General features: G+C 46.0%; 5 protein-coding genes across 12 annotated transcripts; 1 reads left to right on the top strand and 4 right to left on the bottom strand.

The window, feature by feature from the left end:
* Window positions 1-9,855: 9,855 nt before the first annotated feature.
* NSUN4 (NOP2/Sun RNA methyltransferase 4) lies at window positions 9,856-36,218 on the bottom strand. The gene is made up of 6 exons (XM_002750774.6): window positions 36,100-36,218; window positions 31,635-31,978; window positions 23,796-23,950; window positions 17,523-17,683; window positions 11,363-11,487; window positions 9,856-10,470 (listed from the first exon to the last, which is right to left on the bottom strand). The coding sequence occupies exons 1-6, from the start codon at window positions 36,190-36,192 to the stop codon at window positions 10,194-10,196; spliced, it is 1,155 nt and encodes a 384-aa protein (XP_002750820.1). The 5' UTR covers window positions 36,193-36,218; the 3' UTR covers window positions 9,856-10,193.
* On the bottom strand, window positions 32,640-35,408 carry LOC144576989 (sperm head and tail associated protein-like). Its single transcript, XM_078331613.1, has one exon. It carries the CDS (start codon window positions 35,010-35,012, stop codon window positions 32,781-32,783), a length of 2,232 nt encoding a protein of 743 aa, XP_078187739.1. The 5' UTR covers window positions 35,013-35,408; the 3' UTR covers window positions 32,640-32,780.
* A 15,366-nt stretch (window positions 36,219-51,584) lies between the features above and the next one.
* On the bottom strand, window positions 51,585-60,767 carry UQCRH (ubiquinol-cytochrome c reductase hinge protein). 2 transcript variants are annotated; one of them, XM_009001156.4, is made up of 5 exons: window positions 60,645-60,767; window positions 55,371-55,397; window positions 54,722-54,869; window positions 54,451-54,612; window positions 51,585-51,808 (listed from the first exon to the last, which is right to left on the bottom strand). In XM_009001156.4, exons 3-5 carry the CDS (start codon window positions 54,782-54,784, stop codon window positions 51,776-51,778), a joined length of 258 nt encoding a protein of 85 aa, XP_008999404.1. In that variant the 5' UTR covers window positions 54,785-54,869; window positions 55,371-55,397; window positions 60,645-60,767; the 3' UTR covers window positions 51,585-51,775. The 2 variants fall into 2 exon arrangements, with proteins under 2 accessions (XP_008999404.1, XP_002750819.1); XM_002750773.7 differs by lacking the exon at window positions 54,722-54,869.
* A 348-nt stretch (window positions 60,768-61,115) lies between these two features.
* Window positions 61,116-87,020, top strand: LRRC41 (leucine rich repeat containing 41). Its single transcript, XM_035251336.3, has 10 exons — window positions 61,116-61,341; window positions 66,952-67,038; window positions 67,691-67,761; window positions 79,383-80,520; window positions 84,061-84,321; window positions 84,873-85,037; window positions 85,144-85,242; window positions 85,807-85,929; window positions 86,166-86,241; window positions 86,339-87,020. Exons 1-10 carry the CDS (start codon window positions 61,143-61,145, stop codon window positions 86,556-86,558), a joined length of 2,439 nt encoding a protein of 812 aa, XP_035107227.3. The 5' UTR covers window positions 61,116-61,142; the 3' UTR covers window positions 86,559-87,020.
* On the bottom strand, window positions 86,948-116,537 carry RAD54L (RAD54 like). Of its 7 annotated transcripts, none has more exons than XM_035251338.3 (18): window positions 116,359-116,537; window positions 115,633-115,716; window positions 114,176-114,295; window positions 106,994-107,054; window positions 105,657-105,792; window positions 105,161-105,230; window positions 104,758-105,046; window positions 104,410-104,534; window positions 97,855-98,005; window positions 94,442-94,568; window positions 92,521-92,595; window positions 92,255-92,385; window positions 91,602-91,712; window positions 91,321-91,444; window positions 90,872-90,950; window positions 90,370-90,549; window positions 87,428-87,591; window positions 86,948-87,344 (listed from the first exon to the last, which is right to left on the bottom strand). In XM_035251338.3, the coding sequence occupies exons 1-18, from the start codon at window positions 116,515-116,517 to the stop codon at window positions 87,134-87,136; spliced, it is 2,397 nt and encodes a 798-aa protein (XP_035107229.2). In that variant the 5' UTR covers window positions 116,518-116,537; the 3' UTR covers window positions 86,948-87,133. The 7 variants fall into 7 exon arrangements, with proteins under 7 accessions (XP_035107229.2, XP_035107230.2, XP_035107231.2 ...); XM_035251339.3 differs by having other exon boundaries at window positions 115,808-116,447; XM_035251340.3 differs by lacking the exon at window positions 90,370-90,549.
* Between the last annotated feature and the right edge of the window lie 1,088 nt (window positions 116,538-117,625).

Raw genomic sequence — 117,625 nt, 5'->3', positions numbered from 1 at the left:
AGTGGAGGTTGCAGTGAAACAAGATTGTGCCACTGCACCCCAGCCTGGGCAACAAAAATGAAACTCCATCTCAAAAAAAAAAAACACTATAGTTGACTTTTTTCTTTTTTGTTTTTTGCTTTTCTGCTGTTTCATCATTGTGTCTCGGTTTACTTGTCCTTCCTGTCTCAGCGGAAGTATTCTTTTCTCTGGAAAGACTTCCCAGAATTCCCTCATCTGGATCAGGGCCACTTCTTTATGCTCTCAAAGCTCTCTGCGTTCCCTGGTGCAAGGATTTATTACACAGTATTGAATCATCTGTTCCTGTGTCTGTCTGGACTCTCCTCAGAGCAAGCACTGGGTCCTATACCATCTTATTTCTCGCACCATGCACACACAGTGAACACTTGTTGTATGGATCGTATGAAAGCATGCACGCAATTGTATTGTATTGTGTTGTGTTGATGACATCTCTGTTTACATCGCAGTAGCTAGTATATTAAATTGGGACTGGACACGGTGGCTTATGCTGTAATCCCAGCAGTTTTGGAGGCTGAGGCAAAAGGATCACCTGAGGTCAGGAATTCGAGACCAGCCTGGCCAACATGGTGAAACACTGTCTCTACTAAAAATACAAAAATTAACCCGGCATGGTGGTGGGTGCCTGTAATCCAGCTACTTGGGAGGCTGAGGCAGGAGAATTGCTTGAACCCAGGAGGTAGAGGTTGCAGTGAGCTGAGATCAGGCCATTGCACTCTAGCCTGGGCAACAAGAATGAGACTCCATCTCAAAGAATAAAAATTAAAATAGCTGCTGTCCTTCCTTAACACACGTAATGATAAACTACTAGTGCTCCCTGGTCAAACCCTAGGGTTGGTAAATTGCTAAAAACCCTTCTCCTGTGTTAAGTACTGGCAGCCCACAAGCTGCTAGATCAGGAGCAGAGTGCCCCAAAGTAAACACAGTTTCTTCTTCCTCTAAGGGAAGACAGAATGGTCAAACTAAGCCTCCTCAGACTGCCTTCTTCTGGCTTTGTCATTACAGAAAACTCTTAGGGGACCAGGCATGGTGGCGCTCTCCTATAATCCCAGCACTTTGGGAGACCGAGACAGGCTGATCACTTGAGGTTAGGAGTTTGAGACCAGCCTGGCCAACATGGTGAGACCCCATCTCTTCTAAAAATGCAAAAATTAGCCAGGTGTGGTGGCATACATCTATAATCCAGCTACTTGGGAGGCTGAGACACAAGAATCACTTGAGCCCAGGAGGTGCAATGAGACAAGATCGCACCACTGCACTCCAGCCTGGGTGACTGGAGTGAGAGAGACTCCATCTCAAAAAAAAAAAAAAAAGGAAAACTCTTAGGTCTTGATAAATTGCAGATATATCTGTTTGTGTAGAGTCAGACACACATGCTCTATAATGTTGTAGTGTGATATAGCTGACCTAGAGTTAGAACCTGAACAATGCCATTTTATAAAAGACAAAACTGTTTCCATTCTCCTCACATTGACTGCTAACCTTGGCTTCTGTAAAACTGCTAGTTTACTTTGCAGAATGAAAGAGGTAAAACTGCTTACCTTCTCTTATCTGTAACTGCCAGAATTGCTGACCTTTGTTTACCAGTAATAACCAGAATAAGCACCCCCAGATAATTCCATCCTGGCGCCAAGTAACTAAAAATCTGTGGATCCCACCCCTACCCAGATGATGTGTAAACGAATGCTAATCTTAGCATTTGCGAACCCCTTAAGTGACAATCAGAATGTCAAATAGTCCCCTGGCCCTCGGAATGTCCGGAGCCCCTCACCCTCATCTCCGCCCAGAAGGTGATTTGAATCCACTAGCCCTCGGAATGTCTGAAGCCCCTCACCCCATCCCCTCCCCTCACCCCCAAGGTGATTTTTATGGGTATAAAAGGTCTTGTCACCCTCTTTTACGGGGCCACGGGTTGGAGAGACGTGAGTTCTCCATGGTCGCAATAAACCCTGCAATTTGGCATACTTTTGTCTTGGTGTTGACTTCCTATGCTCGGTCTGGTATAACAGTAGAATGACTGAAGCCAGCTGAGGTTCACCTGAGAAGCCTTCCTGGCTTAACTGGAGGAAGAGAAAGGAAGAGCAGATGCAGAAAGGTCTCAATTCAAATTGCTTCATGACTACTTTTAACTAGCTATATTAAGCTGGCAGAGGGGAAAAATGACTTAAAGATGGAATTTATAATCAAAAGGAAAGTAAAGTGGAAAGATTTGGAAGACTCAGTCTGGCCATGCAAAGAGTCAAAAAGCATGTTTGGGTTGGGTGCAGTGGCTCACACCTGTAATCCCGGGTGGATCACCTGAGGTCGGGAGTTCAAGACCAGCCTGACCTACATGGTGAAATCCCATCTCTACTAAAAATACAAAATTAGCCGGGTGTGGTGGCAAATGCCTACAATCCCAGCTACTCAGGAGGCTGAAGCAGGGGAATCGCTTGAACCCGGGAGGTGGAGGTTGTTGTGAGCCAAGACAGTGCCACTGCACTCCAGCCTGGGAAACAAGAGCTAAGCTTCGTCTCAAAAAAAAAAAGGCATGTTTGGGAGAGAAAAACCAAAGGTATGGTCCCGCAACCAGTTTGCTAAAGAGTTTAGAACAGAGAGAAGGTTTTCAAGACAAGGAAAGAAGGACTCTGATATAGTTTGGATAATCCCAGCATTTAGAGACCAGCCTGTCTCTACTAAAAACACAAAAAAAATTTGCCGGATGTGGCGGTGAGCGCCTGTAATCCCAGCTACTCAGGAGGCAGAGGCAGACAATTGCTTGAGGCAGAGGTTGCAGTGAACCAAGATCATGCCACTGCACTCCAGCTTGGGCAACAGAGTGAGACTCCATCTCAAAAAAAGAAAAAAAGGAGCTGAGCACATGCCAGCACCATGCTTCCTGTAAAGCTTCAGAACTGTGAGCCAATTAAACCTCCTTTCTTTATAAATTACCCAGTTTCAGGTATTTCTTCATAGCAATACAAGAATGGCCTAATACAGACCTCAAAAGCATATCAGAGATCTTCCAGGCTGCCCCTCCCATCACAGGCCCAGAGGACTAGAAGGGAATGGTTTTGGGGGACTGGCCTGGGGCCCCCACCATTGGCTTGCTGCCCAGGGTCCCCTTGGGTCTCTGCTCCCTGCACTCCAGTGCACTGCTCCTTGGCAGCCCCAGTCATGACTCAAGTGGGCCCAGGTGCAGCTCAACCTGTTGCTCCAGAAGGTATGAGCCTTCAGCCTTGGCTGCATTCACATGGTGCTGACTCTGGTGTGCAGAATGCATGAGTTGTGGAACAATGGTGACCTTGACCTAGATTTCAAAAGAGGTATTGGATAGTCTGGGGCCCCAGGCACAAACCTGCCACAGAGGCAGAGGCACCACAAAGAGCCCCCATTATGGTAATGCTTAATGGAAATGTGGAGCTGGGGCTGCCACCGAGTCTCCACTAGGGCAATGCCTAGGGGAGTCATAGGAGCAGGGCTGCTACTGAGACCCTAAAATTGTGGGACCACCAGTGTGCAACACCAGTCTGGTATAGTACAGGCCCAAGAGAACCAGAGAGAACTGCTGCAAGGACTGCACCCTACAAAACCATAAGAGTGGGGCTTCCCAAGGTTTTGGGGGACCAAACTCTGCAGTGTGTCTAGGAAGTGGCACATGGAGTGAAGGTCACTCTGAAGGGTTAATGTTTCCCCTTTTTTGTTCTCTACTTATTTGGGTCTGTTACTCCTATTTCTACCTTTTGAGACGGTCAGTCTTGGGTCTGTCCCACTATTGTATTTTGGAAGATAACTTATTTTCACAAACTGGCAGCTGGAAGGAATTTGCTTCAAGGTGAATTTGTGCCTTGAGTCTCACCTACATCCGATATTTATCTTGAAATGTTGGGCTTTTGATGCTGGACCAAGTTAAGACTTTGGAGTTATTAGAATGGAATGAATGTATTTGTATATGAGAAGGATATCAATATTGAGGGGTCAAGGATGGAATGTTATGATTTGAATGTTTGTCTCCGAAACTTAGTCTCCACTGGGTGCAATGGCTCACACCTGTGATCCCAGCACTTCGGTAAGCCCAGGCGGGTGGATCATCTGAGGTCGGGAACTCGAGACCAGCCTGACCAACATAGAGAAACTCCATCTCTAATAAAAATACAAAAATTAGCCAGGCATGGTGGTGCATGCCTGTAATCCCAGCTACTAAGGAGGCTGAGGCAGGAGTATCGCTTGAACCCGGGAAGCAGAGGTTGTGGTGAGCTGAGATAGCGCCATGGCACTCCAGCTTGGGCAATAAGAGAGAAACCCCATCACAAAAAAGAGAAAGAAACTTAGTCTCCAAAGTATTAAGGAGTGAAGCCTTTAAGAGATGATTGGATCATGAAGGGTCTGCCCTCAGGAATGGATTAATCCATTAATAGTGGGTTAGTCTTTGTCATCAAAATAAACCAAAGGATAACATGTAAAAAAAGAAAATAGTGAGTTAGTAAATTAATGGGTTATCATGGGAGTGGGTTACTTATCATAAGAATGGGTCTCTTATACAAGCTAGTTTGGCTCATGCTCTAGCCGCCTCACCACGTGATTCCCTATACCACCTTGGAACGCTACAAAAAGTCTCCACAAGCAAGAAGGCCCTCACCAGATGGGGACCCTCAACCTTGGATTTCTCAGCTTCCAGAATTATAAGAAATAAATTTCATTTATTTATAAATTGCTCAATCTCAGCCAGGTGCAGTGGCTCACACTTGTAATACCAGCACTTTGGGAGGCTGAGGCAGGTGGATTATGAGGTCAGGAGTTCGAGACCAGCCTGGCCAGCATGGTAGAAATCCCATCTCTACTAAAGAAACAAAAATTAGCTGGTTGTGGTGGCACATGCCTGTAATCCCAGCTACTCAGGAGGCTGAGGCAGGAGAATCACTTGAATTTGGGAAGCAAAGGTTGCAATGAGCTGAGATCGTGCCATTGCACTCTAGCCTGGGTGACAGAGCAAGACTCCATCTCAAAAAATAAAAAAGCACCTTAACAGTAACCTAACTTTATGTTCCCTCTAGCCCCATCCTATCCCCCTATCTGTAAGAACAGTTATACTGAATCCCATAGTGAGAACTGTTCTTTTCCCCACAGTGATAACCATTCTTTCCTCCTTACATGGTTTTACTGCAAACATGTTTTTTTACATGTTTTTCAACTCTTAGTTGTATTTAATTTTATAGCACCGCTAGTCATTAGAGAAATACAAATTAGGATCACAACAAGGTATCGAGACACACCCACTAGAACAAAGTTAGTTTATTTATATTTATTTATTTATTTATTTTTGAGACAGGATCTCCTTCTGTTGCCCAGACTGGAGTGCAATGGTGTGATCTCAGCTCACTGCAACTTCCACCTCCTGGGTGCAAGTGATTCTCATGCCTCAGTCTCCCAAGCAGTTGGAATCACAGGCATGTGCCACTACACCCAGCTAATTTTTGCATTTTTAGTAGAGACGGGGTTTCACCATGTTGGCCAGGCTGGTCTCAAACTCCTGACCTTAATTAAGTGATCCCCCTGCCTCAGCTTCCCAAAGTACTGGGATTACAGATGTAAGCCACCATGCCTGGCCCACTGGAATAAAGTTTAAGATTTATCATCCTAAGTGTTAGCAAAGATGTGGAGAAACTGGACCTCTCATACATTGCTGATGGTAATGTAAAATAGTAGCTCCACTTTGGAAAATAGTATGGTAGAACCTTATAAACATATATTTACTATATGACCTAGCAATTCCATTCCTAAGTATTTACTCAAAAGAAAACATGGGCCAGGCACAGTGATTCACACCTGTAATCCCAGTACTTTGGAACGCCAAGGCGGATGGATCATCTGAGGTCAGGAGTTCAAGATCAGTCTGGCCAATATGGCGAAACCCCATCTCTACTAAAAATACAAAAATTGGCCAGGTGTGGTGGCAAGTACCTGTAATCCCAGCTACTCAGGAAGCTGAAGCATGAGAATCGCTTGAACCCGGGAGGTGGAGGTTGCAGTGAGCGGAGATCAAGCCATTGAACTCCAACCTGGACAAGAAAATGAGACTATGTCTCAAAAAAAAAAAGAAAGAAAAAAGAAAAGAAAACATGTACTCGCAAAATTATATACCCAAACAGTCTTAGCAGCATTATTAATAATAGCTGCAAATTGGAAGCAACTCAAATGTCCATCAACTGGTGAATAAACAAAATGGTGGTATATCTCCACCATGGAATACAATTCGGCAATAAAAAGGAACGAAACATTAATACAACAAAATGAATCTCAAAAACATTATACTAAGTCAAAGAAGTCAAATACAAAAGACTACATATTGTATGATCCCATGTATATATGCAAAAATTTCCCAAGACCAGATATTTGAAAGGATTATCCAGGATTCACAGCGCATAATCACCCAAGATTTCTATTTAAAGGCAAAGGACACAAGGCACCAAGAGAAAAACAGAGTAGGTACACATCAGGAATCTCAGAGCTTCCCAAAACAAGCTCCCCATGGTCCTTACGCATATGTGGACTGCACTGTGAAGGGCCTTTGGATTGAATCATCATGATCCATGTGAGAAATCCATCCTGGTTTGGAAGAGCTCAAATCAGAAGTTCCCAGCAGGGCTTTTATGTTGCTCTGGCCATGTAATCAAGCCAAACATATGTAACTGGTTAGACCAGCTGGAAATAATCCATAAAGGGAGTGACCAGTGGAGCTTCAGACTTTATTTAAAAAAAAATTTTTTTCAAATAGAGTCTGTCACCCAGGCTGTAATGCAATGGCACAATCTCGGCTCACTGCAACCTCCGCTTCCCATGTTCAAGCAATTCTGTCACCCCAATCTACCAAGTAGCTGAGATTACAGGAACCTGCCATCATGCCCAGCTAGTTTTTGTATTTTTTAAGAGATGGGGTTTCACCATGTTGGCCAGGCTGGTCTTGAACTCCTGGCCTCAGGTGATCCACCTGCCTCAGCCTCCCAAAGTGTTGGGATTACAGGTGTGAGCCACCACACCTGGCCGAGCTTCATACTTTAAACAGCACATTATAAATCCCAATGCCTTTATTTATTATTATTATTTTTTGAGACAAAGTCTCACTCTGTTGCCCAGGCTGGAGTGCAGTGGCACAATCATAGCTCATTGCCGCCTCAAACTCCTGGGCTCAAGTGATCCTCCTGCTTCAGCCTCCTGAGTAGCTGGGACAACAGGCACATGCCAGCACACCCAGCTAATTTTTTTTTTTTTTGGTAAAGACCAGGTCTTGCTATATTGTCCAGGCTGATCCAGAACTCCTGGACTCAAGTGATCCTCCCACCTCAACTTCCCAAAGTGCTGGGATTACAGGCATAAGCCACTGTGCCTAGCCTATTTTCTACATCTTGATGATAACGGTGACTATACTATTATATGCAATTATCAAAATTTATTTATTTATTTATTATTTTATTTTTTTGAGATGGAGTTTCGCTGTTGTTACCCAGACTGGAGTGCAATGGCATGATCTCAGCTCACCGCAACCTCTGCCTTCTGGGTTCAAGCAATTCTCCTGCCTCACCGTCCCGAGTAGCTGGAATTACAGGCACGCGCCATCATGCCCAACTAATTTTTGTATTTTTAGTAGAGACGGGGTTTCACCTCGTTGACCAGGATTGTCTCGATCTCTTGACCTCGTGATCCACCTGCCTCAGCCTCCCGAAGTGCTAGGATTATAGGCGTGAGTCACCACACCCAGCCTCAAAATTTATTAAATAATACATTTAAAATTTATGAACTTGAGAAATAAAATTTATGAACTATATTGTATGTAAAGAATAACTCCATAGAAAAGAAAAAAACCTTTCATCCAGAAAGGGCATCATGCTACATTTACTCTTCTGGGATTAAACTTTTTTCACTCAATTATTTTATTGCTCAGAGTCATCCATATGGTTAGGTATCATTATAGTTCATTTGTTTTGACAATTGTATAATATTCTATTATGTGAATATTCTAATTTACTTGCCCACTCTCTTGCTCATGGGCATCTGGGTTAGTTCTAGGCTTTTCCTTTTGTGAATAGGGCTGCTGTGAATATTCTTGTACATGTCTCCTGATGTACCTGTGTGAGTTTCTCTAGGATTTATTCCCGGTATTGGATTAACTGGGTTATAGGGTAGTTGAATGTTCAATTATAGCAGATAAACTGTTTTCCAAAGTAGTTCTCTGAATCTCTCTGTCCCAATTAAATTATGACTCTAGAGCGACCCTCCCATCTTGAATTACCACTGCTTAGCATTCAATTAGCACCAGGCTGGATATTGAGGAGTCTAAGGGCAGAAGCCCAGGCACCTGAGTCCTCTTAGCCTCAACAAATACTAAGTACTATACAGAGTGAACAGCATGCAGGGACCATATGCCACACATGAAGGCTGGTTAGGGTCCTACTCAGAAAACCAGCCATCCTCCTTGAAGCTCCATCTTCCTAGCTTCACCGGATTTTGAGTCTGAGAGAGATTCCAGGGCCCTGAATTACAATGCAAATCCCAAAAGAAGGCTTAACCTCAGCTAAATTCCCTCCTCAACTGACACCTCTAATACCCAAATAAGGATAAGCAGGAAAGGCAGAAAGGACAAAAAGAGTGGCAGGAAGAGGAGAAACAAGCAAAGTGAAAAGAGCCAAGAAGCCTTCAGATATGGAAGTTACAGAGTTATTTTCTATGGAGTTATTCTTTACATACAATATAGTTATATACCCTTTTCTGCACAAGGAACAGTTTTCCAGGAAAAAAAAAAAAAGTTTAAAAAGAAAATATCCGCAAGTGACCCTGGGCAATTCTTTATAACCCTGCCACTTAAAAGTTACTTTCTTTTGGCTAAAGTTACAAAAATAACATATCAAGTATGCAGTCAGTAAATAATATAATCTCACCCTGAACATAGAGTATGCAGTGAAGCCCTGTGGTGCCGAGAGAAGAGTGAGGGATTTGGGGTGGGCCAAAGAACGGGTACCAGAGCTCAGCTGCAGATTAGAAACAACAAAAAAATCTGGAATATAAAACAAAACATCAAGAGATTCCTATGTGTTCAGAAAGAAAAAGGAGAGTTACCATTCCCAAGGATGAGGAAGCCCAGTAATTCCCCACAATCCCAACTGCTACATCTCCAAGAGCTCTCTAGCTACCTGTCATACACAAGGTCTGGGAATACTTGCTAGATGAATGAATAAAGAACAAGGCACGCCCAAGAGTATAATGGTTTTGTGGCAGAAGCAGCCTCCCAAGCCACATTTGGGCAGCAGTACTGTTGACAGCAGGAATGGCCAGAATTATTCAGCTCAGGAGGGCTTTTCCAATGTGAGTAGTAAGCAGATTATTTACTTGTTCCTTAAATTAGATCATAGGCCATAAGGAGAAACTAGGCAAGTTTATTTGGGCCTGGTGGCTGCTCAAGACTGATCAGGTGGAACTCACATCAAGGGTGACAGGGGCTCAGTAACTGGCTACTACTCACACCTGTAATCCCAGCACTTTGGGAGGCCGAGGTGGGGGTGGGGTGGATTACCTGAGGTCAGGAGTTCAAGATCAGCCTGACCAACATAGAGAAACCCTGTCTCTACTAAAAATACAAAATTAGCCAGGCAAGGTGGCACATGCCTGTAATCCTAGCTACTCAGGAGGCTGAGGCAGAAGAACTGCTTGAACCCAGGAGGCAGAGGTTGCAGTGAGCTGAGATCGCACTGTTGCACTCCAGCCTGGGCAACAAGAGTGAGACTCCATCTCAAAAAAAAAGGAAAAGGAAAAATATAACTAATGGCACTTAAACTGACATGAAATCCCCAACTGCAGCCCCAGGTCTATGGAGCTTTAACAACTTTATTGGTCAAATGCTTCTTCCCACGTTTACAACTTAAAGCGTGAGCCTGCTCACTGGCTCCTCCTTCTAAGGCCCTAAGTGGGCAGTGAACTTTAGTACAAGCCTGCAATGGGGTGGGGGGTAATGAGTGAGTTAGAAACCTGCTGATGCTCCACAACTGGACAGCAGGACAGAAAATCTTCACCTTCTTATTGTCGAAAACTGCAAAAAGACACAAATAGGATAGAGACAAGACCCAGAATGCATCTCTACTGGTCTCAGTTTCTGGTGCCTCCAACGGAGTATATGTTTGTCTTCTCGCTTCAGGGATTGGGTGATGCTACGTCAGCCTACACATTTTGCAGAAGTACATAGGGCCAAAATTGGCAGTGAGGTTTGGTATTACCAGCTCCCCAACCTCGCAGGATGAGAAGAAACAAAATGTATCCATGAAAAGCCTTCGGAAGTGAGTCAGATCTTCCACCTGCACCTGGATGCTGTATTGATTGGCCAGAAGCTCAATGGCACCTTGCACTACATATTCGTTCTGTAAGTGTGAGAGTGAGCAGGTGGAATAGACAACGTGGCCTCCTGGTTTGGTGGCAAGGAGTCCAGCCCTGAAACCAGAAAGAGATAGAAGCATGACTAGTGCGCTTCCAGAAGTAGAAGAGCAACATAAGGAACTTGAAACATGGATAAGGGAAGGCTACTATGGGATGGGTCGCTGGATTAGACAGCCTCTCAAATCCCTTCCACAATGACACTGCCTGAAAAAGTCATTCTCAAGGCAGAAAGCAACCCAAACTGCCAGGCGCGGTGGCTCACGCCTGTAATCCTAGCACTTTGGGAGGCCAAGGTGGGTGGATCACCTGAGGTCAGGAGTTCAAGACCAGCCTGGCCATGATGGTGAAACCCCATCTTTTAAAAAAAAAAGGAAAGCAACCCAACCTTACTCCATGAGTTCCTCACTAGGAAGTCTTCTTACAATGACCCCCCCTGAGGTCTGTCTGACTCTGTTTATGGACCAAATTGCTATGCTGGCTATGGATTGAGTTTTACTCCAGCAGCTATTTTTCAAACATGTGCTAGTAACTGAGGGCAAAAAATCATAATGAATCTGTACAGCCCACTCTTGTATGCATGTCCTATCAGATAGGATTTTTTTTTTTTGAGACAGAGTCTTGCTCTGTTACCCAGGCTGGAGTGCAGTGGCACGATCTTGGCTCACTGCAGCCTCCACCTCCTAGGTTCAGGAGATCCTCCTCCCACAGCTCCCTGAGTAGCTGGGACTACGGGTGTGCATCACCACACCCGGCTAATTCAGATAGAGTTTTTATGTTCCAGAGATAATCCCATGATTTCTGTCTCCTCTAGGCAGATCTCCAGTCCTAAGACTCCTGTGTGGGTAATGGTCCTGGCAAAAGCTTCCAGTCCCCAAGTCTCCCAGGTGACCAGACTCCCACAGCACCCTGGCACAAAGTCCTGAGTTCTTAAAAATCTGTCACTCACGCAAGAAGCTGCACTTGCAGCAGAGGCAACATCTGTCGCTCCTTCTTCCTTGACCGCTTAAAGATGTTGTTCTCCTCCTCATGAAGGGAGTGGCGGTCTGTGGTACAGGGCACATCCACCAGCACCTACCCAGAGTGTTAAAGGGTAAAGTATTAAAGCTCCTTATAGGCTTCTCTTCCTTAGGCCAGAGCTGTTTTAGGTCCCTGGCCTAGGAGGTTTGTGTAATACTCCCTCTGCCCATTATTCCTCTGCAGAGTACCTGACAAAGTTCCTCATTTTAACTTGGTAGACAACTGTGAAATAATGAGTGGGGAAATAGCATATTTGGGAATATTTGTGGCTGGTCAAAAAGTCAAAACCAACATACTATAATTTTTTTTTAATTTTTAGAGACAAATCTTGCTCATTTGCCCAGACTGAAGTACAGTGGTACGATCATAGGTCACTGCAGCCTCAGACTCCCTGGGATCAATCCTCGCACCTCAGCCTCCTGTGTAGCTGGAGCCACAGATGCAAACCACCACTCCTGACTAATTTTTGTATTTTTGGAGGGACAGCATCTCGCTATGTTGCCCAGGCTAACTATAAGATAATTCTTTAAACAGTGTACTTATGATTTGGTCACTTCTATGTTATAATCTAATAGGAAAGTTATTACAGTCTGGGTAACAAAGTGAGACCCCCATCTGTACAAAAAAATTTTTTTAATTAGCTGGGCATATAGCTGAAATGGAAGGAACACCTGAGCCCAGGAGGTTGAGGCTGAAGTAAGTTGAGATTGTGCCACTGTAATTGAGATACAGTGAAACTTTGTCTCAAAAAAATAAATAAATAAAATTATTAGAAAATTATGACAGGAGGCTGGGTGCAGTGGCTCACATCTGCAATCCCAGCACTTTGGGAGGCCGAGGAGGGCAGATCACTTGAAGGTCAGGAGTTCAAGACCAGCCTGACCAACATGGCGAAACTCCATCTCTACTAAAAAAAATGCAAAAAAAAAAAAATTAGCTGGGTGTGGTAGCAGCGCTCCTGTAGTCCCAGCTACTCAGGAGGCTAAGGTTGGAGAATTGCTTGAACCTGGGAAGCAGAGGTTGCAGTAAGCCAAGATCATGCCACTATGCTCCAGCCTGGGTGACAAAGTCAGACTTTGCCTCAAAAAAAAAAGGAAAATTGGCTAGGCGTGGTGGTTCATGCCTGTAATCCCCGCACTTTGGGAGGCTGACGTGGGTGGATTACCTGAGGTCAGGAGTTTGAGACCGGCCTGACCAACATGATGAAACCCCATCTCTACTAAAAATATAAAAATTAGCCGGGCATAGTGGTGGGCGCCTATAATTCCAGCTACTCAGGAGGCTGAGGCAGGAGAATCACTTGAACCCAGGAGGTAGAGGTTGTAGTGAGCTGAGATCATGCCATTGCACTCCAGCCTGGGTGACAGAGTGAGCCTCCGTCTCAAGAAAAAAAAAAAAAGAAAGAAAGAAAGCTGTGGGAGTTTCCCCAACCCAAAAGGGAAGAAATGTCTACAGATTATTTCCTTACTCCTTCTCAGTGTCCTGAGGAGTGGCCAGAACTCTTGGGAAGATGGCTGCAAGGTATACTTAGGAACACTGAACTCCTGAGCCCCTAATGCATAGAAAGAGCAGAGCTATGTAATTGCAAGGGGACTATAAATCAATGGCAATATATCTGAATATCTTGGTTCTAATATATTTCTAATATTGCTTCAGTAGTGTCAACTGTGGAAAATGTTCATTTTGGGAGGCCAAGGCCAGCGGATCACTTAAGCCCAGGAGTCCGAGAACAGCCTGGGCAACATGACGAAACCCCATCTCTACAAAAAAATTTTTTTTAAATTAACTGGGTATGGCAGTCTCAGCTACTTGAAAGGATGAGGCAGGAGAATTGCTTGAGACCAGGAGGCAGAGGTTGCAGTGAGTCAAGATTGTGCCATTGACTCCAGCCTGGGTAATGGGAGTAAAACCCTGTCTTTAAAAAACATGTTGATCTCACTCAGTAACAGAAGAAAGAAAAGGAAGTTGTACTACACTTAGGAAACATTTAGGGAGGGTAGTCAAATCATTCCACGTCAGACATGTGCATCTTCGCATCAGGCACTGGCATGGATGTCAGTCATAAATAATCAGTCCTGCCAGGATCGTGCTCCTGCTTAATCTCAGCCCTGGGCAAGTGTCTAACAAATATTTCTATTAATATTAATTTGTAGAATATTGTATTGTAAGGGAAGATAGAAACATGTTCAAACAAACATTGTATTATTTGAAATAAACTTGAGTTCACAAAAAAAATACAGTTGTGAGTTGGGGGAAGAGTGTCTTCCATGAACATGCAGATTTCTGAGGTCCTGTCCCTTCTCCAGCTGATAGACAACTGAAGCCAGGAGAGGGATAGAGTTACCAAGAGTGTGTAGAGCCCTGAGATAGCATTCTTCTTTGCATCTAAAGTGCCTAACGCGGCTGGGCACGGTAGCTCGCTCCTGTAATCCCAATGCTTTGGGAGGCTGAGGCAGGAGGATCATTTGAGCTCAGAAATTCAAGACCAGCCTGGACAACACAGTGAGACCTCATCTCTACAAAAACTTAAAAAACTAGCTGGGCATAGTACACATGCCTGTAGTTCCAACTGCTTGGGAGATTGAGGGAGGAGGATCACTTAAGCCCAGAAAGTTAAGAATGCAGTGAGCCATGATTGTGCCACTGCAATCCAGCCTGGGCAACAGAGCAAGACCTTGTCTCAAATAAAGTGCTTAACACTTGCCTACCACAGAGTATATTGTATACAACTAATTTTTCAACAAGCAAATTAACAAAGACATCTTCAAACATCAAAGCTGTCAAGTGAAATAGGAGGTCACTCATTCTTTTTTTTTTTTTGAGATGGAGTTTCACTCTTGTTACCCAGGCTGGAGTGCAATGGTGCGATCTCGGCTCACCGCAACCTCCACCTCCTGGGTTCAGGCAATTCTCCTCCCTCAGCCTCCTGAGTAGCTGGGACTACAGGCACATGCCACCATGCCCAGCTAATTTTTTGTATTTTTAGAAGAGATGGGGTTTCACCATGTTGACCAGGATGGTCTTGATCTTTTGGGAGGTCACTCATTCTATATTGTTCTAAAACACGTATCTAGGATCAATGAATAGAAATAATAATAATAATGGTGGCCAGGTGTGGTGGCTCACACCTGTAATCCCAGCACTTTGGGAGGCCAAGGTGGGCGGATCATGGGGTCAGGAGTTCGAGACCAGCCTAACCAATATGGTGAGACCCCCCTATCTCTACTAAAAATACAAAAATTAGCCAGGCATAGTGGCACATGCCTGTAGTCCAAGCTACTTGGGAAGCTGAGACAGAAGAATTGCTTGAACCCAGGAGGCAGAGGTTGCAGTGAGCGGAGATCACTACACTCCAGCCTGGGTGACAGAGAGAGACTCCATCTTAAAAAATAATAACAATAATAATGGTAAGGGTTGTGATGTTATACTATTGAATGTTTTCTATATTCCACACTTTGTGTGAAATGCACTGTTATTTAATTTTGACCTACAGGATAGGCACTATACTATTATCCTCATTTTATAGATGAAAAAGCTGAAGCTTAACTGAAAAGTTAGGAAAATCACCAAAACTTCTCTGGCAAAAAAAAAAAAAAGCTACAAAATAAAAAACTTCTCTGGCTAACGAGTAATGAAACCAGGACTAATAAAGCAGTCTAACTCCAGAATCCTTGCACTCACCCACATACCATGCAATCTACAGACTTCAGTAAGAGGCAGAACTTTCTAACATTATAAGTGTTCAACCACAGAATCTGAGTGAGCACCACCCATCAATGGATGTGTGTAAACATAGGCTAATGATAATGGTTCCTGCTTGCCTGATGTTCACCACCAGGTACTCTCACTGAATCCTCACAATAATCCTAAGTGGTAGGTTTACCCTATTTCACAAATGAAGAAGTTGAAGTTCAGCAAGATCAACAGCTTGTCTAAGGTAGCACCCCTATAATGTAGAAACTGGTTAGGCTGACAGCAGAGGTCATGCTCCAGCCACCATGATCTGCTGCTCTCATATATAATCCCAGCACTTTGGGAGGCTGAGGCGAGTGGATCACCTGAGGTCAGGAATTCAAGACCAGCCTGACAAACATGGTGAAACCCTGTCTCTACTTAAAAAAATTAGCCAGTCATGGTGGTGCATACCCGTAATCTCAGCTACTTGCGGGGCTGAGGCAGGAGAATCACTTGAACCTGGGAGGCGGAAGTTTCAGTGAGCCAAGATTGCACCACTGCCAGCCTAGGCAACAAGAGCAAAACTTTGTCTCAAAAAAACTTTTTTTTTTTAATAAATAGGGGATTCCTACACAGGCAGAAAGCAAGTCTCAAGTCTATCCAAGATTCCATAAGCCTTGGTTTTTCTTTCAGTTTCTTAGAGTGGTTGAGGCAGAATGGTGAGAACTAGACAGATTAGGTAAATCAGATGACAACACAGAGACAACAGCCATATATATATATATATATATATATATATTTTTTTTTTTTTGAGACGGAGTTTCGCTCTTGTCACTCAGGCTGAAGTGCAATGGCATGATCTAGGCTAACCGCAACCTCTGCCTCCTGGGTTCAAGCAATTCTCCTGCCTCAGCCTCCTGAGCAGCTGGGACTACAGGCGTGCGCCACCATGCCCAGCTAATTTTTGTACTTTTAGTAGAGATGGGGTTTCACCATGTTGACCAGGATGGTCTCGATTCCTTGACCTCATGATCCACCTGCCTCAGCCTCCCAAAGTGCTGCAATTATAGGTGTGAGCCACTGTGCCCGGCCTATTTTATATATTTTTAAAAATATGTGTTCTAAACACATATTTTTAGAGTATGCCATTTAAAAGAAAAGAAATAACTTAAAAACATGAAGAGACTGGCCGAGCACAGTGGCTCGCAACTATAATCCCAGCACTCAGGGAGGCTGAGGTGAGAGGGCTGCTTAAGTCCAAGATTTCAAGGCCAGCCTCGGTAACACAGTGAGACTCCATCTCTACAAAGAATAATTAGCAGCTGGGCATGGTGGTGCACTCCTCTAGTCTCAGCTACTAGGGAAACTGAGGCAGGAGGACCCCTTGAGCCCTGGAGGTTGAGGATGCAGTGAGCTGTGTTCACACCACTGTACTCCAGCCTGGGTGACAAAGCAAGAACCTGTCACTCAAAATAAATAAATAAATAAATAAATAAATAATATGGAGACTTAGCAATCTCTATCAAAATCTAAAATGCATATAAATTGTTATCCAACAACTACACTTCAAAAATATAAACTTAAAAAAAAAAAAAACACACAAAAATATAAACAATCTTAACCCCAGTACACATTATTAAATGAAAAAATACAAAGTTCAGAAGTGAGTATAATATACTACCACTATTTAAAAAAAAACCACACATACATTTACATTCATATATACAAATAACATATTTTTAAAGATACAGAAAAAAAGTAGAAACAATGGTTATCTATAGGGTGGGGAAGTAGAGGGCTACAGGCCAGAAGAGAGAAACTCACTTTTCCCTGGATACTCTTTTGTGCCTTCTGAATTTTGTACCATGTGCTGCACTAACATTCAAAAATAAATAAATGGGCTGGGCACAGTGGCTCACACCTGTAATCCCAGCACTTTGGGAGGCTGAGGCGGGTGGATCACCTGAGGTTGGAAGTTTGAGTCCAGCCTGACCAACATGGTGAAACCCAGTCTCTAATTATTTAAATAAAAAATAAAATATTAAAAAAATAATAAAATAAATAAATGAGCTTAATCATACTTATCTTCATGAGGCTTTCTGAGCAACCAAGTAACTTGAGAAATAAAGTAAGCCTAATAACTTCTTTCCCCACTCAGATAGGTTAAAATTCTTTTTTGCTGCCAACTGTCTTTAATGAAGATAATAATCAGTCATCTAAGCTGATTTTTCTTTCTTTCTTTCTTTCTTTCTTTTTTTTTTTTTTTGGTCAAATCACCAATGGAGAGTTGGCCAGGTCCAGAAATAGTCCTACATGCTCAAACACAGGGGCTAGATCCTACCCCTCTGGCCCTGGGGCCAGGATGGGGAGGCCATATTAAGCTGGATGCATGCCCTAAGTCAAGAATCACTCACCCGGTCAAAGGTGTCCCCCTCTAGTTCTCCCCATTTCCTGCCATCCCATGAGGTAACTCGAACTTGATTTCCATCCCTGATCTCTTGAGGCACATAGCTGTGAAGGATCTTCTGTAGTCTGGCTATTCGGGAAGTGGAGAGATCATTGGAAGCAAGATTGCCTGTGGAAATAAAGATATTTCAGAGTCATTGTACCAGTGAAACATTCCACCAGCAATGGCACTGATGGAGTCAGACCAATTCTCAGGCAGTCCCAGCCAACACAAACCCGAGCATCAGGAACATTTATTATTTGCACGGCAGAGCATCAGTTATTCTGGAGTGGGGTTACAAAGGCAAACACCTACATAGGCCAGAAAGTAAGGAAGTTGTTTAAATAAATGAATAAAGCAGATCAGGTAAGACTCCTTTCCTTTCCTGTTTCCTCTCCCCGCTTCCCTTTCTCCCCATCTCTTTCCCCTTTCCCTTTCTCAATTTCCTTTCCTTTCCCCTCTCCTTTCACCTTTTCCTTTTTCTTCTCTCCTTTCCCCTTACACCCTCCTCCCTTTCCTTTCCTTCCTTTTTTTTCTCTCTCTTTCTTCTCTTTATTTATTTATTTTTTTTGAGACAGAGTCTCGCTCTGTTGCCCAAGCTGGAATGCAGTGGCACAATCTCGGCTCACTGCAACCTGCACCTCCTGGGTTCAAGCAATTCTCATGCCTCAGCCTCCCAAGTAGCTGGGATTACAGGCGTGCACCACTACACCCGGCTAATTTTCACATTTTTAGTAGAGATGGGGTTTCACCATGTTGGCAAGGCTGGTCTCAAAATCCTGACCTCGGGTGCTCCCGCCTGTCATCCCAGCATTTTGGGAGGAGGCCAAGGTGGATTGCTTGAGCCCAGGAGCTCAAGACCAGCCTGGACAACACAGCAATACCTCATTTCTACGAAAATAAAAAATAAAAATAATTTTTAAAAAAGAGGCCGGATACAATGGCTCATGCCTGTAATCCCAGCACTTTAGGAGGCTGAAGTGGGCAAATAACAAGGTCAAGAGTTCAAGACCAGCCTGACCAATATGGTAAAACCCTGTCTCTACTGTAAATACAAAAATTAGCCAGGCATGGTAGCACCCACCTGTAATCCCAGCTACTCAGGAGGCTGAGGCAGGAGAATTGCTTGAATCTGGGAGGCAGAGGTTGCAGTGAGTCAAGATCAAGCCACTGCGCTCCAGCCTGGGCAGCAGAGTGAGACTCCATCTCAAAAAAAAAAAAAAAAATGGGGAGGCCGAGGCAGGTGGATCACAAGGTCAAGAGATCAAGACCATCCTGGTCAACATGGTGAAACCCCATCTCTGCTAAAAACACAAAAAATTAGCTGGGCATGGTGGCGCGTGCCTGTAATCGCAGCTACTCAGGAAGCTGAGGCAGGAGAATTGCCTGAACCCAGGAGGTGGAGGCTGAGGTGAGCCGAGATCTCGCCATTGCACTCCAGCCTAGGTAACAGGAGTGAAACTCTGTCTCAAAGAAAAAAAAAAAAAATGGCTGGGCGTGGTAGCTCATGCCTGTAATCCCAGCACTTTGGGAGGCTGAGGTGGGTGGATCACCTGAGGTCAGGAGTTTGAAACCAGCCTGACCAATAAGGTGAAACCCCATCTCTATTAAAAATACAAAAATTAGCCAGGTGTGGTGGCAAGTGCCTGTAGTCCTAGTACTCTGGACGCTGAGACAGGAGAATTGTTTGAACCTGTGAGGTGGAGGCTGCAGTGATCCAAGATTGTGCCACTGCACTCCAACCTGGGCAATAGAGTAAGACTCCGTCTCAAAAAAGACACTGGGTCTCACTATGTTGCCCAGGTGGGTCTTGAATTCCTGGCCTCATACATACTTAGTTATACAACTAAGTATGAGTATAAAACTAATTTTTGGGCCGGGTGCGGTGGCTCAAGCCTGTAATTCCAGCACTTGGGAGGCTGAGGCAGCCTGATCACGAGGTCAAGATATCGAGACCATCCTAGCCAACATGGTGAAACTCCGTCTCTACTAAAAATAAAAAAATTTAAAAATTAGCTGGGCGTGGTGGTGTGCGCCTATAGTTCCAGCTACCCAGGAGGCTGAGGCAGGAGAATTGCTTGAACCTGGGAGGCGGACGTTGCAGTGAGCCGAGATCGCGCCACTGTACTCCACCCTGGCGCCTGGTGACAGAGCGAGACTCTGTCTCAATATATATAAAACTAACTTTTGGTCATAGTTGTAGGCTGACGTATTGGATGGGAATTCTTGGAAGATATTTTTTAAAAGCTGACATAATTGGGAGATGAAATAAGTCTCTTTTGCCCATTCCTTTCTTCCTGATTCAAATATGATGGCTGTACTTCCGGCAGTCATCTTGGATCATGAGGCTTTGCCTTACAGCTTTACTAGTTATATATCTTCTCCCTTTTTTTTTTTTTTGAGATGGAATCTTGCTGTGTCACCCAGTGCAGTGGCATGATCTCGGCTCACTGCAGCCTCCACTTCCCAAGTTCAAGCAATTCTTCTGCCTCACCCTCCTGAGTAACTGGGACTACAGGCACGCCCTACCATGCCCGGCCTTTTTATATTTTTAGTAGAGATGGGTTTTACCATATTGGCCAGGCTGGTCTTGAACTCCTGAACTTGTGTTCTGCCTACTTTGGCCTCCCAAAGTGCTGGGATTACAGATGTGAGCCACCACCCCCAGCCATATCTTCTTCCTCTTAAAGGGAGGGAGGCTAAGGCTGACACTAGCAACAAAATACATTGCAGAAGCAAAGCTCAAGTCCCTGATGATTGTGACGCCTCCATACCTGGACTGCCTATATCTCAGCTTCTCTTACGTAAGAGATAAATTAATGTTTCCTCTTTAAGCCAGTAAGTTGGGTGTTCTATCATATGCAACCAAGCCTAATTCTGATTTACCATCTACCTTTCATTTTGATTTCAAGAAATATCTCACTTTGCTCTTAGTGCTACTATGAGAAAAATATTGCAAGTTTTATGACAAATGATAGTTGGTACCTGGCCTCTGAGTCAAAGAGCAACAAAGTAGGACAGGAATGGTAAAGAATGACCACACCCTTATCTAATGGGTGTGGTCATACTATGAACCAGCTTAGTATTCCCACAAAGAAATGTCTTCTTTTTTAAAATTTTAATGGAGACGAGGTCTCACTATGTTGCCCAGGCTAGTCTCGAACTACTTCTGGACTCAAGTATTTCACCTGCCTCGGCCTCCTAGCCTGTCTGTGCTGAGATTACAGGTGTGAGTTACTGCCCGCCCCTGCCACCAGCCAATGTCTCCATTTTTCTGTTTTGTTTTGTTTTGAGATGGAGTTTTGCTCTTGTTGCCCAGGCTGGTGCAATGATGCGATCTTGGCTCACCACACCCTCTACCTCCCAGGTTCAAGCGATTCTCTTGCCTCAGCCTCCCGAGTAGCTGGGATTACAGGCATGCGCCACCACGCCTGGTTAATTTTGTATTTTTAGTAGAAATGGGGTTTTTCCATGTTGGTCAGGCTGGTCTCAAACTCCCAACCTCAGGTGATCTGCCTGCCTCGGCCTCCCAAAGTATTGGGATTACAGCCGTGAGCCACTGTGCCTGGCCAATGTTTCCATTTTTTTAGGGCACTCAAATAAGTAAAAATTGGTCAGGTATGGTGGCTCATGCCTGTAATCCCAGCACTTTGGAAGGCTGAGGCAGGCGGATTACAAGGTCAGGAGTTGAGATCACCCTGGCCAAAATGGTAAAACCTGTCTCTACTAAAATATAAAAAATTAGCCAGGGACGGTGGGCACACACCTGTAGTCCCAGCTACTCAGGAGGCTGAGGCAGGGGAATCACTTGAACCCAGGAGGCAAAGGTTGCAGTAAGCCAAGATCATGCCACTGCATTCCAGCCTGGCAACAAAAAAAGAACCCATCTCAAAAAAAAAAAAGGCCAGGCACGGTGGCTCATGCCTGTAATCCCAGTACTCTGGGAGGCTGAGGCAAGCAGATCACCTGAGATCGGGAGTTCAAGACCAGCCTGACCAACATGGTAAAACCTTGTCTTTATTTGGAAAAAAAAAAAAAAAAGAAGAAGAAGTAAAAATTGGATTCTCTGCTCTCTAGAGGAATTTGCAGAATGATGTGAACCGAGAAAAAGGAAGATGGGTTCCAGTTCTGGCTCTACCTCCAACTCCTGTAGGATTTATTTAATCTCCACAGATCTCAGTTTCTCCCTCCATAAAATATGAAGGCTAGACTAAGCAAACCCTAATTTCCCTTCCTATACAAATTCTGTTATCCTATCTTCTTGGGATCAAGAGTCAGTCACTTGAGTGAGGAGCTGGGATGAAGGTGAGGTGCTGATAGTTCAGCAGGCCTTAGAAGAACAACTCTCAATTATTTCTTCTTTGCCCTTCCTCCTCCTCCAAGTAACCCTACCCTCACTCATCTCCCTTCTAATGGATTCCCACAGCATTCAGTCAGATCAGAATTGTCCAACACACAGGCTGGGCTCTCTTGCACTGGATTAATTAAGCCCATGACCCCATTTTTTCTCCTCTCCCTCTGGACTTCCAGAAGGCTATGACCAAATGTGATTCCTCTCTGAATCAACCATTGCCTATCATAAGGCTGGATGCTAACTTAAACCATGCAAGCTGGCTGACAACAGCTAGAAAAGAAGGGTCTAGGCTCAACAGAATGGCTTGGGCACAGGGCAAGAGAAGCTTGACTGAGCTCCAGTGGTTATTGAGCTTGACAGCCCCTTGTGGTTATTCCTTGGGGTCGAAAGGGAAAAATACAATCTATTTTAAGGCAGGATATTGGCCAGTGGATGGCTGAAGTGAGTAATTAACAGTGCACAAGGCCTGGGCTGGGCTACTCTACTGAGACAAGTAAGACATAGGCTTATTCCCAAGGAATCCATCATCTTTAAGAGGAAGAAGATATATAACTAGTAAAGCTCTAAGGCAAGGCTAATGTTGCAAGGGCGATGCCCATGCTGTGGGAGCATAGGAGACAGGCATCATTTCTGAACTGGCCAGGAGAGGTAATAAGGAAAGACATCCAGGGGATGGCACACTTGAGCTGAGGCTTGAAAATCAAAAGGAATTAAACAGCCAGGATGAGGGAATTCCAGAGAAAATTTAACAAAACCAAAGGCAACAGAGAGTAGCAGAGTAAGGCTGAAGCACAGAAAGCCTGGAAGAGTGACATATAAAGCTTATATTTTATATATAATATAAAATATTAAGGATATTATATATATATATATATACACACATATATATATATATTTTTTTTTTAATGAGATGGAGTTTTGCTCTCTTTGGCCAGGCTGGAATGCAATGGCAGGATCTCAGCTCACTGCAACCTCTGCCTCCCGGATTCAAGCAATTCTCCTGCTCAGCCTCACAAGTAGCTGGGATTACAGGCAACTGCCACCACGGCCATCTTATTTTTTGTATTTTTAGTATAGACGGGGTTTCACCATATTGGTCAGGCTGGTCTCAAACTCCTGACCTCAGGTGATCCACCTGCCTCAGCCTCCCAAAGTTCTGTGATTAAGACAGGAGCCAGCAGGTCTGGCACATAAAGCATATAAATGGTGGCTTCGGGCAGATCTTATCATTTTAGCTGGTAGGCTTAATCTTAGAGGAAAAGTAAACAGATGAAGAGAGGTGAAGAGAGGTGAGTGTCATGTGATCAACTGATCAGACGGATCAGAGTGTCATGTGATCTGCCTTCAGACAACTTGCTCAGCAATCTTTCTTGACCAACTGACAGAGAAAGAAAGGAATTAATGGCAAGAAGAAAAAATACACAAGCTCAGCAAGTAAGTACTACTCTCCACTCTGACTTTGGGACCAGAGAACCTACCTTTTTTTTTTTTTTTGGTGAGACAGGATTTCACTCTGTCACCAAGGCTGGAATGCAGTGGCACAATCTTGGCTCACTGTAACCTCCACTTCCCAGGTTCAAACAATTCTCCTGCCTCAGCCTCCTGAGTAGCTTATATTACAGGAGTGTGCCACTACACCTGGCTAATTTTTATATTTCACCATGTTGACCAGGCAGGTCTGAAACTCCTGACATCAGGTGATCCCCCTGCCTCAGCCTCCCAAAGTGCTGGGATTACAGGCATGAGCCATCACACCCAGCCAAACATACCGTATTCAATGTACCTGGGACTAGGTGGGGTGGGAAGCTCTCTCTGCCCGAAACACCAGTACCCTAAAAAAAAAATTACATTAAAAAAAAAACAAAAAACACCAACACCCTGACTTACGGCAACAGCCAGTCTGAAGCAACGCTAGCGTCTTTCCCCCAGGAGCTGCACATAGGTCAAGCACGATGTCCCCGGGCTGCAGGCCAAGGGCCAGGACAGGCAGCAAGGAGGCAGCATCCATCAGGTAGTAGTCCATGACACCCAGGTTGCTAGGTCTGGAAAAGAGGAGACCACTTCATTGTCAAATTCCAGGTCAGGACAATCACTAGGAGTCAAGGCTACCAAGTCCATGCCTTCTGGGGCCTGAACTCCAAACAGCAAAAACTCATTTCTCAGACCCATACTTATTCACTTATTCATCTATACACGAGCCAGAATGAGCCTTCATTTATTTACTTTGAGATGGAGTTTCGTTGCCCAGGTTGGAGTGCAGTAGCTCGATCTCGGCTCACTGCAACACAACCTCTGCCTCCCGGGTTCAAGCGATTATCCTGTCTTAGCCTCCTGAGTAGCTGAAATTACAGGCGCCTGCCACCACACCTGGCTAATTTTTTGTATTTTTAGTAGAGACAGGGTTTCACTATGTTGACCAGGCTGGTATGGAACCCCTGACCTCAGGTGATCCACTCACCTCAGCCTCCCAAAGTGCTGGGATTATAGGCGTGCCCAGTCCAGAATGATCCTTTAAAAACACAGATCAGGCCAGGCACAGTGACTCATGCCTGTAATCCCAGCACTTTGGGAGGCTGAGGCAGGCAATCATCTGAGGTCTGGAGTTCCAGACCAGCCTGGTCAACATAGTGAAACCTCTTCTCTACTAAAAATACAAAATTAGCCAGGCATGGTGATACGTGCCTGTATAATTTCAGCTACTCGGGAGGCTATGGCAGGAAAATCACTTGAACCCAGGAGGCAGAGGTTGCAGTGAACTGAGATCATGCCATTACACCCCAGCCTGGGCAAAAAAGACCAGAACTCCATCTAAAAAAAAAAAAAATTCACTCCAATATAGACACACTAGCCACCTTGCTGTTCCTTAATTAAGCCACACATGCTCCTGTCTCAGGCTTTTGCAGTTGCTACACCTTCTACCTGTAACACTCCTCCCTCAAATATCCCTGATTTGATTCCTCACTTTTTTCAGGTCTCTCCTCAAAAGTTACATCAGAAAGACTGGCATTCCTTGACTACTCACTACTCTATCTAAAGTAACAGCCACCAAAGCTGGGTATGATGATATACACCTGTAATCCCAGCTACTTGGGAGTCTGATGAAGGAGGATCACTTTGAAGCCCAGGAGTTCAAATCCACTCTGGGCAAGATAGTGAGATCCCATCTCAAAAATAAGTGTTCTAAAATCACAGACCCTAATTGTCATCACCTTCTACCTCCCTACCTTGCATTATTTTCCTTTAAAGCACTTATTATTCACTTTATATTGAAGAAGGAAATTAAATAATAGCAATAATAGTAAAAACCTTATAATTTGTATTTGCTATATAATAAGTAAATTTTGCTGTGTTGTGTGCTGTTTGATAAAAAAACCTAACCCCCAGCTCTGCTTAAAATTAAGTCCCTGTAAAACCTACTTTATCTATTCTCCCCACATTCTCAGCAGAGTTCCCAGGCATCTCAAGACTCCTGTTTTTCTTGCTGACCAACTGCAAAGTCACAGGGCAAGATAACACCCAAAGAATGTTCAATGCCACTTCTCAAAATGTTGTTTTTCAAATGTAACGTACATCACAAGACATGTTACAAATTAATTGTTCTTTGTTCTGGCTTCTGTAAACTTGTTAGCTGCTACATTATCCTGGATGAATATAAGTATCCCATTTTCTTTCTCCTTTGCTCAGTCTTGGGTACTAATCCGGTGATCACCTTAATCTGTTAAGATGTTAAACTGTTTTACCCATTGGTCTCTCCAGTCTCCTGAATATTCTACAACAATAGGTACAGAGGTGTGTGTGCATGTGTGTAGGCACGTATGCATTTTTCCCTATTTCCCCCCATTAGAATGTTAGCTCCATAAGTACAGAGATTTCATCTGCTTTGTTCATTATACTATCCCCAGCACCTGGAACAGGACCTGGCACATAGTAGGAAGTTAGTTTTCTTGGGTTACATATTGAGATACAAAGTGCTTCATGGATTCAGAGAGAAGTGACATCAACTGTGCTTGTTTGAGTTACTTGAGTTGGGCCTGATAAACGAATAGAAAGCCTTCATTAGGTAATAATGGAAGAGAAGCAGTCCAAATGAAAGAAAAAAGAATGAGCACAGGCACAGAAGCATACAAACTCATAGCTTCTTTCAGAAATAGTGAGAAATCTGACATGACAGAAACACAAGATACATGCGATTGAGGTTGGAAAACAGATTGAGGCCAGATTGTGAAAGGTCTTAAACTCTATGCTAAGGATTGTGAACTACAACCTATAAGCAGTTACCAAAACGTTTTAAGGAAAACGACATGATCAAATAGACCCAAGTTTTAGAAAGCTAGGTGGGCTAGAGGGAACACATTTAGAGACAGAGATATCAGAGGTAGCAACAGTGTGAACAGAGCGGGAGGGATGATCAGCAGGCTCATGTCACAGGACTCCCTACTCCCAGGCCAGTTGTCACAAGAGCAATTGGTGGTGAGCAGTCATGCCCCTGCCTGAGAGGTAGCTCAGCAAGGACAGGCTTGGGGACAGACTCAAGGTGACAAAAAACCCTCACAGGATAGGTCTGGGAGACAAGGCATAAGACAAGGCACAGCACCACTGAGGGTCAGCTACAAGAGCTACAATTCCCAGTCCTAAGACTCTAACACCTCCAGCATTCACAAATAGGCTCATGCTTGATAGGATATTTTCAAAGACAAATCATGCTTGGGGTATTGGTGAAACCGTGTACCTCAGCCCTCACAAAAGACAAAAACAAAACGACTGAGAAATCTAAGAAAAGCACAAACAGTTACCACATCAGCACTGGCCCATAAAACCCATCCCCATCAAGTCCCTTCCTTTTGGAAGCATCACTTTGTAACCTTTTTTTGGTTCTGTTTTGAAAATCTGCTAAAAGCTATAATCCCTCTTTCTGAGAAAAAAAAAAAACAAACTATAATTTTGCATTCAATTTCTGTACTCCCTGAATAGATCATTGAACTCTTGGGATCCCCTTGATTTCATGGGGAACCCATCAGAATCAGAAGGGGGAAAAAAAAAGCAAACTTATAGGGGTTTTGTGCTGTGGCCTGTTCCCTCACCACTCTCAGGAGTACCTCAATCAACATGGTCCTTACCCCATGGTTCTACCTAATGTCAATGCTTCCAAATTGGTCTCTAACTCTGGCCCAATCAATCACCCACTACGCAGTGACTAAAATTATCTTCCTGAGCATAACTTTAATGAGAATCAGTACTGAAGGCTGGGCAGAGTGGCTCAACGTCTGTAATCCCAGCACTTTGGGAGCCTGAGGCAGGCAGATAGCTTGAGTCCAGGAGTGTGAGATGAGCCAGGGTAACATGGCAAAACCCCTTCTCTACAAAAAATACAAAGAGAACCAACACTGGTGGTACTACTGATAAGTGCTATATTGCAGGCACTGTGCTAGGTGTTTAATACATGTAATTTTATTTAGTCCTTGCTACAACGCTATGAGGCAGGTGAACCTGAATTCTAGAGCCAGACTAACTAAACCTCGAATCCAGCACAGTTGCTCATTAGTTGTGTGACTTTAAGCAAATTTCTCAAATTCTTTGTGCCTCAGTTTCTTTTTTTTGTTTGTTTTTTTTGTGTGTGTGTGCCTCAGTTTCTTCATCTGCAAGAGTACCTCCAGATAGGGTTACTGTGAGGATTGAAGGAATTACTATGTTAAGTGCTTGGAATAGTGGCTGGCACATAATGAGCTATAGAGTTAGCTATTACTGCTTTCCAGATAAAGAAATCAAGGCTCAGTTATCCAATGCCATATGTGTAATAAGTGGTGAAGCAGGGTCCAAATCCAGGTTTGCCTGACTCAAAAGCCCAGGCTTATAACCACTGTACATCACTGCCCTTCAGCTGCCCAACTGATCTTAGACATTCACAGCAATATGTACTAAAGGGCACAAGGCCCAAAGCCATGCAGCCCTGGCAATCCCAGTCATCTGCAAGCCACCCATGGCCACCAGAAAAATCCTCTTCCCCAAATCTGCAAGCTCCTAGCATTCAGGATTCCCACATATGGCACCTCCATATACTTTTCCAGCCTCCTCCCTCTCTCTCCCCCCCCCTTCTCTCAGGCTCTTTCCCTACCCCCTCCAGCCTTATCTCTCAATCCTCATAAGCACACAGTATTCCTCAAAGCCAGAAGCTAGTACTATTGCAAGTCTCCTAATTTATATGCCCATTTCCAGCCTTGACACCCTCCAATCTGTATTCCATGCAGTGCCCAGAATCATAATTTAAAAATTCAAATTTAGGCTGGGTGCAGTGGCTCACACCTGTTATCCCAGCACTTTGGGAGGCCAAGGTGGGCAGATCACTTGAGGTCAGGAGTTTGAGACCAGCCTGGCCAACATGGTGAAACCCTGTCTCTACTAAAAATACAAAAATTCAGCCAGGCACAGTGGTTCACACCTGTAATCCCAGCAATTTGGGAGGTCAAGGTAAGTGGATCATCTGAGGTCAGGAGTTCAAGATCAGCCTGGCCAACATAGTGAAAACCCATCTCTACTAAAAATATAAAAATTAGTTGGGCATGGTGGTAAACACCTGTAATCCCAGCTACTCGGGAGGCTGAGGCAGAAGAATCACCTGAACCCAGGAGGTGGAGGTTGCAATGAGCCAAGATCGCACCATTGCACTCCAGCCTAGGCAGCAGGGCGAGACTCCATCTCAAAAAAAAAAAAATTAGCCAGGCATGGTGGTGGGTGCCTGCAGTCCCAGCTACTCTGGAGGCTGAGGCAGGAGAATCACTTGAACCCAGGGAGTGGAGGTTGCAGTGAGCCGAGATTGCACCATTGCACTCTAGCCTAGGGAACAGGGCAAGACTCCATCTCAAAAAAAAAAAAAAAAACAAACAAAAAACTAGCCAGGCATGGTGGTGAGCACCTGCAGTCCCAGCTACTCTGAAGGCTGAGGTGGGAGAATCACTTGAACCCAGGAGGCAGAGTTTGCAGTGAGCCAAGATCACCCCCCTGCACTTCAGCCTGGCTGACAGAGCAAAACTCTATCTCAAAAAAAAAAAAAAAAAAATCAAATGTAAGCCATGCTATTCCCTAGCTTAAAATGTTTTATAGGTTCCTCTTCCTCTTAAAGATTAAGTATCCAAAATTCCACAGGGCCTATAAGACCTTCATAATCAGGCTCCTACCTGCTTCTATAGCCTCATGCTTGGCCTCTCAAGCATGATCCCTGATCCCCACCTCCAAGCCACCAGCTTTAATTCCTACTTTTCACATCTTAACTTAAATTTCACTTCCTCAGAAAAGACAGGGTTAGATTTCCTAATTAGAAGACCTTAGGCCAGGTGTGGTGGCTCACACCTATAATCCCAGCACTTTGGGAGGATGAGGCAGGTGGATCATGAGGTCAGGAGTTTGAGACTAGCCTAGCCAACACAGTGAAAACATGTCTCTTCTAAAAACACAAAAAATTAGCCGTCTCTTCTAAAAAACTTCGTCTTTTTTAAAAATACAAACAATTACAGGCGGGCACCTGTACTCCCAGCTACTAGGGAGGCCAAGGCAGGAGAATCAGTTGAACCCGGGAGGCGGAGGTTACAGTGAGCCGAGATCACGCCATTGTACTCCAGCCTGGGTGACAGAGCAAGACTCCATCTCATAAAAAAAAAAAAAAAAAGACTAGCATCTTGTATTTTTCCTCTATGGCACTTATCACCATTATAGTTTTGATGGAGTTTTTTTGGTTTTGTCTGTTTTTTTTTTGGAGACAGGATCTCACTGTGTCACCCAGGCTGGAGTGGAGTGGCACAATATTGGCTCAGTATGGCCTCAACCTCCCAGGTTCAAGCAATCCTCCTGCCTCAGCCTCCTGCATAGCTGGGACTATAGGCATCCACCAACACACTCAGCTAATTTTTGTATTTTTCTATAGAGACAGGGTCTCAATATGTTTCCCAGGCTGGTCTTGAACTCCTGAGCTCAATTATCTTCCTGCCTCGGCCTTTCACAGAGCATGGATTATAGGCATGAGTTGCCATGCCCAGTCGACCATTACAGTGTTTTATTTTTTTTGAGATGGAGTCTTGCTCTGTCACCCAGGCTAGAGAGCAGTGGCACGATCTCAGTTTCCTCCTCCTGGGTTCAAGCAATTTTCCTGCCTCAGTTTCCTGAGTAGCTGGGACTACAGGTGTGAGCCACCATGCCTGGCTAATTTTTGTATTTTTAGTAGAGATGGGGTTTCACCATGTTGCCCAGACTGGTTTTGAACTCTTCACCTCAAGTGATCTGCCCATCTCAGCCTCGAAACATGCTGGGTTTATGGGTGTGAGCCACCGTGCCCAGCCAATTATAGTTTTTTAATAGCTGTTTTCCTCACTAAACTGGAAGCTCTATGAGGGCTTATGCTTCCAGGCACTTAAATGCTGAGCATTTGGTAGACAATATTTTTAAATACATCAATCAGTCAGGCTGGGCACGGTGGCTCACACCTGTAATTCCAGCACTTTGGGAGGCCGAGGTGGGCGGATCACAAGTTCAGGAGTTTGAGACCAGCCTGACCAACATGGTGAAACCCCGTTTCTACTAAAAATACAAAAATTAGCCAGGTGTGGTGGCACACTCCTGTAATCCCAGCTACTTGAGAGGCTGAGGAAGGAGAATCGCTTAAACTCAGGAGGCGGAGATTGTGGTGAACTGAGATTGCGCCACTGCACTCCAGCATGGGCAACAGAGCAAGACTGCATCTCAAAAAAAAAAAAAGGCCAGGCGTTGTGGCTTACACCTATAATCCCAGCACTTTGGGAGGCTGAGGCAGGCAGATCATGAGGTCAGGAGTTTGAGACCAGCCTGGCCAGCATGGTGAAACCCCATCTCTACTAAAGATACAAAAAATTAGCCAGGCGTGGTGGCGTGTGCCTGTAATCCCAGCTACTCAGGAGGCTGAGGCAGGAGAATCGCTTGAACTCAGGAGGCAGAGGTTGCAGTGAGTCGAGATCACACCATTGCACTTCAGCCTGGGTGACAGGGTGAGACTATGGCTCAAAAAAAAAAATCAATCAGTCTTTCTAAAATCAATTCCCATACCCTACAACTAACATTGAGTGCTCCTTAATTGTTAGAGCACAATTCAGCATTTGATTCTGGAGTCCATTCTCACTCAACTTCACATACATGAGCATTGGATCAAGAAACTGGAAGTTCTCCTTTCTTTTTCCCAGTCTAGTACCAGCTTTGTGCCCCTAGGCCAGCCCTATTTCCTAGGAAAGTCCCACTACCTCTTTGCTACCATGAAGTTACTTTTCCTATTCACTTTGATGGGTGGCTGTGAGGGCAAAATGAGAAGATGCTGTGAGTGACACATATTTCAACTTGAGAGCACCTAGTGAGTGCTCATGTAAAAGGTGGCTGTTTTCTACCAGAGACATAGAGCAGAGTAGGTTCCGGGTCTAAATACTATCCTCTTACCATCTGAGGGACCTAAAGCAAGGAAGAATCTTAACTTCTCTGTACTTCAATTTCCCAAAATGTAAAAGAGGAACAATAATATTACCTACTTCATAAGGATGTTGACAGAACAAAAAGGAATAACATATGTATGGCACCTCAAAAAATGCCTAGCCTGTATAAACATGCTGTAAGTATTAGCAATATTATGGTCTTTATTGCAGAGGGTACATGCTGGGTCTCGTCATAGCCACATCCAGCCTGCGCTCAGGCTGCTCCAGTCATGGCTCCAGATCCTACCTGGCAGGAGGGAAGCGACTGACATCCCCTTTGGCAAAAGTGAAGCATCGAAGGTTTGGACTGCAGGCCCAAGAAGGAGGGGATGGGGCTGCAGATTGGCTACCCTCAGACTGCAGTTCCCAGTGGGAGATGGCTTCATTTACAAAGTCCTTGGCATTCAGCTGCTCTAGCTTAGCACTCACATGATCCCAGGCAGCAAAGTTATTGACCAGTGCACCATACTTCTGCTCTGAGAGGAGACTGACACGGATTGATGGCCAAAGGTCTCCAAACTGCACACTGTAAGTCATGTCAAAATTCTGCAGAGCCAGTCGAACAGCAGGGAATTTGGGCTCTGTGGCAGCCTAAAAGAGAAAGGACAGGCTTATTGGTTTTCCCAGTCTTGCCTCTACTCCCTACTACCTGACCCCACCTCAGAGCCAAGGGGCAATCTTGGATCCAGCTAGTGCCTACTCCTGCTTTTGCATCCTCTCTGCCTGCCAGAGAAGTGTGAGAGAGAAAACTAATGGAGGGCAGGTCTTCCCATCCCAGGGTAGTTAGATAAAGATGTAACTCTCACAGTACTGTGCAGGGGTCATCAAGAAGGGGGACTTCGGAGTAAGAGGAACTTGGGAGAATGGTAGCTCAGGAGAGGACTCTTCAGGAGAGCCTGCAGAAGGTTAGGAGAAACTATGGAGGCTCTGGGAAACTTTGAGCTTAAAAGCAAAAGGCCCTTTTCCTCTAAACAGTCCTTCTATGTTCCAAAGCACTTTCACGTCTACTAGATTATGTGAGCACTATAACTGATAGCTCAGTAGGATACAAAAAAATTTAACAACCTTTCAATTTGATGGAGAGATGTGAGTAACTTACCCACCGTTATGCAGTGACTAGCACCACAATGCTCAGAATCAGAGGGTTGAGGGTCACGTTGGGAGAGTTCCCAGACCCCAGAAAGGTAGCATAAGGTGGGCCCACAGAATCTTGAGGTGTGAACTAACACAGGGACTTGTAGGATGACTGCTTTGAGGGTAGCAGAGAAGGACAAGAGGATAAGAACAAGGAGGTAGAGTAAAAGAGAAAAGAAGACTTCAGATGGGGAGTCCACAAGTTGGTCCTGGTTGCTGCAGCTGGGATGCTTGCTATTGCTGGCAATCTTGTTACTATCTATGCCTTGCTCTGGCCTAGATTTCTGGTCTGGTCAGAACTTTTACTCTGGCCCTCATTTCTTATTATGGTGAGGACTCTTGTTCTATGACTTTTGCCCCTGCTGGGACTTTTGCTCTGGTTCCTGCTATGTTGGGGACTCTTGCTCTGGCCTTGACCTTTGCCACGTTGGGTACTCTTGCTCCGGTTCCGACTTTTGCCATGGTGGAGACTCTTGCTCTTGCCCTGACCTCTGCCACGTTGGGTACTCTTGCTCCGGTTCTGACTTTTGCCATGGTGGAGACTCTTGCTCTTGCCCTGACCTCTGCTAATTTGGGGACTCTCACCCTGGCGCTCATTTATGCTAAGGTGGGGACTCTCACTCTGGCCCAGACTTGTGTTTTGTTGAGGACTACTGCTCCCGCTCCGGCTTCTGCTAGGATAGGGACTCCTTTTCCTGCTCGGACTTCTGCTCAAATGATGGCTCTTGCTCCGGCTCTGATTTGTGCCATGATGGGGACTCTTGCTTTGGCTCTGAATTTGGCTTTGGTAGGACTTCCTGCTCTGGCTGTCACTACTCTGGCATTTGCTAATAACAGTCGAACTACAGCTGGGATTAGTGCTACAGCTGGAATCCTTGGATGAAAGCAAAGGGCAGCTGTAGGGGATCTGCAGGGGCTCTTTGCAAGGGCCTTGAGAGGCCACACGGTAGATATGGAGGCCACAAGGGACAACGTCAGGGTAGGCCCGGACTCGGGGGACAATGGATAAACTTTGAGGATCAAAGGGTGTTCTCAAAGGGATAAAAGAATAGATGTGAGTAGAACAAGGAGGCACCACAGGCTGGCAATGAGGTTGGGGTGGGCCCCTGGGAGTGCTATAGGTGTCACACAGGGGCACAATGGGAGGGGGGCCTGTCGAGTGATTGAGGGAGCCAGACAGTGGGCAGGAATGGGCAGCGGAGGGAACCACAGAGTATATATGGGTTTTGCAGGGGGGCCCGTGGGGGCTGCTCTGAGCATAACTATTGAGCGAGACAGGATCACAAGGAAGGCAGAAGGGAAGAGAACTGGGGCTAACAGTTTTGAGGGTTCTAGGGACCACAGTTGGTAAGGCAGTCCCTGGGGGAAGTTCTTTGGGGCTGGAATTTGAAGGAGTTGTGATGGATGGCTCGATACAAGAAGGACCAGAGAGGAGGGAGGGAGTTGGGGGAGAGGTGCTGGCCTTAGCAGGCTTGGGCTGGCCAGAAGGGGTGTGCTGGGGAGTGGTGACTAGGGAGTGACACCTGTGGGGAGTATGTGACTGTCTTAACTCTGAGAATTTAGGGGACTTCACTTGGGGGGCAACTGGGGTGGGAAGAGGGGGTTCATTGTAGCTTCTGTGGTGGAGTGGCTGGGGTAGAGATATAGACTGGTTGCCCGGGGGTAAAGAGAAGGAGGAAAGGCCAGAATGAGGACAGTGGGGAAGAGATGGTTCCTGGGAACAGTGGGGACCAGAAATTGTGGTGTCCGGGGTGAAGAAGAGGTAAGAGTTCCCATCTGCCTCCCAGGAGAGAAGGGACTCAAAGCAAGCCTTCCTGGGAGCCTGGAACTGGGGTGAGCAAGGAGAATCAGTACTCCCAGAGCGTAGGCGAGTGACACAGCAAGGACTCCCAAGGGTAGGCAGGTAGGCCTCTGAGGAAAGATGGGAATAATGATAAGAGCCCTCTGGAGGTGAGTTGGGAGAGCCAGACATGCCTGCCTGAGAAGAGAGTGGGGAGTCACAATAATTTTTCTCAAGGGGCAGGTCAAGCTGTGGTTTGGGTTCACAAGAGTCTGGAGGCTTATGGCTGCCACGGTAAAATTTGCCAGTAGGTGGGGAAGATGCTGGGGAAAGAAGGGGGTCATTATAACTTCTCCCTGAGGACCAGTGAGAGGGCAGAGAGATCATCAGCCCAGTTTCCAAAACTCTGTGAGAAAGGGTTGGGGAGGCCACAGGACTAGTTTCCACTGGTCGGCGAGCAAGGGGAGGTGAAATCTTGAGGCAAGTTCCTGGGGTCGGGGTCCTATAAGTAGGAGGAGGTGAAATCACGAGTCCAGTTTCCAAGGGTACATGAGTGAGCTGAGGGGAGGTCAATGGGCTCCTTCCCGGGGACCGCTGAGCAAGGGGTGAGGAGATTGCGGGGCCGATTCCAAAAGCCGAAGGGCATCCGCTATAGTAACAGAGGTTAGTGTTCTGGTCAAAGTGAGTGCCTTGAAGACAGGGACGCTGCATTCTCGAGGGACTGATCCAGGTGTGATAAGGGGTCGGCTGACAGACAGGGGGTGACCCCGTTATGCTGAACTGCTCAAAATAGGAACTGGAAGGTGGGGACCCCGAGTGGCAGGGCTCGCGGCAGTAGGTCCTTTCCAGGAGTGGGGAAGAGGACTCAAAATAACATCTCCCTGAATGCGAGGGAGGTTGTGGCTGTGGAAGACGAGATCGTGGAGGCGGAGAGGGAATCAGCTGGGGTGGGCAGGGGGGCGTGTCAGTCTTAGAAGAAATTCCAGGGCTACTAGGGTGGCAAGAAAAAGGTTCTCTGGAGAAGCAGGGAGATTCCAGAGGATGAGAGGATTCGTTGCACCTTTTGCCTGCGTTTGGGGAAAGGCCGGCAGTATGGAAGAAATTCCAGGGCTACTAGGGTGGCAAGAAAAAGGTTCTCTGGAGAAGCAGGGAGATTCCAGAGGATGAGAGGATTCGTTGCACCTTTTGCCTGCGTTTGGGGAAAGGCCGGCAGTATGGACAGGGTGGTCGCTGTAACCTTTCCCGGTCGCCAGAGGCAGCTCGAGGTTGAGGAAGGGGCTGAATCCTTTCCTGCAAGGCGGCGGAGACCCAGAAGGGAAGGGGAGGTCGCTATGGTATTTTCCGAGGGATGAGGGCGACCCAGCTGGAAGATCAATGAGGAAAGGAGGAGAAGTCATGTGCAGGAAGAATGAACGGGCAAGAGAAAGGGTGGGGGAGAGGGAAGGGGGAGAGGAAGGGAGGGAAGTAAAAGGGGGTGGTGGGGGACAGAAAGGTAGGTGGACACAGCTGGGGAACAAGAGGCGGTGACATCACTAAAAGAATGAAGGCGGAGGTGATGACGCCACTAGAGGGGCAGAGACAGGAGGCTGCAGACGTAACAAGCGGAAGAGACGAACGTTCGGGACAAAAAAGGGGTACGGACAGAGGCTGTGACGGAACAGACGTGAGAGGGAGGTGCCAGGGACGCTCCGTAAAGTAGTTGGGAAAGAGGCCTAGGCGTTCCAGAAGGCCGGGAAATGAAAGGACTGGACAAGTCTCCGCCTCACTGTTCCCTCCTGCGCCCCCAACCGGACCTTACCCATTTCTTTTTATGTCTATGTCGCCGCGGGACCGTCGCGAAGTCCACACGCTTCAGCAGCTCCCGGACGCCCCTCAGGGTCAGCGCAGCCATGTTGGCGTGCGCCGCTGGGTAATTCCGACCGGAACCGCAGCGGGAGACTAGCGTGTTCCGGGGAGGTGGGGAGCGCCGCCAGGCGGGACTCAAGCCAGAAAAGAGGAGGGAATTACATCCGCAGCTCTCCCAGGACTCCGCGCGCTTTTACAGACTCCGCCCCTCCAGGGATCCCTTGAAGGCTACCGGCAAAAGAGCAACTTGGCACCCGCAATGATAACTCTGCCTGGATGCTTAGAGCAGTGCAAGGGACTCCGAAGAAGCCCCTAGCCCACTTGGGGGATCAGGGAGGATTAGGAGCAGATGATTGAGTACTGAAAGAGTTAGCTAGGCGAAAAGGGGCGGGAAGGGCCTCCTAGGCCGAAATTGTATGGAGAAAGATCTTTAGGTAGAGGGAAATGAGACCAGATAGGAAGGCAGAAGCAGATTTGCAGTGAAACGAAAGAAGCTTAAGTTTCAGGACCTATCATTTGCATGTCCCCTTTCAAGGACCTGTACCTGCTTTTTTTTTTTTTTTCTTGAAACGGAGTCTTGCTCTGTTGCCCAGGCTGGAGTGCAGTGACACGATCACAGTTCACTGCAACCTTCGCCTCCTCGGTTCAAGCGATTCTCCTGCTTTAACCTCCCAAGGAGCTGGGATTACAGGTGCGCACCACAACACCCACTAGTTTTTGTATTTTCAGTAGAGACGGGGGTTTCACCAGGTTGGCCAGGTTGGTCTCGAACTCCTGACCTCAAGTGATCCACCCACCTCAGCCTCCCAAAGTGCTGGGATTATAGGCATGAGCCACACCCTGCTGAGTTTTGTATTATTTTTCTTAAATATACCCTCTCAAATAGTGGAAGCCCCACAAGACTTGACATCACCAGTAGGGATCCAGTGGAGAGGAGGGACATGATCAGAAACTGATTTTTGTTGTTGTTTCTTCTTTGAGACAGAGACTCCCTCTGTCGCCCAGGCCGTAGTACAGTGGCGCAATCTCTGCTCACTGCAACCTCCACCTCCCGGGTTCATGCGATTCTCTTACCTCAGCCTCCCAAGTAGCTGAGACTACAAGCATGCGCCACCTTGCTCAGCTAATTTTTGTATTTTTAGTAGAGATAGGGTTTCATCATATTGGTCAGACTGGTCTTGAACTCCTGACCTCGTGATCCGCCCACCTCAGCCTCCCAAAGTGCTGGGATTACTAGTGTGAACCACTGTGCCCAGCCCAGAAACTGTTGTTTTTTTTTGAGACGGAGTTTCGCTGCTGTTACCCAGGCTGGAGTGCAATGGCATAATCTCGGCTCACCGCAACCTCCGCCTCCTTGGTTCAGACAATTCTCCTGCCTCAGCCTCCTGAGTAGCTGGGATTACAGGCACACGCCACCATGCCCAGCTAATTTTTTGTATTTTTAGTAGAGACGGGGTTTCACCATGTTGACCAGGATGGTCTCGATCTCTTGATCTCGTGATCCACCCACCTTGGCCTCCCAAAGTGCTGGGATTACAGGCTTGAGCCACCGCGCCTGGCCCAGAAACTGTTTTTTAAAATGATCTAAACAATCGATTATCAGAGTGGGTAGGAGTGAGGCAAGGAGATCAGAAGGCATAGAGATTGGCTGGGATTACCCCAAGAAAGGGTTCTTGGATCTCATCCAAGAAAGAATTTAGGGTGAGTCCCAATGCAAAGTGAAAGCAAGTTAATTAAGAAAGTAAAACAATAGGCCAGAACACTGCACTCCAGCCTGGGCAACAGAGTGAGACTCCATCTCAAAAGAAAAGAAAGTAAAAGAATAAAAGAATGGAGGCGGGCGCGGTGGCTCACACCTATAATCCCAGCACTTTGGGAGGCTGAGGTGGGTGGATCACAAGGTCAAGAGATCGGGGGTTCAACATGGTGAAACCCCGTCTCTACTAAAAATACAAAAATTAGCTGGGCATGGTGGTGCGTGCCTGTAGTCCCAGCTACTCAGGAGGCTGAGGCAGGAGAATTGCTTGAACCCAGGAGGCGGAGGTTGTGGTGAGCTGAGATCATGCCTTGCACTCCAGTCTGGATAACAAGAGTGAAGCTCCGTCTCAAAAAATAAATAAATAAATAAAAGAATGGATATTCCATAGATAGACCAGCCCCAAGGGCTGCTCGTTGCCAATTTTATGGTTATTTATCGATGATATGCTAAACAAGGGGTGGGTTATTTGTGCCTCCCCTTTTTAGACCACATAGGGTAACTTCCTAACATTGCCATGGCATTTGTAAACTGTCGTGGTGCTGGTGGTAGTGTAGCTGTGAGGATAACTCTTGTCACCGTTTTGGTTTTGGTGGGTTTTGGCGGGCTCCTTTACTGCAACCTGTAGTACTTACTGCAACCTATCAGCAAGGTCTTTATGAGCTTTATTTTGTGTGGATCTATCTCATCCTGTGACTTAGAATGCCTTAACTGTCTGGGGATGCAGCCCAATAGGTTTCAGCCTCATTTTACCCAGCTCCTATTTAAGATGGAGTTGCTCTGGTTCACATGCCTCTGAGAGTGAGCCGCTGCCCCTGGCGGAAAGCTTAAATTTTCTTATTGGCAACAAATACCGCCAGTTATTTTCCTTTAAGTGACAGGCTCACTTTGTTCATTTTTCAAGAAAAATGCCGGCTGGTCTGGTGGCTTACGCCTGTAATCCCTGCACTTTGGGAGGCCGAGGCAGGCATTCGAGACCAGCCAGGCCAACATGGCAAAACCCAGTCTCTACTACAAACACAAAAATTAGTTGGGTGTGGTGACATATGCCTGTAATCCTAGCCACTCAGGAGGCTGAAGCAGGAGAATCGCTTGAACCCAGGAGGCAGAGTTTGCAGTGAGCCGAGATTGCACGACTGCACTCCAGCCTGGGCAACAAGAGTGAAACTCAAAAAAAAAAAAGAAAAATGCTAATATATTAAAGTATATTAAATAATATGTAACATATTAAAATATATTATGTCATATATAATTATATTATATAATATATAATTATGGGTTAGTTTTCTTGGTTTTTTATTTTTTTCTATTAAGATGATCATACAGTTTTACTTCTTTTTTTTTTTTTTTTTTTTTAGAGATGGAGTTTTGGTCTGTTGCCCAAGCTGGAATACAGTGGTACAATCTTGACTCACTGCAACCTCCACCTTCCAAGTTCAAGCAATTCTCCTGCCTCAGCCTCCTGAGTAGCTGGTATCACAGCCATGCACCACCACACCTGGCTATTTTTTGCATTTTTAGTAGAGACAGTTTCACCATATTGGCCAGCCTGGTCTCGAACTCCTCACCTTAAGTGATCTGCCTGCCTCAGCCTCCCAAAGTTCTGGGATTACAGGTGTAAGCCATTGAGCCTGGCCAGTTTTACTTCTTTATTTCATTACTATGATGAATCATATTGACTGACTTTTCAGTATGAACCAACTTTGTATTCTTTTTTTTGAGACGGAGTTTCTCTCTTGTTGCCCAGGCTGGAGGGCAATGGCACGATCTCGGCTCACTACAATCTCCACCTCCAGGGTTCAAGCGATTCTCCTGCCTGAGCCTCCCAACTAGCTGGGATTACAGGCATGCAGCACAACACCCAGCTAATTTTGTATTTTTAGTAGAGACAGGGTTTCTCCATATTGGTCAGGCTGGTCTTAAATTCCCAACCTCAGGTGATCTGCCCACCTTGGCCTCCCAAAGTGCTGTGATTACAGGTGTGAGCCACTATGCCTGGCCAACTTCTCAATTTCTTTAATTGATATAGGGCAGCAGTAATTTTACCCCTCCCTCAGGGGACATTTGGTAACATCTGGACATTTGTGGTTGTTATAACTGGAAGGCGATTCTGTCTGGCATCTAGGAAGTAGAGGCCAGGGATACTGCTCAGCAGCCTACAATACACTGGACAGCCCTCCCTCACATCAAAGAATTATCCAACCCAAATATCAACAGTACTGAGGTTCAGAAACCCTAATATAGAGCTATTTGAGTTTTCTAATTCTTCTTGCATTGGCTTTGACAATTTGAGTCTTTTTTTTTTTTTTTTGAGACAGAGTCTTACTCTGTCACCCAGACTGGAGTGCAGTGGTACAATCTTGGTGTACTGCAAACTCCACCTTCCGGTTCAAGAGATTCTTGTGCCTGAGCCTCCTGAGTAGCTGAGATTACAGGCACGTGCCACCACACCTGGCTAATTTTTGTATTTTTTTTTTTTTTTTTTTTGAGACGGAGTTTCGCTCTTGTGACCCAGGCTGGAGTGCAATGGCGCAATGTCGGCTCACCACAATCTCCGCCTCCTGGGTTCAGGCAATTCTCCTGCCTCAGCCTCCCGAGTAGCTGGGATTACAGGCACGCGCCACCATGCCCAGCTAATTTTTTGTATCTTTAGTAGAGACGGGGTCTCACCATGTTGACCAGGATGGTCTCGATCTCTTGACCTCATGATCCACCCGCCTCGGCCTCCCAAAGTGCTGGGATTACAGGCGTGAGCCGCCGCGCCCGGCCTAATTTTTGTATTTTTAGTAGAGATGAGATTTCACCATGTTGCCCAGGCTAGTCTCTAACTGGCAACCTCAGGTGATTCCCCCTGCCTCAGCCTCCCAAAGTGCTGGAATTACAGGCATGAGCCACCACGCCTGGCCCCAGCACAACGCTAAAATAAAAATTTTAGTCTTTTTTTTTTTTTTGAGGCAGAATCTCACTCTGTCACCAGGCGCCAGGCTGGAGTGCAGTGGTGCTATGTTGGCTCACTGCAACCTCCGCCTCCAGGGTTCAAACAATTCTCCTGCTTCAGCCTCCCTAGGCTGGGACTACAGGCGCGCTCCACCACGCCCAGCTAATTTTTGTATTTTAGTGGAGACTGGGTTTCACTATGTTGGCCAGGATGGTCTTGATCTATTGACCTCATGATCCACCCACCTCGGCCTCCCAAAGTGCTGGGATTATAGGCATGAGCCACCACGCCTGGCAATTTTAGTCTTTTAAAGAATGTGTTCAGGCGGGGCGCGGTGGCTCAGGCCTGTAATCCCAGCACTTTGGGAGGCCGAGGTGGGTGGATCACCTAAGGTCAGGAGTTCGAGACCAGCCTGGCCAACATGGAGAAACCCCATCTCTAAAAAAAAAAAAAAATGTGTTCATTTCATCTAAGGCGTTGTCTTCATGTAAAGTGTTTCAGAATATTCCATTATTATCCATTTAATGTCTATAGGAGGGGCAGCAAACTGTAGCCACAGCCCAATTCAGCCTGCAGCCTGTTTTTGAAATATAAATACATAATGTTTGTGTCTCCTTTACCGCTGCAACAAAGTAGTTGCTCCACAGATCATGTGGCCCACAAAGCCAAACAGGGTCCCTGAATCTTTACAGAAAAAGCTTGCTGACCTGTGGTTTATGGAATCCTTAGTGATGTCCCCTCTCTTACTACTGATATTGGCAATTTGTCTTCCTCTTTTATACCTTATCAGGCTAATGAGATGTTTATCTATTTTATTGAACTTTTCAAAGGACTAGCTTTTGGTTTTGTTGTTTTTCTCCTTTATTTTATATGGCATTGATTTCCACTCTTTATAGTTTGATTTCTTTCTACATTAGTTCTATTGTCAAACTAAATCAAAGAGATTCTCCAAAGATAAAAAATTAATTCAGCAGTGGGCATTGCAATGTGGAATATGGTACCATATTAACCTACGGGTATATGAGGAGGTAAAGGAAAACAAGAGTTGTTTTTTTGTTTTTTAAGTTTTTCTTTTGAGACAGGGTCTCACTGTGTCACCCAGGCTGGAGTGCAGTTGCATGATCATGGCTTACTGCAGCCTCAACCTCTCAGGTTAAATAGATCCTCCTGCCTCAGCCTTCCAAGTAGCTTGGACTACTGGCACGTGCCACCACACCTGGCTAATTTTCATATTTTTTGTACAGACAAGGTTTCACCATTTTGCCCAGGCTGGTCTCAAACTCCTGGGCTCAAGGGATCCACTCTAAAGAGCTGGGATAACAGGCATAAGCCACCATGCCTAACCTGAAAAAAGGACGTTTTTAAAGGGAAAAGTGAGAATTGTTACATATAGTAAGTTGTTTTGAAGGAATTAGCCTTTGCTACAAGAATCAATAACAAAGGTTAGTCAATAACAAGCATCAGTCCAAGTTTGGACAAGTAGTTACTGGGCAGATGTTTTCACAGAAGCATTTCGTGTAATGTTGTGATGGCTTTTGTGCAAGGTTGTGGTATAAATGCAGACAGTCAGGCAAGCCCCCAAACTGGGGCTTAGTCTGGGAGGGTTCTCAGCTTTGCCTGGGAAAGAATTTAAGGGTAAGCTGGTGGTATTAAACAACAATTTTTTTTTTCAAGGCAGGGTCTCACTCTGTCACCCAGGCTAGAGTACAGTGGTGCAATTCCCAGTTCACTGCAGCCTTGACCTTGGCTCATATAGTCTTCTCACTTCAGCTACCCAAGTAGCTGGGACCACAGGTATCCACGACCACCCCCAGCTAATTTTTGTATTTTTTTGTAGAGACAGGATCTCATTATGTTGCCCAGGCAATATATGGTCTCAAGACCTTGAGCTCAAGAAATCTTCCTGCCTCAGCTTCCCTAAGTGCTGTTACTGGAGGCATGAGCCACTATGAGTGGTCAAACAGCAATTTTTAATTGAACTGAAGTACTCCTTGTAGATCAGGGACAACTCATAGGCAGTGTGCCCAGAGCTGCTCTTTTCCTGTTGGCAACTGTATTTATATCCACTTACACCCACTTTTAATTAGATGTAAATCGGGCCGGGCACAGTGGCTCAAGCCTGTAATCCCAGCACTTCGGGAGGCCAAGGCAGGTGGATCATGAAGTCAAGAGATCGAGACCATCCTGGTCAACATGGTGAAACCCCGTCTCTACTAAAAATACAAAAAATTAGCTGGGCATGGTGGTGCGTGCCTGTAATCCCAGCTACTCAGGAGGCTGAGGCAGGAGAATTACCAGAACCCAGGAGGCAGAGGTTGCGGTGAGCCAAGATAGTGCCATTGCACTCCAGCCTGGGTAACAAGAGCAAAACTCCATCTCAAAAAAAAAAAAAATTAGATGCAAATCAAGAAGTGGGCTACTGCAAATTGAGGGGCAGGTTATTCCTCACTTTCTAGGAAAGGGACAGTAACTTCCTGGTCATTGCCATAGCATCTGTACTTATGACTCAGAGGGACTGTCTTATGCTAATGACCAATGAAGGTAGCTAGGGACGGCTTTTATCGCCATCTGCTGGTTCCTGCTAGTTTATTCACTTTATCCAATCGGGACCTTGGGACCTGGGAATAATTCCTGCCGTCCTTACTTCATTCCCCCTCAGAGATTAGATACTCCTCCTCAATCTTTTTTTTTTTTTTTAAGATGGAGTTTTACTGCTTTTGCAAAGGCTGGAGTGCAGTGGCATTATCTTGGCTCACCTCAACCTCCACCTCCTGGGTTCAAGTGATTCTCCTGTCTCAGCCTCCCAAGTAGCTAGGATTACAGGCATGCGCCACCACACCTGGCTAATTTTGTATTTTTAGTAGAGATGGGGTTTCTCCATGTTGGTCAGGCTGGTCTCGAACTCCCAATCTTAGACAATCTGCCCATCTCGGCCTCCCAAAGTGCTGGGATCACAGGCGAGAGCCAGCACATCCGGCCTCCTCCTTAATCTTAAAGGGGTGGTCAGGTGTGGGGGCTTACGCCTGTAATCCTAGTACTTTGCAAGGCCAAACCAGGCAGATCACTTGAGGCAGAGGTTCGAGACCCACCTGGCCATCGTAATGAAACCCCATCTCTATTAAAAATCCAAAAATTAATTGGGCGTGGTGGTCCCAGCTACTTGGGAGGCTGAAGCAGGAGAATTGTTTGAACTCAGGAGGAGGTTGCAGTGAGCAAAGATAGCACCACTGCACTCCAGCCTGGGAGACAGAGTGAGACTCTCTTTCAAAAAAATAAAAAGTAAAAAAAGATCTTAAAGGGGCTGTACAAGGGCAGAGGTCCATCTTCTGTAACTGTTTTCTGCTAATTTTATGGGCATATGCCCTGTCTGGCATTGAAGGAGTGACAGTCTCTAGATACCTAATCTGATGGGTCTGGTAGTAGGTTGTTTTTATTTTCAAGGTCAGAAAATGGGATGGATTAGAAGCCTTGTGCCAGCATATTTTTCATGTGGAATTGTAGTCTGAAGACACAAACTTTACTAGGAGGTTAAATAAGCAAGGGCCAAAAATTGGTAATAATAGAAGAGCTATTTAAAGATCTTAGGAAAGGTAAAAACCAGGTGAGAATAACATGTAGTTTAGTACTGCACATACTCTTCCTTGTCACATTATTTATTTTTGTGTTTGTGAAATAGAAACTTTAAGACTTATAAGAGTTCATAAATGAAGGTCATAATGTCCGCCTTTTACACCTCCAGGGACTCATAAGAAACAGGTTTAATTCTGGTCAGGTGTAGCCAGCTAGTGCTTTCCTGAAGTTTAACAATAGTTGGGGGTACTTAACAATACCCACTAAAGGCTGTTTTATTTTGGTTGTAATTGATTCTTAGGGGATCCTTTTTATTTTATTTATTTATTTATTGTGAGACAGTCTTACTCTGTCGCCCAGGCTGAAGTGCGGTGGTGTGATCTTGGCTTACTGCAACCTCTGCCTCCTGTGTTCAAGCAATTCTCCTGCCTTAGCCTCCATAGTAGCTGGGACTACAGGTGCACACCACCACACCTGGCTAATTTTTGTATTTTTAGTAGAGACATGGTTTTGCCATGTTAGCCAGGCTGGTCTTGAACTCCTGACCTCAGGTGATCTGCCCACCTTGGCCTCCCCAAAGTGCTGGGATCCCCAGCCAAGGGTTTTTTTAAAAAAAAAAAAATTAGTAAGACTAAGTCTTGTAGGAAGAGGCAATACTTTATTTCCATATTCTTTTTTTTTTTTTTTTTTGAGACGGAGTTTCGCTGTTGTTACCCAGGCTGGAGTGCAATGGCGCGATCTCGGCTCACCGCAACCTCAGCGCGTTCAAGCAATTCTCCCGCCTCAGCCTCCTGAGTAGCTGGGATTACAGGCACGCGCCACCATGCCCAGCTAATTTTTTGTATTTTTAGTAGAAACGTGGTTTCACCATGTTGACCAGGATGGTCTCAATCTCTTGACCTCGTGATCCACCTGCCTCGGCCTCCCAAAGTGCTGGGATTACAGGCTTGAGCCACCGCGCCCAACCAAAATTTCTTATATTTATTAAGACCAAATACCTCAAGAAAACTTTGTTTTCTTAACAATAGGTAATCCATTTTCTCGAAAGACTATTATAAACAATTCCCTTTTAACAGGAGAATCCTTTTTTTTTTTTTTTTTGAGACAGAGTTTCACTCTTGTTACCCAGGCTGGAGTGCAATGGCCCAATCTCGGCTCACCGCCACCTCCGCCTCCTGGGTTCAGGCAATTCTCCTGCCTCAGCCTCCTGAGTAGCTGGGATTACAGGCACACGCCACCATGCCCAGCTAATTTTTTGTATTTTTAGTAGAGACGGGGTTTCACCATGTTGACCAGGATGGTCTCGATCTCTTGACCTCGTGATCCACCCACCTTGGACTACCAAAGTGCTGGGATTACAGGCTTGAGCCACTGCACCCGGCCAAATCCTTTGAACCCAGGAGGCAGAGGTTGCAGTTAGCCAAGATCGTGCCATTGCACTCCAGCCAAGGCAACAAGAGCAAAACTCCATCTCAAAACAAATAAACAAACAAAAACAGTCATTTCACTCTAGGACAAGAATTTACCACATAAGATTTTTTTCTCATGTAAAGTTACTCTTTTTATTTTTTAAATTAAAAGCACATCTTCATTTCTATATCTTTCTTTTCTTTTTTGAGATGGAGTCTCTGTTGCCCAGACTGGAGTGCAGGGGTGTGATCTCGGCTCACTGCGAACTCCACCTCCTAGGTCCAAGCAATTCTCTGCCTCAGCCTCCTGAGTAGTTGGGATATCAAGTGCCTGCCACCACGTCCAGCTAATTTTTGTATTTTTAATAGAGACAGGGTTTCATCATATTGGTCAGGCTAGTCCTGAGCTCAAATGATCCGCCTGCCTCAGCCTTCAAAGTGCTGGGATTACAGGCATGAGTCACTGTGCTCAGCCTATATCTTTCTTTATATCTCTTTCCCTACTTACTGGTTTCTTTTTTCTTTTCTTTCTTTCTTTTTTTTTTTTGAGACAAGGTCCCACTCTGTTGCCCAAGCTGGAGTATAGTGATAGTGATGCAGTCATAGCTCACTGCAGCCTCAACCTCCCAGGCTCAAGCAATCCTCTCACCTCAGCGAAATCAATCAATCAATTAATTAATTAAATTTAATGCCATATAAAACCAATTAAAATTTAAAGTTATTTTTCTGTTAACCATTTTAAAATCTGACATGGTTTGGATCTGTGTCCCCACCCAAATCTCATGTCAAGTTGTTTAAAAGTGCATAGCAACTCCCCATTCTATTTCTCCTGCTCCAACCATGTAAGATGAGCCTGCTTCCCCTTCACCTCCTGCCATGATTGTAAGTTTCCTGAGTCCTCCCCAGCCATGCTTGCCTGCAGAACTGTGAGCCAATTAAACCTCTTTTCTTTATAAATTACATGGCCTCAGGCATTTTTCTTTCTTTTCTTTTCTTTTTTTTTTTTTTTTCTGAGACAGAGTCATACTCTGTTCCCGAGGCTGGAGTGCAGTGCAAGTCACATCTTATGTGGATGGCAGCATGCAAAAAAGAGCTTGTGCAGGGAATCTCCCGTTTTTAAAACCATCAGATCTCATGAGACCCATTCACTATCACAAGAACAACACAGGAAAGACCTGAGGCATGATTTAGTCATCTCCTACCAAGTCCCTCCCACAACACATGGGAATTATGGGAGCAAAAGATGAGATTTGGGTGGTGATAGAGAGCTGAACCATGTCACTAAACATTTACTAAAATCTGGGTGATGGGTTTAGGGATGTTCACTGCAAAATTTCATCCTTGGTATATATTTGAATTTTTTTTTTTTTTGAGACAGTGTTTCACTGTGTTGCTTAGGCTGGAATGCAGTGGCACAATCATAGCTTAGTGGACCTTGACCTCTTGGGCTCAAGCAATCCTCCCACCTCAGCCTCCCCAGTAGCTTGGACTATATGTGCCACCATGCCTGGCTAATTTTTTAAATTTTTTTGTAGAGATGGAGTCTCACTATGTCGTCCAGGTTGGTCTGAAATTCCTGGCTCTAGAGATCCTCCTTCGTCACGGCCTCCTAAAGTGCTGGAATCATAGGCATGAGCCATTGCACCTAACCCATCTGAAAATTTAATACAGTTGAGTATACCTTAGTCAAATACTTGGGACCAATGATGCAGGTGCTGCCTTCACAAATCTATTTCGGAAGGCATTGATCACAGGTATATCTTCTGGATCCTCCCAGAGGGTTAATAAGTCTAAAGTGACTACTCCACTCCACCATCCCAATCTCCCTAAGCCTTTGGAATCCCTTCCTCTACCTTAAACCAAGGGAGATCAGGCATTTCCAGCTTGCTCACAGTGGGTCATGTTTTAATCCATATTTCACTTAACCAAGCAAGTAAACTATTAGAACCTTTTTTAACTCCCTGAGCTGCAACATTAAATGCAGAGTCCCTACTTAGTGGGCCCAAATCAATAAATGCAGCCTGATCCAACTCCGTGTTCCTTCCACCATTATCCCATACCCTTAATATCCATTCCCATGCCTGTTCTCCAGATTTCTGCCTGTTCTCCAGATTTCTGCTTATATAAATCAGAGAACTCAAGCAGTTCTTTTTGAGTGTAGTGCACCTCCTCATGGGTCACACTCTGAACCTCACCTCTAGGGGCCAGCTAGGACTTTAGTTATAGGTCTAAAAGCAAACAGGGGTGGCTCCTGAGAAGAATCAACATTATCTTGCCTGGCAACTGCCTCAAGGGAGGCCATCACTGTTGCTTCAGGGTTTATCTCCTCAGATAAAGGTGGAAAGGCTGATGGCAGCATGGGCTGGAGAGGGGATGTTGCCACTACTGGGGATGGGGAAGGTGTTTCTTCATTGCTGCTTCTATGTGGTATAGATATTTGTGCCATTATTGGTGATGTCTGTTTTCATCTAAGCTTTCTGCCAGGCTTCTTCAGTGTATTTCTCCTTTTATAATTAACAAGTATCCTCTTCTTCACCAAACTTTCAACTAATTCACTTATTTATATTTGTATGGAATAATGTATTTCTTTTATTTAGTGGGGTATAATCCAGTACTATCATTATATATTTTGACGCTCAAATTATCCCAGTTTTGACTAGTGGTTTTTGTATACTTTTAACATGCCCTATCATTCTTTGAGCACTTCCTTTTGTTTTAAGCTACACCTGTTGGAATGGGGAAGCACTTTTATCTTACGGAATGAAATGTTCCAGACTTAACCTTTACTTTCCCTGTCTCAGTCCTGGAATCACCTCTTCCTCCATGGAACCCTGGTTCCTTTAACCGGGGGATGAAGCTCTCTTCATGGGCAGAGCTAGGGAATATATGAATTCCCTACATATGCACATACTGGTATCTATGTTTACTTATTTACTAAATTTGTATTTATTTAGTGCATACAAATACCTAAACACCACAGCGTTTGTTCTGGTTTTTACCTTTTTTTTTTTTTCTTTTCTGAGATGAATTCTTGCTTTGTTGCCCAGGCTAGAGTGCAGTGGCACTGCCTCGGCTTACTGCAACCTCCGCCTCCTGGGTTCATGTGATTCTCCTGCTTCAGCCTCCCAAGTAGCTGAGACTACAGGCACGTGCCACCACACCAAGCTGAATTTTGTTTTGTTTTGTTTTTTGGTATATTTAGTAGAGACAGGGTTTTGCCATGTTGGCCAGGCTGGTTTCAAATTCCTGGCCTCAGGTGATCCTCCCACTGTGGCCTCCCAAAGTGATAGGATTGCAGGCATGAGCCACTGCACCAGGCCAAATCTTTCCATATTTGTAACTCTATTCTCTGATTGCTAGCTCCCATCATTTGCAATGTATTTACCTATTGGATTAATCCTCCCTATATGTATCCAATCTCCCATTGCCAGTACCACCTTCCCAGGTTCCCTATTCTCATCTTGCTTAGACTCCAGTACCCTTCTCCCACAACCCTACACACCCCAATTCTTTTTGAGATGGAGTCTTGCTCTGTTGCCCAGGCAGAGTGCAGTGGAATAGAGTGGCGTGATCTCAGCTCCCTGTAGCCTCCACCACCCAGGTTCAAGAGTTTCTCCTGTCTCGGCATCCCGAGAAGCTGGGACTATAGGCACATAGCACTATGCTTAATTTTTGTATTTTTACTCATTTTTTTGAGATGGATTCTCACTCACTCTATCACCCAGGCTGGAGTGCAGTGGCATGATCTTAGCTCACTGCAGCCTCCGCCTCCCAGGTTCAAGGGATTCTCTTGCCTCAGCCTCGAGTAGCTGAGATTATAGGCGTGTGCCACCACATCCAGCTACTTTTTGTATTTTTAGTAGAGATGGAGTTTCACTATGTTGGCCAGGCTGGTCTCAAACTCCTGGCCTCAAGTGATCCACCCACCTTGGCCTCCCAAAATGCTGGGATTACAGGCATTAGCCACCATACTGAATGCTAATTTTTTTATTTTTAGTAGAGATGGGGTTACATTATGTTGGCCAGGCTGGTCTTGGAACTCCTGACCTTAAGTGATCTACCCACCGTGGCCTCCCAAAGTGCTGGGATTACAGCCATGAACCACCATGCTTGGCCCTCATTCCCTTTTTAAAAAATTAGCCAGGCATAGTGGCATGGACCTGTAAGTCCTAGCTACTGAGAAGCTGCGGCGGGAGGATCTCTCTAGCCTAATTTGAGGCTATAGTGAGCTATGATAATGCCACTGTACTCCAACTTAGGCAACAGAAGATCCTGTCTTTTAAAATATAAATTTTTAATTTTTTTTTTTGAGATGGAGTCTCCAGCTGTCACCCAGGCTGGAGTGCAGTGGCATAATCTCAGCTCACTGCAACCTCCACCTCCCCAGTTCAAGCCAATCTTGTGCCTCAGCCTCCTGAGTAGCTGGGATACAGGCGCCCACTACCACACCTGGCTAATTTTTGTATTTTTAATAGAGGATGTTTCACCATGTTGGCCAGGCTGGTCTCAAACTCCTGACCTCAAGTGATCCACCCACCTCAGCCTCCCAAAGTGCTGGGATTACAGATGTGAACCACCTTGCCTGGCTTTTTCTTTTTAAAAAAGTTTCTTATATAATCTTTTTTTTTTTTTTTTTTTTTTAATAGAAGCAGAGTTTTGCTATGTTGCCCAGGCTGGTCTCAAATTCCCAGCCTCAAGTAATCCTCCCAACTCAGCCCCCCAAAGTGCTAGGATTACAAATGTGAGCCACCTCACCTGGCTTTTCTTTTTCAAAAAACTACAGGGTCTTGGCTGGGTACGGGGTTCATGCCTGTAATCCCAGCACTTTGGGAGGCTAAGGTGGGCAGATTGCCTGAGCTCAGGAGTTTGAAACCAGCCTGGGCAACACGGAGAAACCCTGTCTCTACTAAAACACATGCATACACAAAATTAGCTGGGTGTGGTGGCATAAGCCTATAATCCCAGCTACTCAGGAGGCTGAGGCAGAATGGCTTGAACCTGGGAGGTGGAGGCTGCAGTGAACCAAGATTATACCACCACCGCACTCCGGCCTGGGCGACAGAGTGAGATCCCCGTCTCCAAAACAAAACAAAAACAGCATAACTATGTGTCCCAGACCCAGTGATCCTAGCTCATTGTAACCCTTGAACTCTTGGGCTTAATATAGCCTCCTACCTTAGCCTCCCAAGTAGCTACGACTACAGGAGAACACCATCACACCCATCTATTTATTTTTGTAGAGACAAGATCTCACTATGTTGCCTAGTCTGGTCTTGAACTCCTGGCTTCAAGAGATCCTCGTCTCAGCCTCCACAAGTGTTGGTATTACAGGTATAAGCCACTGTGCGAGACCCAGCCCTCATCAAGACATACATACTTGCTAGGTAATGGGTGTATCCATTCTTACATGTTTAAAAATTGTGGTCCATGAGAGGTGGCTCACGCTTATAATCCCAGCACTTTTGAAGGCTGAGGCAGGAGGATTGCTTGAGGCCAGATAGTGAGATGCTATCTCTACAAAATATTTTTTAAATTAGCTGGGCGTCATGACGAATGCCTGTTGTCCCAGCTGCTTGGTGGCGGAGGTGAGAGGATCAACTGAGCCCAGGAAGTGGAGGCTGCAATAAGCTGTTTGAGCCACTACACTCCAGCCTGGCCAACTGAGTGAGACCCTGTCCCCCTTGCCCCCAGCCCCCCAAAAGAAAATAAAATTTCAAATGAAAAAACAAGAATTCTCAATTTTTTAAAAAAGGACAGGGGGCAGGTTTGCAGATCACAGAAATTTTATTAAGATGGAATCACTGTGAATTACATAGAAGCTACCAGCCTAAGCCAAAATCCATGAGGTTCATGTGAACTTATAGTTACACAGATAAGAAGAAACAAATGGTATATCCAAAACCATAAGGAAATACCGTGATGCCCAGATGATGAAGGCTCGGATAAGTCCACACATTTATTTCAAGTTGTTAAAGAGTTTGTGGGCCACCTAGATGGGGGAAAGAAAAGGATGTCATCAATTGGCAGCTTTAATGTCATGGCTTACAAGGCCCTTCAAGACCTGAAATAGTACTGCCTCTATTCTCACCACTTCCCTTCTCACATACTCACACAGCACTTGAGCACTAGTGAACTCCCTACTTTTTTCATCCTTTAGTCTTCCTTCAGATTGTAGATCTTATACATGTCATTTCCTGCAAGTCTTCTCTAAACAAGCCCCTAACCGCACACAAATCTGTCCTTCCTATCTTCCCACAAAAACTTTACCTCCCCATCAGTGATATTAACATTACATATTAATTCAAAACATATTCACAGAACATCTTCTCTATGCCAGGTAGTGTTCTAAGTGCTGAGTGAGTTTTAACTGTAACAAGACATACCTGTCACTTAGGAAACTTAAAGAGTAATGAGAGTTAAAATGAACACATAAATAAGGTAACTTCTGATAGTGGCAAATGCTAGGAGGAAAATAAAATGGGGGAAGGAAGGAAACTATAGCAGTTTAAAAAATGGGACGGGGGTAGAGGGGGGTTTCAGTTAATACTGCCCTGAGAAAGTTATACCTGAAAGACTTACCAAAGTTTAGTACTTGTTCTACTTTTGTTTCCTATGCTGGCTCATAAACTCAGTGAAGGAAAGAACCGTGTCTATCTTACTCCTAGATCCTAAACCAGTGTTTGGCTCAGAAATATATGTAAGTATTTTAAAAATGACTACACAATGGGAGGGAGAAAATCAACAGGGTATGTTAATTAAGGAAACAGATCATGATGTGCCCATTTTGAACATTTCATATAAATAATATCATACAATATTTATGACTTTGACTGGCTTTTTTCCTTAGCATGTAGCATGTTTGTAAGGTTTGTCCATGTTGTAGCATGTTCAGTACTTTTTAAAAAAATTATGATAAAATACACATAAAATTTATTTTTTTTCCCTACTTTAATCATTTTTTCTTTTCTTTTCTTTTTTTTTTTGAGATGGAGTTTTGCTCTTGTTGTCCAGGCTGGAGTGCAGTGGTACGACCTTGGCTCACCACAATCTCCACCTCCTAGGTTCAAGTGATTCTCCTGCCTCAGCCTCCTGAGTAGCTGGAATTACAGGCACATGCCACCATGCTCAGCTAATTTTTTTTATTTTTAGTAGAGATGAGGTTTCTCCACGTTGGTCAGGCTGGTCTCAAACTCCCGACCTCAGATGATCCGCCCACCTTGGCCTCCCAAAGTGCTGGGATTACAGGTGTGAGCCACTGTGCCCAGTTTCCGTTTTTTTTTTTTTTTTTTTTTTTTTTTTGAGGCAGTCTTGCTCTGTCCCTCAGGCAGGAGGAGTGCAGTGGTACAACCTCGGTTCACTGCAACCTCCACCTCCCAGGTTCAAGTGATTCTCCCACCTGTCTCCTGAGCAGCTGGGAGTATAGGTGCGCACCACTACGCCCAGCTAATTTTTGTATTTTTAGTAGAGACAAGGTTTCACCATGTTGTCCAAGGTGGTCTCAAACTCCTGACCTCAAGCAATCCGCCTGCCTCGGCCTCCCAAAGTGTGTGAGGTGTTGAGCCACTGTGCCCAGCTCCACTTTAATCATTTTTAATTGTACATTTCTGTGGTAGTTAAGTGCATTCACATTGTACTACAATATACAGTCTCCTACAATCTCTAGAACTTTCAATCTTGGGAACTTTTTCACCTTACTAAAACAAAACTATATCCATTAAACAGTAACTCTCCATTTCCTTTCTCCCCCCCAGCTCCTAGGGGGAGAATGTGACCTCATATAAGTGGGAAGATACAATGTTTGTCCTTCCTGACATTTAGTATAAAGTCTCCAAAGTTTGTAATGTTGCAGCATGTGTCATGTTAATTTCCTCTTTTTTTTTTTTGAGATTGAGTCACCCAGGCTGGAGTGTAATGGCACCGATTTCCGCTCACTGCAACTTCTGCCTCCCATGTTCAAGTGATTCTCCTGCCTCAGCCTCCTGGTAGCTTGGATTAAAGAACAGTCTGTTATTGAAGAGTACAAAATTCAGCTTCCCTACTGTTTAGCAGTATATGTTAGGATGTTCGGTTTTTTCTCTGAGCCTCAGTTTCTAACTGTAAAATGGGATAATGATACTTATTTCCAGTGGAAGTAGTAAGGATTAGGCAAGATTATTTATGGGCCAGGCACAATGGCTCATGCCTGTAATTCCAGCACTTTGGGAGGCCAAGATGGGAGGATTGCTTGATCCCAGGAGTTTGAGATCAGCCTGGGCAATATAACAAGGCCCCATCACTACAAAAAATTTAAAAACAAAAAATTAGCCTCACGTGGTGGCATGCACCTGTAGTCCCATCTACCTGTGAGGCCAAGGCAGGATTGCTTAGGCCCAGGAGTTCAAGGCTGGCACTTGAACTTGATCATGAGCTATGATCATGCCACTGTATTTCAGCCTGGGCAACACAGTGAGACCCTATCTCAAAAAAATAAAATAGGTTATTTACATAAAATGCTCACCACTGTACGTGACATATATTGGGCCCACAGTAAATACTCACTGATGGGACTTTACTTAGCATGGAAAGATTGTCAGCACCAAGTATTCCCTGACCATTGCAACCTTTCCCTTTCCTAACTTCAGAGTGACTTACACAATGGTCCCTTGCATGCAAGAAGTCAAAGAGCTCCTCTGTGCAATCCTCTTCTGTATGTGATCGAGAGGATACACGCTCATCACAGAGCTCTAGTCGCTCCCGGGCCTTTACACATTTCTCCAACTGCTCGCATTGCTCTCTCACTGTTGTTAGGGGATCCTGATGTAGAAACAGAAAAATAACAAAATGGGGCTTTTAGGGGAGACCCACCAAACACAGATGCTTTGATTAATACAACCACCAAACCAAGGTGCTGCCTCTGAATTACCGTGCAGAAGGCCAGCTGACAGAGCCACACTGCCGCCAGAAATGGCAGAATGCGGTCTCCCATTCAATTCTGATGCTAAGTAGTAGGAAAAAGTTTCACATTCCTGCCTTCCAAGGTTGCCAGTATGCACTGAAAGCCTCAGTCCTATCTGAAAAACAAGGTGGTAAAGGAAACCTGGCCAAACTTGAAATAGATCTACAGGAGGCCTTACTTGTTAACACAACATTTTGGAATAGGTCACATCTGAAATTTCAAATCCCCTGGTCTGAGAACCAGGCCCATGCACCCCAGCTGCCCAGCTAGAAAGGCAATACTAACATAGAGAAGGACTATCTAACAAAGGTTCCTTCAGAGTCCTTTATTAAACCACAAATAGCAGACGACTGAGCACCAGGCCCTCAAGATGCTGTCTGCTCCCTGGTACCACAACTGAAGAAGCCCCAAACCCAGAATAGACTCAGGTTCCAAGGTTCACACCCCAAACACTCAACTGCACAGGAAGTATCAACACTCAACTGCACAGGAAGTATCAAAGCTTATTCCACCCCCATTCTCTGTAAGGTTTCAAGACTCCTTAAAATGCCCTTAGTTTCATGAAGCTCAAACCCTGCTTTTACTGAGATGTTTCCAAACCTGAGACAGTTCTTACCACTAATTCCTCCTCTTCCTCTTCCTCCTACAAAAGGAAAACAAAACTTAAAGTTAGCAGCAATTTTACAACATTATTTCTTCCCAATCATAGTGACGTAATTACTGGTGATAGACATTGACAGCTGTATTAATGATGTTATTTTATTTTCTGTGTTTTATGATGTTTTCACATTTTAGAGGCCTTGCTAATCCTGGAGCTAATCCTGCTCTTCCAAGGATAGCTAATTTTTACAGACAGCAAACTTGCCTGTGAGCACACCTTTCATATGCAACCCAACTATCCAAAGCGCTTGTAGCCAATTGCTTCCTTTATCTTTTTGTTTTGTTTTGTTTAAGAGACAGGGTCTTGTTCTGTCACCCAAGCTGTAGTGCAGTGGTATCATTATAGCTCACTGCAGCCACAAACTCCTGGGCTCAAGTGATCCTCCTGCCTCAGCCTAGGACAATAGTGGCTAGGACTACTGGCATGCACTGCATGCCCTACTAATTATTATTTTTTCTTTTTTTTTTTTCATTCAAACACTGTTCAGAATTTTTTTCTTTTTTTTTTTTAGTAGAGACAGAGTCTCATTATGTTGCCCAGGCTGGTCTCAAACTCCTGGGCTCAATTAATCCTCTTACCTCAGCCTTCCAAAGTGGTGGGAATATAGCCACTGGGCCTGGTCCCCCTTCCTTTAAGTAAGTTTCGTACACTAAGCTCCTGTTCCCCATTCTATAAATTGACCCAAGGACAGATATAGGACAACTAGGAACCAGCCATTAAGCCAGAGCCCAACAAATTATCCAAACTATCCAATCCTAAATTTGAGCAAGTGTATCTACCCTGTCCACCAATTCCTTCCCACAGAAACCAAGATGCTGAGCCATGCTTCCTTCCCCTCACACCTTCTGCCTTCTGACTAGTTCTGATTCTAGCACTTCCCCATATAGCCTTGCATTTTTTGTGTGTGGCATAATGCTCTTTCAGGAACTTTAAGCAATAATAAACCAGCCTGGCCAACATGGTGAAACCCTGTCTCTACTAAAATACAAAAAAAAAGTTAGCCGGCCGAGGTGGCAGGTGCCTCTAGTCCCAGCGACTCAGGAGGCTGAGGCAGAATAGCTTGAACCTGAGAGGCAGAGGTTGCAGTAAGCCAAGATTATTCCACTGCACTCCAGCCTAGTGACAGAGCGAGACTTCGTCTCAAAAAATAAAATAAACTCTTCTTTCAAAGATGGTTGCCTCCAGGCCTGTCACCTTACCATACTTGATTAAAACAATCCCAAGTACATTTCAAGACAGAGATAGCATCTCACTTTCATTAGCAAGAACCTCAGTGTGCTTAAACTCTCCAGTTTGTAAAGCATCTTCATATCTATTATGATTTAATTAATCACAACAGTCCCTTAAGGAAGTAATCCCAGTTTAGAGATAATAGTAATTAGACATTTTCTGATACAGATTCAGGCTGCCAGATGTTTACATGGGACCTATATAATGTAACGTATTTGTCCCAGTATTGCTACTCGGACAAATACTAAATTTAGTCCTTATATCCCAAACCAAGTTAGGAGGAAAACCCATTTTTTTCTGGACTGTGAACTTGAAAATAGCTAAACTTAAGCTCTTCTTTGGTCAGAGTTTAACTAAAGATGGTTATAGTCACTGCTTTTTGGCTTGCTGAACTCCCAGAACCCCGAGTAGACTAAGTATCACACAAAAGTGCACCGAAGTTCACGGGTGCACAACACCACTCATGAGCTTGGAAATACAGAACAGACATCACCTATTCACTTCTGAGTCAAACGCACAACCTCAAACTTAGTTTCCTTCTTCAAGGAGAACAATGTAAAAAATTCCCCATGGGAGCAACAGTTTAGGCCTAAATTTGGAGTATAGTAGAATCTAACTAAGGTCTCAATACCTGTCAGAAATAAGGTGTTTGCCTGCCTGTGCATATAGGTGTCCTCATTTGGGTGCAATGAAAGAAAAGTATCTAGGGAAATAAAAAGAACTAGCTCAGCAATCATCAAATCCCAATACAGGGCCAGGTGTGGTGGCCCATGCCTATAATCCTAACCCTTTGGGTGGCCAAGGTGGGAAGACTGCTTGAGAACAGCCTGGGCAACACAGCAAGACCCCATCTCTAAACAAATTAAAAATAGGCCGGGTGTAGTGGCTCATGCCTATAATCCCAGCACTTTGGGAGGCTGAGGTGGGTAGATCACCTGAAGTCAAGAGTTCCAGACCAGCTTGGCCAATATGGTGAAACCCCATCTCTACCAAAAATACAAAAATTAGCCAGGCATGGTGGTGCACGCCTGTAATCCCAGCTAACTCAGGAGGCTGAGGCAGGAGAATCACTTGAAACCACAAGGCAGAGGTTGCAGTGAGCCAAGATCCCTGCACTCCAGCCTGGGCAACAGAGAGAGACTCTATCTCAAAAACAAATAAAAATTAGCCGGGCATGGTGGTACACATCTGTGGTCCCAGCTACTCAGAAGGTCAAGGTGGGAGGCCCAGGGGTTTGAGGTTGCAGTGAGCTATAATTGCACCACTGCACAGGAGTCTGGGTGACAAGAGTGGGATCCCATCTCCAAAACAAACAAACAAAAGTCTCAATACAATGTTTCATTCTCTACCATGCCATTCAGTGAAGTCACCAAAGCTCAAACAAGCTGGGAGTGAGAGGGTAGGACAAGTTCAACTGTAATCAAGGCTATTTATTCTCACAATTGGCAAAGGTTTCCTCTAAATACGAAGATGCTATTTGGGATGTAAATTCTAGTTTTTCATTAAGCAAGGTTTCTTAATGCTGCTCTTTTAAAAAACATACTGAAGGCCAGGCACAGTGGCTCATGCCTGTAATCGCAGCACTTTGGGAGGCCAAGGCGGGAGGATCACCTGAGGTCTGGAGTTTGAGACCAGCCTGACCAACGTGGAGAAACCCCATCTCTACTAAAAATACAAAATTAGCTGGGTGTGGTGATGCATGCCTGTTATCCCAGCTACTCAGGAGTATGAGGCAGGAAAATCACCTGAACTTGGGAGGCAGAGGTTGCAGTGAGCCAAGACTGTACCACAGCACTCCAGTTTGGGCAAGAAGAGCAAAACTCCATCTCAAAAAGAAAAAAATACTGAAAAACCTTTCCCAAAAAACCTAAAATCACATTCTGCCTGAGTCAGAAACCAGATATTAGGACCCTCTCAGAAGCAAGACCCTTATATCATTTCCCTATTAGCAATGCTACAACACTGGTAATTGTGTGTCACTGATAATTTTGTGTCAAAAATATCATGGCAGGTTTTGAAAAAATAAGCTTAAATATGTCTGAATATGGATTACTACATATAAAATTTCCAGTCACTGAGAAAAACCAAGATCACACCAGATAAAAAAATCCTCAAGAATTATGGGTTCCTCATAATACCCTGGTTTTCTTAATTTTAAAATTGACTGCTTATTTACTTTCTTTTTCTCGTCTACGATTCACTTCCTTCTTTACTTTTTTTTTTTTTCTTTTTTGAGATAGGGTCTCACTCCAGTTGTCCGGGCTGGAGCGCAGTGATGCCATCATGGCTCACTGCAGGCTAGACTTCCTGGGCTCAAACTCCTGAGCAGCTGGAACCACAGGCGTTCACCACCATGCCCAGCTAATTGTTGTATTTTTTTGTAGATATAGGGTTTCACCACGCTGCCCAGGCTGGTCCAACTCTTGGCCTCCCAAAGTGTTGGGATTACAGGCGTGAGCGTCTGCGACCGACCTCAGGTTCCATTTCTTTCCAGAAATAGTAAGACTAGAAAAATTAAGGGATAAATAAGTCTCTAATTATTCTGAACCCATAGCCCAGAATGGCTGCCCTGAAGTGACCAGAGAACAAACAGACAGGAAATGAGATTAGAAACAACTAGTGGCTGTGTAGCACAATGGGTAGGAGTACTGGTTTTAGAATTGCACTGCTTGGGGCAATTCCTAGCTACACCAGTTTGTTAGCTGTGTGCCATTAGACAAGATATTTAACTTCTATGCTTGCTTTCTCATCTGTAAAAATGGCACTAACAGTACTTACTTCATAGGAATAGTGTGTAGATGAAATGAATTAGAGCCGGGCACCGTGGCTCACGCCTGTAATCCCAGCACTTTGGGAGGACGAGGTGGGCAGATCACGAGGTCAGGAGTTTGAAACCAACCTGGCCAACATAGTGAAACCACATCTCTACTAAAAATACAAAAATTAGCTGGGCATGGTGGCAGGCACCTGTAATCCCAGATATTTGGGAGGCTGAGGCAGGAGAATCGCTTGAACCCAGGAGGCGGAGGTTGCAGTGAGCTGAGATCGCACCACAGCACTCCAGCCTGGGCGACAGAGCGAGGATCTGTCACACACACAAAAAAGAAAAGAAATGAATTATTGCATTTAAAGCACTTGGATAGCAAAGCAGTCAGTAAATACTTATTAGCCAGGCGTGGTGGCTCACGCCAGTAATCCCAGCACTCTGGGAGGCCGAGGTCTGGGGATCACAAGGTCAGGAGTTCAAGACCAGCCTGAACAACACGGTGAAACTCCGTCTCTACTAAACATACAAAAATTAGCAGGGCGTGGTGACGCACGCCTGTAAATCCCAGCTACTCAGGAGGCTGAGGCAGGAGAACCGCTTGAACCCGGGAGGTGGAGGTTGCAGTGAGCTGAGATCGCGCCACTGCAGTCCAGCCTGGATGACAGAGTGAGACTCCATCTCAAAATAAATAAATAAATAAATAAATAAATATTATAGCAGCACTCTTTCTCTGGGAAAGAGCTCCCTCTACCATCACAGAATCACACCGTACATTCCTTCGGTGTCCTCAAAGACATACACCTTCCTCAAAGAAAAAGAAAGAAATCACACGGCCAGGTCTCCCGAACCTCCATAGATGTGGTAGGGATTCCTGACCGGAGCTAAGGCAAGGTGGTCTGTATGCTCCCCAAACCTGTCAAACGCGGGCTTCAGAACATCTGACTGACTGCAAACACACGTCATATTTTTACAAAAGTTTAGTCCACAACATTTTCGTTCTCAAACCTTCACTACATTCACAGATGGAGAAGCCGAGGCCCAGAGAAAAACTAGTCATCTATCTGTCCAAAGTCACCAGACGAATTCTGGGGAAAGTTCGAGGGAGCCGGAGCTCCCGACCCTGCAAACCCTAGAGGGTAAACTGGGGGATAAAAGGGCCCTTGCGTGTTTTGGCCGGCTAGGTCCTGGGCCTCAGGGCAGAGAAAAGGGTCTAGTGGATCACCTTGCCTTACCTCCTTAGGATCTCCGGAGTCGGTCAGCATCTTTCGCTCGTCCTCCAGTCCCATGTCTGGCTACGGTTCTGGATTCAACACGAGCAACAAGACCGGCACCTAATCCACTTCAGGATCAAGAAGGACTTGTAAGGGTCACTCAGCGGATATCCGTCGACCTGGCCGGAAGTGCGGCATACTCATCGTGGTCGCGAACACATGCTCAGATTGGCATGTACTACTAGCCAGCAGCAGGGTTCAGGGGTTGCTGATGTTTGCATCTGAGGAGGCTTTGCAAAGAAACACCTTCCTTAGTCAGAAGAGACCCAAGTACCTAGATCTAGAAGTTTATGTAAAATAGTAGCTCCTAAGAGACTTAGAAGGTGTGCTTGCTTATTCAAAATTCCTTTAGCATAATTTACAGTCTTCCCCATATTGCTTATGGAGCCGTCCTAACTGTTAACCTTTTCAAGATGGCGGTCCGCGGGCGACACTCTCGGGCTCGCGCACCTCCCCAAGATGGCGGCGCCCGAGGCCTGGCGCGCCCGGAGTTGCTGGTTCTGTGAGGTAGCGGCGGCAACGACCATGGAGGCCACGTCCCGGGAGGCGGCGCCAGCGAAGAGCTCGGCCTCGGGCCCCAACGCTCCCCCCGCCCTGTTCGAGCTGTGCGGGCGGGCGGTGAGCGCCCATATGGGGGTTCTGGAGAGCGGGGTGTGGGGTAAGTCGCGGGGTGAGGGGCTACCTCTGGCTAAGAGCAAGGGCGGCCCAGCGGCCGGGGGGCGCGGGGGGCGAGGCCGGGAGGCCCGGGGCAAGGCCCAGCCTGGGGCACTGGAAGCCAGATCGTGGGATCCGAGGATGAATTTTGCGACTGACAGAGCTGGAGAGAGTAAAGACGGAGACCTAATGGGCAGACTAACCCGCACCGCGGCCTGGCTTGGGGGCGCGGGGGGCGAGGCCAGGCCCGGTCTGGGGCGAAGCAGGCAGGGCCCGGGGGACTGAGGCTGGACTGGCGGGCTGGAGCTGTGGGCAGAGAACTGACATTCGGCTGGACCGGGCTGGCGAGTCTCGGATGTCGAACCGGCCGGCAGCAATGGCCCGGCTGCCCTGGGGCAGGGGCCGAAGTTGTGCGGCCCTGCCTAAGGCCGGGAGGCCAGGCCCGGGGCCACCGAACCTGACTGATGGCCCGGGGCCTCCAGTGTCTGCCTTACGCGCCACGGGGCTTGAGACTTCGGAGGCCAAGCCGATGGGCGGAGGGGAGGACAGCGGATTGGAGAGCGAGGGAACAGGGCAGTGGGGGGAGAGGCCGAGGCTCGGGGCGCCGCGGCCTGTCTGATGGCCCAGGGCTGACTGGAGCGAACCGACGACCCGGGTCTCGGTGGCCAAACTGACTGAGCAACCCAGCGACCCGGAGGACAGGGAGCGCTGGAGGCCACTCGCATCGGCTCGAGCGCCGAGGAGGGGCGGCAGAGCGAGTGGAGTGGGGGCCCGGAGCGGCTCAGCAAGCGAGGGAGGCTCGAATGACTGGCAGGCGGGAAGGGCCAAGGAGGCCTCAAGCGCGGCGACGGCCCGGGGTTCCGGACTGCCGGGTGCTGTGGAGGGGGGCGCGCCGCAGCTAAGAGGCCTTGGGCTGAATGGGAGTGAACGGAGGCCCCAGGCCTGAGGGCGGCCGGGACCGAAGGGCCGGGCCTGGGTAGAGGGCGGCCTGGGGCGCCGGGATGAACGGCCGGGGAGGGCGAACCGGCCCGTTGGGCTGGGAGGCGGGGCTGTGGGTTGGGGACCACCGGCCGCGGCCTGGCAGCTGACGAGGAAAACTTGGGTCCGCACCGTGAGGCGAGTGAAAGAGGGGAAAGAGGCTCTGCCAAGCAGGCCTGGCCGCGCCGGGACAGGGGAGGCCTCGGGCCTGACAGGCTGGTGGTGTGAGGGTGGGGTCCGGGCTGGAGTTGGGAGAGGAGGTGGCAGGCCCGGCCGAGGCCTGCGGGGGAGGGTGGCAAGAGAGCAGGCCCCGGGCGTGGAGATGGCGCGGGGGAGGTTCCACGAGGAGGCCTTGGGGTGGCCTTGGCGTCTGTGCAAGAGGAAGGCCCAGATCGGGACAGGACTGAGGGCTTTGAGGATTCGAGGTTGCAGGGCGTGGGGTTTGAGTTATGCCATGAAAAGGGGGCGTGGGGAAAAGGCCCTGGAGTTTGGCGTGCTGCAACTCCGGGATAAGCGGGAGGGTGGTCGGGGAGGCCCTTGGCTGTGGAGATAGAGCCCAGTACCCGAAGGCCCGAGTGTCCTGCGTAGTGGTGGTGGGAGAGGCTGTTAGAAGTCCGGCCAGTGTGCAGAGGGGACAGTGGAGGCCCCCGGCCAGCCAGCGGCCGAGAAAACAAGGGTCAGGCCGTCCCTTGTGGAGCGGGAGGAGTTTCCTTAGAGCTGAGCGGGGAGCTCAGAAAAGTCCTAGGGCATGGGGAAGAAGGCCGAGAGGGTCTGGCTTGTCCGCCTGGAGCTTCTGGGATGCTAAGACTCGCTAAAAAGGAAAGTGACTGGGCGTGGAGGCCCTAGGTTGGGAACAAGCAGCATTAAAGGTGCAGGCTGGAAATAAGCAAAGACAAGCCCAGCTTAAGAAGAATGGAGAAAGGAAGAGAGAGGTTTGTGGGTAACGGGATGAGAATTCCTGTAACTGCAAGAAGGGATGGATAACTAGAGGGGAGCAGGTTGGAGGGAAAAGGGGTAAGGCTCTGGAGGAACTTCTTCCTGTGTTTCCTCTTCCCGCAAAAACAATTGACGATTTACTGAATCTCCCTTTGCTCTTCTCCGTCCCCCACCACTGCTGTACATACCACCTCCCCATTACTGGCTGAGTCCCCAGCCAGGTCGAAAGGAGACAGGGGAAGAGCTCCTATGGGCCTAGACCAGGTAAAGAGTCACACAGAAAAAGCTGAATCAAGTAAGGCCTTTTAGGAGAATAGCCGAGGAAGAGGCCTGCTAAGCATTGCTATTTTGGATGAAGGTCTCAGTGTGGGCTAACAGCCAGGAAGGGCTTCCTGGAGGTAGTGGACTAGCATCGCTTTGTTAAGGAGTTGGGGCAGTGGGGTGTATAGAGACAGGAGGAAAGGGTACAATGAGGAAACAAAAGTAGAATAAGGTATATTATACCTTGAATACCAGGATGTGGAGTGTGGACTTTATCATGAATGCAGTAGAGAGACCTCCAAGGGTTTTGAAGAGGGTAATGTCATCACCAAGAGCAGGGTGAAGAGGGATTGGATAGAGACTGAGGTGAAGGAAAGCAGTTAGGCTGTTGTGGTAGTCCAGATGAAAGGTGATTTAGACTACATTCGCATGTAAAAGCTTTCACTTAGCAGGTACATTGAGGACCTACTGTGTACAAAGAATTATACTAGATTCTCAGATATCAAGATTCATTTTTGTTTGTTTTTTGAGATGGAGTTTCGATTGTTACCCACACTGGAGTGCAATGGCACGATCTCGGCTCACCACAACCTCCGCCTCCTGGGTTCATGCAATTCTCCTGCCTCATCCTCCCGAGTAGCTGGGACTACAGGTGCATACCACCATGCCCAGCTAATTTTTGTATTTTTAGTATTTCTAGCAGAGACGGGGTTTCACCTTGTTGACCAGGATGGTCTCGATCTCTTGACCTCATGATTCACCCGCCTCGGCCTTCCAAAGTGCTGGGATTATAGGCGTGGCCACTGCGCCCGGCCTGTTTTGTGTGTTTTTTTTTTTTGAGACGGAGTTTTGCTCTTGTTACCCAGGCTGGAGTGCAATGGCGCGATCTCGGCTCACCGCAACCTCCGCCTCCTGGTTCAAGCAATTCTCCTGCCTCAGCCTCCCAAGTAGCTGGGACTACAGGCACGTGCCACCATGCCCAGCTAATTTTTGTATTTTTAGTAGAGACAGTGTTTCACCTTGTTGACCAGGATGGTCTCAATCTCTTGACCTCGTGATCCACCTGCCTCGGCCTCCCAAAGTGCTGGGATTATAGGCGTGAGCCACTGTGCCCGGCCAAGATTCATTTATTCTAAAATAAAGATAAAAAGAGATCCTGGAGCAAAAGTTTTGGTGTACTCCAAGATCTCAGACTTGTTCTTTTTCTTTGAGATGGGGTCTCACTCTGTCATCCAGGCTGGAGTGTAGTGGCATGATATCAGCTCACTGCTGCCTCCACCTTTTGGACTCAAGCAATTCTCCCACCTCAGCCTCCTGAGCAGCTGGGACCACAGGCAGGCACTGCAACACCTGGCTAATTTTTTTTTGTAGTTTTGGTAGAAACAGGTCTTGCCGTATTACCCAGGCTGGTCTCAAACTGCTGGGCTTAAGCAATCTCCCCCGCCTTGACCTCCCAAAGATTACAGGGATTCCAGGTGTGAGTTTAATCTGTTCTTGATTGGACAGAGATGGCATTGACAGGATAAAAATAATAAAAACCAACATTTAGTGAGCTTATTATGGCCGGGCATTGTTTAAAACAGATTACAAGATTACAAGCATGATCTTCACAACAATGTCATGAGTTAATTACTCTTCTCTCCATTTCATTTTATTTTTTTGAGACAGAGTCTTGCTCTGTTGCCCAGGCTGGAGTGCAGTAGTGCAATCTCGGCTCATTGCAACCTCCACCTCCTGGGTTCAAGTGATTCTCATGCCTCAGCCTCCCAAGTAGCTGGTATCCCAGGCGTGCGCCATTACACCCAGCTAATTTTTGTATTTTTAGTCGAGACAGAGTTTCACCCTGTTGGCCAAACTGGTCTCAAACTCCTGACCTCAAGTGATCTGCCCACCTTGGCCTCCCAAAGTACTGAGATTACAGGTGTGAGCCATTGCGCCCTGCCTATTTATTTTTTGAGACACTGTCTTGCTCTGTCACCCAGGCTGGAGTGCTGTGGTCCAGGTACAGCTCACTGTAGCCTTCACCTCCTGGACTCCAGCAATCCTCCCACTTTTGCCTCACAAGTAGCTATGACCACAGGAGGACACCATCACACCCTGCTGATTTTTGTTTTGTTTTGAGATGGGGTTCTCACTCTGTCGCCTGGGCTCGAGTGCAGTGGTACGATCATAGCTTACTGTAGCTCAAACTCCTAGGCTTAAGCGATCCTCTTATCTTAGCCTCCCAAAGTGCTGGGATTACAGGTGTGAGCCACTGTGCCTGGCCTCCATTTTTTTCAGTTGAAGAAACTGAGGCTTAAAGAGGCTTAAATAATGTTGTCCAAGGATTCCCATTTAACTAAGTAGTCAGGATTTTTCACCCAGATGTCCTACTCTAGTGGCCAAACCCTTTAGACATTATACTATAATGGCTCTTAGAACTAAAGAAGTTGGCAAGAGCAGGTTTTGTTTTTAAGATACATTGACTTTCGGTGGGGCGCGGTGGCTCACACCTGTAATCCCAGCACTTTGGGAGGCTGAGGGGGGTGGATCACGAGGTCAAGAGATTGAGACCATCCTGGCCAACATGGCGAAATCCCTTCTCTACTAAAAACAAAAAATTAGCTGGGCGTGGTGGCCTGCACCTGTAGTCCCAGCTACTTGGGAGGCTGAGGCAGGAGAATTTCTTGAACCCAGAAGGCGGAGATTGCAGTGAGGTGAGATTGCGCCACTGCACTCCAGCCTGGCGCCTGGCGACAAAGCAAGACTCTGTCTCAAAAAAAAAAAAAGATATATTGACTTTAGAGACACGAATTGTTTCTATTCTTCATAGGAAAGTACTAGTTCAGGGTATAGCAGTAGCCCAAAGAATGGTAGTGGTTAATCTGGGAAAGGAATTCTGGACTTAATAAAGGACATGTGATACTTGAAAGATGAGTAGTTGATATACTGAAAGTGGCAACGACATTCCTGTTGGAGAGAACAGCGTGACAAAGGTACAGGGGCAGAAAGCAGCATAATATGTTAGGTAAATGAAAAAGCAGTTAAGTGCGGCTGAAATATAGGAGGCAAAGCAGGGAGCTGATATTAGCAAGGCAGATTATGAAAGATCTTTTATCACACTTATTCAGTAGGTCCTTTTCAATGCCGAATGCTTCATTTGCTTAGGCAGAAGTGAACTGACCAGCTCTTAAATAAGCATATCAAGCTCATTTAGCATGTCAGCTTGTTTTGTGGGATTATTTCACTCTTGCTTCTGAAATTCCAGCTTCCAACTGAGTGGCTGAAGATAAGTCGACCAGAGTTTGGAAGAGACCTAGATTAGCTTCTAGAGGTTCCATTTATCAAATGAGAAGTCTACCCTTCCATTTTCCTTTCCAGTAAAATAAATAATGCTTGGAACCCTCTTGGGTGGGTGGGGGAGGGGAGGGAAAGTAAACTTCTGTTTTGATTTTTGTAGCCCTCCCAGGCCCAATACTTCAAAGCATCCTACCTCTGCTCAATATATATTACTTGGAAAGAATTGAGGAAACTGCCCTGAAGAAAGGTAAGTATCTCTCTGTCTCTTTCTCAGTTAATGATTATGAATAAGGCACCATAATGTTCTTCAGGTAAATATTATACCTACTACCTGCTAGAACTTCATGCTTTTCAAAAAGTACCCTAACACCTGTTTTTCTTCCTCATTCCTCAGTGTCCTATGAAACACAAAGCCAAGTACATGATCTTTATTATACTGATAAAAGTGAGACACAGGCACACCACAATTAATAGCAAAGCCAGAATGAGGACCTAGATCTTCTGAATCTGTTTTTCTATTTTACCAAGCTTCCTCCCCTCATTAGACACATCTGTTAACAGCTAATATTTAACCCTAATATGCCAGGCACTGTCCTAGGCACTTTATCCAGAGAAACTCATTTACTGTAATCCTTTCAACAACTCTATAAAGTAACTGTTATTAACTACATTTTACGGATGAGGAACCTGAACCACAGACAAATTAAGTAACTTGCCCAAAGTCACATAGCTAGACTGTAGTTTGCTGATATTCACACTCAGGCAATCTGTCTTTAGAGCCAGTGCTCTTAATCACTCTTGCCATATTGCTCCTGTGAACCCAGAGGACAACATGAAAGGTTGATGTACTTTACTCATGGTAGCCAGCAAGCAGCCAAGTGTGATATTTCTCCCTACAGGCCTCTCCACTCAGGCCATCTGGCGCCGACTCTGGGATGAGCTGATGAAGACAAGGCCTTCCAGTTTGGAAGTAAGTTATCAGGTAGAACAGTAGCCTGATTTTACATGGTAAAAGCAGGAATAGCACACAAACACTAGCTGGGTTTGGTAAAGTACAGAGGCAATGATGGAGTGGATTTGGAAGGAGGGCTCTGATGGCTTGTCACAAGGTTTTGGTCCATTTGGCATTTGTCACTGAATTGCTTGCTTACCATATTTGCAGGGGACACAAAACAGGGAAGTTAGTTTTGAATGGCAGAGCCCAGATTCCTAGAGTTCTTGATGGTGTTAGTGCAATGGTCAGATCTAACAAAATGAAATTTAATAGAATATATCAGTACTTAAGTGAGTTATAAAAGTTCCAATTGCATGGCCTCAGGATGAGGGATAAAGAAGTCTGCTTAGTAAGAGCTTGTATAAAAAAGATTGAGTTTAGTCAACTATGTGCTGAAGCCACTAATAATGACTCTATCTTGAGCTGTGTGAACTAATGTAAATATAGGCTAAAGGACAAGGGGGCAGCAGTCCTGCCTAGCTCTGCAGTAGTCAGGCTACCCCTGGAGTACAGGGAAAGAAGTCAAAGCCACATTATGTGAGTCACATTTGGAAGACTGAAGATGTTTTTCCTGAAAGAGAAGACTTGGGAAACATGACCCATCTTGAAATATATGGCTGTCACATGAAAGAAGATTAATAGACTTGTTCTGGATGGAAGCTAATGGAAGGTACATTTTTGCTAAACTGAAGGTAAAGCTTAAACCCTGAGCTTATCAGTGATGAAGCAAGCTAATTCTAGAGGTAATAAACTTCCCATCACTAAGTTCAGATGGAGTCTGAATAACTCCTTGACACAAGGGTGTTTTGCAGGGAATTCAGCATTGTAAAAGGGATTGCACAAGATTTTAGGGCTCCTTTTTGCCCTGAGATTCTACTATTCACTGATTGAGATATAAATCACTGGAGCTCTTATTTAAGCAGTTTCTTTTGCAGATTTAGTTCAGTAAACATTTACTGAAACTTAACCAGCTACCAGATCTTACACTAGATATTGGAAGTACAGATGCAGCCCCTAATCTTGAGGACCTACCAGTTTATTTATTTATTTATTTTTATTTTTTTATTTTTTGAGACGGTGTTTTGCTGTTGTTACCCAGACTGGAGTGCAATGGCACAATCTTGGCTCACCGTAACTTCCGCCTCCTGGGTTCAAGCAATTCTCCTGCCTCAGCCCCCTGAGTAGCTGGGACTACAGGCATGCACCACCATGCCCAGCTAATTTTTGTATTTTTAGTAGAGATGGGGTTTCACCTTGTTGACCAGGATGGTCTCGATCTCTTGACCTTGTGATCCACCCGCCTTGGCCTCCCAAAGTGCTTGGATTATAGGTGTGAGCCACCGCGCCCGGCCTATTTATTTATTTATTTTGAGATGGAGTTTCTCTCTTGTTGCACAGGCTGGAGTGCAACAAGGCTGGATGTGATCTTGGCTCACTGCAACCTCCAACTCCCTGGTTCAAGTGATTCTCCTGCCTCAGCCTCCCGAGTAACTGGAATTACAGGCATGCAATACCATGCCTGGCTAATTTTTTTGTATTTTTAGTAGAGACAGAGTTTCTTCATGTTGGTCAGGCTGGTCTCCAACTCCCGACCTCAGGTGATCCTCCTGCCTCAGCCTCCTAAGTGCTGCAATTACATGCGTGAGCCACCACACCCAGCAAGGACCTACCACTTTAATAGGGAAATCTATAAATAGATCACATATGATAGAATAAGTGGTGTAATAGAGGATAGTAAAGAGTTTGCGAGAGAAGAGAACAAGAAAGTCTTTCCTAGGAAATATTTGAACTCGGCTTTATGTGGTGAATGAGGCCAAATAATGGGGGCAAAAAGCTGATACCAGGAATTGGAGATTTAATTTCTGGGGATGCATTGGGTTCAGTAACATTCAGCCCCATCTCCTTCAGCTTTTTTACTTCCAAATCCAGGCTGCAACCCTTGGAGTTCAGAATGAGGACACCGGGCCTTATGAGGAGGGGAAGTGGACTCAAGAATATTAGAAAATAATAACTATTTTTTGTCATCTAAAGGAAACATCAGATTCACTTTGTTCCAGTATTTAACAAGCAGTATAGTTGACCAGCAGGTGATAAAGATATTTTTCTCTTTGAGAAAGCTTTCTGGAAAAGAATGTTTATTACCCTGTCTTCTTGGCTTAGAGCACATTTAGAGGCCCCAGGCTTGGTGGTCCAACAGTCACTTAGGCAGAGGTCCTGACTTGGAGTGCATCCATTCCAGAGGGTGTCTTCCGCTTCCCACTTTAGCATGACAATAACCTTTACCTCATAAGTCAGAAACACTTATTCAGTGCCTGCTCCATTCCGGGCATTATGCTAGGTTCCAGGGATACAATGGTGAGGAAGATAGATACAGACTCTGAATGCTTATAAAGCAATAGTATTTCAAACTGTGTAGTACTAGGGTGTATAAGAGATCTGTAAGGACAGGCATGGTGGTTCACAACTGTAATGTTAGCACTTAGGGAGGGTAAGGCAGGTGGATCACTTGAACCCAGGAGTTCAAGACCAGCCCAGGCAACACAGCAAGACCTTGTCTCTACTAAAAATAGAAAGAATTGACTGGTCATGGTGGCACATGCCTGTACTCCCAGATACTCGGGAGGCTAAGGTAGGAGGATCACCTGAGCCTGGAAAGCCAAGGCTTCAGTAAGCCAAGATCACACCACTAGACTCTAGCCTGGGTGACAGGAGAGAGACCCTGTCTCAAAAAGCTAACAAAAAAAGAGATCTGTATAATAGAATAGATACTCTGGAGAGAAAGCAATGGAGTAATTAAGATTTACTCAATAAATGATTCTCTGCCAACTGGTTAGCCATTTGGAAAAAGTTAAGTTAGAGCCTCACTTTACAGTGTACTCTAATGACTTCTATATAAAGAATTAGTTGTAAAAAGTAAAGGCAGAAAAGTTGGGTACAATGGCTCTCATTTATAATCCCAGCTACTCCAGAGGCTGAAGTGGGAGGAAGAGCTGGAGCCTAGGAGTTGGAGGCTGCAGTGAGCTATGATCACACCACTACACTCCAGCCTGGGTGACAGCATGAAACCATGTCTCTTAAAAAAAAAAGAAAGAAAGAAGCCTGAGCGTGGTGGCTCACGGCCGTAATCTAAGCACTTTGGAGGCTAAGGCGGGTGGATCACCTGAGGTCGGGAGTTCAAGACCAGCCTGACCAACCTGGTGAAACCCCCATCTTTAAAAAAATAAAAAGAAAGAAAAGGCTGGGCGCAGTGGCTCACACCTGTAATCTCAGCACTTTGGGAGGCCAAGGTGAGTGGATTGCTTTAGCTCATGAGTTTGAGGCCAACCTGGGCAACATGGAGAAAACCCCGTCTCTATAAAAAATAGAAAAATTATCCTTGTGTGGTGGTATGCACCTGTAGTCTCAGTACTCAGGAGGCTGAGGTGGGAGGGAGCCCAGGAGGCAGAGGTTGCAATGAGCCGAGATCATGCCATTGCACTCCAGCCTGGGCAAGAGAGCCAGATCTTGTCCACCCCAAAAAAAAAAAAAAAATCAGTTTCAACACCAGAGTACAGAAAAAAAAATTTTTTTTAAATAAATAAAACAGGCCAGGTGTGGTGGCTCACACCCATAATCCCAGCACTTTGGGAGGCTGAGGTGGGCAGATCACTTGAGGTCAGGAGTTGAGACCAGCCTGGCTAACATGGTGAAACCCCTTAGGCCAGGCACAGTTGTTCATACCTCTAATCCCAGTACTTTGGGAGGCTGAGGTGGGCAGATTACTTGAGATTAGGAGTTGAGACCAGCTTGGCCAACATGTTGAAACCCCATCTCTACTGAAAATCAGGTGTGGTGGTACATGCCTGTTATCTTAGCTACTCTAGGATCACTACTTGGAAGCCTGAGGGAGGAGAACTGCTTGAACCCTGGAGGCAGAGGTTGCAGTGAGCCAAAACTGCACCACTGCACTACAGCCTGGGCAACATAGCAAGATTCCAACTCAAAAACATAAAAATACAAAATAAAAATAAAAAACTTAGGTGTGGTGATGCAAGCCTATAATCTAAGCTCCTCAGGAAGCTGAGGCACAAGAATCACTTGAACCCGGGAGTCAGAGGTTGCAGTGAGCCTAGATCGCTCCAGCACTCCAGCCTGAGTGACAGAGTAAGACTCTGTCTCCAAAAATAATAATAATTAAACCAATAAACAAAAAAAGTGAAAGCACATAACAGGCCAGGTGTGATAGCTCATGCATGTAATCCCAGCAAAACTGGGAGGCCAAGGCAGGCAGATTGCTTGAGTCCAGGAGTTCAAGAACAGCCTGGGCAACATGGCAAAACCTTGTCTCTACAAAAAAATACAAAGGTTAGGTGGGTGTGCTGACATGTGCCTATAATCCTAGCTATTCAGGAGGCTGAGGCAGGAGGATCAACTGAGAGTCAGGGGTCAAAGCTACAGTGAGCAATGATGACTGCATTCCAGTGTCATAACCCTGTCTCAAGAAAAAGAGCACAAAACAAAAAATAATAAAAGCGACCATCCTAATCTCAGGATGGAGAGAGTGCTAATTATTATTATTATTATTTTTTTTTTTTTGAGACAGAGTAGAGTCTCTCTGTTGCCAGGCTGGAGTGCAGTGACACGATCTTGGTTCACTGCAACCTCTACCTCCTGGGTCCAAGCAATTCTCCTGCCTCAGCCTCCCAAGTATCTAGGACTACAGGTGTGCACCACCACGCCCAGCTAATTTTTGTATTTTTAGTAGAGACAGGGTTTCACCATGTTGGCCAGGATGGTCTGATCTCTTGACCTAGTGTTCAGCCCACCTCAACCTCCCAAAATGCTGGGATTATAGGCATTAGCCATTGTGCCCAGTCAAGAGTACTAATTATTAAAGAACTGAGAAAGAAAATACAGACATTTTTAACCACATAAAATGCTAACACTATCTTCAGGACTTTGTATTAATTAAATTAGAAAAAATTAAAATGCCAACACCATAACCAAATTTTAAAAGGTAAATACGGCTGGGTAAGATGGCTCATGCCTCTAATCCCAGCATATTGGGAGACCAAGGCGGGCAGATCATGAAGTCAGGAGTTCAAGATCCACCTGGCCAACATGGTGAAACCCCGTATCTACTAAAAATACAAAAATTAGTTGGGCATGGTGGCGGGTGGCTGAAATCCCAGCTACTCAGGAGGCTGAGGCAGAGAATTGCTTAAACCCCAGGAAATGGAAGTTGTAGTGAGCCGAGATCGCACAATGGCACTCCAGCCTGGGCAACAGAGTGAGACTCTAAATACACTGGGAAAGAACATTTGCAACAATAGTTGCAAAACAAAGGGACACAAAATAAGAAAAAGACAAATATCCCAGTAAAATAAAATGAGTAAGGATTTGGGCACATCATGAAATATACAAAAATCCCCAGTAAAGTGAAAAATGTTAAGTCTCATGATAAAACTGAGAAAGTAAAATTTCACCTCTTATATTAGTAAAGTCTTGTTTTGATTTGATTTTTATTGCAAAGGTAATGCCTAGGTTTGGCCATGGATGGGTAAAATTTGCATTTTAATATCCTATTGGTGAGAACAGAAATTGTTATAACCTTCTTTCCTTTTTTTTGAGACGGAGTTTCGCTCTTCGCTCTTGTTACCCAGGCTGGAGTGCAATGGCATGATCTCAGCTCACCACAACCTCCACCTCCTGGGTTCAGGCAATTCTCCTGCCTCAGCCTCCTGAGTAGCTGGGATTACAGGCACGCACCACCGTGCCCAGCTAGTTTTTTGAATTTTTAGTAGAGACGGGGTTTCACCATGTTGACCAGGATGGTCTCGATCTCTTGACCTCGTGATTCACCCGCCTCAGCCTCCCAAAGTGCTGGGATTACAGGCATGAGCCACCACGCCCGGCCTTGTTATAACTTTCTTATAGGCAATCTGGTAATATTTGTTCAGATTTAAAAATATCCAGGCTAGGGGTCCAAAGTGGCTCCTGCTGGAGGTCGTGGCGCTTGCGAAGGCGAGGTCATGAGTTCAAGGCTAACCTGAGCAACCTTATAAGTTCAAACTGATTGGCAAAATAAATAAATAAATAAATAAATAGGCTAGCTGGGTATGGTGGCTGTTACCTGTAATTCCAGACTTTGAGGATCTCTTGAACCCATGAATTCGAGACCAGTCTGCCAACATGTGCAGCTAAGATTGCAATGGCAAAAATCCTTGCTCACTACAACCTCTGCCCATGGGTTCAAGTGATTCTCCTGCCTCAGCCTCCCAAGTAGCTGAGATTATAGGCGCCCACCACCAGGCCTGGCTACTTTTTGTATTTTTAGTAGAGACGGGGTTTCACCACATTGGCCAGGCTGGTCTCAAACTCCTGACTTCAAGTGATCTATCCACCTTAGCCTCCCAAAGTGCTGGGATTACAAGTGTGAGCCACTGTGCCCGGCCTGCAACCATTTTTAGAAATTAGCTGGACATGTTGGCATGCACCTCCCAGCTAATTGGGAAGCTGAGGTGGGAGGATCAGTTGAGCCCAGGAGGTTGAGGCTGCAGTAAGCTATGATAGTGCCACTGCACTCCAGCCTGGGTGACAGAGACCCTTTACCTGCAAAAAAATCTGGGCACAGTGGTTCACACCTATAATCCCAGCACTTTGGGAGGCCCAGGCAGGAGGACCGCTTGAGTGACCAGGTACAGTGGCTCACACCTGTAATCCCAGCACTTTGGAAGGCAGAGATAGGTGGATCACCTCAGTACATGAGTTTGAGACAAGCCTGGCCAATATACTGAAATGCTGTCTCTACTGAAATACAAAAATTACTGGGCATGGAGGCACATGCCTGTATTCCCAGCTACTCAAGAGGCTAAGGCAGGAGAATCACTTGAGCCTTGCAGGCAGAGGTTGTAGTGAGCCAAGACTGTGTCATTGCACTCCAGCCTGGGCGCCAGAGCAAGACTCCATCTCAAAAAAAAAAGAAAAGTTCAGCTGGGGTAATATAGTGAGACCTCATCTCTACAGAAAAAAATTAAAAATTAGCTGTGTGTAGTGGCGTCTATAGTCCCTGCTACTTGCTAGGCTGAGGCAAGAGGATTGCATGAGCCCAGGAGTTCAAGGGTGCAGTGAGCTATGATCTCACCACTGCACTGCAGCCCTGAGTGATGGGGCAAGACCCTGTCTCTTAAAAAAATAATTTGTCGTGTGTGCCTGTAATCCCAGCTACTCAGGAGGCTGAGGCAGGAGAACTGCCTGAACCCAGGAGGCAGAGGTTGCAGTGATCACACCATTGCACTTCAGCCTGGGTAACGAGCAAAACTCCGCCTCAAAAATAAAAAATAATAATTTGTCTAGAAATTCTACATCTTAGAATTTATAGTATATAAAAATGGAGATACTCATGAAGATTTATTTCCAGATGTTTATTACAGAAGAGTTTAATATCAAAAAGCTAAAAACGGGGTCAGGCGTAGTGGCTCACACCTGTAATCCTAGCACTTTGGGAGGCCAAGGCAGGTGGATCACCTGAGGTCAGGAGTTCAAGACCAGCCTGGCCAACATGGCGAAACCCCGTCTCTACCAACCCTGTACAAAATTTAGCTGGGTATGGTGGTGCATGTCTGTAATCCCAGCTACTCGGGAGGCTGAGGCAGGAGAATAGCTTGAACCTGGAAGGTGGCAGTTGCAGTGAGCCGAGATCATGCCACTGTACTCTAGTCTGGGCAACAAAGCAAGAATGTCTCAAGAAAAAACAAAAAAACCCAAACATGAAAACCTAGAAACAGGTCAGGTGTGGTAGCTCATGACTGTAATCCCAGCACTTTGGGAGGCCAAAGTGCGCAGATCAGCTGAGCTCAGGAGTTTGAGACTAGACTCACCAACATGGCAAACCCCATCTCTACTAAAAAATACAAAAAAAATTAGCCAGGCATTGGGTGTGTGCCTGTAATCCCAGCTACTTGGGATGCTAAGGTATGAGAATTGCTTGAACCTGGGAGGCAGAGGTTGCAGCAAGCTGATATCACATCACTGCACTACAGCCCAGGCCAGGGCGACAGAGAAACTCTGTCTCCAAAAATAATAATAATAAAAGCTAGAAACAATGGAAATATTCAATACAGCAATTATTAAATATGGTACACATTTTCAAAATAAAAATTCTAAAAATATTTGAATACATGGTATGTTTTAAAAGTCCAGCACTTGAAACTGTTTAGAATTATCTCAGTGTTGTTTTATATATATATATAGCTACTCACATATACATAAATACTCCAGAGTTGGCTTACACTTTTTTTTGAGATGGTCTCACTCCAGTTGCCCAGGCTGGAAGTACAATGGGCACAATCTTGGCTAACTTCAGCCTCGACCTTCCAGGCTCAGGCAGTCCTCCCACCTCAGCCTCCCAAGTAGCTGGATTACAGGTGTGCACCACTAAAAATTGCCCAGCTAATTTTTTCTATTGTTAGTAGAGATGGGGTTTTGCCATGTTGTCCAGGTTGGTCTCATACTCATGGACTCAAGCAAACTGCCCACCTTGGCCTCCCCAAGTGCTGGGATTACATGCATGAGTCACCGTGCCTGGCCCATGATTTTTCATTTGCTTCTCTATCCACACACAGCATTTCTGGCATCAGGAAAACAATGGACATCATATAGGTTTTGAATATTGTTGGCTCTAACAAGTTAGTACAAGATGTTTAACCTTCCCTACCTGGTGTACACATTCCTCTTCCCCTACCAGCCAACTGACGATGGGCCAAGGATTGTGTTGGTGGGCAGATGTCACTTGATCATGCCTCATTTCCCTTACCCTAACAGAAAATGAAGTACTAAATCACTTTGCATTGTGATAGCATACACGTCCATAAAATTAGTGATTTAGACTAGATCTCAAACATCTGTCAGCTTCAAATGTTAGCATAGATTCTTCTTAAGAGTGGTGATGGAATAAAACATGATCTTCTGCTTGCTGATACGTTAATTTGTGAGAAAGAAACCACTGAGAGCTGTCACAACTTTACATACTCATTTAACTCACGAAAATGCTATGTTAGTAATCTTCCACTTTATAGATGATGAAACTAAGGCAGAAAGACTTGCCTAAGTTAGTGAATTGCAGACCCAAATTCAAGTTGAAGCAGCCTGCTTCTGGAATGCATGCTTCTGATTACGGTCTCATGCTGCTCACTGCAGTTGCGTCTGGGGTGTTCTAAATATTCTCTCTCCCATTGTCTTCATCAGCCATTAACATATCTGAAAAAGTCCAGCATTTACTTATTTAACCTACATTTCCCCTATGCTTCCTATACCCAGAAACAGCCACAATATCCTGGCTCACCATCTTTGTCTATTTTAAGCCCAGATATTATAACCATTTGGCTAGCTCACTTGTAAAGTTGAAGCCTTGCTAAGGTTACCAGCAAGTGTTTTTCAAGACTGGGTGTGGGCCAGCAAATCCGTAGGAAAAGTGCTAGTGTAAGGTAGAACCAAAGGATACCTTCTTTGCCTTCACTCAAAGCTGAGCAGAGATTTGGTTGCCAGATACTGTTTTTCCTACCCTTAATGTCCTGCTGCTGATTAGTGAGGCCTTTCTGTGTTGCTGCTCTGCAGTTATTTAAAGCAGGAAGAAGTCATTCCTAATTGTTACCACAGCAGGCAGAGTTTGGGGAAATAGCTAAGGAAACAGGAATGACACTTGCTTGAGGAGAGCAGGGGCCTAGTTCCTTCTAAGAACCTCAGTAGGAACTGAGGGTCACTCCAGTATGGAGGAATACATTGAGGCAGGGCATGGACCAAAGAAATGTTTTAGTCTTGGGGAACCTCAGGCCCCACAGACTTGGCTTTAGGCTGAATGAACACCATGCTTAACAGGCTCTGCCTTCATTTCACACCTCATCCAGGCTAATATTAGCAGTGGCAGCAGCAGTAACATTTTTTATATTTTACAGTTTACAAAGTGCTTTAATCTGTACTATTTCATTTTGATCTTAACAATCCTGTGAAGCAGATTATCCACAATTTGCAGATAAGAGGTTCAGAGAAGTCCAGAGTATAGTGACAGAGCTGGGACCTGACTTTCTACTGCCCCTAAGATGACTTAGGGATCATCTTAAATTAGAAACTTTGGGGTCTGGTACCTGTCTTTGTCCCATTGTGCCCTTTTAGATTAGGTAGCAGTTAATTCCTAATCTCTGATGTACATCAGAATCACGTGGTGATGGTTCAAACAATAGAGATGCCTGGACCTTACCCTCAGATGTAACACAGAATCACCAAGTTTGGTTGTGTGGGGAAAAAAGCACCACAGAGAATTCTGATGTGCACTAAAGGCTGAAAATCACTTGCGTTCAGAGTTATATTAAACACATCAGCATAGTCTGATGAATCGCTTCTCGGCCTTTTGGCTAAGATCAAGTGCAGAATAGTCTGATGAGATTTCCTATCCATCAAAACAAATAACTGTTGCCTTGGAAGAAACGTATCAAGATATGGTTCATGCTTTCTAAGAATTTCTAGTCTGGCTAGGATAATATGTACAGGCAGAGAGACTCAACACCTTGAGACAGTGTTCTGGCATCTTAGTCTTGAGTAGTCAGAGTGTCACAGGAGTCCCAACAAGAGAGTCTCAAATGACATGTTTCTAAGTCCTTTCAGGAAATCTAGTCCAGCAATGGAGACATTTCTGGTAGATACAGGAAAGGACATAGGCATGTTTGGGTCCGTGGGTGACGAGTTTGGCTAGAGCAAAGCATTCTCATAAGCAAGATGTGGGAAATAAAGCTTCTCAGGCAGAGGCTATGGGGTGGAAGGCCAGTAGGGAGACATCAGGTGTTTTAAAGCAGTATGATGTAATCAAAGTAGTGTTTTACAAAGATGAATCCAGCCAGCCTGCACAAAGTAGTCTGGAATGGGGAAAAGGGAACAGGAAGAGTAATCAGGTGTGAGGTGATAGGGGGGCTGGTGGAAGTAAGAATCAAAAGTTGGTATGGGGGGCCAGGCACAGTGGCTCACACCTGTAATCCCAGCACTTTGGGAGGCCGAGGCAGGTAGATCATTTGAGGTCTGGAATTCGAGACCAGCCTGGCCAATGTGGTGAAACCCACCTCTACTAAACACAAATTACAAAAATTAGCTGGGTGTGGTGGCAGGTGCCTGTAATCCTAGCTTTTCCAGAGGATGAGGCAGGAGAATCACTTGAACCTGGGAGGCAGAGGTTGCAGTGAGCCGAGATCACACCACTGCACTCCAGCCTTGGCTATAAAGTGAGACTCTGTCTTAAAAAAAAAAAACAAAATTGGGATAAGGTTCTAGAAACAAACAGAAGAACTTACAGGGGTGAGTGTTTCAGTTGATACTATAGTAAAATCATGGTTTCTGGAACCAGATTTCCTGGGTTCAAATGATCCAACTATTTACCTGTGTGACCACGGGTGATCACCTCTTTGCACCTCGGTTTTACCTGTGAAATAGGGCTAATAATACATACCTCAGAGATGTGAAGATTAAATGAATTTGTCTGGAGTGTTGCCTGACTCAGTAATTTGCTATTCAAAGGAAATTCAGACCGTTTCATTGATATATCACTGGTATCTGGCATGTTTTCTGCTTTTCAGAGTGTGACCTGTTGGCGAGCTAAGTTTATGGAGGCCTTTTTTTCCCATGTTCTACGTGGGACCATTGATGTGTCTTCTGACAGGCGTCTTTGTGATCAGCGCTTCTCACCTCTTCTGCACAGCTCCCGCCATGTCCGACAGCTCACCATCTGTAACATGCTGCAGGGTGCAACCGAGCTGGTGGCTGAGCCCAACCGAAGAGTTCTGGAGACACTGGCCAGCTCCCTGCACACTCTCAAGTTCCGCCACCTGCTGTTCTCTGATGTGGCTGCACAGCAGTCACTTCGGCAGCTGTTGCATCAGCTCATTCACCATGGGGCTGTCAGCCAAGTGTCACTTTACTCCTGGCCTGTGCCTGAGTCAGCCCTTTTCATCCTTATTCTGACCATGAGTGCTGGCTTCTGGCAACCAGGGCCTGGTGGCCCACCCTGCCGCCTCTGTGGAGAGGCATCTCGAGGCCGGGCCCCATCCCGAGATGAAGGGTCCCTCTTATTGGGCTCACGCCGGCCTCGCCGGGATGCTGCTGAGCGATGTGCTGCAGCCCTGATGGCCAGCCGGCGTAAGAGTGAAGCCAAGCAGATGCCCAGAGTTGCACCTGCCACTCGGGTAACACGCCGGAGTGCACAGGAGAGCCTGACAGCAGGCGGGACAGACCTTAAGAGGGAGCTGCACCCGCCAGCCACCTCCCATGAGGCTCCTGGCACCAAGCGACCACCCTCTGCTCCAGCAGCCACCTCCTCTGCCTCTTCTTCTACATCCTCATGCAAACGGGCACCAGCTAGCTCAGTCCCACAGCCTAAGCCCCTAAAGCGTTTCAAACGAGCTGCAGGGAAGAAGGGTGCTCGCACCCGTCAGGGGCCTGGTACAGAGTCTGAAGACCTGTATGACTTTGTTTTTATTGTGGCTGGTGAAAAGGAGGATGGCGAAGAGATGGAGATTGGGGAAGTGGCTTGTGGAGCTCTGGATGGATCAGATCCCAGCTGCCTGGGGCTTCCAGCCCTGGAAGCTTCACAACGATTCCGCAGCATCTCCACCTTGGAGCTATTCACGGTTCCACTCTCCACAGAGGCAGCCCTGACACTATGCCACCTGCTGAGCTCCTGGGTGTCACTGGAGAGCCTTACACTCTCCTACAATGGTGAGCATCCTGGAGTGGCGGGGATTGGGTTTGGATTCCTCAGCAGCACTAGCTGTGTGCCTAATTCTGGGGAGATGGGAGGAACAAATTGGGTGTATGATCAGGAAGCTGGAGAGGAAGACTTGTATGCCTCACAGAAGGGGAGACTGTCAGTGCTATAAGAGAGGAACATAGTCTATAGGCTTGATTAATTGTTGAGAGCAGGGGTTCCTGAGGGGGCAGAGATGAGCCAGCTGGAATCTAAAGAATGAATACAGTTTAGATACAGAAGGCAATCCAAGGGCAGGTGGGAGAAGTATAGTACATGCATGCCCAGGCAGGGCTAGAGTTTGACCTCACCACCTCACCAGTCATATCAGAGCAACTGTCCAGACTGGGTGTGGGACACAATTTTTTTTTTTTTTTTTGAGACGGAGTTTCGCTCTTGTTACCCAGGCTGGAGTGCGATGGCACAATCTTGGCTCACTGCCACCTCCGCCTCCTGGGTTCAAGTGATTCACCTGCCTCAGCTTCCCAAGTAGCTGGGACTATAGGCACACACCACCATGCCCAGCTAATTTTTTTGTATTTTTAGTAGAGACGGGGTTTCACCATGTTGACCAGGATGGTCTTGATCTCTTGACTTTGTGATCCACCCACCTCGGTCTCTCAAAGTGCTGGGATTATAGGCGTGAGGCACCGTGCCTGACCAGGACACAATTTTTTATCAGACCAACAACCTGCAAGCAATCCTCAGTCCCCATTTCCCTCCTGCTTGTGCCCAGCTAGGAAAACCTCAACTCTGGCTAAATCCAGCAATCTGCCTAGGTTGCTGAGTACTGCTAGAGAAAAATCATACAACTATGCAAATTAGTGTTACTATACATTCATGATCATTAACCTCATATGAACCCTCACTGTGCTTGTAACATCAGCTCCTATTCCTACCACTTCCAAACCCTTCCTCCTTTTCCCTTCTCAGGGATGACCTCACCTACTTCACAGAGAAAATAGAAGCCATCACATGAGTTTCTTCAGCTTGCTAAGCAGCCTATAAACTCTCCTTCAACTGCACTCATCCTTCACCAGAATGGAAGAGATCACCATCCTTTCTAAGGCTAATTCTCCCACCTGTGCTCTAGATGCATAGAGCTTCACAATGAAGTATATAAGAATTATTAGTTTGAGAAAGAAGCATCCCAATTTCTTAGGGAAGCTTGCTTCTCAAACTGATACTTTTTATATACTACTTAGTATATGTCTGGCATATTTTTAGTATTCTTGATAATTCAATCTAATAATTTAATCCTTACAACCCTATGAGGGCAAGTGATTTCCTCAGGGTAACCTCGCAATTACACAGCCAGGATTCAAACCAGGCAACCAGACTGCAGATCCATGCTTTCAAACCACTGTTTATACTACCCTCTCCTTTCCACTCTCCTACCAGCATTTTAACAGGTCTCCACCAAAAACTGCCACCACCACCTCCCTATATGGCATATTAACAAACTGCTCTATTATCTCCTATTCTTTACAATCTTAGTCATCTGTACTGTTTCCACTTCTCTCACAGCCCCTTCCAGCCTGGTCCTCCTCGTTACTCAGTCCAGTGTATACTTTTCAGTAACTCTTCTTGGCAGCATTTACTGCTATGAAATTTTTTTTTCACAACCTTAAAAAATATTTTCTTGGCTGAGCACAGTGGCTCATAACTGTAATCCCAGCACTTGGCCAAGGCAGTTGGATCACGAGGTCAGGAGTTCAAGACCAGCCTGGCCAAGATGGTAAAACACTGTCTTTGCTAAAAATACAAAAATTAGCCAGGCGTGGTGGTGAGTACCTGTAATCCCAGCTACTTGGGGGGCTAAAGCAGAGAATTGCTTGAACCCAGAAGGTGGAGTTTACAGTGAACCGAGATTGTGGCACTGCACTCTCGCCTGGGCAACAGAGTGAGACTCCATCTCAAAAAAAAAAAGTTTTCTCCTTTCTCTGCTTGTTCAGAGTTCCTCAGAGCTTTCGCACTTTATGCACTCTTCCTGAACAATTTCATCAATTTCTGTGGTTTCAAAGGTCAACTATGCTAAAGACTAATGTGACATTACCCCAGATCTTTCTCTTGAACTTCCAGACTAATTTATCCAGCTAATAGACATAACCACTTCATAACCCACAAGCCCCGCCGATTATATCCAACTTGAATGCACCTTCACACTATACTAATCCTTCTGTTCTCAGTGACATCAGCTTACTCACTTGCCCAAAGAAACCTGTATTCTGTATTACTACATACATTTACTCATGAGGTCCTATCTTTATGTTTTCTTGAGACAAAGCGTTGCTGTCACCCAGGCTGGAGTCCAGTGGTGCAATCTCAGCTCACTGCAACCTCTACCTTCTGGGTTCAAGCAATTCTCATGCCTCAGCCGTTCAACCACCTAGAAGTACAAGCATGCACTACCACACGACGCTAGTTTTGTATTTTTAGGGGGGACAGGGTTTCCCCATGTAGGCCAGGCTCATCTCCAACTTCTGGCCTCAAGTGGCCTGCCCACCTCCGCCTCCTACAGTGCTGAGATAATAGTCGTAAGCCACTACACACAGCCCTATCTTTACAATTTGTTAAATCCATTTATTTCTCTATCTCCACATCCTTAATTCAAGCTATTACTCCCTACCTGAACTCATTTCAGCAGTTCCTCCACACTCCTTACTCTTGCCATACAATCCACTGTCTGCACTGCAGCCCACGCATTCTTTCAAAAATGCAGTCTCACCCTGTCATTCATTCATGCAAACACCTTTCAATGGCTTTCTCTCACAATACTGCTTAATTTTACTTATGGGTCATTCATGTTCTCACTCCTGGTGACCTCTATAGTTGTCTTTGACATGGAGTCTTATTCTGTCACCCAGGCTGGAGTGTGATGATGAGATCTCAGCTCAGTGCAACCTCCCCTTCCTGGGTACTGCCTTAGTAGCTGGGATTACAGGCGCACACCACCATGCCCAGCTAATGTTTGTATTTTTATTAGAGACAGGGTTTCACCATATTGGCCAGGCTGGTCTCAAACTCCTGGCCTCGAGTGATCTGCCCACCTTGGCCTGCCAAAGTGCTGAGATTACAGGCGTGAGCCCCCACTCCCAGCTCACTGTGACTCTTGACTATGTCTTCTCCCTCTATCCAAAACTTACTTCCTTCAAGGCCAGTTTCTTCAGAAAACTACTCAGAACCCAGAAATCCAGAGACCTTCTACTGTCTGGGCCTGTCATTCAGCTGGTAGCCACATGGTGCCTCACCATACTGTTATCTTCTAAATTTTGTGACTGTCCCGACTGATGCTTCTTGTGGGCATAGCCCAAAACAGCAGACATCAGTTTGCTGGTTACCTAAGAAAAAAGCAAGGCATAGACGAGTAGTTAAGACAAATGGGTTTAAATAAGCTGAGCCAAAGCCCAAGAGATTTGATAGTAACCAAAAGTATTTAGAGTTGTATTTGAATACATTAACTCCTGCTGACACTCCCACATGGTTCTGATTTAATCTCTTTACTGCCATAGGCCTGGGCTCTAACATCTTCCGCCTGCTAGACAGCCTGCGGGCCCTGTCAGGCCAGGCTGGATGTCGCCTCCGTGCCCTGCATCTCAGTGACCTGTTCTCCCCACTGCCCATCCTGGAGCTGACACGTGCCATTGTGCGAGCACTGCCCCTGCTACGGGTCCTATCTATTCGTGTTGACCACCCAAGCCAGCGGGACAATCCTGGTGTGCCGGGGAATGCAGGGCCCCCTAGCCACATAATAGGGGATGAGGAGATACCAGGTGAAGCACTGTGTGTACGTGTGTGTATGCATGCGCATATGTATCCCTACACAAAGGTGCAGGTGCATTTGTATGGGGAAAGGGGAAGGACCTCCTCTACCATGCATTCCTGGCTTATCTGGAAACTGTTCCCCCTTTAGAGCCTGCCACTAAGATACTGTTGAGCTAGACAGGGAGGGCCTAGACCACCATAAGATCAGTACAGAGTGACCAAGACAGCCTGGTTTCCAGAAAAGGTAAAGAACTCACCTTTAGACTAGATTAGTTCCCCTGCTGTGTTCCCTTAGTTCTTCTGTCTCCTCTCCCACCACTCTGCATACTTTGCTTGTGTCTGAGTAGCCTGTCTTCCTGGTTTAAAAGTTCAAGGGCAAGGGCTAAATCTCATTATTTAGTGCTGAATTCCCAGAATCTAGCACAATGCCTGACATACGGTAGGCACTCAAGGACAAATGAATAATTTTTGAGGTGAATCCCTTAAGAATAGGATGGGACCTGCTATGGAAGTCAGGTAGAAATGGCTAGCTGGAATCTTCTTTCCCCACCATATCCAGAAAACTGCCTGGAGCAGTTGGAGATGGGATTTCCACGGGGAGCCCAGCCAGCCCCACTGCTCTGCTCCGTACTGAAGGCCTCGGGTTCTCTGCAGCAGCTGTCCCTGGATAGTGCCACCTTTGCTTCTCCCCAGGATTTTGGGCTTGTTTTGCAAACACTCAAAGGTAGGACCCAGCCAGAATGGTGAAGGGAGAGGAGTAGGTGGGGATCTAGCATTATTCTCTGGGAAAACTAAAGTCCATGGTCCATGGTCTCTGCCTCCTTATCCAGAGTACAACCTAGCCCTGAAAAGACTGAGCTTCCATGACATGAACCTGGCTGACTGTCAGAGTGAGGTGCTCTTTTTGCTACAGAATCTGACTCTGCAAGGTAAGTTCTTCATTCAGAACCCAGATATTTCCTGGGTCTTTACTGTGGTTCTGCCATCATCTGAATGAGCAAACCACTGTTCCTTTCTTGGCTTGTGTCCTCAACTATAAAATAGATATAGAAACTGCATGACTCCTTCTAAAAACCCCAACGTCAACTCCTCTACTAAACATGAGAAATTGCTCTTTCAGAGTACCTCATCCAAGTTTCACCTTTCAGAGGTAGACAAAATGGTGGTGAGGGGGTCAAAATAATGTACTAGGCCAGGCTCTCACACAGACTTTTCTCTGATTCCCACCCCTGCATAGAGGGTGGTCAGTGACCAGGAAGGAAGGAAATAAATGGAGAATTGTTCATGCAGAGAACCTCCTTATAGTGAATATTTAGGTTCAGTCTTTGGTTTGGATTCTGATTTAGTTCCAGCCTTGCTTGAGTCCTAGACAAATTCCTTTCTCTTTTTGGGACTCTATAATGTTCATACCCCTTGCTAGGGCCAATTGGGGCAGGAGGGGCAGCACCAGTCCTAATGCAGCCATCAGAATTTACTATAATTTTTCTTGACAGAGATTACCTTCTCCTTCTGCCGTCTGTTTGAGAAGCGCCCAGCCCAATTTCTGCCTGAGATGGTTGCTGCTATGAAGGGCAACTCCACACTGAAGGGCCTCCGGCTGCCAGGGAACCGCCTGGGTGGGGGCCAGACCCTGGGGAGGGAGAGGGGAAAGGGGCCAGGCCTTTGACCTAAAAACTCAGTGGATAAAGGCAAAGACCTCCCCACTGGGAACGGGGGAGTTGGAATAGTTATTTCTGTGCTGGAGCTTCAGGAACCAGCAGGGCTGGGCTCCTCCCCAGTCAAAGTTGGGTTGGGATACTCTTGTTCCCTGTTCTTGGGTGGAGGTGACAGGCACTTCTCCCCTTCTCTCCAGGGAATGCTGGCCTGCTGGCCCTGGCAGATGTTTTCTCAGAGGATTCATCCTCCTCTCTCTGTCAGCTGGACATCAGGTACATGAGGGGAGGGGCAAGACAAGGGATGGGGCTACAGAGATACAGACCAGGAATTTGCTGCTTCCTGGATTTCTAATCCATCTCACCCTACCAGTTCCAACTGCATCAAGCCTGATGGGCTTCTGGAGTTCGCCAAGCGGCTGGAGCGCTGGGGCCGTGGAGCCTTTGGTCACCTGCGCCTCTTCCAGAACTGGCTGGACCAGGATGCAGTCACAGCCAGGGAAGCCATCCGGCGGCTCAGGGCTACCTGCCATGTGGTTAGCGACTCATGGGACTCATCCCAGGCCTTCGCAGATTATGTTAGCACCATGTGACGGGGCCCGTACCTCACAGGCTCATGCTCGGTACCATCAGCTTGCAGGGGCTGAAGCATGGGCTGCCCAGAACCCAAGCACCAGTTCTGTATTTCTCTTTCTGTCACCTTTTTTCTCTTTTTTTCCATCTTCCCTTGCACTGAGGTCCTGGAGGCCTTGATGAGGCCCAGCCAAGAGGCATTCTCACAGCTGAGTTTAGAGCCTTTGGGCCCCTTACTCAGTATCCTGGGAACCCTGGGCCAGAAGGTTACAGTGGTCATCATTGCTGAAGAGATCCTTTCCCCTGACCCTGGGTTCCTGCTTTCCCTCCTCAAGCAGGCACCCAGGCTTTAGAGAAGTGTAAGGGGCCTCTTCCCTGCTGGGCTTATCACACTGCTCTCAGGCCTCAAACCCTTTCATACCTTTATTCTTTTTTTTAACCAAAAAAGTTTTTCTTATAAAATAAATTTTGGGCAAACATCATGCAGCCCTTCTTGATGATTTTCTCCCAGAGAACAAAAATTCAACAGGGCCCTTTGGGGCGCCCCTTTTCCCTATCTCCTTCCTCTAAGAGGTACACCCAGACCAGCTGGTTATCAGCGGAGCCCTCGCTGCTCCTCATGAGAACGCTGGTGGAAGACGAAGGTGACGGCAGTGGAGGCAGCATCCCAGGCAGCCTGGAGTACCTCATCCTGGAGCCCCCGCTTATCAGTGCAGTGGTTCCACTGAGCCAGGTCTGAAGTGCAGTCAGAACCATCAGGGGGTGGCCGAATCTGGCGGCTGTTGACACAGCGTCGGCAGTGCAACCTAGGGAGGGGCAAAAGACACAGCAGAAGTCATTACACATCCCATCTCACTGCTGTGTGGGTAGCTTAATAATGGTTCCCCACCTGTCATGTGTGTCACTGAGGCTAGCTTCATCCAATATAAATAGCTCCTTCAACTCGCCCAGAGAGAAGTGGCGCTCTACATCCTGCTCCTCATCCACCACACAGCTGCTCAGTGCCTTCTTGTGGCTCTGACGCTGGAAGATCTTCTCCTCAATGGTCCCTGCCTGGGGAAGAGGGGGTGGAGAATATCGAGGGATATAGCGCTTAGCCATCCCCATAAAAAGTATATGGAAAAACCAGGGGGTTGAAACTACAGCTACCCAAGAGGAGGAGAGATGAATAAAAAGTATGAGTCCTGGAACATTATCTCTACTCAGCTGAGGCCCATTTTCCCAGTCTGTCTTCTGAGAACATGACTTATGAACAGTCTGCCCACCCACGCTATTTTCTGTATTAATGAAGGGTCCCAGGGCCTGGCTAAATCCCTTCATGGTAAACTGAGGTTTGTCTGCTGCAGCTTCAGATTTCCGTACCAAACCCAACTCTAACTCATTCAATAAATACCATCTGGGTATCTTCTATGCCAGACCCTATGCTGACATTAGGATACAAAGAAGAATCATATATATCCCCTATCCTTGAGCTCCCAGAATAGTGAGAAAGATACATATAAACAGTTGATACAATGATAGAAATCTGTACAGGATAACTAGGAGCCCATAAGGATGGCAGAGTAGAACAGTCTTGAAAACTTGAAACTCTATCCTTGAGCTCAATGTTGAAAATGAATAGATGGTTTGTAAGAAAAGACATAAGGGAAGGCATCCCCAGCACACGAACGAAGGAATGCTACTGGCCTATTGGAGGACTGTGAGTTCAGACTAACTGGAAGTTGGGAATATAGTAAGAGCTGAGACTGAGAAATCAGCAGAGGTCACATTAAAAAACATTGGATGTCATGCTGAAGGCCTTGGTCTTGTCTTCGAAGTGAGATGAAAAGTAAAATCAAAATTTTTGGAAAGCTCCCCTGGAAGCAGTATGTGAATGACAGGTTGGGATAAGACAGAAGTAAACAACTAGGAAGCTGCTGCAATATCCAAGTGACAGATGACCATGACCCCAGGAGGGCATGAAAAGCAGAGTTAGATTAAGGAAATTTCAAGAAGATAAAAATCAGTGAAAACTGGTGGGAATTTGGTTGTTAGGAGAAAAGAATAGTCCAGTAAGATTATTCCCAGTTTAGGTTGGGTGGATAGTGGAGCCATTAAGGTCAGCATTCAGAAGGGAAGCCAGGTGTGGTGGCTTATGGCTTTAATCCCAGCACTTGAGAAAACCAAAGTGGGAGGATCGCTTGAGTCCAGATGTTCAAGACCAGCCTAGGCAACATAACAGAACTCCATCTCTACAAAAAATAAAGAAAAAAATTATCCAGGTATGGTGGCACACATCTGCAGCCCCAGCTACTCGGGGGCTGAGGTGGGAGCTTGAAGCTGCAGTGAGCTGTGATCATGCCTCTGTACTCCAGCTTAGGTAACAGAATGAAACTGTCTCAATCAATCAGAAGGGGAATGAGTTTAGTCATGATACTTCTAATGTGCCCATTAGAAATCTAAGTGAAAATGTAGATTAAGTGATAGAAACAGACGTTTAGAGCTCAGGTAAGAGATCTGGGTTAAAATTTTATAGTTAGAGATTCGCCAGTATGACAAGTGTGTACAATCAGAGAGGTGGAAGAATCGGAGTAGGGTTTCCAAAGACGAGAAAAAAAAAATTTTTTTTTTTTTTTGAGACAGGATCCTGTTCTGTCACCCAGGCTAGAGTAGCACAATCCTAACTCACTACAGCCTCAAACTCCCAGCTTCAAGTGATCCTCCCGCACCCGGTATAGAAGAGCATTTTAAGGGATTATTAGTCAACAGTGTGAGATACACAAAGAGGAAGCGTCAATAGTCTCCTGTTTTGGCAATTAGGAAGTCAGTAGTATATTTGAAGGTAGGGTCAGTGGTATAAGAAGTCTGACAAATGAACAGAAAGAAGATGAGTTAGGTAGGAAATTTGAGAGAAATGGTAGATGTTGAAATGGTTGAAGGAAATGAAATATGGCCCACCTCAAAAAAGACAACATGACTTTGTGGTAGTACCAACCTGTAAAAGCAATGTAGCTGGTGTAGTAGCTGAAAACAGCTCAAATAATCCAACTGGAACAGGTATTGGGAAAAGAGTAGCTGAAAGGATGCGCAGTAAGGGCTGGGCTAAATAAACAAGGAAGTCAAGCCAGATGAATGGGAGAGTGGGAAGGGGAGAGACTGCAGGAACATTAGGCTGAAGCAGATACAGCAGGTATGTGAAAGCTAGGAGGACAAGAAGTCAGAGTACAATGAGTTTATTAAAGTTTTGGGTACTAACAAGTTCCACAGTGTGACCTTAGGAATAATTAGATGCAGGGGAGTTGAGATGAGGTCAGGGTGCTGGATAACCACGTGGTCCTTGACATCAGCCAGTATGATTGCTGGATTTGAGAAAGGAATGAAGGCTGAGCTGGTGAATTAGGAAGGCTGAGTCATCAATGAATTAGGAATATAGCAGAGGATAGAGGATTACAGCAAGGAAGAAAAGAGGGTAGTCAAGTCAAACGACATAAGCTGCAAGAGAGGAACTGTGGGATGGATGGTCTGAAGTAGATAACTGATAACTTGGAGAATGCAAATAGGACAGGGGATGAGAGAAGACTACAAGGCCAGTGACACAGCAGAAATCAGGTATGACGGAAGCAGGTATGCTGTGAAAAGGATGTACTGAACACGTGTCCAGATGGCACAGTAAGAATGGTTTGAGGGAATGGGGTGCAGAGAAGGGGAGGGAGAACAGAAGAATAAAATACTCACTTCTGGGCCCTTTCTGCAAGAGGCAGAATGGCCAAAGAGAGGCACTAAGAAACAAAATGGTCCTGAAGGTCTTGTTCCATGACCCACCCCTACTATGACTACTATCACTATCCTTACAGACAGTAGGCGGTAGATATAGCAAGTCTTCTTTTGACCGTCTCGCCAGACCCGGGCCATGGCTTGTTCATCATTGGCTGGGTTCCAGTCAGGGTCAAACATGACCAGCCGGTTAGCCCCAATGAGATTGAGGCCACAGCCCCCAGCTTTGCTGCTCAGCATGAAGACAAAGTCAGGGCTCTGGAAAGAGAGGAAACAGGAGAAAAGGAACCTCTTACAGCCTAAACTGGGATCCTGCTCAGCCCAACCAGCTCCTCTCTATGCCTCTATACTACTCAGTACCAATTGTGAAAACCACCAGTTTGTTTGCTCATCAGCCAATTTCTGAACCCACAAAGTGAGTTTCCAGCCCAACCCATCACCAACCAGCCAAACCCTACTATATCCACTGGGGGGCGGTGGGGTGTGTGCAGAATCAAGGTAACCCCTTATAGCTTCTCTATCAATCCTTAATTCTGATGATACTACACTGGTGGTGTGGGGACAGGTGATGTGCATTTACCGATGGACTATTGAAGCGTTCTACAACCTTGGCTCGCTTCTTAATGGACATTGTGCCATCCAGGCGGACATATAAGTACCTGAAAGGGGATCCGAGACCCAAGAAAATAAAGCTTCAGTGATTAGGGGGAAAAAAATTTTTAAAAGACCCAAGAAGAAAGCAGAGCCCCTTGGAGCCAGAGCTACTGTAGGGACTGCTTTAGGCTCTAAACTCCCAAAGCAGGGACAGGGAGCTAAAGACGAGGAATGTGTCCTAAAGGAATACCTGAAGGACTAGGGGATCTTGTACGTGGAGAGAGATCTGGGGCCATCGCAGCAATAAGGTAAGATATCTTCAGGGAAATCCTTTATGTGCCCACATCTTGGCCCACATCCACAGATCAGAACTAGAGGGGGGAAGTAAGGGAGAGGTACATCCCCCTTTGGCATCCTGGTTAGACTCTTCCCTACCTTCGGGCCCGGCACAGCTTCTCAAAGAGATCCAAAGTCTGGGTGTAATTCGACACCAGCACGACTTTGTCACTGCTACAGCTTCGGGTCACCGCCAGAATGTAATCCAGGACCAGCATCTTTCCTGGGAAGAACAGCAACCAACAGTCCCCTACTGGCTATTGAAATGGCCCAGGGTTCTTACTCTTGATATCCTGCCTTGAAACAGGACAGTCCTAGCACAAAGACCATCTCCCACCCTCCACCTAGAAAAGCCCAAATGTTGGTAGGTAAAGGGTCACCTGACAGCTGTGGCTCCAGGGCCTTAGAGCTGTAACCAGGAGGGAAGAGGTCCAAGGCACCTTCAAAGCCATCCTCCCCTTCCACACACTTATCATGGATTAGAGCTGGATCTGGGGGGAAACAAAACAAAATCGAATTACTTTGCTTTCTGAAGTTTCTACTTCAGTGTTCACTAGAGCTCCCTCTAGAAGCCTGCCGCAGAAAGCCTTCCGCAACATCAGACTTGTTTCATCTTCATCCTACCAAATTCCAACAGCATACAGTCAGTGCCATCTGGGATGATGGATGGATAGTCTGATCACTAGTAGGTTCTCCCAAGAAGAAGGGAGCTATAACAGAGCAGGCAAGGTTTCTTTGTTATTTTTCCTCCTGCCCAACATTGTATATGAGCATGTGTACATGCAAGCACTCACAAACAGTTGACATATCCCAGGTCATCAAGCATGGGCTGGACAGAAGATGAGCTCAATTTCCCAAAGCAAAGAGTCTGGTAAACAGAGTCCACAGTGCAGCGTTCATGTCTTGGATTGAAATCACATGTGGCCTCTATGAAGATGACTCTGGGCAAGTTTTAGGGTCACCAGGCCACTACAGGAACGTACCCTTCCTTGCTCACTCTCACAGAGGACACCAGGACACAAGCTCAACTCACGATTACAAAGCTTCTTTAGCGAGGTGATAGAAGAAAGAGAAGACACACTCATCTTGCCCTCATGCAATTCTTCTGCCGGCTTCGCTTGTCTCAGAAACCTCTTATATAACTCAGTCTGAAGGGGTGTCAGCCTGAAAAAGGCAGCTGGGTCAGTGGAAAAAGCTAGACCATGCTCCTACCCTCTGAAAACACCTTGAGAGCCCAGCCATGCTTCAGGAGCTCAGCTTTGACCCACTCACTCCACATCTTTCAGTTGAGTTCAGTACCTGCAACAAACGACCTGCTCAATCTTCACAGGCAGATATTTAGAAAGGATATCTGATGTCCTCCTTATCAGGCATCTAGAGAGAACAGGATAAAAAGGCAAGAGGCTGATAAAATTGCTGTGCTAAGTACTGGAATCAAAGCTACCACCCAAAGGACAAAGACTAGCCATCTTTTACAGTATCAAATGTCAGAGACTTGGCCAGGCCTAGTGGCTAATGCCTGTAATCCCAGCATTTTGGGAGGCCAAGGCAGCCAGATAACCTGAGGTCAGGAGTTCAAAACCAGCCTGGCCAACATGGGGAAATCCCGTCTCTACTAAAAATGCAAAAATTAGTTGGGCATGCTGGCAGGTGCCTATAAACCTGGGTGCTCAGGAGGCTGAGGCAGGAGAATCACTTGAACCCAGCAGGCAGAGGTTGTAGTGAGCTGAGATCGCACCATTGCACTCCAGCCTGGGCAACAAGAGCGAGACTCCATCTCAAAAAACAAAGAATGTCAGAGACTCATCAGACCTATGTCAAACGTCTGTATCAGGGTTTCAGTTGTGGGAACAGAGACCTTCCAAACACGCTAGCTCAGACAGACAGCAGTTTCTCTTCCTCTTCAATAGGTTGCCTAGTCTTCAAGAGAAGACTGAGGCTTCCCATTGAGACGGGAACACTAACAAGAAAAGCAGGCTGCAAACTACAAAGTCCTTGGGGGAGTTTCTGCTTGCATTTGTCCAAATGTCCTGCTACATGGCCCCAGGCTAAATTAAGCATAGACCACCCCGGGAAGACTAGGAAAGATAGGAATCAGGTACTTAAGAAGCAGATCTTAAGAAAACACCAATTCTTCTTCCTGCCATCTAAATTTTTTATTTTTGAGACAGAGTCTCGCTCTGTCACCCAGGTTGGGGTGCAGTGGCGCATCTCAGCTCACTGCAACCTTCGCCTCAAACTCCTTACCTCAAGTGACTCACCTGCCTCAGCTTCCTAAAGTCCTGGGATTATAGGCATGAGCCACCATGCCCGGCCTGCCATCTAAAATTGGTAGGGAGAGGTAGCTGGGTAGTCAGGCAGTTGTTGAGAAGGGCAAGAGAACTCTTTAGAATATAACCTATCAAGTGTGCATACCACCTCTGAACAAAGGAGTCCAGAATGTGCCTACCCCTTGGGTTATGTAACTCCCATGAAAAAATAAGGCCTCTGGCTGGACGCAGTGGCTTGCGCCTGTAATCCCAGCACTTTGGGAGGCCAAGGCGGGCAGATCACAAGGTCAGGAGTTCAAGATCAGCCTGGCCAACATGTTGAAACCCCATCTTTACTAAAAAAACAAAAATTAGCTGGGCATGGTGGTGGGTGCCTTTAGTCCCAGCTACTCCAGAGGCTTGAGGCAAGAGAATTGCTTGAACCCAGGAGGCGGAGGTTGTAGTTAGCTGAGATCGCACCACTGTATTCCAGCCTGGGAGACAGAGCAAGATTCCACCTCAAAACAAACAAACAAACAACAACAAAACAAACTCCTCTTAGCCTGGGAGCCACAACCACGTTTCAGATCTTCTACCTGTCACAGAATGACTACGGGCCCTGGGAAAAGAAGCCTAACGCTTTGGGTCTGAGACCAACTGACAGGAAGCTTCTGAAATACTAGTAATGCTCCAAAGTATACTTTGCTCAAAAAGTCCAGCAGCATCAGAGAAGAGCTTCCTCAGCAGGTTGGTAAATAGACCAAAACCAGACCACAGAGCCTAGGCCAGAAAGCAAGCAGGCACTTGGCTTCCAAGACTCCTTCGTTTATTCAGTGGCCATATTTAGGACACGGATCCCACTCCCTTTCTAGAATCCCAGCCTTTGAGGGCTCTAGACAAGTAAATTCCCCAAAGGATTGACCACGGATGATTTGGGAGGCAACTCTAATGACTTAGCTTGAGGTCATTACCTATTCACAATGCTGGTGAGCTCCCGCAGCCGCTCCTCTCCTAGCTGCCTGTCTGCCTCACTAGCAGCAGCATCTCGACCCTTCAAAATTGGCAATTCAAAATGCTTCTTGAATTCCTGGGCAGTCCCTAAACACAGGAGGCAGGGAAAACGGAAGAATGTTGGAAAGGAATAATTTTCCCATAGCCAGTGATGGAAGGCTACCTTCTCACAAACCAGCCTTCCTACCAAGAACAAAGCTAACCAAAATATAGGCCAATTTCTGTTTAACAGATCAAAGAGGTTATCAAAGCAGTGAAGACTTGAAAGGCCAAATAGTGAGATGATAGATTAAAATCCAAATATATAATTACTTAGAGTTAAATGGATTGAAATGACAAACATGGCCACAGTGGATTTTTTTTTTCCAAGACAAAGTCTTGCTATCACCAAGGCTGGAGTGCAGTGGCACGATCTCGGCTCACTGTAACCTCCATCTCCTGGATTCAGGCAATTCTCCTGCCTTAGCCTCCTGAATAGCTGGGATTACTGGTGCCTGCCTCCATGCCCAGCTAATTTTTATATTTTTAGTAGAGATGGGGTTTTATTATGTTGGCCAGGTTGGTCTCAAACTCCTGACCTCAAGATCCACCAACTTTGGCCTCCCAGAGTGCTGGGTTTACAGGCTTAAGCCAATGCGCCCAGCTGATTCTTTTTTTTTTTTTTTTTCAGCAGGGCTCTTTCCCTGTCACCCAGGCTGGAATGCAATGGGGCAATCATGCCCACCACAGCCTCAACCTTCCGAGTAGCTGGGACTATAGGCACATGCCACCACATTCAGCTAACTTTTGTATTTTTTTGTAGAGATGATGTTTTGTCATGTTTCCCAGGCTAGTCTTGAACTCCTGAGCTCAAGGTACCCTCCCGCCTTGGCCTCCCAAACTGCTGGGATTACAGTTGTGCGCCACCGTACCCGGCCACATTGAGAGAAATTAAAGATGACCTATAGGAGTTTGAGACCAGCCTGGCCAACATGGTGAAACCCATTTCTACTAGAGATACGAAAAATTAGCCAGGCATGTTAGCGCCTGTAATTCCAGCTACTTGGGAGGCTGAGGCAGGAGAATCACTTGAACCCAGGAGACAGAGGTTGCAGTAGCCGAGATCACGCCATTGCACTCCAGCCTGGGAGACAGGGCGAAACTCCATCTCAAAAATAAATAAGTAAATAAAAATAAAGATGACCTAAACAAGTTGAGAGACAGATCATATTAATATATTAGAAGGTTCCTTATTATAAAATTGAAAGATCTTCCAGAATTTATCTATGGATTCAATATAGCCCCATTGAAATCCAATTAGGGTTTTTTTTTTTTTTGGGTATGGCAGGCAGTAAAGGTATAAATTGAAAAGTTGATTCTGAAGAATAGCTAGGACAATGTTAAAGAATAAGAATACAGTTGGAGGCTGGGCACATTGCTTGAGCTCAAGAGTTCAAGACCAGCCTGGGCAACATGGCAAAACCCCACCTCTACCCAAAATGCAAAAATTAGCCAAGCATGATGGGGCACGCCTGTTGTCCCAGCTACTCAGAAGGCTGAGGCAAGAGGATCACTAGAGCCTGGAAGCTGAAGCTGAGTGAGCCATGGTCTCACCACTACATTCCAGCCTGGGTGACAAGGCAAGACCCTGTGTCAAAGTTTAATATATATATATATATATATATATATATATATATATATATATATATTTAGAATGTTTACACTAATGGATATCAAGACTTATTAGGCCACAGTAAATAAAGGAGAGAAGTACTGACACAAGGAGACAAACAGACCAGAGGAATAGAATAGATTCCATAAATGGAGCAACACATGTATGAACATCTGATTTATGAAGAAGGTAGCACTGCAAAGCAATGGGGAAAGAACAGTCTTTTCAATATATAATGCTGGCTGAACCAGATACCCAAACGGAAAAGATGGAGGCCAGGCACAGGGGTTCATGCCTGTAATTGTAGCAGTTTGGGAGGCTGACACAAGAGAATCATTTGAGCTCAGGAATTCAAGACCAGCCTGAGGAACATAGTGAGACCCCATCTCTACAGTTAGCCAAGGGTGGTGGCGTGTACCTGTAGTCCCAGCTACTCAGGAGGCTGAGGTGGAAGGATCGCTTGAGCCCAGGAAGTTGAGGCTGCAGTGAGCTATGATTGCAACACTGTATTCCAGCCTGGGCAATAGAGACCCTGTCTCAACGAACAAAACAAAACCAGCAGAATAAATTATAGTGTACTCATAACATGAAATATATGCAATTATGAAAATGAACAAACTGCTACACATAATGTGAACAAACTTTATAAACATAATGTTGAACAAAAGAAACCAGATGTAAAAGGATATTTACTATATGATTTCATTTTTATAAATTCAAAAATAGGCAAAACCAACCTATAGTGACAGGAAAGAGTTTTCTTCTGGAGTGAAAGGAGAGGGCAGAGATTAGAAAAGGGGCTGCTGAGACAGTGTTAGTAATTGATCTGATGGTGTTTATACAAATATGCTCACTTGGTCATTATCTTGCCACTCAGCAGGTTCTCTGCCTAAAATGATTTCTCTTGAGCACTGCCAAGATGGGGTGGCACTAATGCACCCTTTCACAAATATATGTGTGGTTGCCAGGGTATGTGGGGGAGCAATGAGGAGTTTTTATTATTACTTTAGAGACAGGGCCTTGCTCTTCTGCCCAGGCTAGAGTGCAGTGGCATGATCACAGCCTACTAAGTAGCTAGGACCACCAGCACACACCACCACACTCAGCTACTTTTCTTATTTCGTAGAGACAAGGTCTCATTATGTTGCCCAGGCTGGTCTTGAACTTCTGGCCTCAAGTGATCTTTCCATCCCAGCCTCCCAAAGCACTGGGAGGAGGAGAGTGGAGAGAAGTTACAGGGTAGATTTCCAGTTTAGCAAATAGAAAAAAAAAATTTGAAGATGGATGACGGCGATGGTTGCATAACACGAATGTACTTAATACCACTGAATTATTACATTTAAAAATGGTTAAAATGATTTTGAAAAAACACACATCTCCCCAAGACAGAGCTTGCTCTGAGGCCAAAGTTCTTGTAAGAGAGCTAGGATGTGAGGAGCAAAAATGCCTAGGAGTAATATTTCCATCCTCAGCTCATCATGACACCACACCCTGTAGAGCCCCTGCCACTTCTGCAAAGGAGAAATGGCTGACATGGGCTTTGCTGAGTTGCTCAGCAGATCCAAGGCCACGCAATGGCTTTGCTACTCCCTGACAAGAGAAGCCTTCCTACAAGAGTGCTTAATGACCCACATATAACTAGCATTCTCTTCTTTCTCTCCTCAGTTCCCAAAGATAAGGCAGGGCTCCTCTCTGATGTGGGAAACACAGCTAGATTCTTACCTAGGATGCCAGAATTAACAAAATGTACCAAGCTGAAATACTCAAGCAGATCATTCTGGATGGGGGTTCCAGAGATGAGCACCCGCCGGCTAGTGTTCAAGCTGTCCAGGGCTTGATAAGTCTGATTCTCAGAGTTCTTGAGCCTGTGTCCCTACAAGAGAATTATTATTCAGAGTACAATATGGCATTCCCTGTATGGTAGCAAAGTTTCATGTAGACAGGAAAAGAGGAGTCAAAAAACATTCCAAGCCAGGCACAGTGGCTCATGCTGGTAATCCCAGCACTTAAGGAGGCTGAAACGGGGGGATTACTTGAGCCCAGGAGTTCCAGACCAGCCTGGCCAACATGGTGAAACCCCATCTTTACAAAAAAATCACAAAAATTAGCTGGGTGTAATCGCTTACACCCATAGCCCCAGCTACTTGAGAGGCTGAGGTGGGAGGATCACTTAAGTCCAGGAGGCCAAGGCTGCAGTGAGCCATGAGTGCGCTACTGTACTAAAGCCTGGGTGACATAGTGAGAAACTATCTCAAGAAAAAAAAAGATTACAGGTTCTAGGGCCTTAGGAACTAGGCAGGGGGCAGCAAGAGAAAGGGTTCACCCATTTGACTATGGAGAACGTTAGGCTCAAAAGACAGACTTCCTGTTTCCAGAGGCCAGTGCTATACCCATAAAGCAAAGATTCCCTCTGTTCCTTTCCATCCCTTTCCGTGCCCCAACCTCCAGAGCCTTGGCAGCCCACCTATACTCATCAGAGATCATGTGGCCATGTGACATACACATGCTTTCAGGGAGTCCTCCCTCCACATCAGCCTACCCAACTCAGAACTTTCTGAGCCAGATGTCTTCTGTATTAGATTCCAGGCCTTGTCGGGCCGTCAGCATTAAAGGGACTTGGCCCAGTCTCCATGTCCAACCAGAATCCATGCAACTAGTAAAGCTAGCGTTTCCCTCTGCTTCCTTCACATCCCTTCCCTAATCCCTATTCTCCCTGTCCTGTCGCCCCATTCTCCCCACACCTCTATCTATTACTTCTCTCCCTTTTTTTTTTTTTGAGATGGTGTTTTGCTCTTGTTACCCAGGCTGGAGTGCAATGGCGCGACCTCAGCTCACCGCAACCTCCGCCTCCTGGGTTCAGGCAATTCTCCTGCAAGGAAATCATAAAGGACCACCTTCCCTCTTTTTCCAAGAACTACATGGGCAAGATCAGGCCCATACCTTTTCTATATCCAGCCCCACACTGGGGAAGGCATACAAAACTCAACCACTAATGAAGGAATCATCTATCAGTCTTGCTTCCTCAGGTCAGGCTTTAACAATACAATTAAACACAGACCCTCCACTGACTCTCCCATCTATAGCATCAAGTCCAAGATCTTTAAGCTCACTAGCTTAGCATTCAAAGCCCTTCTCAATGAGGTCCCAGTGAACTTCTCTGGCACTCTCCACGCTTGTTACAGTCCAGGAAGCCTGACCTCCTCATCACTCCTAATGCTAGATTTCCTGATGTCTCTTTGCCCATGCCACTCCTCTGCCTAGAGCTCTTTTCCACAGTCAAGTTACTCAGATGTCACCTCCTATGCAAAGCTTTCCTCAGTGACTCCAGGCTGCTGGTCTTTCTCACCTCTGTGCTCCTGTGGCACTATGTACATAACGGCTGCTACTATTTAATGAACCCATTTAATGTGGTAGGCACTGTACTAAGCACTTTACCTGTATTATCTTCTGAGAATTCTCTTCCATCCACATGAATGGAAATTGTATTATCCATTTTAAGATGAAGAAACTAAGATTCAGAGAGGTAAACAGTTACCCAAAATCATGCTGGTAGAAAGTAGCAGAGCTGGGATTTGAACTCAGGTCTGTATGACTCACTGTACCACTCTGCTCTCATCCACAATATATATAATAGAATACTAATCACACTCTACTGTACTTTACCTTCTCAACTAGGCAGAGACTAGGATTTCTTGTTTTTTCTTTTTTTTTTTTGTTTTAAGAGTCTCACTCTGCTGCCCCCAAGCTGGAGTGCAATGGCGTGATCTCAGCTCACTCCAACCTCCACCTCCTGGGTTCAAGTGATTCTCCTGCCTCAGCCTCCCGAGTAGCTGGGATTACAAGTGCTCACCAACATGCCCGGCTACTTTTATATTTTTAGTAGAGATGAGGTTTCGCCAATGTTGGCCAGGCTGGTCTCAAACTCCTGACCTCAGGTGATCCATCCTCCTTGGCCTCCCAAAGTGCTAGGATTATAGGCATGAGCCACAACACCTGGCCAAGACTAGGATTTCTTCTTTTTTTTTTTTTTAAGACAGAGTCTTGCTCTGTTGCCCAGGTTGGCGTGCAGTGGTATGATCTTGGCTCACTGCAACCTCCACCTCCCAGGTTCAAGCAATTCTCCTGCCTTAGCCTCCCAAGCAGCTGGGACTACAGGTGCGTGCCACCACGCCCAGCTAGTTTTTTGTATTTTTAGTAGAGACGGGGTTTCACCATATTGGCCAGGCTGGTCTTGAACTCCTGACCTCATGATCTATTCACCTCGGCCTCCCAAAGTGCTGGGATTACAGGCATGAGGCACCGCTCCTGGCCAAGACTAGGATTTCTTAAGGCAGAGACTATGTCAGATTCACCTGTATAATTTCAGTGCATAGGACAAAGCTCAGTGAATGTTAGTTGAAGGAAAGAATTAATTACCAATGTTGCTATTAAAGATTAAATAAACCAATGGGGCACAGTGGGTCACACCTATAATCCCAGCACTTTGGGAGGCTGAGGCAGGTAGATCACCTGAGGTCAGGAGTTCGAGTGCAGCCTGGCCAACATGATGAAACCCTGCCTCTATTAAAAATACAAAAATTAGCTGGGCTTGGTGGCATGTGCCTTCTTCCCCAGTTCAAGTGATTCTCGTGCCTCAGCTTCCCAAGTAGCTGGTATTACAGGCATGTGCCATCATGCACGGCTAACTTTTGCATTTTTAGTAGAAATAGGGTTTCACCAGGTCAGCCAGGCTAGTATTGAAATCCTAACCTCAGGTGATCTGCCCGCCTCAGCCTCCGAAAGTCCCAGGTTTACAGGTGTGAGCCACTGTGTTTGGCCCAGAAATTTAAAAAATAGTAATTATTAGAGGCTCCAAGCACTAACCCTAAAAAAGACGTTAAACTTCTGAACTGAAGAGGGAAAACAGACTTGAACAGGTCCAGGGGAAATGGACACCAACAATTAGGTCCTCTAAACTGAAGCTCTCAGCATCATGAGATCTCCAGGGTCTGACACACAAAAGGCACTTAATAAATAACCCAACAAATGAAACGGGCTGCCACACTATCCTATCTGTCTCTGCAGAAGAGAAAGCCAACCCAGCTCCCTATTGCACCAGTCACTAAGGATCCATGTGGGTCTCGATGAGGAGCAGAGGCACAACCCTTCCATACTCGAGTCAAGCTTCTTCCTACACCAAGCATCCAAGGGAAAAAGGGATAGAAAAAAGAGCCAGGACCTGGAATCTCATGGCTGCATTCACATTCCAGCTTACTATGTACCTGGGCAAGTCACTACACATTTCTCTAAGTTTGTCTCCAAATCTTTAAGACTGAGATGGTGATCAGGTCAACACCTCTGCTATTCATACACTTGTACAAAGTACTCTCATATAACCTCTCTTGATCTGGATTATATCTCTTCTGAGTAGCCCCTGTGCCATCCACTCTACAGATGAAGAAAAAATCTCAGAGCAGTCTCATCTGTGGAAAATCATGCTTGTAAGTGGCAAAGCCAAAGCTGATCCCATGTCTTTTGATTGAGGATCAAAGATTTTATACATACATACAAGTTATTATGAAAAACTGTGTTCCAGCGAAAGTGTTAGCTGGGAGAAAGCCGCTGTGGGAGCTGAGAACATGAAAGCCTGAAATGGCACCTTCCCTTTCCAGGGTCTGAAAAGGACAAACTCTCTCCTGTCCTGGAGTCAGATGACTATCTTTTCAGGACTTTTGGTTCCTCAGATTTCTGACAGCTGACAAAATAAAAGGTAACTAGTAGAAAGGTAAACGGCCAAGGGGCTGTAGTGTGATAAGAGGCAGCCTCATCCCTTGTGCCCTCTAGAGTCAGCTCATAAAACATGACAGAGTCGGAAAGAAAAAAACACTGAAGAGTAGAAAGAGGCTGGGCACAGTGGCTCACATCTGTAATCCCAGCACTTTGGGAGGCCGAAGCCACGGATTACCTGGGGCCAGGAGATCGAGACCAGCCTGGCCAACATGGTGAAACCCTGTCTCTACTAAAAATACAAAAATTAGCCAGAGTGGCAGCGCATGCCTATAGTATCAGCTACTCCAGTGGCTGAGGCAGGAGAATCACTTAAACCCGGGAGGCAGAGGTTGCGGTGTGCCAAGATAACATCACTGTACTCCGTCTGAGCAACAAAATAAGACTCTGTCTCAAAAAAAAAACAAGTGGGAAAAAAAAATTTAGATGCTCCCTAATCCTCAAAGGCTCAACAGCTACAGCCTGCCTTCCTCTCCCACAATGCTCTGGCCTCTGGACCTGGCACCTGGCAATCCCCCGCCACAGTGATGAAGCAGATGCCAGGGCCCTGAACCACAGGGCAGTAACATGCATACCTTACCTCAACCTGCTCAGTTCCTTACTCCTACAAGGAAGTTGGGAGTTTGAAGACCAGCCAGACAATGAATGACCAGAAAATAGCTCACAACTAGAAAACATGACACCCAAAAGTAAGCTTTTTTCCTGTCACCTCTCTTAAGTTCCTCAGACAACTGGCTAATCTATAGTACCCAGAGCTGAGCCTAGCCTGCCAACTGGCTTAAAGATAGGGCCAAGTTTTTCAGGCACCTCTCCACTAGAACCTCAGGGGTATACAAAGGACCTTAACTCTCCCCAGGAGTTGCCAACAATGGCTGCAGCCTCAGGGTCGCCAAACCCACTGGGAAGTCCTGGAAAATTCTCTATAGTAGGAAGCTCCCAGCCACCCTCACTGCTTCCTAAGTACTAGCATCTCTACTGCCATTCACACATACTGGAAAAGGCCAGGAAGTAACTACGGCCACATTCCCTTAGTCCCAGAGAAAAGGAACTAGGAGTCGCCATAAACTACTACAAGGTGTATGGGCTTTCTCATCTCTGCTTTTGTTCATGCAAGTAACCCCAACCTAGAATAACCACCAGGGCTTACATTTGCCAAGGCTTTATGACATACCAGGCACTGTGATAAGAGCTTTTTCTCAATCATTTCATTTAATCTTCACAATAATCCTATGAGGCAGATATTATCACCCCGTTTTACTAATGTAGAAACAGAGGTTCAGCTAGTAAAGTAACTTGTTGAAGGTCACACTCCTGATAAATGGCAGAGCCAGGATATGAATAAAGGTCTTTAGCACCTGTTCCCTGTGAAAGGAAAATAAAATCTCAGACTAATCCTCAAAGGCTCAAGTATGCCAATGCTTGGGAACTAGTCATGCAAAAAAACTGCCTTTCCTTTCACAGAGAGCCAGAGATAGAAGGCCATGCCTCTCCCCAGGTGGCCTCCCTCACTCTGACAATGTAAATGAACGGCTTATCGTTACAGGTAGGGGACAAAGATGAGACTACAAATCCTCCCCCCTAGAGAAATGTACATTCGACTTCTTCCTCCACTCTTTATTTACTTAACCTTATGTAAAATGCAGATTTATTGAGCTGAATGTATAACTGATGGCTCCTCTTTCCTTCCTGCCTGCTCTTAGCCCTTTTTTATGTAGAGGGTGTGTGTGTGTGTGTGTGTGTGTGTGTATTTTGAGACAGGGTTGTGTGTCTCTCTATTTTGAGACAGGGTTTCACTCCTATCACCCAGGCTGGAGCGCAGTGGCACAATCTCAGCTTACTTCCCGGGCTCAGCTGATTCTCCCACCTCAGCCTCCCAAGTAGCTGGGAATACAGTTGCACCACCAGACCTGGCTAATTTTTTTGTATCTTTTTTTAGTAGAGGTGGGGTTTCACCATGTTGCCCAGGCTAGTCTTGAACTCCTGGGCTCAAGGGATCCACTCACCTCAGCCTCCCAGAGTGCTGGGATTATAGGCGTGAATCATCATGCCCAACCCCACTTTAAATACTGAAGTCCTCAAAAACCTCTTTGGAAAAAAGCATAGGCTACAGATCCTACTATAGCTCGTGTCTTTTTCCCCCAGAGCATCCTCAACGTTGGCAAAATAAATCTAAATTGAGACCTGTCTCAGACACTTTCTGATTTCTATTCTCTAAACACTGCTACCCATCCTTCAAGGTCCTTTTTTAGTCTAGGAATACTATCTGGAGGCAACAAAGTCAATTAACCATAGCATCTCACTGTCCTTAGAGTTCTAAGCATTGATTAAGCCCTCTTTTGGCAGACAGTATCTTGCATTTTGGTATCACAGGCTCTTCTTGTCACTTGTCTCCAAGGCAGCATCCTGTCTTCAGCATTCCCCAGTGACTAGCACAGCCCTTGTAAGGCAATACTCAGTTAAGAGATTTTGACTGATTTTCTCCTACCACCCAGACTGCTGAGAGTCAAGTACCTCGTCACATATGACCAAACCAACACTTCCTTTCTGGAGGACTCCAACATGAAGGCGGAAGGTCTCATAGGAAATGATAAGGATGGGAGAAGGCACTCTGGCTCCACGCTGGTTCATGAATCCTTCTACAACAGAAAAGGTGTAGAGGGAACCATTCAGAATTTTTTTAAGAAAACCAAAACAATTTGAGAGTTCTTTAATTTAGCCTGGAAACAACTGACTACACTTCAACTATTTTCTATGGAAATTCTCTTTTCTTCTACCCCTGCATTGCCCTTGACCCTGACCATAAGAGAGCATACACATAAGAAAGAAAGCAGCAGGCTGTGTAGGAGAGTGCAGCCATACCCAGCTTTTGGTCTATGTCGTCCTTAGATCCTCCATCGATGGCCAGAGGTTGGATCCTCCCTCCGAGCCATTTCCCAACCTCATTGTACCAGTTTTTCACCAGGCTGGAGGGTGACACCACCACTGCCTTGTCAATTTCTGGCTTGCACTCTGGACTCTGGCGCAAAAGTGTCCACATCAATGTGATGCACTGCAGCGTCTTTCCCAGGCCCATCTCATCAGCCATGATGCAGCCATGGCTGCCAGGGATGCGCCGACTGGTGACACACTCCCACAGGAATTTCACTCCCTAGAGAATAAAAGCCTTCAGTCCATTTGGCACCTACGCTGCTGCTGTCCCAGGGATGGTAGTCTCCCAGGCTCAGCCCCTGGCCCACACTTCGTTCCCCTCACCCTCATTTACCTCTCTCTGATGAGGCCGCAAAACCTTACTGAGAATAGGGTCAACAACCACATGGACAGGGAATTTCTCCCTGAGAAAACATAGCAAAAAAAACACGGTGGTCAGACATGGGCAAGGGAACACCCTCAGAAAGCTGTGTCCTGCCGATCCAGAGGCAATTGCCTGAGAAGACCTTCTTGGCTGATAAATCATAAAACCATAGCAAGTTACTGCTTTACGAGTTAGAAAGTTAGCAGAGAGGGATGGGTTCCCTATGTCATCACCTCAATCACTCTTCCTTGTGAATGAGCATCCTCGAAGACAGGAGGGGATGAGGAATGCCCACTCACTGGACATGACCACAGGCTCTTCCCCAGGTAGTCTCCTTCCCTAACCATCTACTCTCTAAAAATATAGGTCAATCCTAGAGAAAGCACACCAAAATACCCTCTGCCCTCCCAAGTATGTGTGCATGTACAGAGGACCAGAACTGCTTAGGAAATACCAATGCACGTACTTGTCGAGCTTCAGCTGGTCATGGGCGCTCAGTGGGGGAGGCTCATACAGAACCAAGGCATCTTTCTCCAGGGGATCATGGAGGGCCCGGCGGACCCCAGCCCTTTTCAGGCCCAATGCCCGAGAGCCCAGAGGACCTACAAACCAACAATCATTCCGTCACCTGAACATCTCTATGTTCAGGAGCTCCAGCAAGCCCAACTCAAATGCCTGTCCTTCACGTAACCCTTCTTGAGCTCCCATATGACCCTTTCTCTCTGAGAATGCCTCCAAACTCAGTTTGGGCATCTCTATATGACCATTTTCCCAATCTTCTTTTTTTTGAGATGAAGTCTCATTTTGTCGCCCAGGCTGGAGTGCAATGGCACAATCTCGGCTCATTGCAACCTCCACCTCCTGTGTTCAAGCAATTCTCCTGCCTCAGTCTCCAAAGCAGCTGTGATTACAGGTGCCTGCCACCATGCCTGGCTAATTTTTTATTTTTTTTTTTAGCAGAGACGGGTTTCACCATGTTGTCCAGGCTGGTCTTGAACTCCTGACCTCAGGTGATCCGCCCACCTCGCCCTCCCAAAGTGCTAGGATTACAGGCATGAGTCACTGTGCCCAGCCCCCATTCTGATTTGAAATGGAGCTTTTCCCATTTTATTTCTTCCATTCAACTACAAACTTCTGAGGTTCCAGGTCTGGTTAATTTCAATTCAAGACAATCCTGGGAAGGCCTGAAATTCTAAAGGGGGCTTTCAGGGAGCTTTCTGAGAGCTCCTGAGAGCAGGCCACAGCCAAGCATAGTGTATCAAGCCTGTAGTCCCAACACTTTGAGAGGCCAAGGTGGGAGGATCGCTTGAGCCCAGGAGTTCAAGATCAGCCTGGCCAACATACTGAAATCCTATCTCTATTAAATTTAAAAAAAAGAGAGAGAAAGCTGGCCTCCATACTCCTCCAAGCCCCAGTTTTAGCACAATGCTATACCCTACATATGACATAAGGGAAAAACCTTAGAGAATCTAGGCCTCCCACACAGTCAGCCTCCTAAGAGATGCTACTGAATACACTTGGATTGCATGATGCCTAGGTCCATCAGCCATCTTGGCCCACCAGGAGCATTCTGAGCACTGGGACACCTCTATCAAGAAGATGAGGGCAGTTAGTTTTGGCAGCTCTTACTGAGGCTAACACAGTTTTCATGCAGGCTTCAGGAGGGTCACCCCAAACACAGTCACTGCTGGACTGGCACCTTCAATTCCCAGCTAAGATTATACTTACAAAAGCAGGTTTTTAATTTATTCAGGAACGCATACATATGACTGATTTAAAAAACAGAAAAAACCTCCATTTTACCTTGATAATTTGGAATGGGGACTTTGAATGGCTTCGACAAAATGCTTCGAATAAATGCTTCCTGAAAAGAAAGGAGAAACAGGGATTCAGGACTGACTGGAGATGTTATGGGACAGTATTATGATATGCTTCACATTAGGTTTTATACAACAGCTTCCATCTTCGAGGCTTTATATAAGGTTTTACAAATATCCAGGGACAGCAGACGTGTCCAGCCTCAGTCAACCACAAGGCTTAGAACCCATTCACTCATTAAAGACCAAGCCAGTGAGGACACCTAGCTCTTCCCTAGGTTGCAGCACCTTGGGAAGGAAATACCACAGACTTAGTCGACCCCAGTAATAACAGAGAATTCTAATGTCTGGGTTTAACCACTGTTATAAAGGGCTACACCTTCCCGAGCATACCTCACAATTCTATTTTCTTTTTTTTTGGCCACATCGGTTCTGCCTCATATATCTTGTACTCACATCAGCCTCCTTGGGAACTAAACAGCTCATCAAAGACTAGTGGTAGTAGGATAAATGGGAGCCATAGTATTAATAAAATAATATTAACAACAGCAGGCCAGGCATGGTGGCTCACACCTGTAATCTTAACACTTTGGGAGGACAAGGCAGGAGGATCACTTAGGGCTAGGAGTTCAAGACCAGCCTGGGCAATATAGCAAGATCTCATCTCTATTTTTAAAATATATATTTAAAAATATAAATAAAGGCCAAGTGCGGTGGCTCATGCCTGTAATCCCAGCACTTTGGGAGGCCAAGGCGGGCGGACCACAAGGCTAGGAGATCAAGACCATCCTGGCCAACATAATGAAACCCAGTCTCTACTAAAAATACAAAAATTTAGCTGGCACACACCTGTAGCCCCAGCTACTTGGGAGACTGAGGCAAAAGAATTGCTTGAACCCAGGAGGAGGAGGCTGCAGTGAGCTGAGATCACACCCCTGCACTCTAGCCTGGCGATGGAGCGAGACTCCATCTCAAAGAAAAAAAAAGTCTGGCCGGGTGCGGTGGCTCACGCCCATAATCCCATCACTTTGGGAGACCGAGGCAGGTAGATCAGGTCAAGAAATCGAGACCATCCTGGTCAACATGGTGAAACCCCGTCTCTACTAAAAATACAAAAATTAGCTGGGCATGGTGGCGCATGCCTGTAGTCCCAGCTACTCAGGAGGCTGAGGCAGGAGAATTGCTTGAACCCAGGAGGCAGAGGTTGCGGTGAGCCGAAATTGCACACCATTGCACTCCAGCCTGGGTAACAAGAGCAAAACTCATATATGTATATATATACATACATAGAAATAATAATGGCTACCAATGTATGCTAGAGACAGAACTAAGCTTCTTTCATTCATGTTACAATTTCCTAACAGCTGCATGAAGAAGGTATATTCCTGGTGTTCCCATTTTACAGATGAGTAAACTGAGGGTCAGCATGATAAAGTTACTTTCTCAAGTCATACAGCCATTACAGATGCAGGACTTTCTTGGTTCTAGGCCCTTTACTTATACTAAGTAGGTAATGTGACCTCCTACCCACTCCATTTGAGTGCAGCCATGCAGATCAGCCCAGATCCATTAGCTTCCTGCCATGTAAGGCACAAGAGAAGGAACATGAGAAAGGGACATGAGAGTGAAACTAAGCCCAACACTAAGAAAAAGCAAATGGGACAAGGGTGACAGCAGGTAGATATATGTGGGTCCTAGAGAGGTAGCACTGGTGCCTCCACCTAAGGGCCTGCAAGAAGCCTCTGTACAAGCACTTCTGCCTGAAACCAGCATTATTCCATGGGCTATGGGGCTGGGGTAAGGGCAGAGGAGAAGGCAGAAAAATGAACACAGAGCTAACTCTGACAGCTCACATGGAAGTTCTGGTCCACACACACCTGAGCCCTTTGTGAAATTGTAAAAGCCTGTGAACCTCAACAAAACTAGAGCTGGAACCCAAGAGAGACCAAAGAGAAATAAAAAGCAGAAACCCTAAAGGTAGTTTTAATGGGAATAAATTATTGAAAAAAGCAGTAATGAAAAAATGTCCCTTCTAGCAAAAAATGTAATCTAATAAAAAAAAACGCAAGCCTGCCTTGATATTTTTACCTTTGTATTGTGACTCATTTCTTCACACATCATAAATGTCTAGAAACTCAAATGTACTTTATTTGTTTTTTGGGTTTTTTTTTTTTTGAGATGGAGTCCTGCTCTGTCACCCAGGCTAGAGTACAATGGCACGGTCTTGGCTCACTGCAACCTCCACCTCCTGGGTTCAAGCAATTCTCCTGCCTCAGCCTCCCAAGTAGCTGGGACTATAGGTGCATACCACCACATCTAGCTAATTTTGGTATTTTTAGTAGAGGCAGTGTTTCACCATGTTGGCCAGGCTGGGTCTCAAACTCCTGACCTAAAGTGATCTGCTGGCCTCAACCTCCCAAAGTGCTGGGATTACAGGCATGAGCCATTGCACCTGGGCTCAAATGTACTTTAAATTTAAAAGAACATAATGAATATTTTTTGTGATGTTAGAAGACAGAAAAGGAGTATGTATGGAGAAATGAACTTCATTATCACGCTAAATAACATGACAATATCACACTAAATAACATGAGGGCAAGGTTGGCAAATTGTTTATTTGCAAATTTATTTGCATCTGAATAAAATCCTTTATTGATTTTTTTTTTTTTTTTAAACAGACAGGTTCTCACTTTGTCGCCCAAAGTAGAGTACAGTAGTGGTGATCGTACCTCACTGCAGTCTCTAAATCCTGGCTCAGAGGATCCTCCCACCTTGGCCTCCCAAAGTGCTGGGATTATAGGCATGAGCCATTGTGGCCAGCCTTTACTATTTTTAATTAGCATGATTATAACTATGAATAACAATAATAATCATTATGAAAGATGCTAACAAAAAGGATCCTTGGCCAGTGCAGTGGCTTACACCTATAACCCCAGTGCTTTGGGAGGCTGAGGTGGGAGGACCGCTTAAGCCCAGGATTTTGAGACCAGCCTGGGCAACGTAGTAAGAACCTCCCATCTCTTACACAAAATTAAAAAATTACCCAGGCACTGTGGCGCATGGTCCCAGCTACTCAGAAGGCTGAGGCAGGAAGATCACTTGAGCCTAGGAGTTCAAGGCTGCAGTGAGCTAGGATTACATCATTGCACTCCAGCCTGGTGACAGAGCAAGGCCCTGCCTCAAAGGGAAAAAAAAAAGCTACTCTTAAGTCAAAGAAGAGGAAAAGGAGATGGACCCTAATTTTCTTTTTAATTTGGCATCAACTCTAAAACAGAAATAGTTTCCATCAGTATAGGCTATATCTGAGGCTCTGAGTAGCCAAGAATTTATGCTCCAAATTTAAAAAGACTTTGAATAGAACCCAGGAGCCATAGGTTCTGCAGGGAGAACTACAGGCTTGCATAACTGGCAAGGAAAAATGTGGAGACCACTGGCCAAAAATGTCTGAGAGCTCAGCCTGCAAAATGGAATGGCCTGCCGAGCACAGTGGCTCATGCCTGTAATCCTAGCATTTTGGGAGGTCAAGGTGGTGGATCACGAGGTCAGGAGTTCAAGACCAACCTGGCCAAGATGGTGAAAGCTCATCTCTGCTAAACGAAAATTAGCCGGGTGTGATGGCAGGTGCCTGTAATCCCAGCTACTTAGGAGTCTAAGGCAGGAGAATCACTTGAACCTAGGAGGCGGAGGCTGCAGAGAGCTGAGATTGTGCCACTGCACTCCAGCCTGGGTGACAGAGCGAGGCTACATCTCAAAAAAAAAAAAATCCCTTTGATTCCTTATCTTCTCCCCTCCACAGGCAAACTTCTAGTAAGAGCTGTATAGCTCCCCTTCCTTACCTTCCACTCTCGACAAGATCACCAATGGCCTATATGACCCTAATTCCAATGGACATGTATCTTACTTGACAAAACTGGCCACTCCTTCTCAAACAGCTTCTGCCTTTGACTTCCATGACACTACTCTCCACCATTCCGGGATCTCATCTTATTAGTCTCCTAATAAGCTCTTTTTCCTCTGCCTTTTTTTTTTTTTTTCTTTTTTGGAGACAGAGTCTCGCCTGGTTACCAGGCTGAAGTACAGTGGTGCAATCTCAGCTCACTGCAACCTCCGCCTCCCGGGATCAAGAGATCCTCCTGCCTCAGCCTCCCGAGTAGCTGAGAGAACAAGTGCGTGCCACCACACCCAGCTAATTTTGTATTTTTAGTAGGGACGGGGTTTTACCATGTTGGCGAGGATAGTCTCAATCTCTTGACCTCGTGATCTGCCCACCTCAGCCTCCCAAAGTACTGAGATTACAGGCGTAAGCCACCACACTGGGCCTTTCCTCTGCCTTGTAACCTTCATCCCACCCCGAGCCCAGTGCTCCCAACCAGCTGCAGTGACTCACATCTGTAATCCCAGGACTCTGGGAGGCCGAGACAGGAGGATTGCTAGAATCCAGGAGTGTGAAATCAGCCTGGACAACATAGTGAGACGTGGTCTCCACATATTTAAAAGTTAGCCAGGTGTGGTGACGCACACCTGTGGTCCTAGCTACTCCAGAGGCTGAGGTCAGAGCAACACCCGAGCCCGAGATTGAGGCTGTAATGAGCCGTGATCGCACCACTGCATTCCAGCCTGGGTGACACAGCAAGATCCTGACTCAGAACAAAAAAAAAAAAAAAAAAAGTCAGTTTCCTCCAGGGCTCAGGATTTAGTCCTCAGATCTTCTGACTACACATTCACCAATCTACTTACCAGGTATAAAATATATCCATGCTAATGACTCCCAAATGTATTTCTAGTTATACCTTACTCTACACATCCATATTTGCAAATGACACCAAACCTAGATATCCTGCAGGGACTTCAAAATCATCATGTCTAAGGCTAAAGTCATCTCCAAGGCCACATTATGACTTTTGTGGGTCCCAAGCACTTTTGCCTTTTGGGCCTCTTCCTCCATTAAAAAAAAAAGAAAATGCCAGGCACAGTGGCTCATGCCTATGTCAGCATTTTGGGAGGCCGAGGCAGACAGATCATTCAAGGTCAGCCTGGCCAACATGGTAAAACCTTGTCTCTACTAAAAAGACAAAAAATTGCTGAGAGTGGTGGCATGTGCCTGTAATCCCAGCTACTCAGGAGGCTGAAGCAGACGAATCACTTGAACTTGGGAGGCAGCGGTTGCAGTGAGCCACTGCACTCCATTCTGAGCGACAGAGCAAGACTCCATTTCAAAAAAAGAAAACACAAAAACAAAAAAGATATGTTGGTATAAAGAGAAATACAATAATATAATTCAGGCTGGATTACTATATGCTTTTTTTCTTCTGATTTTAAAAGGAATTAAAGACCACCATTGCTCTCTAAGTCCAGTGTTAGCTCTCCAAGCTCCAGCTGAAGGAGAATTGGGGTAACTAAGGAGGCAAGCCAAGATAGCACCACTGCACTCCAGCCTGGGTGACAGCACAAGACCCTGTCTCAAAAAAAAAAGGTACTAAAGTATATGACTGTGAGTAAAAAAATAGGGAATAAAAATCAGGTATTGCAGTTTTTCCATTTTCATTTTTTGTGTGAATTCTTAATACAAATACAGGGATGTAAAGCATTAATATAAGTCAAAATGTTTCAGTGAACAAGTTTCAGCACTTCAGTTTTATAACAATTATAAACAAACCTGTTAAAATCTGGACAAGGCCAGGTATAGTGGCTCACACCTGTAATCCCAGCACTTTGGGAGGCCAAGGCGGGTGGATCACAAGGTCAGGAGTTCAAGACCAACCTGGCCAACAGGGTGAAACCCCGTCTCAACTAAAAAAAAAAAAATTAGCCCAGCACAGTAGTGCGCGCCTGTAGTCCCAGCTACTCGGGAGGCTGAGGCAGGAGAATTGCCTGAACCTCGGAGGTGGAGGTTGCAGTGAGCAGAGATCACACCACTGCTCTCCAGCCTGTGCAACAGGGTGAGACTCGATCTCTAAATAAATAAATAAATAAATAAATAGATTTTTTAAACTATTATTTCTTATTGACAGCAATTAAACAGTGTTAGTAGCATTCTTATCCAGTAGATTCTAGATTCTACCCATTAATTATATTTTTTTCTGAATTTTCCTATATGGAAGTATTTTTTTCCTTTTGAGACAGGGTCTCTGTCACTCAAGCTGGAGTGCAATGGCAGAATCATGGCTCACTGCAGCCTTGACATCCTCAGCTCAAACAATCCTCCCACCTCAGAGTAGCTGAGACTACAGTCACATGCAACCACATCCAGCCCATTTTTTATTTTTTATTTTATTTATTTATTTTTTATTTTTTTTTTAGAGACAGGGTCTCACTATGTTGCTCAAGTTGGTCTCAAATTCCTGGGCTCAAGTGATCCTTCTGCCTTGGCCTCCCAAAGTGCTAGGATTACAGCCACCACGCCTAGCCTGCAAGCACATTTTCAATGTTGTCTATCTTCTGTTCTATTCCTGCTATTTTGCTATTAAAATAGCTTTTGTATAATACATTCAATTTCATGGGCCTTGACTATGATGCCTGCCATCTCCCTTCCACCAAGTGCTATTCCTCTTGTGTGTTCCCTATCTCAGCAAATGGCAGCACCATCCATCTACCTTGCCCAAGTCTAAAAATCTCAACTTCATCCTCAATTTTCCCCTCTCCCCACATGTAATAAATCCCAAGTTTTTCTACTTGTAATTTTTAAGTATCTCTCAAAACTCCCCCTACTTCTTCCCATTCCCCTAAAACCCGTGGCCAGGCCATAATCCTCTCTTGCTTGGCTACCTGCAATAGCTTTCTCACTAGCTTCCCTACCCTCCTTCTCTCTCCAACCAATAGATATGCTATACTGCTGTTACCGCTCACCCCTACTTAAAACACTAAAGCTCTTCAGTGACCTTAGTCCAAACTCTCCTAGCATGGCTTCTGAAAGGCCTTTCACTCTTAGCCTCTGCGTAGCTCTCCAACTCTCATCTCTCACCACCATCCCCCAACTCCCCACACTCTCTTCCGAACCTGCCTCTATTGCTGCCAGGCTTTCCAACAGGCTATTCCTTCTAGTAGAATTCCTCCAATAACTTTGTGAGAAACAAGTGAGAAAGCTATTTCAGGAAGGAATTAGAAGGAATCAACCTAGGCAGAGTGACTGGGCACAGACATACACATGCAGGTTGCAGTTCTGGCTTACATGCTGACTGCTGTCCAGACAAGGTGGTTGATTAGTTAGCTGACTCAAAGGTTTCCGAAAAGGAGACAGGAAACACTCCTGGATCTGGGTCTCACTGCTGGATTTCCATTTCCTAGGAGTCTAGGAGAGAGAATTGGGAAAGCTGAAGTCTAGAAGACCACAGAAATCACCAAAACGGCAACTAATACTTGAAGTGCTTATTAAGTGCCAGGCGCTATGCTAAATTCTTCACACTTTATAGTGTATCATCTTCATAGCAACTCTATGATTTATTATCCTTACATAAGAGGTGAGAAAACTGGAGCTTAATGAGGTTAAATAACCTGCCTAAACTGAGGGGGGTGGGCAATGGAAGAAGCCAAGAAAATGGGCCTGTGAAGAGCAAGTCTACCAACAGCATGGAGTCCTGGTGGCCCCAAAGCTTCATTCCAAAAGCTCCACAGAGTGATTGAGCAACCGAACACTTCCCTGAGTTTCTCAAGGGGCAAGAGTACAGCTGCCTTCAACTCCCAGGCCACTCCCCACTCAGGCCGTGAGGACACTGGCCTCTTCGAGCAATCAGCAACTGACAGCAGACCCAGCTGCAGAGAATGCTGCCCCAAGTTCAAGTCTGAAACCCATGTTCATGGCAAGGGGCAGCCAATGTGCCTCCTTCACAGGTAGAGGAGCCCCTTGCACACCACGGTACAACTACTGAGCAAGCCCCACCAAGCCATTAGGCAAGAACCCACTTGAACCAGCTTGCCAAGATATTTGAAGCTTCAGTGATCCTATAAGACACAGCTGAAACAAACACCAGCACCCCCCACCCCAAGCCTTATTCACACACTACTCTTTCCAAAAAGTGCCTTCTAGTTCTCTGATCCCTTCCTTCAACATTCCAGTGGCCACGCCCCCACTTCTTGAACTGCTCTTATTCTCTTAAGTCCATGCTGCACTCTCCTATTTATTTTGGTTTACATAGGTCCTGCCCACAGCCAGCCCCAACAAGCCTCCAAAACAGGAAGCAGAGCATGGGGCCCAGCCTAAAGTAAAATATACTGTACTTGAGTATGAGGAAGGACTGGAAGGACACAACCTGTCAGATACAGGCCCAAGCGAGCCCAGGACTCTAAGGTAGGCCCAGAACACTCTACTGTTCTGTGCCACTGGATAGGGGACAAAGAACAAAAGAGCAGGCTGCTAGTTGCTGTTGTGTAGCCCTTTTTTTCCAAACTGAGTCGAAAGATCCAATCCAACCGGTTACTTTGCTTTAGAATACCTTTTCCCACCAGGAAAAGTGAGGCTATATTAGCTTCTAGTGACTACCCTGAGGACAAAGATTTTACTAACCTTGTTCAATGCCTGGCACACAGTAAGTACTCATGGAGTTGGCTATGTAACCCTAGAAACCAAGTCCTGGCTTCCTTTCTGCCCAAACAGCTCCACCCACCTTCCCTGTCCCCTTGAGTGCTCACCACCAGGCCAGGTTGCCAGTCTTCATCAGATGACCTGCCTTCCGGTTTTCTCTTGGCCAGCTGGCTGGGAGCTAAGCTCCTCCTCTGTAAGGGAGAACGGAAACTGAGTGCCTGCAAGGATCCTGCAGCCTAGGTCTATTAGACCCTGACCAGTCTCGCCCAGGCCCATACTTACCATACTGGACCTAAGAGCTTAAAACGTCAAGTACCCATGAGCCAAAGGTCAAAAGCAGGCAGCGGCTAAGAGTGTAGGACCAGGATCTAATCTGTAGAGGGGGCTGCTACATTATTGAGAGGACTGGCTAATTAAAGAGGGGACAGGGATGGCGGGAATCCATCCAGGAACGGGGGGTTTGGGTAAACTTGTGAGTGTCCGTCGCCAGTAAGCCGAGGCGAGATTACGCCAAAGTGGAAGAGACCAAGCAGAGATTAGCGTGGGACTGGGGGAGGAGGCAGGTGGAGACTGGGCGGAGTGGAGGAAGGATGATGGTCCCAGTCCAGGTGGAGGAGGTAGTTGCGCGGCGAGGCGGGGTGGGGATGGGAGTGGGTAATCACAGGCCAGGAGAGAGAAACAGTGGTGAAAGTCCAAAGCCTGGGTGGGGAGTGTGAGTCCGAAGAAAGGAGATTTCCCAGGGCTGGAGATGGAAACCAGGATCAGACTCAGGGAGGTCGAGCAGGAAGCCACAAAGGAAGCCCTGTAAAAGACCCAAGATAGGAGGGGAATACCAGGAGGAGCTGAAAAGAGCGAAAGAGTTGCACGCAGACCCCACCACGTCTCTCGCAACCTTCCTCTTCCAAAGCACGCGTTAACAGCCGCTGAGACTTAACGACCCGCCAAGACCGAGCCAATGGAACCTCCCGCCGCTCTGCCGTCGTATCAGCCATTGGCTGCGTTCGATGAGTTCGGCGTTCGCGACCTAAGGAAAAGGCGGGACTAGTGCTGCGCCCAATGAGGAGTCTGGGCTCTGGAGCGGGCGAAGCTAAATTGACCTACTAGGAGGCGTGACTTAGGCAGGAGGGCGGGGCCAACAGCGGGGGACGGTTGGGCGAGGTGAGTGAGGCGGGTCGGGGCTGGGGGGTGGGGCCAACAGCGAGGAGCGGTTGAGCAAGAGGAGCTAGGCGGGTGGGGGTGGGGGGCGGAGCCAACAGTGAGGAGCGGCTGGGCGAGAAGAGCTGGACGGGATAACTGGGCGGGGAGGGAAGGGACGGGGAGGGGAGGGTCGGAATTACTGCCTGCAAGCTGGAATTCGGCTCCTGTAGTCCCGCAGCTGTCGAAGGGACGGTTTATGCCACACTGAGCAGCGGGGGAGGTACTACCTGTTGTGGACAGCTGGGGATTATGAAAGGCAGCACATTTCTGGGAGTTTGGATCGTGTCTACCGTGGTGCCAGGTCTAGAGCGCAGGGCCGGGGTTGGAGTCAGGCCTCAGGCATTCGGCCCAGACTGCCACGCGTAGTGGGCTCGGCCAGTGGGAGCCCCTGGATAACGCAACTTTCTCGTTCAGGGGTGTCTTGAAAGAAGCTGCCTTCCTCGCCTAGGCCAAACCGCGTTGAAGGAAGAGTGGTGTTTGGAGTCAGAGATTTAATCATCAGATCTCTCAAAACGTCAGTTTCTTTATATCTAAAGTGGCATTATAATAGTACCTCCCCGACAGGGCTGTTCTGACAATATGTGTAAAGCACTCAACAGTGGCATGCACAACCTAGGTGCTTGCTAATAATAATGATAAAGGTATATATATAGCATTTATCACTAGGCATTTCTGAGCTTCTTAGGTATAACAATTCATGTAATGCTCATGACTATGAGGTAGGTTTATTCTTATCCCCATTTTATAAGTGAGGGAACAGGCCTAGATAGGCTAGTAACTTGTCCAAGGTCACACACCTGAGTATATAGCTCAAGCCGTCTTCACAGGGTTATCAAGAATTCCGAGGTCGGGCATGGTGGCTCACACCTGTAATCCCAGCACTTTGGGAGGCCCAGGCAGGAG

Source organism: Callithrix jacchus, chromosome 7 (genome assembly GCF_049354715.1).
Source record: "Callithrix jacchus isolate 240 chromosome 7, calJac240_pri, whole genome shotgun sequence".
NCBI classification, from domain to species: Eukaryota; Metazoa; Chordata; class Mammalia; order Primates; family Cebidae; genus Callithrix; species Callithrix jacchus.
This window is presented reverse-complemented; position numbering and strand designations above follow the sequence as displayed.

Coding starts and splice junctions, on each gene's coding strand:
- UQCRH (XM_002750773.7), bottom strand. CDS start 60,698: ATGGGACTGGAGGACGAGCGAAAGATGCTGACCGACTCCGGAGATCCT. Junction 55,398..60,644: donor ACTCCGGAGATCCTAAGGAG/GTAAGGCAAGGT, acceptor TTCCTTTTGTAG/GAGGAAGAGGAAGAGGAGGA. Junction 51,809..54,450: donor TGCATGCAAGGGACCATTGT/GTAAGTCACTCT, acceptor TCCCCCATCTAG/GTGGCCCACAAACTCTTTAA.
- RAD54L (XM_035251338.3), bottom strand. CDS start 116,517: ATGGCTGATACGACGGCAGAGCGGCGGGAGGTTCCATTGGCTCGGTCT. Junction 105,047..105,160: donor TGCGGCCTCATCAGAGAGAG/GTAAATGAGGGT, acceptor TTTATTCTCTAG/GGAGTGAAATTCCTGTGGGA. Junction 94,569..97,854: donor TGTTAATTCTGGCATCCTAG/GTAAGAATCTAG, acceptor TCCTGTGTTTAG/GGACTGCCCAGGAATTCAAG.
- LRRC41 (XM_035251336.3), top strand. CDS start 61,143: ATGGCGGCGCCCGAGGCCTGGCGCGCCCGGAGTTGCTGGTTCTGTGAG. Junction 67,039..67,690: donor GGAAACTGCCCTGAAGAAAG/GTAAGTATCTCT, acceptor TTCTCCCTACAG/GCCTCTCCACTCAGGCCATC. Junction 84,322..84,872: donor AGGGGATGAGGAGATACCAG/GTGAAGCACTGT, acceptor CACCATATCCAG/AAAACTGCCTGGAGCAGTTG.
- LOC144576989 (XM_078331613.1), bottom strand. CDS start 35,012: ATGCAGCGTCCCTGTCTTCAAGGCACTCACTTTGACCAGAACACTAAC.
- NSUN4 (XM_002750774.6), bottom strand. CDS start 36,192: ATGGCTGCGCTGACCCTGAGGGGCGTCCGGGAGCTGCTGAAGCGTGTG. Junction 31,979..36,099: donor ATAGACATAAAAAGAAATGG/GTAAGGTCCGGT, acceptor TTTCTCTTTTAG/GCTGCCACAGAGCCCAAATT. Junction 17,684..23,795: donor GCTTCAGACTGGCTGTTGCC/GTAAGTCAGGGT, acceptor TTATTTCCACAG/GCAATCTTGCTTCCAATGAT.